Genomic DNA, 140,930 nt, shown 5'->3' on the forward strand with positions numbered 1-140,930 from the left:
ATTTCCTCGTCGCTGTTAGCTGCCTTTTTAATGAAACCCCCCATCATGTTTTGTTTGTCTTTCTTAATACCCAATTCAGACTGTCTCGGTCTCTCCCTGAATTGAACTCAAATTGAAATCGCAATAACACCTACAGAAAATTACACTGGGATGTTTCTGCAACAGGGAAGCGAGCTGAAGAATAAGGATCAGAGCGCCTAGAGAGAGGACCTCGCCAAGCAGGAGGGGGAGGGGAGACGGAGGAGGAGGAACACCCAATCGATGGATGGTGCAACCCGAAGCTCATTTTTTAAGTCCTGGAGGAAGTTATTTGTGCAGGAGCTGTGGCATTGGAAATGAGGGGAACAGTAGACACAAGCGCGCACATTTGCCTACACGGATGTGATGCCGTCAGCAGGAAACACGGCTCTCCTGGGACTGCAAAACGGCCCCCGCTAATATCCGTCCACCGCTGTGCCGTCGCACGTGACCCTTACAAATCACCGGCCTCACGCCCCGCATCCGACTTGGCACGCTGCCGTCGAGCGTGTACACAGAGGCGGCTAATCTTAACCGTCCATTATACAGGGACAGGCTTGTTTCAGGCCACCGGGCATATGCACTGATGGATGTGAGTGAAGGCCGAGGGAGGGGGCTGAGAGAGAGGGGGGACCTTTAAAGGGTGAGAACAGATTAAGTAAGGCGTCTACGGTATTACAGTATTACATGAAAATGCACTGATGCATGGTTTCGTACCGATGTGTAATGTATATTTTGTACATGTTAGTTTGTCACCTAACCACAATCCTGGACTAATTTGACTACTTAATTCCGGACATGCCCTCATATTTTTTGCAATAGGATCCTTTGCTACAGGTATGATTCTATATTCTAAATCTTTACAACAGACGTGCAACGATTGAGCGTCTCTTTGACGGAACCTCATTATCTTCTTTAAATCTTTCACACTGATCCGAAACTCTTACATTTATGCAGCAGCAACCTCCACTCTAGTGTCTCGGCACACGCGTCAGCTGATAAGTGATGGAACGTGTGTGTGTGTGAAAGCCGGAATGACAAATCCATGCTGTATGATATTGCAGCGCCGCCACATCGACTGGAGACACACGGGGGAGCCTATGCAGCTCCATAGTCGAGTGCGAGCCAGTAAAACAATGACAAGCCCTATCTATCCACCCCAGGGTGGCTCCTCCGAAGTCTGGCGTATTAAACTGAGCCCTGAGATAAAGCAGGCTTCTTGCACAGTTCAGCCGCGGGGGGAAAATGCGTCCGCTCTCCTTCTGTATTCCCGGCGTGCTGCATATTGCTTGATATGATCAGCAAGGACCAAGGGGTACGGCGCAGCACTCAAACACAGAGCCCCCCCAAGGGTAATATGAGTCCGAGTAACACGGACACGATTCAGGTCTTAACGCATATATGCTACATGCAATATCGCAATGTGAGGTGTGCGCAATGCTGGTGATGCGAGAGAGTATAGTATGCGTATTCTGTGTGTGTATGTTCGTATTTGTGCACGTATAAAGCGTGTGTATGGTCACAATCCAGAAGAGATTATTGCCTCGGGGTACACGGTGGTGAGTTTTGCAGAGGCAAACCGTGTCCGATGCCGACCCCGTGGCTATGCTTCACCCCAGATGTATTACTGTACACACAAGTTGCCTCATATCCCAGTGCGGGCTGGGAGTGCATGGAGAGCACAACGGATGTTGCAATGCACTCGTACACTCTATACATTTCCACATTTTGACTGCAACTCCAGAAGCCTTGGAAAAAGAAAAGAAAAAGAAGGGGAAAAAAGTTCCACATGTCTGAACCAAGAAATACCAGTGGGATTGCCAGAGTGTTGAAGGTTTCCAAAACACTGGACTTCTTATTTTTCAGAAATAAGTCCATCAGAAAACCCTGTAGACACCCCCCCACCACCCACCCCCAACCCCTCCCTCAGTTTGGCACACATGCATTTTGAGGATGAGGTAGAGCTTACGCTATTCCAGCAGGCTGGAAGGCTGCGTTGAGTATTTGACAGCGAGGGACTGGGAGATTTGATAGGTAATGTAAATTATGGAATATGCCTCAGTGGAAAGCAGGGAGGGGGGATGCGAGGGGCAGGAGCCAAATCCTGCAAATGCAGCTTTGAATAAGAATGAAACAGATAAAGATTGGAAGATTGCAGGAGCTACTGGAACTGTGATATTAGACAAACAGGAGATTTTCTGAAATATCTCGGGGCATTATCAGTGCCTACCGGCTAATCTTGTGCTTTTGCCGGAATTTAGAAGACGGCGCGCTCGCTTCTTCCTTCCGCCTGGGCTAACAAGGCGTCTGCAGTGCGTGGGTGGAGTGGCAGGGCGGCGCAGGTGACTCCGGGTCTTATCGGTGCCGGGTTAGAGAGGGAATGTGAAGTTTAAGGAGGCTGTTCAACCGCTCAACTTTCTGCAACTGTCAGAAGGTTAATTCCATGAAGAAAATCTGTGGAGAGCGAGAGAGAGCTGCCCACTCGCCAAAACCGTGTGTCACTCTCCGTCAACCGGCTTGTCTTCTGTTTTTACAGCCAACACAGATTTATGTGAGAGGATGTGCTCTTGTATCAAGGCTGTTGGAAGCGGAGCTGACTTTAATTAACCAATCCAACAACAGCTGACGTAAAATTTGTTTTCTTCCCAAACACAATAAAAATTCTTCTAATTTAATGCAAGACGATACTTGTGTTTGCCAACTTTTTGGATGTTAAATCCTACAATAAATACCAATAACAAAAAAAAGTGCAACATTGTGAGGGAGCCTGAGTATTCAGCTGCTCTCCTCCACAGGGGATGAGTGGGTGGGAGGGGGAGACAACCTCCTATCACTCCCCTCCGCTAATTCAAACTAACGACTCCGGGTGCTGTGCAGCGCCGGGCAGAGGAGCGGCCGGGGCGGCTTGTTTGTGTTGGTGGTTCACCTTCATTACCACCTCCATCCATTCTTCTTAGGATCCCCACAGCAGTATCGACTCGGACGCCGGAGCACAATGTGCAATGCAAAGAAAAAGAAGGGGGGGTGATCTAAATGCAAATGGTATTGTGCGATGCATTATACGGCGGGCCATGAGGAGAAGCGATACGGGCAGCAGGGAGAAGGGGCCTTTCTTTTGGTGAAGGTGGTGGAATCTCAGCGATGGCCACTGGTCAATAGCGGTGTCGGGCTTCTAAATGTTCTCCAAAGGCCTGCGAATGGGGGGAGGTTGTTTCTCAGCAAGCCAAGGAGCCGATTAACATGTTCTCTCCGAGGCCTCTGAGCGAGCCCGTGATCAATAGGAGACGGGAGGAGAGTGAGAGAACAACCATGTCTCTTCCCGGCCCTGTCTTTTTAAATCACACCTGGGCTCAAGAGCCCTTAGGTCATCGCGGCATTCCTCCAACAAGCACGCACGCACGCACGCTCGCTCTACCCAAAGGCTGCACAGCGCCGATCCATAATTATGACAAATAGTTACCTTCTTGTGACTGCTGGCAATATCACAAGTGTAAAAATATGGCTGGATTTAAAACTGGAAAATGGATTTCAGTAAAAGGCAGTCTGATGATGGCCTTGTCAGTTCAAGCCGGATTCCCACTAGCAGCAGGTTGGAAATAAATAAAATAAATAAATACGAGCTTTAAAATATCATATTTGTGCACGCTGGCTGTACCGTGATCTTACTGTCTTTGTAGCGCTTTGGCTGACGTGGGAAGAGAGATAAAATGTGTATATTCTGTCATCGAAGTTTGAAAGTATGAAGCAAAGTATGAACACGTTGCCCTGTATCAAGTGATCAGCGTAAAGAAAACCCTTTTATATAGAAATGTATCTTCTTCAAAATCATAATTAAAAACATTTATTTTTCATATGTGGTCTGCTTTCATTGTTTGCAGTTTGCAGTACGAGCTGTGTGCACGCCATTCGAAAGTCACAGTTAATTTTTTTGTTTTTTTGCATTATTCCTCCTGTGCTACCGCCTCCTGTGACACATGGGACGCTGTGGGAAAACACCCCCACCAGGACCTCCCCTTATTGTACGGCAGCCGTCATTAATGTCATTAAATATACCTGCGCTTTTTTCCTATATGACAAAATGTCAAAAATGCAAATATACGGCCTGTTGTCAGACTTTGTCAAGTACACAACCCAGAGCGGGAACTAACTGCACACTACACACCAACACAGTGATTAATTAAAATGAACCCGCTCCCGTAAGCAAACCAATCAGAGCTGAACAACACACTCCGATAAACTCCCCAGGGGGCGAAACGCAAATAATAACGTTCCAAAAAAATGTTTTGATCCGTTTTCGGCTTTGGTAGATGGTGGGCCCTTAAATTATGACCCGGGCATATCTTTGTTACCAGGAGCGGACTTGATACCGTTGTGCTTCACATGAGAGATTCACCTGTTGTCATGGAGAAGGCGGAATGGAAGACGGTGATTTCGCACAGCTTGTCACCGCCAGTGCCGTGGTCGTACCCGTGGTGTGTGTTGGTGAATGTCCCTATCGTGCGGCAGACAGGTAGACGCCCGACTGTCTTTGAGATTGACCACCTGCCTGCACCGCTTGCTCCCATTTGCTCATTAACTCTCTGGCATGAAAGGGACGGAGGGTTGTCCCGCCTGCTTCTGCGGTTTCCTCTGTGGCTGAGCCGACATGTTTGTTTACCTCAAGTCTGTCCCCCAGCTTGTTGCTGCGTGTGAAGCCAGAGCCGCGGGAAGAAGTTTTGAGTCAGGGGTGCTGTGATAAGAGGTACATTTTTGACATCGGGCACGTGCACGCACACAAATCCTAATCGGCATATTAATTTAAGCCAGGAAAAAAAAATGCACACAACAGACAACATAGTAAAACAGTATCACTTTGCACACGGCGGACAAGAATGTGTCCAAATGCGCACAGTATTTTAACCGGTCCGAAAGCCCAACTTGCACAGCACACGACAACATGGCCGAGTGCACTTTTGCAGCACAATTATAAGTGTGAAATTACTGTCAAATAATAATTTCAAACTGCTCGGACAGCAGCTCATCGTACACTTTAGTGGGTGCGTGCTCCAAATGTGGCTTGGCGCTCAGGGTTTGACGAGACAAAGTCACTCGCTGGTGCATTAATGTGCAAATTGTTCAAAGCGTCTCTGTTGGGGACAGTGGCGCAGCGCGAGTCTCTCCTGCGTCATGGCGGACCGCCGCAACCATGTTTTTAATCGCGCGCAAGTCAGAGAGGGGTCGCTCAGGTGAGGCCGCCGATATCGGCAGGAACAGACGTTTTTCTGCCTCCGTAAACAGAACTAATTTTCTGTGCCACTGTGTTGGCTAAACTACCTTGAATGGCACAAGTAGCTGACGTACAATACGTAACGTCCGTGGACCATGATGCTTAGCATTATCTTTAATAAATAGTTTTTTAATTCAGTATTAGGCATACTAATTATTTTTCGCGTTGAGCCTTCATTTCTAGGTATATTGTAACAAAATTATTTTTAAAATGTCATACGTTGTTGTAATGTTGGCCTTCCAACAGGGGGCGCACCCCTACTTACCAGGTCCACGTGTGTAAAGCTGGTGGTTGAATTGTCAAATTGGCTTTGGAAGTTTCCTAAATCTTGACTTGACCCTGAAACATTTCTTCGGCAGCCATGAGAAGAGCTGTTCGGATTCTCTACATGTTTAGGAAAGGTGCTCCAATGTTTCCTTTCCTATCTCCTTTAGCAGGTAGGGTACACTGGACCTTCCCATACGAAAAGAAAGGAGAAATAGACGCCGATATTTAGCGTGACGCGCACGAACGTAAACGATTCAATCCGAAGTAGAAGTAGAAGAAGTAGAAGAGTATGAATATGACCCAGAAGGGACGCACGTCATCACGTAAGTTACATATGAAGCATCTGATGTCACACGGTGGTAAAACACACTGAAACATGCTGGATGGAGCTGCTGCGTTTTTTGTCACGTCAATGACATTCTCCGGCGAATGATGACGATCCTACAAATTTCGAACATTCAAGGTCTTCCAAGTCATACGTGTGTATATGCACGCACGTATGCTCGGAGACAGATAGGAAGACAAATAGTCAGGCCGGGATTTATTGAAAAAATATTTCCATGTTTCCACATGGATCCATCACGTGAAGTGAGTGACAGACAATTACAAACGGCCGCCGTTGAATTACAATAAATATTGAGGGATGTCAGCTGCAGTATTGCTCTTTGAGTGAGCGTGGTGTTTGTGATGACATCACAATACATGAAATGATCACCCATCGCGAGGACTTGATTATTGTGAAAATGATCAATTTTCAAAACAAATATGATTTCAGTGACAAACACACACAGAGTCTGCTATGGGGAAAACATTAAACTGTACACACTAAGAAGTGATGTGTTAAAAATGACAACATGTGTTGAATTTCAACACATCTACTGAGTGTGCTCAGGGACAACAAATGTTGTGTTAAAGTCAACACAGCAAATGTGTAAACCATTTTACACAACAACTGTTACGCAGCTTAACACATAATTGTGTAAGTTTTACACATTATGTGTAAAACATGTGTAAACCAGATAAACACTTAAAAGTGTTAATTGTGTGTAAATGAATTTGTAATGTTTTCTTTAATTTAAAAATAATGAAAACCAAGAATACATTCATTAGTCATTTATTTAAGATTTCATATTAAACCCTTTTAAAAAAAAAAAAAAGCCCTTTTTTCAAAACTTCACATGCAATAAATTCATTTGTAATACAATATATATAACACAAGTACAAAAATTCATGTTATTGAATTCTGAACATGACATCAATTAACCATCGACGGAAGCACACCTACAAAAACCTTCAAGTACTCTAATAAGAAAGAGGAATGCCTCACCTTGGGGTATAACATGAATGATCTCTCCAAAATAAAGTGCTCCCCTTGATGCTGTGTCTTGAGTGGCAGCACAGATCCAGTCCTGTATGTCTGGCCATTTACAGTCAGCGAATGTGTAACATAAATGATGCTACTCATTGTGAAATCTGTGTGTAGGGCTGACTTTAGTCCCTCAAGTATAACGACAGCTTTCTTTAAAGCACCAATGTTCACAGGAAAGGCATTGTCGACATTGTATTTTTTACAAAACGGGTCACCAAGCTCCAAATTGTACATTTGTTGAACCTGATGTTTATAAGCAAGAGTTTTGGCAATATTTTTGAAATTGCATACCACATGTGCTTGCCTTTTCATTGGATTATGCTTTGCCTCAAATCTCATACACCACAACTGAGAAAGAGGTCCAAACAAACAAAGCATTCTTGGATAATGTACCATAAAATGGTGCTTCGGAATAAGATTTCGGTAAAACAACCTCTTGTAAAGCATATGGTGATCTATGATAAGCTGCTTAAGAAACACAACAAGCCCAACACTGACAACAGGTGCAAAAATGATGCTGCAGACTTCCCTCAACAAAATGAACAGATTCCAAAACTGGTCTTCCCTATTAATGAAATCTCGCACTAAAAAGGGTAAAACTTGCAAGAGACACCACATTTGGGAGGCAATTTGCCTCACAGCATTTTCAGAAGATCTCAAATTGATAATGGCACTTTTTGTCATTCATGTAACCATAGTCAAAACCAGCAATTCTGTCATTTAGTTGCTCTAACGTGAAAAGCTTCTCTTCATAAATGAAGTGGCGCAACAGCAGCTTCACTTCCAAAGGAGCCACGCCTTCCAGTACATCGTGCATTATGTCCACACATGTATTTTCTGTTACATGGAAATATTGCAGACTGTTCAAACAAGAGTTTCCTTCAACACCAGTTGAGCTTGGATTGCAAAACCTAACATGTTGCTCATAGTTCTCCCTGCTGCGTTTTACAACATTGTCTTCATCAAACACCGACTGAATTTCTTGCTTATCGATCAAACAAAACTGGCAAAATTTGTTTGCAGAAAAGCTTTCAACATAGCCGCACAGTTGATGTATTGCCAAATTATCTGCTGTCAAAATTGAAAGAGTTCCACGCAGCTTTTGAGTTTGTCCATTAACTTCAACTTCTATACCGCAGTTTTCAAGGACTCTGATGTCCTCAAGAAGTGGCTCTAGTATCTTACCAAGCCCATATGTCTCCCTGTCGAATGAATTAAATAACACACATAGGTGAATGTGAGCTAGGGATGAATTGCATTCTGGGGGTAAATTCCGTAGAGTGAAGTAAACAGCACCCATTTTATGGATTTTTGTTTTGGAGCCCAAAGGATTTGTTGTCTCAACATCATCATAATACAACTGAATTTGCAGGGATTCTGGATACAGTTGGAATCCTTGATGACTTGAGAATTGACACCCATCACTATAGTCACGCATCATGTTGTCATTCCTTTTCTTGGTTTTTAAGTAGACACCTTGCATTTGGTCATTACTAAATAGAAATTTGATTGTTTCAAGTATTGGTATATACTGACAAGTGTCTGGTGCCAAAACATGCTTCACTTGTCCTTGTTTCCGCACAGTATCTGCCCTGTGACCAAGAAAAATTTCCTTTGGCTTGATGAGGTGAAATTTTTCGGAAAAGTGTGTATTCATTTTAAAAGGAGTGTCTATGTCATCAAACATTTGTTTGGCACTTTCAAACTGTCCCATTAGTGGTAGCACAAGTTCATGTTCATGTGGTACACCCATATTGTTGAACACGGATGACACTGAATTTTGTAATGTAGCTATGGTTGTTTCCACAAGTTCTTTAACACAAGTTACAGTTCTTGTTACATCCATTAGTGTTACATTTGACCCAGCATACATTTTTGCCACAAATGAGGCTGCACTGTCACTTGAAGAAAGAGGTTTAAAACCCTCAGAAGGCTCAGCTATGTTTTCCTCTAGAGTTGTGTCGATGGCCCCTGTGGACTCTGTAAATGTTGGGATGGTCTGAAGAGAAGGCTCAACAACAGTGGTACCTGTTATTTGGTGCTCTCTAGAAAGGTGTTTCGCAAATTAATTAATGCTGTGGTATGTCCTTGGACAACCATCTTAGCCGCAAGTAAGTGTGAACTTCAATCCCTCTGACAATACATGTATTTCACGAAGATGCCACGTCAGTTTCTTTATCTGTGTGAATCTTGACTGACATCTTGGACAAATGTACATTTTGGTGGGATCTAATTAATAGACCTGACTTTTGAAATGAGTTCCATTACCTTTGCTCTCCTGTTTGTTGACATGGGTAAGTCGTAAATGTACTCGAAGTACGAGAACACAGAGCTGAGCGGGGCTGGGTAGGCCAAGTTGCATACCCAGTAGCGCTTGAAGAGCTTGTCCACAGCACATGCCAGGCTTTCATCCAAGGGGATAGCAATCTTGTCTGACTTGCCCAGAATGACGCACTGCTGTGAGCCTTCCCTTAGATGACCAATGCAAACTAGTTGTGGCTGTGTGCTCTGTGCTGGATCCTGGGATGCATTGTAGAGGGAGGCAATGGTGCTTCCTGCCTAAAATCAGAATATAAAAATAAGTCAAGTTAAGTTCAGCAGCAACATGTTGCGAACTAGCTCCTTATAATTATTTTTGTACATGTAATGTTTTATTAGTTTGAATGCTGACACAGCAATGTCTCTTTCTGCTTTTGTCCTCTTTCTTGGCAACGATATTAATGCAAATCATTTCTTCTTTATAAGGACTAATGTGTAGGATAGAGGATCTATTGTCAGAATGGAATATAATATTCCGAACTGTTTTAATTAAATTAAATGCTTTTAAGACATCAAGATATTAGATTACCAAATTTAAATAAATCCACTTTTTCTTATTTAAGCATTGCAGTTAAGTATACAGGTAAGTATGTGGTCCCATACAGAAGTAGATTTTATGTAGGAATATGGTTATTAGAGTGAGTTAGGCTTATCTACATTTTGCCAACAGGTAAGTGCAAGTATAAAGTAAAAAGGTACATATTTGACATTAAAGATGGAAAAGGTTACGCCTGCACACATACTCCAAGCAACATGTTTTAAACGTGTGTGGCTTGGAGTATGTGTGCAGGCCTAAGCTTTTTTCTTTGTTGACACTGCTTTCTGATAGCCTTGCATCAACGTAATGTGTATATTACTCTCCTTAAATAAGTTTAACGATTTGTCACATCAGAAATGTGGACTATTCAATGACTTTTAAGGCCTAATATTCATAAAATTTAATTCAAGACATTTTAAGGACCTGCAGACACCCTGTCGAGGATTATCAACATTAACTCAAGATTCCGAACAAACATACCGGTACAAAATCAACAAGTCGCTTAATCGCAGACTTGACGCTACAGCGGCTTGCTTCAATTGGTGGAAGGAGATGAGTAAGGACGACCAACATCATGTAGCAATTCTCATCTGCAAACAAGAAACAGGGGTTGGGTAAGAAGAGAGGTAAACAAGCATATTAAACTATTTTGTGGCAAAATTGAAGAAATTAAATGTAACATTTAGTACATACCATCACTCTGGTCTTCCATCCCTTCAACAAGAGATGCAACATCACCCTTCTCGCTTGCAGCAACAGCTTTCAGCTTTGGCATGATGCTGGCCTCCCACCGCCTTAGGAACAGGTACCCCTTTCCTTCATGCAATTTACCAAACTCTGTATCAAGCTGGGTGGTTGCAGTGGACAGAGACACATAATATAAATAAACCTCATCAATTAATTTGTCAATAATGGCACAAAAAGAATGGCTTGTTTTTAATTGCTTGAATCTACATAGCAAGGGGTACAAAAAGACACCCACCAGTTGGTATATCGAAGAAGCGTGGATACTCTTGCAAGATTTCCTCCATAGTGGGTGAATGTTTCGATATCCACGATCTGCGCCAGGTGAAGGTTTTCTGCATCGCTGATTTGGTTGAGGAAATGTTTTCTGCAGAAGGCCTCAGCCTTTTCATCAGGTTGATGAACTCTCTGACGTCACTGCTGTCCCCTTCATCCTGCACAGAACTTGACATCTCATTAACATCTCGGCCCCTCTTGTGTCTACTGTAACGGCACTGACCTTCCTCTAACTTCCGGCGGATATTGCGAAGTCTCATCTCCAAAAACCCAGAGCGTGATGCTGGATCAAAGAAATGCTCCTGAGAAGAATGAAAAAAGAACATCAAATAGTGCCGGACCGGAATGGAAAATTCAAAAGAGAAAATACTGGCTTTAGCATTGTTGTCAGAAAAGAAAGTATTTCAACTTAGCATGCTTAATATCTGATGACATATTATTGTCATTTTATGATTTAATACAGTAAACATATTAAATATTGCTCCTTTAAATAATTATTACAGTTACAGAAGATTGTTGACTGGAAGTAGACCTGGTGAGAGGAGCAAGCGATCCAATATGTTTTAATGATTTGTTTTTAACTAAGAAACTTTATACTCACAGAGCCTTCTCCTCTGCCATCAATTTGGACTTTTAGGGACGGGAAGATGGTAATGATGTTCTTTGCAAGAACCACCTTTTCAGTAGTGGAGGGATAACTATTGAAACAAACAAACAACAACTAATGACCCTTTTTTCTCTTCTTTTAAAAATGACACGAGAAGCACTTACAGTCAAATGTGTGATTAAAAAGCAACTGTTAACAAACAAATGAGAACGTCTACTTTATCCCCCCATTGCAATTCATACTCTTACAACATTCACAATTACATTCAAGGCACCTATGCTTTACATTCTTAAAAAAGTCCAATCATGACAAGTGGGCTTATTTGTATAACCACTCTTAAAAGATACAAAAATAATACATAAACATTTTACGTTCATATACTGTAGTTACAATCCATGCTTTTCCACCAAGTCAGAGATGCAAACTTTAACAAGTTTCAGCCTGGTCTTCTCTGTAACGGTGCCCTTAGTTTGGAGTTCATCAAATATTTCTGGAACTTTCATTTCAAGCAGAGGCCTCAGACCAGCCTGTAGATCAGGCACCTGTGTAGGCTGAACAGATAATTAAGAGCAGGGCAGAAAGTTAGACCCTCTGACTTCTCTTAAACACAATTAGACAATCTGAACACATGACCCCCAAAAAATCATGGTAAAAATGTACCTGAGTTTGACAAACTTCTCTTGGGACAGTTTGAAGATGAGGTGCTTCTGAAAAGTGCACTTGTAATCTGTCAAGGTTACTAATCTGCACACTACTTTCAACATCAGTAAACTCTTGGAAATCAGTGTTAAATTTTAAAATCCGGTCAAGGACCAATCCCAATTCACTTGTTTTTTCCAAAAGCTCTGTTGTGCTTTGGACACTGTAAATTTTTCTTTTCAATTCATTTCCATTCTTGAAAATAGTTGCAACGACTTTCACAGATTCCTCCTGCCCATGTCTCCCTTCCTGTAAACATGAAACAAAAAAGTTAAGTAAACATCAAATTCAATTATTTGTGATAATGATAATTGAATTAATTTCAAAGTCAAATGTGATTAAATATCCCCATAACACAAAAATTATATTTATTCAAGTAATTAGTGATATATCAGTACAGTGGTTCCTCTATATGATTTTTTCAGTAGTGAGGGCAGGCCAACCAACCAACTATCAGTAAAATTCTATCATCTACAATAACAATTCAAGGGAAATAAGTTCATCAAAGCAGCAACGACCAGCTGCTCTTCGCGACCAACGACCAGCTGCTCTTCGCGTCTCGGATGAACAGGGCCGTGGTGGTGTTCCTGAAGGACGAGCCACATGTCCATCAGCTGGTCGAGAGCGGAGTGTTCATCCGGGACAGCTTCGTGCAGGTGTCCCCGCTGTCAGCTCCCTCCACGCGGATCACCGTGTCCGGGGTTCCCCCGTTCATCCCCAACGAGCTGCTGGAGAACAAGCTGCGGAGGTTCGGCAAGTTGGCCAGCGGCTTCAGGACGCTGAGCCTGGGATGTAAGGATCCCAAACTGAGGCACGTCCAGTCCCTGAGGCGACAGGCCTTCATGTTCCTGGACTCGCCCACGCAAACTCTGGAGGTGTCGTTTAGAGTCAAGCACGGTGATGGGCACTACGTGGTGTATGCAAGCTCGGGAAGTGTGAAATGCTTCGAGTGTGGAGACGTGGGACACAAACGCTATGCGTGCCCTCACAGACAGGCGGCGTCCGGCTCCGCGTCTGGTTCCGCCGATGCGGCGCGTGGCGCCGCTCACGCCGGGGCAGCTGCGGGTGATGCGGCGCCGGCGGCCGGTGACGCGGCCGGTTCCGAGTCTGCGTCTGGTTCCGCGTCCGCGTCTGGTGCGCGCCGCTCACGCCGGGGCAGCGGCGGGTGATGCGGCGCCAGCGGCCGGTGACGCGGCCGGTCCCGAGTCCGCCTCGCCCAGTGGGCCTGGTGGGCTCGAGGTGGTGGAGGTGGAACAGACTCTGGCCGAGAGGCAGCAGGCGTCGGTGGCTGCAGGAAACCTGAGCATCTCTCAGTGTGCAGGACCATCACAAGCACAGGCAGCAGTCAGGACTGAAGCAGACAGAGAGCACCCCCAGTGAAGAACAGGGGGGACCCACTAGCCAGGCACCAGCTCAGGGAGATGACATGGAGTATGACTCGGGGTCAGACACAACATCAGTTGGTGAAACTCCTGTCAAGAGCACTGATCTCTACTCACTAGAGGAAATTAACAACTTTCTAGATGAGACTTTCAAGAAATCAGTGAAAGTGAGCGATCACTTCAGTGACATTGATAAATTCATCAGATCTGTTAGTATACTAAAAAGGGTGGTCGGGTTTGATCTGTTGGATGAAAAGAAACGCTTCCGACTTAAAAAGCACATCACAGCTTTGAGGAAGGTGTCGATAGTTCGACCTGTAAGAAAGACCAGGAAATAGAACGATCATGCATCACATGGTGTTTTCTTCTATTTACGTTTCTCTCCTTGTTTCAACTTGTTTCCTTTTTTCTGAACTCTTTATGCGGAGCCTTAAGATAGGATCTTTAAACATCAATGGAGGGAGAGACAGACAGAAAAGGGCTCTAATTTCTGAACTCTCGACACTAAAACATACAGATGTGTTGTTCCTACAGGAAACACATACTACTCCAGCAGACGAGACAGACTGGGGTCTTTGGTGGGAAGGTCCCAGGGTCCTTAGCCATGGCACCAACTTCAGTGCAGGAGTAGCTGTGCTGTTCAAAGCATCTGCAGGGCTAACCCTCCTATCTTTTACTGAAGTGGTGAAGGGCCGTCTGCTTATTGTTAGAGCAGAAGTAGAAGGCTCAGTTTTTTGTTTCGTTAATATTTACGCTCCAAATCAGGGAACAATCCTAAGAAATGAGCTGAGGAATTACCAGCAGGATCAGCTCATCATCGGTGGAGATTTTAACTGCACCACGGATTTCACCATTGACAGGACAAGTGAGGAACCCCACCCACAGTCAGCTCAGAGCCTCAACAGCCTCATCACAGATATAGATCTCTTAGATGCATGGAGAGTGAAGCATCCACAATCTAGGCAGTACACATGGGTGAGGGTCAGCAATAACAGGGTGAGTGCAGCAAGACTTGAGAGGATTTACATCTCTCAAAGCCTCAGCTCAAGACTAGCACACAGTAATATCAGTCCAGTAGGGTTCACTGACCACCACTTCATTAGTGTAGAGTTGGTCATCTCACCAGGCAACAGGGTCAAATCACACTGGTTTTTCAACAACAAGCTCCTGCAGGACAGTCATTTCTGTCAGAGCTTTGAATGCTTTTGGCAGAAGTGGAGGGCTGAGAAAACAAACTTTAGTTCTCTGAAGATGTGGTGGGAGGTGGGTAAAGCACAGATTCGTGGTTTTTGCCAGCAGTACACCTCCCATTCGACTGCTAGAATCAAGGTAGTTGTCCAGGAGCTGGAAACCACCATTAAAAACATTGAAGAGGGGTTACACAATAACCCAGACCCCTCAACAGGTCAACTGTTGAAGGAGAAGAGGTTGGCGTTGAGCTCCTTTCTGCAGGAGAGAGTGAAGGGAGCTCTAGTTAGGTCTCGCTTCCTTCAGCTCAAGGACATGGACGCCCCCACCTCCTTCTTTTTTAATCTAGAAAGGTCAGCGGCTCAGAGGAAGCAGATGACCTGCCTTCAACTTCCAGGAGGCAGAGTGACCACCAGTCCAGGAGAGATGAGGAACCATGCGGTGGGTTTCTATGCCAATCTCTTTGGGGCGGAGGAGTGCAGCAAGGAGTGCCGTGAGGAGCTCCTGGACGGGCTTCCACAGCTCAACCAGGGAGAGAAAGCTGCTCTCGACGCTGACCTGACGATGGAGGAATTAACAACCGCTGTCCATCAGATGTCTTCGGGAAAGGCACCTGGAATTGATGGTCTCTCCTCTGACTTCTTCAAACAATTTTGGAACTTTCTGGGAGCTGATTTTCACAGTGTTTTATCGGAATGCTTCAGGACAGGATCACTTCCTGTCTCCTGTCAGCGAGCAGTGCTGTCTCTGCTGCCAAAGAAGGGAGACCTGGCCTTACTAAAGAACTGGAGGCCAGTTTCTCTCCTCTGCACAAACTCCTCTCAAGGGCTTTATCAAATAGACTCAAAAACATTCTGGAAATAGTTGTACACTCGGACCAAACCTATTGCATTCCTGACAGAACAATTATGGACAATATTTTTCTTATGCGTGATGTAATTGATTTATGTAAATATCATAATTTAAGTGTTGGCATTTTTTCTTTAGATCAAGAGAAAGCTTTTGATAGGGTTGATCACTCATATTTGTTTTCTGCACTGAAGGCGTTTGGTGTTGGTGATGGGTTTCTGGCTTGGGTTGGTGTATTGTACCGTGATGCACAATGTTTGGTGAAGATGGGGGCAGGGCTGAGTTGGCCAATCCCAGTAAAACGAGGTATCAGGCAGGGCTGTCCTCTCTCAGGTCAGCTGTACAGTCTCGTTATTGAGCCATTACTGTGTATGTTGAGGAAGCGACTCAGTGGTCTCACAGTGCCTGGGTCACTCGGACTCGACCAGGATTTTCCGGCTCTTTCGGTCTACGCAGACGATGTGAACATCCTGGTTTCCAACCAGCAGGATGTTCAGAATGTGCAGGACACCCTGTCGTTGTATGAACGAGCGTCGTCTGCACGGGTCAACTGGGCCAAAAGTGAAGCCTTGTGGGTAGGACAGGGGAGGGATCAGGTGATGCCTAGTCTGCCTGGGGGGCTTGAGTGGGGGCAGGAGGGGTTGAAAGTTTTAGGAGTGTTTTTGGGCTCAGAGGGTTTTCAAAAGAAGAATTGGGCGGGAGTGAAGGAGAAAGTGTGTGCTCGGTTGTCTAAATGGAAATGGTTGCTACCCCAGCTGTCCTATAGGGGAAGAGCTCTGGTGGTCAATAACTTGGTTGCCTCGACCCTTTGGCACAAACTTATTGCCCTGACGCCACCGAGAGGCCTGATAGAGGAAGTTCAGAGATCCATCGTGGACTTTTTCTGGTCAGGTAAACACTGGATCCGAGCAGCTGCCCTCTACCTGCCTGTGGCTGAAGGAGGACAGGGACTAATAAACATCCAGGCAAGGATCGCATCATTTAGATTACAGTCAGCACAAAAACTACTTTTCAACTGTGTCCCGAGGTGGTGCGACACAGCCCGACTGCTGCTGAGGAGAGCTGGACGTTTGGGCTATGACAAGCACCTCTTCCTCCTACAACTTGGGGACGTGGACCTGACTGGGCTGACGCCGTTCTACTCGTCTGTGCTGGAGGCATGGCAGATTTTCCAGGTTACACGCAACGTCAACGAGACTCCAGGCCTGTGGGTGTTTGAAGAACCGTTGTTCTTCAGCAACTTCCTCAGGACCCGGACGCTGCAGTCTGCCAGCCTCCGAGCCAACCTCAGAGAAGCTGGATGTACCAAACTAGGCCATCTGATGAGGATGACGGCGGCGTCAGTCAACAGACTGAGGGAGACCAGCAACATCACCTCTGCCAGGCTGGTCCACAGAGTGGTGGAGGAAGTCTGTGCTGCTCTGCCACCAACCTTGAGAGCACTGGCTGAAGACCGCACCCTGTGTGACCAGTGGAGTGAGGGGTGTGAGTACAGGTTCCCTTCCCTGTCCATCACCCCGGCTGTGGGGGCGTGGCAGGAGGGAGGAAACCAGCTGCTGTCCTTCACAACCCCTCACCTGGTCACATTTCAGGAGGCAGGGAAGAAGAACCTCTATCAGGCCTGTGTAAAGACCTTGACTCTGAACTCTCTGGCAGGGATAGAAGAGTCGAGGTGGACTGAGTTTTTCGGCCCAGACATTTCCCCGAAAGGCAGCTGGCGGTCCCTGTACAAGCTGCCCGTTGAGAAGCGGACAGCAGACCTCCAGTGGAGGATTGTGCATGGGGCGATAGCTACGAACAGATACAGAGCACACCTTGATCCGGAGCTAGGGGAGGGCTGTATCTTCTGTTCACACTCTGAGACATTGGTTCACCTGTTTGTTCAGTGTCCTCGCCTGTTGCCAATGTTTGATTTGTTGAAGGTGTGGTTCCAAGGGCTTGGGGAGGTTTTTTCCTTTTCGTTATTTATTTTTGGCCCAAAATACTGTGCCAAGAAAAAGACTGTGCACACTCTTTTAAACTTTTTATCTGGTTCTGCAAAATTGGCCATATGGCTGACACGAAGGAACCGGGCCCAGAACGTGGGCAGTGTGGAACCCATGCCGGTTCTGAAAGGGTTACTGAAAGCCAGACTGCGGGTGGAACACACCTACTTTGTGATGATGGGTGATGTGCTGGCCTTCAGCCGGATGTGGGCTGTTGGGGGAGCTTTGTGCTCTGTGGGGGAGGGAGGGGAGTTATTTGTTAATTTTTGAAATTTTTCCTTTTTTACTGTCTTACCCTCAAAATGTTGAGGTCACAATCATTTAATTTGTTTGTTTAATGTCTTAATAAAGGGCCTTTGAAAACCAAACCTCTCCTCCTCTCCCTCCCCCTCTCCCCCTCTCCTCCTCTCTCTCGCCCTCTCCTCCTCTCTCTCCCCCTCTCCCCCTCTCTTCCTCTCTCTCCCCCTCTCCTCCTCTCCTCCTCTCTCTCCCCCTCTCCTCCTCTCCTCCTCTCTCTCGCCCTCTCCTCCGCTCTCTCGCCCTCTCCTCCTCTCTCTCCCCCTCTCCTCCTCTCTCTCCCCCTCTCCTCCTCTCCTCCTCTCTCTCGCCCTCTCCTCCTCTCTCTCCTCCTCTCCTCCTCTCTCTCGCCCTCTCCTCCTCTCTCTCCCCCCTCTCCTCCTCTCTCTCCCCCTCTCCTCCTCTCCTCCTCTCTCTCGCCCTCTCCTCCTCTCTCTCCCCCTCTCCCCCTCTCCTCCTCTCCTCCTCTCTCTCGCCCTCTCCTCCTCTCCTCCTCTCTCTCCCCCTCTCCCCCTCTCCCCCTCTCCTCCTCTCTTTCCCCATCTCCTCCTCTCCTCCTCTCTCTCCCCCTCTCCTCCTCCCTCCCCCTCTCCCCCCCTCCTCCTCCTCCCCTCCTCTCCTCCTCTCTCTCCCTCTCCTCCTCTCTCTCCCCCTCTCCCCCTCTCCTCCTCTCTCTCCCCCTCTCCTCCTCTCCTCCTCTCTCTCCCCCTCTCCTCCTCTCTCTCCTCTCTCTCCCCCTCTCCTCCTCTCTCTCGCCCTCTCCTCCTCTCTCTCCCTCTCCTCCTCTCTCTCGCCCTCTCCTCCTCTCTCTCCTCCTCTCCTCCTCTCTCTCGCCCTCTCCTCCTACCCCCCTCTCCCCTGGGCCGCGCTGGCCACAGCACGCCGTCGCTGTCTCATCGTTTCAAAAATAAAAGCCCTTGCAGTCTTGAAAATGTGACTTCATGACATTTCATACATTTTTGAAGGAGTGGAGGCAATCAATTTGCTGCGGCGACTTAACAGAAACGAACCACTGTCTTACTAAAATGTCCCAAAATTAATTTTACATGGTGTCATTGTTGGAAATGAGAGCCAAGTATGACCGCGTAGCGGCTCTCAGGTGACGTTCAGGGACACCGGGTACATAAAATGGTAATTTTATGGAACAACAGCCAGTCAGTTAACTTCCAGCAACTGACCGAACATTGACGTTATATTCTCTGGGTACAGATTATTACAGTTACAGCAGGGATATTTTGATTTTAAATGAATGTCGAATAGTGGCGGCTAGCTAGTGTGACGTTAGCTAACGAGAGCGCTAACGGCTCGAACATTACTCTAAACGCTGACATGGCCTAACTTGAACACCAACTTCCACATGATTCGAAACGTCGACATATTTTTATTACCTTAAGATAAAATCGTGCTTACCATGGAGTTTGACAGCAGCAACGAAGCAGTCTCCATCCTTCTCCTTTGTCGACTGTGGCGACTTTTTCCATACTGGGGCGCGAATATGGAGGACCGAGAAAAAAGGATGACGCTGTTGCTGGGCGGAATTCAGATTCACTGTCCAACACATCCACTGTGTTAAGCTTTTTACACATTCTTTACGCATTTTTTACACTGTTAGGTAGAAATCCACACACAGTGTGTTAAATGTGTAACAACACATTTTTGTGTGTCATTTTTTAACACATCTCTTCTAAGAGTGCATGCTTTGTGGCTTGAAATGAATAGGAGTTTCATTCCTGTGTTGGCAGGCTGGTCACAGCTTATCGCAAATTATGTGCCTGTTTATTCTTGCAAGGTCTTTGATGCTGCTGCTGCTGTCAGCTCATTGCTGCGGTGTTGCGCTTGCACTTCCCAAACAGCACGGCTTTGAAACTTGCTCATTCTTTTCTGGGGTCCGGGCAAAGTAACGATAGTAACACTAGAGGAGTTTATTTGTCTATGGTTTATTTCTCTTATGTTTAGTTTTATTTAAAAAAAGAGGCAAGGGGAGAGCTGCGTGATGGATGGACATTCCTGAGGGAAGGGGGGGGGGGGGTTCCAGGACGCTGGTTCTACTGTCGAGCCCCCCTGAGGTGTCGTGGGGCAATCAGCGAAACACTGGTGGGGGGGGGGACTTTGGGTGTCCACTTGAAAACCCCTATGAAGTCACAAAAAGTCTGAGCCACAAGCCTCTGCCCTCAGTTGATGGAAAGGTGTTTGAAGGGGAGCGATTTAAGTCGACCGCCTCGCATTATGCAACTTCGTATGAAGACGTCTGTCCAGTTTGGGATCAGCAGAAATGATTTGTGAACACAAACATTGACATTCAGTCGCCATGGTGGCCAAACCCTTTTGTATGTAATCGTAGATGAAAGACATGATGGAATATGTTCTAGAGAACATTTATATCTATTAATTATGAGCTTTTATTAAATGGTTTTATGATATGGGCAGTGTTAAAGGCTATTTGGAGCACCGCAGTGGGGTGTGTGTGTGTGTGTGTGTGTGTGAATCTAAAAGAAGCAAAAGGAAGAGAGTTGCAGTTTTGAAAGTGCTCTTCCCTCTTCTGTGCAGCTGCGGTGGCTGCCACTGCTGTTTAGTGTACTAACACACACACATTTTGGGTTTACTCTTGAAATACACAAATTCACTTCTTTGCCCTGGCTTTAAATGTGTTTTTGCCAGAGCTTAATAGTAGATATCGCGCGTGGAATGTTGAAGGGGCTAAGGGGCGACTTTTTTTCTGACCAATCATTGCTGAAATAACAGGCTGAGAAAGCAGGATCTGGTCTGAAAACCTCAGTACTTCAATGTTTTGTCCTCTGAATGTTTCACGTAGATACCGGAGTGGCATCGCTGCGCTACAGGCTCACACACACCAAATACACAAATCACCGAACAAGTCTTCAAATTGAGCTCGTCCCCAATATCTGTTTCATCTCGCTATGATAAGTCATCGTGAGGGTCTTCGTGTTTTTTTTCTGCAGCCTGAAAGCTGCCACCTGCCACCACCTGCCGCCTGCCACCACCTGCAGTGGTTTTGAGGAGTGTTGGTTAAACTTCCTTTTATCACTTAATATGTTGTGATTAATGTCACAAATGCTGCGCAAAGGGTACACCATTTAGCAAATTCCCTTTTTCACAACAAAGACATTTGTTCATATGCATGAGAAGCTCATTATTTACTAGAGATTGAATAAAGATAAAGAACCAGTCACATCTGGACTGACATGTCATTCATTTAACAAAAAGGAGTTTCGGAGTGAAATGATCACAGACATACAAACAAAATACACAGAGCAGCTCTGCGTTTATTTCAAGTGCTCTTCCATGAATCGTACCTCTTTTAAAAACGATACAAAATTAGAAAAAGAGGCCAAGAAATGACCCCCCAAAAAAACGCACAATAAATTAATATTTCGAGGCTCCTGCGGGTTATCCTCAGAACTTGCAGCAGAAGCCACAGCCCTTGTTGGCCTTGCAGCAGTTGCAGCACCAGCGGCAAAGGGAGATGTGGCTCTGTCGCTTCTGCCTGATGTGACTCGGCACCTGTGTGGGAGACAAGAGACGTGAACGAGGCGTTTTTCTCTCCCCAGCATTCCATCACCCCCCACCCCCTGCGTGGAGACAGCGCCAGGCTGCTCTGTGGGGAAAACGCCGCCACTTGAATTTGAACCTGCTCACAGTAATTGGCCTAATTCATCCAGTCAATTGAACATACCGTCCACGGTTCCATTGACGTCTCTTGATGTGCCGCGGCTGGAGTGTCATTGCTCCCTGCCTCTTCCAGCTCTTGCACCTGTGAACGGATCGTGCATGTTTTAGCGAGCCGCCATCTTGGCACCCCGACAAAAAAACCAAAACATTTTATAGCTCATGGGCAAATGAAGTGAGTTAAAAGTTCACGCCTTACCCCAGGGAACGGGACGGCAGAGCTCTCCAGAATGCAAACAAAGGCGAGCACGAGTGTCACTGCAACTGCAATGCTGAATGCCTTCATTATGTGGGAGGTTCAAACGGTTCCGATGTGAAATCCTGTGAAGAGTTTACAGGTCTTCCTTCTCATGGGTGTCAGGCCACCGACGAGCACCGCGGTGTCTTTCGAATCTTCTGCTCCAGTGGTGGACGGGGGATGATTTTTCTGGGCAAGTGGTTTCTCCAGATCTTCCCGTGACCCTTGTCAGCTCTCTCTCTCTCGTTCTCTCTCTCTCTCTCTCTCTCTCTCTCTCCACTGGCTGATGGTTGAGCATGCAGAGTGCCGGTGTTTATATACACTTTGGCTCAGTGTTGCCTCATCACGCCCGCAGGCCCGGCCCCATTCCGGGCAGCAGTTACCTAACTCTCCCGGGGGGAAGTTGTGACCTCCTCATTTCTTCTTCGGCACAGTTCTGCAAACTGTTCTCCCCCGAAATTCCCTGATCTATTTTGGATTGCACAGCGACGTCAAACCAACCCCGAACTTTAATATTAAATCACTTTCCACAGACCGAAACACACAGTTCCACTCATGAGCAACCTGCTGCTGCAGACCATCGTTATTTACAGTACGATTCTGTATTGTTGTGCTTATTAATATCCTCAGATGTGACTTTGTCTCTGAGCAAATTGAGGAACGAGCACTGGGAATTCCCACTGCAAAAGGCCAAGGCCGCGTGGGTCAACGTGTGGCATGGCTGACTGGGCTGCAACAGGAAATCCTTCACCGTGGCGAAGGAGACACTCTGGAATATCCACCACCCGGGCTAAAGGATGTAATTACAACCTCTCAAATGGAACAATTAGCCGCTCATTTTCAACACATTACGCTTTTGCATAACCCGCAGAGCCACCAAATTGAATCCCCTTGAGAGCGGCCGGGATTAAAAAAAACTCTTTTTGAGAGTCAAGGTGTTTCAATATCTATTAGATAAAGAGGAATTTAATGTAATCTGATGAGGTTTATTTCCTCTGAGCAGCGGGGGGGGGGGGGAGGGGGGGGGGGGATACGGCATTGCTTCACATGTTTTATACAGCAGCGTTCACAATGACTTTATGAATCTAAATACACAAGCTATTGTTTTCTGTTACTTCACTACATAATGAATAACCTAACACGCAAAAAGACAAAAAGCAGCTGCCTTTGTTTCACCGAAAAACATAATCTCTAATTTCCTAGCACTGTTAGCAATTTGTGGATACTGTAGATTCATGAATATTTGAAAAATGGAGAAAAAAAAAACGGTGCACATTTAATGACAAACAGCACAATGATAAAAACACGCCTTGTAAATAATTGCTCTGAAAAAACCCACAACACACAACTCTAAATCTGAGAGAATAATTTCCCCGCACTCTTATCGCTGTTGCGACGATAAACACCTCAAGATTAATTAACCTGTCGCTGCAAGAAAACCGTTTCCACAACAACATCAGACTGTGAGTAAATTCCGAAATCAATAGCGGCGGAGATGAAATAAGAAAAAAGGCAAAATAGAGGTGCGAACTGATGAAGGGCGGGCTGTGCCCATTGATAACATCAGGGGCCATTTGAATTCTCATTACACCTTCAAAGTCCTTACGGATCGCCTCGCCAGTGTGGACTCAATTAGTGAAACAACATGTCCCGCGTCAGTCTGTCTCCTTCACTGATAACCCCGCTGGCCCGTGTGCTTGCTTTGGGTGACCACAACATCAGTGTCACAAAAAAAAAAAATACAACTTTTTGCAATCTACCTGCACTTTGTTAAAAATCAAAAAGGGGGAGCGTCACATGAGTTTTAGTTTTTTCTGTGAGGGACGGAGAGGAAAGCTGTGGGCCCCACATGCGAGAGGAGCACAAGGTCATTGTCGGCGTGACTCAGCTCGTGACGAACACCGTGAGTGTGACTGTGCTAAGACACAAAATGAATGAAAAAAAATCTAAAGAGAGAGAGAGAGAGAGTTTATAGATCTGTTTTTTCCTGGACATGTATGTTCGGTAATCAGTAATCTTCTGGCCAAACAAAGGCAGGCACCAGCCCGGCGGACAGACTCACCTCAGCAGGCGCCACTCTCCCTTTTTTTTCTTCCCGGTCGAGGGCATTGCCCCCGTCTGTCCCTGTTTCATCATCGCCGTCTGTTCCTGTCCTTGTCCAATTCTCAACCCCCTTTTCCCCTCCTCCTCCTCCTCATCCTCCTCCTTTCCGTCCTCAGCTGCTTTATATGGGGCAGCAAGACATCCGACATACCAAAACTCATTTTCTGGGTGTTTTGCCTGCTGCCGAAACGAACACACTCCCCAAGGCATCGGCCCTCAATGCAGTGTTTACATGTTCCCTCAAAAAAATGGTGCCACATACGTAAATCCGTACTCAAACACGAGCATGTATTAATATCATGTACTGCTCTTCACTGGCAAAGGGCTGAACGAGTGCAATGCAACTGCTGGTAAAGCTGGGTGGGTTACACTGCTGACTTTGGTACAGAAGGTCGGGCGGTTCGAACCCCTGTTCATGGCACGGCTAAAGAAAACCACTGTGGGCCCTTAATGCTAACTGTCTACCTCTGATGCCTAACCAATAATTATATACTTTTTTTTTATAGTCGACATTGCTTGCAGAAACTATCACTCCTCGCCATTTCTTCTTCTTCTTCTTCGTGGACACAATCCAAACTGTGCGCACCAGAGCTTGACGGCCGAGTCAAAACAAAATTCTTGGTGTTTGAACAGGGCCCAGGACCTCTGATGCGTAACCAATTATTATTATTATTTTCATTATAATTATTATAGTTATTATAACTATTATTTTTAATTTTTTTATTTTATGTGATGTAGTGTAACCGTCGGATCGAGGGGGGGCAGTGTGGAGCTCACGTTAATGGGTTTCTTCACTTCTTGGTGAATGGTGACCATAGGGAATTTCCCAGCGTGTGTGGAATGACGGGCATGTTACAATATGCAACTGGAACTTCCCACTCAGGGTTAGGGTTAGGGTTGGACAGGGTCTATCCTGTACCATACCTCCGAGCAAGGATGAGCCATAATTCCCATAACTTCCAACGGATTACAGCGGAGTCCCGTCTGTCTTGGACTCTTGGAACTTTTAAAATTTAAACTGCATGTTTTTTTTCTTCGTTAGTTTAAATCATGGTGATATTATGTCACCTTGGTGACCTTTGTTTATGCTGAACTATGTATCAACCACTGTATATTGTGAGCAATGAGCTGAATAAATCCAGAATCCAAATTTGAACTGTGAAATGCCACATATCATATCTGACTGTATTAGTCCCTATTATATTAAACCTTTTTTTAGACTCTACCATCTGTTTCTTCTTACCTGAGGGTGCGATTGATAATGTAGAATCTGAGACCATTAAACTTTTAGCCAGGAGTAAGATGTTTATACGATTTACACATTTTTACAGATTTTCTCATGTTAATATTTATGTCACAACCTTTTTATTTTGTGTTAATCTGGTTTAGTGAATCAACTATTTCATATACAGACATTACTGAGATTACTGAAAATAATGTTAATTTCAGCAAAAACCCACAGCCGACATTGCTTGCAGAAACTATCACTCCTCGCCATTTTTTTCTTCTTCTTCTTTGTGGACACAATCCAAACTGTGAGCACCAGAGCTCAACGCCGGAGTCAAACAGCTCTTTCAATTCATGCGAGAGAACATGTAAAAATTTTCCTGGTGTTTGATCAGGGCCCAGGATGCTGTTGAATCTGACTTCTAAAAAGATTCTGAGCTCATTTCTTCATCCCTCCCCATCGCCCCATCTCCCGCCAGCAGCAGAATACATCCCTTTGTGCTGGTACCGTTATTATGAGCAAGACAGGTGCTGTGTCGTTCTTAATGCAGGCCCAAGAAAGATGGGGGTCAGTGTGGTACACAAGGTATGAGGCGCATAGTGTGTCAGATGGAACAAAAGTCTCTCTGTCTGCCATTTTTTGCGACAAATAACAACCTCCAAAAGAGAGGGTATATGAAACGGGCCGAGAGGTGGTGGACACAGCATGCTGCCGACAGCATGTTCCTGCAGCTCGGAGAGCACAAAGGTAAAAGACACCTACAGGACATATGAAACGATTGGCTAGAAGCTTGTTGGCCAGCGTGACTTCAATCAACCTTTTGCTTTGCTGGACGTGCCTAAAGACCCAAATATAAAAAATGACAAAGCAAATCTTTTTTTTTTAAATGTCCCACCTTCAGGGTGAACATGAGGAACAGACATTTGCTTCAGTACTGAACGGACGTAAAACCAGCGTTTCAAATCAATTCAATATGATGATTGGCAATAACAATTCAAAGCGCAGACGCAGTCCTCCTCCAATTAATACTTCAATTAATTGTGAGTGAATTATCTGCAGTGCGAGGGCGAAAGTGACATTCCCCTGCTGGTACACGAGTCACATCACTTTCATTAGGAAAGAGAAAACACGTGTCTCCTCGCATGTGGACCCGTGTTTATCCTAATCAGCAATACTAAGATTACTGTTTCTGTTTAAATAAATACTATTAGTCGTGCAGTGTGTAGTAAGTGGAGTTATTTGAATCTAAGACACATATGTGGGACGTTATTAAATGTGTGAGATGGCATGATAAGGAACGTGTGGGAATCTTCTGGAGATGAGAAAAGAAAGAACTTCATTTCATCTCGCTTCCCTACAGAGAGCTTTTACTTGTTTGGAGTAAGAGAGGCGGACAGACAGACAGACAGACGGAGAGTATGTATGTATTGCCCAATCAGAGGGAGAACGTGGGATCAGAGATCAGCCACTTCAAACAGAGGCAGAGACACACAGACGCCAGCCCACCTGCTCGCCTGGCGAGCTCTGTGTCTCTTGAGCGCTGGCTGACGAGCACGGAGACGCCGAAGTGGGGGGAGGTAAGACACGCGGTGTCGGCCCTAATAAATGCTGAAAAATAATTAGTCATTCGGCAAATTTGCTAGGCGTGCCGTTTGGTCAAAGTACGGCATCAGCCTGAGGTGAAACAGATTAATCGAAAATCACGTCTGCCTCTTCTCTTAGAGCAGCGGGGTGGTGCTTGAATACGCCTCAGACGTGTGTCGTGTCAAACTCGGGCTCATCGAGGGCTTACAGGGGGATGCGCTTTCTTATCCGCCCATTGATCTCCCTCACCCCACATGCCATCCTAGTGTTTCAGATACTCTACCGGTCTTCACTTTCACCACTGTGTTGGTCGCTCGGTTTCAAGGAAACTGGAAGGCCGCACAGAGGTCACACATTTCCGCCTTCCATCTCAACTTGGTGGAAATGACACAATGTTTTCACAGTGCAGTGGCGTTGTAGTTTATTATAGAGTTTTGGATTTGAGGTTTGGAGAGTTGGATTTTGTCTTATTTAAGTCTGCTTTTTGTTACCTTAGTTATAAACTCCTTTTTCCTTCTTACCTTCATCTGGGTCCTGCTCCTTCAAACCTGTGACACTTAAACCTAACTATACTATTTCACTATTATAAACAAATACTTTATTTAAATGGATAGTACCTAATGTAAAATATATTCAACCCAATGTAAAATAACAGATGAAAGCAGAATTTAGTATAATTCTGCTGCTCTTCTATACATCAAATACAAGCTGCTGGGCTGGCTGCATTTGTTTTTATTTATCATTGTACTTAGACCTAACTATACTGTTTGACTATGATACAAATATACTTAATTGATTTAAATGAATAGTACCAAATGTAAAATATCAGAAGCATTTTACCACCATGTAGCATATTATGCATATGCTACATGCAACTCTCCAGCGGAGGCCAGTGATTTCATGGGCCCCCCTGGCCCCCCCTTGACAGCGCCACTGGCTGGCCCACTAAAATGTTTATAATGTATGTTTTTTTGTTTTTTTTACTCATCTACATCTGCTCGCTGTCTATCTGAGACATTCTGATTGACAAGACTTTACAGAACGAAGGAGAACAGGAAGGGGACGGGGTTAAGAATTGTGTGATTGAAGAGAAAGAAAGAAAAAAAAGTGACGTTGCACTGACTTGTTGTATGTCATCGATCTGCTGCAGTAAAATACTTTGATTTAAAAAAAAAAAGTGGAGGAGTTTACATCAACACAACATTCTCTGCCTGAATTACAGCAGTTGAGGTTATTTCACACGAGATGTTTTTTCTGTGCATGTTTTTCCTGGTGCTCTCTTCACTGACACGAAATGGAGGAGGCACCGATGCAGAGGTGGTGTTATGTAACATCTGAGCACCAATAAGGATTCAGCGTTACTCCTACAGCAACTGCTGGATTGTTTGTTGTCAGTTTTTATGTGTGAATCTTTTCATTAATGAGAAATAATATTAATGATGATGCAAATAGTCAAAGGTATACAGAAATGTCTAGGATTACAATATTTTACTACCAAATTTTGTGAAGATTGGCTGAAATCTGAGTGTTGAAGTATGTATCATATGTTTAGCTTGTGGCATGTTGGAAACAAAAATCCGTTGAACCAAGAGATCCAGCAAAAAATATGAATGTTGCTCAGGAGTTGTGGGACAGGATGTGAAGTGAAGCCTGAGTTTGTGCGACATCCTGCTAACAGATGGACAAACGTGAGCGACTGGAAAGCAACTTGATAGAATAAGTATTGATTTTTCCACTATGTTTTTCTCCCCCCCAGAGAGTCGGAGAAAGGACAATGAAGCCACGACCAAAGATCCATCAAGGTTATTAGCTAGCGAAAGTATTTATTTTCCATCTGACTGTAAAAGATGACGTACTTTTTTTCTAACCTGAGAAGAGTGAGGCTGCTACAGACAGAGGAGTTGTTTATTCCTGTTCTTTTGCCATTTCAAAAGAGGAAAGGAGGACAGAGAGAGAGAAAAAAATTCAGCCACGAATGACCTTTCATTTGTGAACATTTCTTCCAAAGCATTACAGATGTCTTCACATTCTCCAATTCTCTCTCTCTGAGATGTAAAAAAAAAAAAAGAAAAAAAGAAAAAAAATACTGCAAAATATCCATCATTCAACTCTGGCGAGGAGCCACGTTTGACAGATCAGACACTAGCCGTATCGGGTTTGAATCTAGCGGTAGTAGCAGAACAGCTATTTCCAAAGCACAAGCTGTAAAATTGACAGAAGTAAGAGATATTAAAAATGTGACGTGTGTGCCCGTTTTTTGTTTTTTTTGCCAGCAGTCTCGAGTGTTGCTTTTGTTTTGCTGCATCCTAAGTGGTTGGTACAGGGAGAAGCGATTGTGCTCTGCTAAGTGGCTCCGAAAAAGCTCGACATCTCCCCTCCGCGTCGCCCACAGCGGAGCGACAGCACGTCATGTATATTGGTTCACAAAATCATCAACAATGTTAATATTGGCTCTTGCTGCTCGTACAGCCAATTACAGTCTTACATACTGTTCGCCTGAGTGGGTGGAGAAAAGGATGTGAAATCAAACTCCCCGAGTTTCCCCACTTTCCAGCTATTCCGTATTTTTTTCGAGCTGTGCGACACAGAATTTCTGCGTGCTCTGTTTCAGCGGTGAGCAGAGAGTCTTCTGAGTGCTGCTCTCCAGGGTGCCGCTCTCTCCCCTTGTGCATTGAGCATTTTAAGCGCCGCGATACCAAAATAGAGCAAACGGCTTGAAAATGAAACGTGGGGGTTATTTTTTACAGGTACTGAGACACCAGTAAAATCACATGGAACAATAGATGAAAAAGAAAACCGCAGTACCTACATTTGTTTGTGTATATAGGTTAGCAAAAGTTGAACTCTGCACTGCACTCGTCGATCGTCTGCATGCTCTGTTTGTAATTAATAATGCGGTTTTTTTTTAAAAATCGGTTGGATCCTCACGAGCGATTTTTGATGAACTGTTTCGTGTTCTGTTATTTTCCTGGTCAAGCAAATGCCCAACAATTCAATTAAACCACAAACACTTTCTTTTCTCAAATCAAGCCTTGAGATTGCACACACACAGATTATTATGACAAAGGGCCAGCGTGAAGTTAATGAGTTATTGATTGTTTACTCCCCGAGATTATCTGCTCTGACATTCTGTAACATCTGTATTAAAACATGATAAAGTCATATTTACATGAATTAGCCCGAAAGCAAAGGCCAGCATACTTGAGCTCCTCGTTTGTCTTTGGGTCTAGGTGAGTTATGTGTCACATAATTTCCATCTGCAGAATCATAACATGTGGGGTTCTTTTTTCACAAAAAAAAAAATCCAATCTGCTTCTCTGGGGGTGCACGAGCTTCAGTGTAACTGAAGGCTTCTGTCAGCATGCGGACTAATAAATTAAAGCAGCTAAAAACAACATATTAATACACAACTGAAAAACAAACGGAATAAAAGCATAAACTAATTCAAAAAGTAATAACTTGGGGGAGGGGGAATACACTGACAAAATTAAATGGCAAACATCATAGTCCGTGAGTGAGGCTACATAAATACAAAACAAGGGAGAGGAGTTCAGCAGAGGTTCTCACTCTGATGGTGGCGAGCGAGCGTCTTCTCTCGGAGCACATTTACTACTGAGTCGTTGCGGGTCGACATCTCAACATGATCAGAACAGTCAAGTACGGCCACGATTGGCCGATGAAGGGTTTGCAACCCCGGGGGTTGGGGGTTGGGGGAAGGACGCTTTCACTGAAAAGAAGGTGATTCTTCACAAGTCCTTGTTTTTTTTCCTCATCGCCTCGTCCGCCGCCCCGACAGCAGCGCGTCCGTGTGGCGGCAGTTCTCGTCCCCGGCTCTTTGCGTCGCTCTTTCCTTCACTGCGGCGACGTCTCTCCGACCATTTCGATGCCGTGCTGCTGGAGCTGTGCTCGGAGCAGAGCATTCTCGTTCTTCAGCTCTTCAATCTTAAAAACAAAGAACAAAAAGGAGAAAAAATCAACATCTCCATCTTTGTGAAAGCTAAATATAGGCTCCAAGTTAAAAGACCAAACTTCTGTCTCAGGTGCGCGAGTTACACCGAGAAGCACACACACACAAGGCGTGTGCAATTCCTGGGACTAAAGACTATATGCAGCCCCCTTTTCAAAGACACCTGTCCACAATCACCTGGATTATCACATATCGATGAGGTATGTCATCTCCACTTCATTGCCCCCCCCCCCCCCCCCCCCCCCCCAAAGGATCTTGAGCTTTGAGCGTCAGAATATGAATATATTGCAGAGACGTACAATCTCACCGTACTTTTGAGCGCATTAGCATGCCGTTAGTTCTCACAGAGCCCACCGTGTGTATGGGGGGGGGAATGCATATGGGGGCAAGGTGGATTTCATGCCGCTGAGATTTGAGTGAAAAGACGTTGTCGTGCACTCCAGAGGAAGAGTAATCGATTGGCGCCGTCACAATCTTCACAGCCACGTCTGAGGCCCACTGTGGCGGCCTCATTATGTGCAAATTTATTTATCTTCTCCTCCCGACCACCTCAAAGGGAGAGTTTTGACATTACCATTCTTGGAGCTTTTATCAACCGCTATTGAAATCACGGAAATAAAAAAACAATAACTACCACTCGCCATGTTTGCGATGGCTTGACGTTCATACCTGCTGCCTGCACAGCTCGTTGTCCACTTGTATCCTCTCCACTTCCTTCAGACTCTCCTGCAGTCGCTGGTTGCTCTGCCTCAGGTCACGGATGTAGTCACACGCTTTGGACAGGATGCCCCCTTTGCTCTAGGAGAGCACAGATGTTGTCACACACACACACACATACGTATATTTTAAAAACGGTAACATCATCATAAAAGGTCAGCGGCAGCGAGGAGTCAGGCGAAAGGCTGCTTACTGCTCCAGTCTTGGTGCTGTCAATGTTACAGTCTGGGATGATCTTGGAAAGGGTGACTATCCAGTTGTTGATCTTGTCTCTCCGCCGCCTCTCGACTGGTGGAAATCAAAAAGGAACAGATAACAAAAGGTTTGAAAAATATATATAAATGCAAGGAACGTCAGATTAAGAGATCAGGAAGTAATTTCAATTTGGAAAAAATTTAATTTCATCCCAAGCATCTTGTCATTTTCACTGACTGCTGGCACTGATCCGACATTGACAGCTGAACAGTGACCTCTGGTGGCCAGTCCTAAAACACATGTTCTTATCTATTCTGAATGGAATATTTTTGACAGGGCTTGTTGATTTTTTTTCTTTCTGCAATAAAAATAGAATAAAAATAAATGCTCAATTGAGACGCCACTCCGCGTTGTGTCTGCACTGTCTGATGGAATCAAAAGCCACAATCATAGCCAATTACCCACCTTCATTATGTTGCGCTCTCCTCCTTTCATCTCTCGGTGTTCGTGGCCCGTCCATTTTCCTGCAGACGGACAGACAAATAAAAAAATACACTTTTCATACGCTACAATATTTCCCATCTCTGCAAACTCAAAGACACAAATACAATCCAGATCAGAAAATTCACCCTAATCTCATGCCAATCAAAACCTGCGCTTCAGTGTTACCTCTCATATTCAAGCCTTTTTTGTAAATCACATTTCTCGTCACTTTTTAAAAAGGAGGCCTGTGAATACAGTTGAGATGCACTGCCACATGAGGCAGTCCTGAAGCTGGGCTACTCTCCAACTTTCTCGTTCTTGTTGGCTGTCCTCCACCCAGGTGTGGCCCCGGAGGGGAGGACATTGGTTTATTATGCAGTAAAAATTATGACACTGTAGGAAACCAGATGTCGTCTATTGGAGTCCGGGCACAGAGCTAATGACACGACTTCTCTCTCGTCTCTGTGTCGTCCCTTAGGTATTCTGTTAATTAAGTTCCCGAGAAGTGACGGGAGAGAGATGTATCAAACCACCCACCTCTGCATGAGCGCTCATATATATATTCATATAGGTCTATCTGTATGTAACTTTATATCCCCACCACGCTTCTTCTGGTTCTCTAATGAGACGGGCGACACTTAACTCAATGTTGTTCTGAGACAAGAAATGCAAAAGGAAATGAATCAAACTTTTGTTTGCAGGATAAATCTCTGCTTCCTTGCTGTACGAAGTTAATAAACGTCCTGTAAGTAAATTCTGACCCGTCAACACAACTCGCCTGCTTGAAGGTCTTAGGTCGAGATAGTTGAGCCAAGGCAAACTGCAGTCTCTCTTGTATCTCAGGACATCTTAATGGGATTTAAGCTGTAGAATGGATTCAGTCCAACAGTATTCTTCAGCACAGCATTAAAAAAACAAGCCGATGACTGTTTGAATAACTAAATGTACTGGCCTAGAGTAGGGGTATCCATTTTCCCCCCTTCTTTCACAACTTATAGACAGACTTCAAATAAGTGCGCCAGAGAGCTACTGACAAAAGAAATCGGGGGGAAAATTAGCGGAGCACAATCTCACTGCCGGAGCAATTTATCCGTATATTTTGAAGCACGGATGTATTAGAGTTTGTACAGTCTCATATTGATCTTTGAGGACAAAGAGAAAATTTCCTCTGCCCCCCGTTATTATACTACAGTATTACACCAAGCTGTGGCCTGGACAATGAACCAGTAAAGTGTATGTTGAGATACAAGGGACTGCGGCCTGGGCTTGTGATAATCTCTCAATCGAGGATTTGAACACTTGTATTGACGAGATATGTTGACATAGACTACACGCGGTATATTAAACTAAATACACAAGTCTTTCAAACATTGAATACTGTCGGAATGGCTTATCACCTAACTCATTCCAAACTAGGCTAAATGAGAACAAAAAACTTAAAACGAGTACAACAGAGGACACTAGGAAAATGATACTAAATAAAAAGTGTGTGGAGAGCCATTTGTTTCCAGATGGAGAACAATGACCTAATTTCTGGGTCCTAATGGAAAAGGTGTTTGCCACAAGCAACGACTAACAGCAGTGTTTTTGGGGTCAACACCGAAGAAACGATACATCTGTGTTTCACACATCAAGAGCATGGGGGGAATCACCGGGGGACCCGAGGGGAGGGATGGGGTGGAGAGTGTAGGTGGGCAGAGGTTTGTGTATGTGTGTGTGCGCGCGCGCGTTCTGTCTTCTTGTGATCTAATTTGATTAGTTCATTCACTGTAAAACAGGAGTGTGGGAGAAATGTGGAAACGTCCTCACCAGTTTAAACCTTCGTGTTGCAGCAGCTCGTTTTCACCTCTGGGAACGGCAGATGGGGGGGGGGGGGGGTTTCATTCATTTCACTCACATGTCAACGATAATGTCACTGTTCATTAGTTTACACTTAAATGCAACTCAGGAGGCCTTTTGCTACTAAATCATAAATTACTCATGGAAGGGGGAAACAAATGGAAATGGAACATATTGCAGATAGGCAGACTGTGAGAGATGAAAGAAAAAAACAACAACAATTCAATTCACATTTCAACACACAGCAACGCAGACATACACTGCAACGGAGCTCGTTCTTTACTCTCGACCGGAAGGCAGTTTGTTGTGCGCTCTGAACATCCAGCAACATTTTTTTTTTAAAACGGCAGAGTTGCTGCGTTATGAGGCAAGAAACTTCCCGTAACGCTGCCCCCCCGACAAAGGAGCTTCAAGTCTTTGAGAAATCCTAAGTTTGTAAAAAAAAAAAAAATCACAGAAGCACAGAGGCAGTGAATATCTTTGCTGTCAAACCAAATACTGTACAATCCTGAACTGACAACATCAAATAAATATAAGGCAGAGAATGTTAATTGTGTGGTGTGATTTTCGCTTGTTGTCTTTAATTAATAACCACGATGAGGAGGTAAATGGGAGGTTATACACTTGCGGCAGCGAAGTTGAAGTTTAAGTTCAGGCCCGGTAGCGAATGGAGGAAAATTCACTTAGGTCAGTGCTAACTCGATTTGATAATAGGCCATGTGTTCCTTTTGAGTGACCCAGCGAGTACACGGCTATGCCTTGTCTTTGACGATTGAGAAAAAACAACACACACCTTTTTTCTGACATTTAAGAATCTTGCATTTCTTAGCAATATGACCCATGTGCCTGTGTGCACCCTGAAAATAAAACCAAGCCCCGCTGGAATTCATTATCGAAACAAGTATCCGCAATAAGCCAGCGCCAGGCTGGTGTCGCGGCAATTAAAAAGACAACTCGCTTTGTCTTTGCCTAGGTGAGCCTGCTGATTATCTTAATAACAGCAATCACCAGCATGTGGCCGCCGGTCGGAGAGAGAGCGAGAGAGAGAGCCCGAGATGGATTCCTTTTTGATGCGCGATTATAATGATGCATGTTGTGAGTTTTAAGAGATAAACAACAGCAGACCATTTTGGAAGGAGAGGGAGAAAACGGGCCGACCGGGGTGTGCTGAAATGAAGACCCTTGCTATGGAATGGTATTAAAAAGGATAATAATAAACTCAGGGGAGATGAGGAAGACTCCCTAGGGAGAAACAGTCTGGAGTAAACAAATAACAACTACTGTAGCACTCACTAGGATAGGCATGGAAATGATGTCCATAAAATACCAATCGAACGACTGGATGCTCCATGTAAACGTTGCTATTTCTCTCTGCATCCACCACCGCTGAAAATTACATGCCTCCCCATATCCCGGCAATTAAACTCCCTCCGCTTCCCCAGTCTCCTCCTGCATTAGCATTTAGATTTTCTTGAAAAATGACAGTTTGCGTTCTTTTTGTGTCCGTGCTCATTCGAACGTCGTCTCCCTGGGGCTCCGATGGACGGTGTTTCTTGGACTGAATATAAGCCACTTCGCTACCAAAAACTCAAATGTGCGTTATTGTTGCAATTAGCGGCGAGAGCCGTGGAGAGCTGATACTTACGCAGGGAAGGACTGCGTGCGTGGGGCGATGGTTCGCTGCGCTCCTGTCTGAATGACATCGGGTGGGGTCATCATCACGTAAAACTGACCTGTGGCTGTGGAATGCACCGGAGTCATTAGTTAGCAATGAGGGGAAAAGAAAGGACTGAAAGGCAACGAGGCAGGAGAGACTGGCAAGAGTTGGTTTACTGTAAAGAGAAGGAAGAGGAACCCAAATCCACATGGGCACACACACACAATGCTGGAAACCCTCTCCTGTACAATGAACATGTAGACAGAATAAGAGTCAAGTCAAGACTCCAAAACCAAACCTGACAATCCACAAACTCCGCACTCAGAAGTGGAGATGTCGTCCGTTTTCAGCACTGCTATGACACCTGTAGGACACTAACACCAGATGGCCGAACTGACTGGGCTGGATGGGGGAAAAAAACTTAAAGGCAACACAACTAACTGACATTTTAAAGACAGAGTAAATCAGCCAAAAAACAAGAAATGTACAGTAAACTGGACATTTTTTGTCCCCAGATAGTTTTCTTCAACAAACAATAAAGCGGTTGAATCTGTGTTCAACATGAATACTGAAAATCTGACAAAAAAATACTTCAAAATCTGAAATGTACTTATAGAAATGAATGAATTTAAATTTCACAACAGCCTGTAGTTTATCTCCCCCCCCCCCGCTCCCATCTCTCCCTATCGTTGTTCTTGACTATTTGTCTAAAAGCACCTTTTCTTTGGTCAAAATACTACAAAATAATATATAAAGGTCAAGCACTTCCCACTCCAGGGTCCGGTCTTGCAAGAATGTGGTTCACTGCTCCACACTCCCTAACCTCATAGGAAAGGGCAGTTTGTAACGCGCTGTCCACCTCCGCCCTACAGCGCACTCCTCGACCAGTACTGTTTGTCATGTCTGCATAAACTGCCCGAGGCTCGGAGAAGAGAAAGAGAAGGAGACAACGGCCCACTTCCCCCTCAAGGCCCTGGCGTTTAACCGTTTCCCACAGCAAAGACACTTCAACCTCCGTGCCCCCTCTGTGGCATCACCAGGCAGCCGCTCACAACAACTACCAAAAGGAATAAGAAAAAAACCCACAGGTAAAAACAAAAGGGTGTGCATTCCACTAATGAAACTTGCCAGGCCAGTCCACAGTGTGTTGGCCGAGCATTCTAGTTTTCCCACTCTCCTCTTACTGCAGAAAACGTTCCCACTGAGCGAAGCCACATCTTAATGTTTTAAGAGGCGTGACACACGTCAGGCTCTTTACCTCCTGCTACATCAAACTTGCCATAGCAGACCAAAGCACACTGTTCATAGTGGTTTTCTGTCGCTGCACCTAGAGCGGGCCGTACTAGTTATAATAGAGGTGAGTCAATTGATGCAGCCTGGAGGGTTTCAGACTACTGTGGGTGTGTCATGTGATTTAAGAAGACATCACAGTGCTTGGCCAAAGGCGGTGGTGGTGTGTGTGTGTGTGTGTGTGTGTGTGTGTGTGTGTGTGTGGATGTGCTGCATTAGCCTGATAAGCTAAGTCAGTAATCTGTTATGGATGGAATACATAAAAAATATAACTTGCTAAAGGGAAACTACACAAACGAACAAATAAATAAATGATTGTGCCTGTATTTCTGTCTTTTCTGGAATATGACAAAACTGTTATGTTTCGCTGGGAAATGTGTTGGTTTACAAGCCAGGTGAGCTAAATACTAGGCAGGGAATATGGCGTATTATTATGAAATGCTATTGTGCAAATAGGTGATATTTGTGCAATATAAAAATAAGTTATATACATATAATAAGCTTCAATTGTTTTGTGAGCAGCTCCAATTTAGTCTGTGAATATCATGTACACAAAGGCACAGCAGAGACAATTGGTGAAGAAACACAAGTTACTTTCCATAACCTCTGTAGCCTGGGAACCAGGTAAATTGTGGGAGCTCATTTCATTTGGTCGGCCAGTATACGGTTCTGGATCCCCTCCTATGGGAAGTGATTTCCCTCCGGCAGAAAGCTTGCCGGTCCAGTCACAACCGATTATCTGATCATGGGCAGGGTTTATACTGTGACGCGGAGAGAATCGACTTTTGTAAACAACGAAGGCTGCTGCTGATGAACGAGCATTCGACTTAAAGTACCAGATATTTTCACATGTCTCCCACAAAAACGACAACACTGGTTCACAGACATTGTGGAATCATCATCACAGACATTTCCTCTCTGCTCTGGTCTGTTGACATTTTCGTGTCGCTAAACAGACGTCACATGATTTTTTGTTCTCATTGGTTGCAGGTCTTTCAATCCAATTGTGGTCCGTTGGTAACGCCTTTTGGCAATCGAAAATGAACTAAGAGGTCCTAGACTAATAAACATTTGTGTATTCCAGGCACTACATTCTCGACCTATAAAATCTGGAGAGGTCTGCAGTGTTCACCTCCTCTAAAACCATGAGAAAATACTACCAATCCACCATTCAACAGCCAGCCATCTGCAACAGTGTTTCCACTCGATCTAGATCTGGCTGAATTACACAGAACAAGCAGATACTGGATTGCGTGTAACAGAGCATCAAGGCTACATTCTCCAGGTCAACAAAGCCCTGACCACCCTCGTGGAGAGCAGAGGACAGCAACCTCCAGCCAGTGGTATTCTGACCGACCACTGCTGGATCACCGGCATATTAAAATTGCAAAGACGGTTAGTATAGCCAGGCGACAACTTTGGCAGTGATGGGGAAGAGAGGGAGTGTGGGTGGACATGTGACATGAAGCAAACAGTAAATATTATTAGTGGAACTAACTTGATTTCAGTTAATATTTGACTTGTGCTGTATACAAACGGTTGCAGGAAGCATATTTTGAACATGGCAAAGATGTTTCTGACACATTACTGAGCAATGAATCTGTTAATGAACTGAATATGCTGCCGGGTTTATATGACAGAAAATCTTTTCTTATTAAAAACGTTCATTAGAAGCATCTAAATAAACTGTTTGTGAACATCGTATCACATTTCAATCACAGTATTCAGCAAAAAGAGCAACTTAAGTCATAACCTACGACACTTTGTGTGGTGCTATTTTCTTTTACATCAGCCCAAACTGTTGATGCTCATGGTTCATTTACAACAACTGGAAAAAAAGGGCTGATGTTCACTTTGTCGGTTAAAATAATGGCTAAATTAGCCCTGCGGCGCTATTGTGAGCTTCAGCCCAAATTAAGTGTGAGTAGTGACTCACCCCCTGCCTGTGTGAGTGTGGGGTCCGCGGCAGCCTGCACAGACACAGTCCCATCGCTCACCGCGGCCGCCGGGAAGTAAGCGAAGCGCGTCTCCCCACCCACCGCCTCTCCTGCTGGGCTTCCTCCATTACTGAAAGGGTTTTGGATCACAGCCTGCAACAGATAAGAGCGAGACAGAAGAGAACTTGAACAAGTAGCAATGGAGCAGTCACAGCAGGTAAACGCACACCTCAGTCTCTGTCAGACTCAATTCCAGTATCCCCTCTAGACCCCCAAGCAAGACACGGTGCAGTTTGACAGCAGGGATAAAGGGAAGGGGAAAACAAGTTGCTGTGATCTTGTTAGCAGAGGTAACAACAAAGTTGATAAAGACATCAGTATACTACAAATGAAGACATTTGTTCTGCTCATAAAAAAGGAAAAAAATGCATGTTTACGACTAAAAACATGTTCTAAATCTGGCTGTAACCGCTTTGCAGTAACTACTGCAGTTCATTTAAAAATAACTCTGCAACGACATCTTTAGTCTCTGTTAGTCGCAGAGACAGGGCAAATGCAGGCACATGCATCACCGTTAACGCCGCACTGCCTGTTTTACGAGCACGGAAGAATTAACTACACTTAAATTGAAATACGGAAACTGAATTTCTCTTTCACATATTTTTTTTGAAGTGTCTGGAAAACATTGGAGCTGTACGGAATGACTGACCTCAGACGGTGCCTGCAGAGACCAAACTCGTAGGTAGGGTTTAACTATCAATGGTTTTAGTCTTTTCGGGGAGATTCTCGGATCATAATCACATTTGATAGCAAAAGCCTTAAAGATGTGGATAAAGACTACAGTCTTTGAAAACAGTCTATAATACAAGTGGGATCCCTTTCATTAATGGAAAGAAGATTGAGGTACCTGAGCAACAGCCTGAGGAGCGCCAGCAAAGGCAGAAGTTGAAACAACGCTCACTGCTCCGCCCCCATCGTCTCTTCCGTCGAGGTGCTGGTCAGTCACCTGAACAACTCGATACGTCACCTGTAGTGTGGGACAAGACACAAGTGAAAGAGGCGCTCAGCGGAAAAAATATCTGAAGCAACCAGCTGTACTTTAGTGTGGTTTCCTACAGTCTTCATGGCAGAAGTGCTGTGCCCAAATCAAAACAACCTTACCTGACTTGTGGATTTGTTTATCATATCTTCAGCTTCAGTTCAGCCGAGCCCTGAGTATCTGACACTCAAATCCAAACCTCACCGGCGCATTGCTCTCACCATCCCAGACACATTTATGCTTACGCATCAGAATGCGCCTGATTCAATTTTGAAAACGAGTCGCAGAAATTGGCTTGTTTGTTCCAAGAATCAGTATTTGTGTCCCTCCATCATGTGACCCTCCTCCTGACTGACATGTGACAGTGGCCTCGTGTCAATCCGAGACAAGACTGTAATCACATGATCGCTCAGGCTAGCACGCCAAATGAGCTACATGGATCATTGCCTTAATACCCCTCTAGTGTAAATCAGCCATATAAGGATAAAACTTGAACGGCGCACTGCTTTTTCCGAGCTGTTTTTTTATTTGCATCACTGTCCTGTTGCCTGTCACCGTCCACCCACTGCTCTTGTGATTACTAGACTGGTGGACAGCGAGGAGACAGTATTGACAAAGAGCAACCAATCAATCATGAGACAAGGAAAAAAGCAAACACTCATACCTTCAGGCGATCTAAAGCTTTCTGTCCTCCTGACTCCTGAACGCCCGACACCGTAACAGAGTCAACTTTACACTGACAAGACTGTTCGTAAGGGGAAGTCAGGGTTTTTTCTCACTGCGAGGCGAGAGTACTTACACGCAGACACTCAGTGTGACCAAGCCTTAACCACAATGAGTACTCTAAATTATGAACACATACACGCGGCGCAATATGTTGTTTACTGACAAATCATACCGTCTCCCCACCGTCACATTGCACTATGCATGCGACCAAATCCTTCCAAACACGTTTTTAATTTCAATTTTTAATGCCACTCTGTCCGCTGCTCATTATGTCTCTGCACAAACACATTTAGTCGGCCAGACATCTGAAGTAATTCTGCCCTGTGCCGTTTTGCGTTGCGAGTGCTGAGCTGATGCAAACTGGCCCATATGACTTAAAGGCATTTTATGGGGGGGTTTTTTTGGGGGGGGGGGTTCTGAATAGAATAGAATAGAATAGACAAATATAGGGAAATTGCATTGTCACAGGAGCAGAGTATCACACAGGGTAGCAAAAATACAATTAAAAATACAGGAACACACTGTTTACAAAAAGCAATCTACATATATACAGAGTGAAAATATAAAAACTGAAGTGGCCTGTGAGGCAACAACAATCACATGCAGCGTCACAACGCCGATTCTTTATTTACTCACCTGCCCACCCTCGGTGCGGAACTGATATTGTATATTATGGTCACCAAATGCTGCGGCCTGTTGAACGCTGGCTATTGTCACGGTTGTCTGCTCTTCCCCTGTTCCGTCTCATCGGGGAGGAAAGTGGACAAAAGAAAAAAGTCAGTTGTGAGAACTAATAACGAGAGACAGGCACCGAACCCCAGGGGTTCTGCATTCAGCTGCAGAAAACAATTTCACGACTGCATGTTAACCAAGCAAAGAAAACATGAAACTACATTATGTTTACACCAAATGAGGCAGACCTTATTTGTGTCAACTGTTGTATGGTTTTTGCCTATAAAAACTAAATATGCACATTACTGCTGTGCAGGTGCCAGAATGTTGTCAATGACAACTTTATTACATGATCTCTCACCTTCAGATGTCTGGATCACTTCTTCCTCTGGCTTTTCTTGGCTGCAAACAGAATGCACATGTAAGTAGTAGTTGTTGTTGTTGTTGTTGTTGTTGTTTTTTAATGACAACGCAAACTTTGTGTGTAAAATTAGAAACCCTAAAATGTTGCCTTTTGCTGATGGCAAACCTGAACAAGTGGCCATGTAACCCCACAGAACACTCGCACAGACAAACACACCATTGCCACTGTCCTCAGCTCACCTACAGCGGCTGACAACTAAGTTGTTTTTGTTTAAAATGGCTAACCGGAGCTAACGTAGCTATATGTTATTAGCTAATTATGATCATGTTTTTACTTCCTTCCTGTGTTTCTATCATACAACTCCTCGGCCGACTCGACAACAACCCTTCCACTTCTCGTGCTCACTCGCGTACAGTCTTTATGTTTGACAGCAGCTCTTTCAGGTCCGGGCCTTAGTTAGCGTCGTAAACTAGCTATCACAAATAGCATCTGGGAGCTAGCTGCCTCTCAGTTAGCCATTTTGGCCGGGGCGTCGGTTACCTTGCGGTGTCCAGACTCTGTTCGAGCATATCCATCAGGGTTACGATCAAATGTGATATTCGGTGTCACGGGCGGAGATGGAAGCGCTGATCACGGGAACAAACACTCGGGTCATGTGAGAGAGACGGCCCAGGACACGTGAGGCAGCGCTCGGCGTCGGAGTCAAAATGGAGGCCGCTGCTGCAGCTGCCCGATCCGAGGTGCTCCGCTCTCGGGATCAGCTGTCGAGCTCCAAAGGATTTGAGGCTCGCACGGCGACCATCACGCTCGAGGCAGCCGTTTCCCTCCCACACACACAGACACACACACACACACACACACACATAAACACCGATCGCGGAGGAGCGCAGAAATATTATATAAGTCATGTGTGCGATGTTGGATCAGAGACATGGGGAGGACAAAAAATAATTCAACTTATTTTTTATTTTTTTTGCTCCAGGAGAAATACAAAATTATCTTTGACGGGTAATTTTAGGTGCACAAGGACCAAGGTATAAGCTGGCGTAATAAGTCTATTTCAAGAATATAACAAGCACTATTATTTTAACTTGACACTATTTACAGTATTCTTTTTTTTGGGGGGGGGGGGGGGGGGGGGGTTTGATCTCATTTTGGATACATGATTAAGATTTTTTATTGATTTTGTAGCATTTACTCCTTGTTTTTTATCGTCAAACACTTGTTAATGAGTGCTCTATGAGCAAATAATAACAACAAAAAATACTACTACTACTACGGCTACTTCTAGGCTAATAATAAAATAATAATAATGAGGATCATGATGATAATCATATTATTAATCGTAATAATAGTTATCATTATAGATTGTAAATCCATTTTTGTTATTATTCTAATTTGCGAAGTTAATTATTCCAACTTCTCCAGCGCACAGCAGTATATACTGCCACATTCAGAGGGCCTCGGGTTTGCTGAGTGAATGTGGACTTACTCTGCCATGGTTAATGATGTGCTTATAACTTGCCAGGTGATTTAAAGTACATCATCCAAACAAATGCAGTCTAATACAACAGCCACTATAAAATGTCCCGTTTTTCTTTGAACTGAAGAGAATTGGTGTAACCTGGCAGAAGTTAATTTATGGTCATATTGGATGCTGTGATTTGTGGTGTCCCTGCATTGTACAATGTTAAATGGACTGTATTTATATAGCGCTTTTCTAGTCATATAGACCACTCAAAGCGCTTTACAGGAAAGTCACATTCTCCCATCTACACACATTCATACAGCGCTGCTATTTACCACGCATTTTTCTGTCACATTCATACTCATTCATGCACTGTCGGTAGGGGCGACAGTGGCAAGTTAGGGTTAAGTGTCTTGCCCAAGGACACAACGACATGTGTACTGGCGAGAGGTGGGATCGAACCGCCAAACGGCTCTACGTCCTGAGCCACAGCTGCCCCAATGTTCGTTTTTCATGTTTTTTTGCTTCCTCTAACCCAGTGAGTGCAGTTCAACAGCACCACAAACTACATCCTCCAGTTGAATCGATGCCTCTTTGAAACAGTTTTAATAAAAAAAAAGGAATGACCATTATAATCTTCATCTGGACAGGATGTAGTGAAGGACCGCTTTCTTACATTACATTGTTTTTAAATATGTATATTTAATAAACTGCCTACGTCACCCTTGTGCTTGCCGTGAACTTTACCCCACATAAAGCGGAACGCTTCTTCGTCGGGTTTTGTTAACGACACAGTTGTGAGAGGGACCACATTATTTGCGGGTAATTTTTTCCTATTTCACACATTTAAGAAGAAAAAATAAGGCATTCCACAAGGTGCATTAAGCGATAATTAAATAACTGTTAAACCTGCTTTAAATAAACAAGTTTTCATCAATAATCCTTTCTGACATTACAGCGTCTGGCTTCATGTTGAATTTAACAACACATGCGACCGCGTCTCAACCAATTAGAGGGGAGAGCGTTGGATTTTCTCAGCGCCTCATTGGCTGAAATGGTAGGCGGTCCCCTCCACTGGAATCACCCTAAAATAATTCCGACCTCTCTCTTCCACGGGTGAAGCTTCGTTTAGGTGACTTGTGTCGCGTTATCTCTCTCTACACCAGCCTAGTCGAACGTGTCCTCCACAATGTCTGGCCGTGTTCTCGTTGGAGTTAAGCGCGTCATTGACTACGCAGTTAAGGTAACACGCTGCTTACACTCTCGACTGTCGTATTCACGTTTTAAAATATTGTTTTCCTGTGCTCACTCACTTGACTTTCCCTGTGCCGCTAGCTAACTTTAGCATGCTAATGCCAACCGGCTGTGAGACAAGAGCTAAGCCTCACACACACACCGTTGACTCTTCACATTTTGAGGTAACCTGTCTGTCTCTAGGTAAAGTCATTTACAGCACGATGGATGATTGAGGTCGTAGTTAGCAAACGCTGCTGTGTTTGACCTTCTGCTGCTGGTGTTGTCAAGTTGTGTAACCTAATGTCAGGCTCAACCGTTGGTATGTCCTCCTTAGATTCAGCTTAGTTTTTTCCCCCTTTCAAAGAAGTCTGTAAATCGATGGTGTGCGGTGCACTGATTCAGTTTACTGTAATCTCGAGGCGCGTGTTTGATCTGAATCATAGATATGAAGCACAACACCCTAATCAAAAGCTCTGATCAGCTGTTTCGTATTCCTGCTTCAGCTGCCCTCAGCAGGATCTGTGCAGTGTCACCGATACTCAGACAGATGAACAACTTGTAAATGTAATCTAGGAAAACTACCTTTTCTTATTTTTTAAAATCCATTTATTTTCTAATTGTTCATTTTTGATTCTTAGGTATGCTTCTATGTCATAAGCATGTGTCAGATTAAGTCATTTTATGAAATGATCATTTATTCAGATGCCGGTGTGGATCGATTATTGCAGAGTATTTTGTATATAAAAAGCTATAGGATAGATGAGTACCACTTGTATATTCGTAAAAGTGTATGGACACCCGTCTACATACTGTATGTATGTTTAGTCTGCAGCCATTTTTCATAGTTTTGGTCCCGATCCCTTAGTTAAGTTTCAGGGAAAATTTATAAGCTATAGCTTACTAGTGCAAGTTGACAGATAATCTATGGTATGCTATCAGCGTTGTGGTAACCTAATGCCCGCCGTTGTTTCAGCCGGACAGTGCCACCCCAAACAAAGCCAGGTCAAGTTGATACATGAGCTGTGAGCCAAGCACTATCACTTAACGGCAGCGCCGGAATTTACAAGGGCCCTTGTGACTGAGTGGGGTGAAATCTCTGCGGCTATGTTCCAAAATCTCATGAAATAAAAAGTGAAAGCAGCAAAAAAAGTCAAGATACAAATCGAGACTGTCTGGATAGTTTGTCATCTGGCACCAGTGTAGTACCAATGACTCTGTCCTGCTGTAATTTGCTCCTCCTCAGATTCGCGTGAAGCCGGACAAGAGTGGCGTGGTGACGGATGGCGTGAAGCACTCCATGAACCCCTTCTGTGAGATTGCTGTGGAGGAGGCCGTCAAAATGAAGGAGAAGAAGCTTATCAAGGAGGTCGTGGCCGTCAGCTGCGGGCCACAGCAGGCACAGGTGGGTGCAATGGGGCCGGTGTCCCGGAGAAATGCAGTGCGGTGTCCCTGGTTGCATAATTTTGAAAGGGTTGTTTCAAGTGAATTTAATCTTGTCTAGCATTATTTGTAATAATTTTGATACAATATCGATGTAATGTTGCAAATACTTATTGAAAAGGTAAATTATTTATGGAGAAACAAATAATTACATGTTTTACACGTTTGCCTGTGTTGCAGAATAGAATTATGTACTATTATTATCATTGTGTACTGTATTAATTACAGTATATGTTTCAGTTAAATTAATTATTGTTGGAATCCCATGTATATCGACTGAGATTAGTTACAACTGCCAGTTTCATATAAACAAGATTTCATGTGCAGTGTTAAATTAGTCATCATGTAATTTATCAGCTAGGGCACATTACAGAAATAAGTAAACATTAGAAAGCAAATTGTTCCAGTAACTGATACTGAAAGAAATGTGATGTACATTTTAAGGCCATATCACAATGTGTTTTAAACCTTTCAGGTTTGGAGCAGAACCATGTAATTAACAAACACCACCCCAACAAAAAACTTTTTTTAAAATAATTTATTTTACCCACATTTCTCCTGACTCAGGAGACCATCCGTACGGCCCTTGCCATGGGGGCAGACCGAGGCATTCACGTGGAAGTGACTGGCAAAGACTATGAAAGCTTGGGACCCCTGCAGGTCTCCAAGATCATGGCTGCCTTGGCCAAGAAGGAGGATGCACAACTTGTCATCCTTGGCAAACAGGTAAAGAAAATCTGATACATTTTTTCTCTTGCTTTCTCTTTGCTCTCATACTCTAATGAAAACTCAGGTCTTGCGCCGCTGTTACCTTCACTTAATGAATTGTGTTGCTTTTATAGGCCATCGATGACGACTGCAATCAGACTGGCCAAATGACGGCAGCCTTGCTGGACTGGCCTCAGGTGACTGGCAGTCTATTGAAATAGTCGTTCTTAGCCGGAATTAGATCATTTGTCCCAAAAATAAGGATGGCCCATTTTGGGCTAAAATGATCTGACTCTGGACCAAGTGAATACTGCAAGTCAGTTTCTATTTTAAGTGTTTTAGTTGTAGCTGCTATCAGGCTATGCTCCTGTCCCAACTGCCTTATCAAAGTTAATGGAGACTCGTTTGAGTCAGTAAAAGCTGCAATGAACCTGCACAGATCAGCAAAGCAGGTTAAAGGATACTTGGACAGCTGCAGTGACGTTCCCGTGTCTGACCAATAGATGGAGCACTTTGACATGTTATCTCACAGGGCGAGCAGCCTGATGCTCAGATTATAGTGTAAATCCAGACATTTCTCTAACTTAATTTCCATATAACTACCAGTGTTACCTTTCATTTTCAGCAGTTTCTTTTTTTAGACATATTTACCTTCAATTATTTCACAATTTAAATTATAGTTGTAGTTACACAGGCCAGCCAGCAGATGGGACACAATGACAGTCTCATGACTTCAAGTAAACTCACCAGTGATGTTTACTCTCTTTACAGTGCAAGGTTAGACATGATGCAAGAAAATGTCACTTTTATGAATCCATGATGCATATTTATATTTCAGGGCACTTTTGCATCAGAGGTTTCATTTGAAGGAAACATGCTTAAAGTGGTGAGAGAAATTGATGGTGGCCTGGAGACGATTAAAATCAACACACCGGCAGTGGTGACAGCAGACCTTCGACTCAACACCCCCAGATATGCAACTCTGCCTAACATCATGGTAGGTTCAAGGAATTGTGGTTAGTAACACACGAGTGGAGAAAAATGCATTAAAATCATAGTTTCGTCGTCAGGAATATAATTGGATTTGTGTGGAGAAAAAATAAATGTTACAGTTGAGACACGAGTATGATTCTTTACAGCATTCACTGCATTCATAACTTCTAGAAGCACTGTTATGGAATATGTACACTTCCCTTCTCTCGTGTTTCCTTCCTCTCAGAAAGCCAAGAAGAAGAAAATAGCTAACATGAAACCTGCAGACTTAGGAGTGGACCTCACATCGCGGTTGGAGGTGTTGAGAGTGGACGAGCCCCCTCAGAGGCAGTCTGGGATGAAGGTGGAGACGGTGGACGACCTGGTGGCCAAACTGAAGGAGGCAGGGACAATATAGAGGCAGAGGAAGGGCAAGGAGAGGAGGGCAGAACTAAGCAGAAGGGTGAGTAAATCTATAAATGTGATTTCCATCACCAACTGACAGTACATTTTTTAGTAAGGTAAACAGATTGAAATAATTGATATGGATATGCTCTATCATGTCAGCAACAGATTTTTTTTTCATTGATTGTTTAGTCTGTAAATTGCCCCATTAGTTTATAATGACTTAAAACAGAAAAGAGCAAATCCTGAAAACAAAGAAGCTGGAAAAGAGTTTCTTGTATTCTTGCTTTGACTGACATTGTTAACAGATTATCTAAAACAAAATAATTTCTATTTGGCCTTTATTGGATATTGCCAGCAGATAAATAACAATATGGGAGGTGACAGAAATTAGACCAGAGGGGCACTCGGAGAGAGCGCATCCCTCTTCCAAGGCGAATGCCCTTATCTCACCATGTTTAAGAAAATGAAAACAAATTCCCCGGATCCACTCCGAGGAATCCTGCAATGAACACATAACCGCCTTGGTGGAGGTAACAGTGGTTTCCAGTCTGACTCAGCAGCGGAGCAGTCTGTTGTCATGGTTGGCGTCCTAACCTCTAAGACACTGAGGTGCAGATCATCAAAATGATTGTAGATCAAAAAAATGATGTAAAATGATATGCTGGCTCTTTATCAGTATTACAGTTTATTCTGTACAATCTTTACTAACAACCCGTAAATTCCGTTACTTGGAAACGTTTTACAACATAACATTAAGTCTTCGGGAAATAGGCCAACTTTTGTAGGAAAGGGCCTTCTGAATTTTTTCAATCATTTAATCATGACTACGATACCTCTTGTGATAAATGAATTGTTTGCTTAAAATATCAATATCCTTTTTCTATCACTTTGTCTTTATTGCACAAATAAATGTATTGCTCTTGTCCAATTGCTGTTTGTTACTTTATGTGTTCATTTGATTGAAAAGTGCATTTGAGACCATGTCTAATGGTGATTTTTACACTTCAAATACATTTATTGATTGAAAGAGTATTGTTTGTTTTGCGGCAAGAAAAGCAACACTTATTAAATTTTGATCTATTTTACTTGCAGCTCACGTCTTGAATTACTTGTCTACCTTCTCTGCTCTCCTTGTAGGACTGTTTAATGAATAACTGGACTGGAATACCTAAGCGCACCCAGAGGACCGGCTTATGTATCAGCCTAATCCCTCTGTTTGAGACTGTACCTCCTGAGGATATGCAGGAGGGAGAGGAGGAATACTGAGAAATACTGTCCTGCAGCAGACCCAGACAACTCCAAAGGGATCATCTTGTCCCTGATGTGCATCTCAACTTACATGGATCTTAAGCTACTTATATAACTTAAGATGAGCAGTTTTTATGCAATAATTCCACTCACCACTGCTGTTTTGTATGACACTGTACACTAACACCACCAGTATGATGCATTTCACCAACCAAACACTTAACTCTGCTGCTTCATCTTGTAAATCTGTTGCCTTGCACTGAGGTGCAGTTTTTGTAAATGATATATGTAAATATGAACCCAAACCTATTCAGATGATTATTTCTTTCAAAACTAGCATCATAACTGTTGGTAATCTGTGTATGTTTGTCTGTGAATTCTAATTGGGTTTTTGTCCTCTGCCCAGACGGTGTCTCTCAGTATTAGCAAGGGAAATGTATTCACAAATCTGACTTTTACCATAAGCGCCTCAGTTCTCTGTTAATTGTACAGACCATCACCGTGACAATAAAGTACCCAATCTTTTTCGTATCTTAATATGTTTTTCTAGTATTTATTTTTTTGGAATAAAAACCAAAGGTATATCAAGTCTGCCAGAAAGAATAAATTGCAGAACACATTTCAAACTCCCTGGATAGGTGTCCCTGCTGACTGCTTTGCTAAGGGTACCAGCAAAATAGAGCGTATAGCAGTGCTTCATTTTTTTTTTTGTAAAACTCCATTTTTTTTTGGCAATCCAACTCCGTCTGTTCTTGAGTAAAAACTCTAGTGATTAGTGGTTAATGACAATAAGTTTGCACAACATTGGGATGTTTATCTGGAGGAACATGCAACAACAAAGGTGATCAATGTCTGGCAGACATTGATCTGCCAGACATAATTCAGAATGAATAAATAAATATTACAATAACACAGTTCAAATATAGAAACAAGAAAAAATAATATTTGACCAACACAGCAAGGAGGAAACCTAAAATAATATTTTGCAATTTAATTTGTGTATTGTTGTACAGTATGCTATTGTATGCCCTGCAGATATACATGCAGCATATATATATATAATATTGTTTTGTTTTTTTGCAATAATATATTGTAAAGTTGGGGCAGGACTATGTAAGCTCTATGTGTCCCCCCGCACCTCAAACGCTATCTGTTTGTGTTTTGTCTCTGTAGATGAATAAAAATTCAAATGAAAACCACAAGAATAAATTTTTGAGTCAATGACAAAGTCAACGCTTAACTAATGTAAGTTGCATAAAACAGTCTCAGCACTTAGTTATTTTCTGATTTAGAACCAAACCGCTTGGTTTCTTTCGAGGAAACTTGACAGAAATGATCAGGAAAACAACGGAGCTGTGAAATGTGAACATCTATTCAACCCAGATGTACGTCGTCCATTGGAACAACGTCGACTTCCTTGAAGAGCGGACAGAGACACAGACAGTACTGTTGTGTGTAAATACGTTGGGGGCGTGGTCTCACGTTCACAATCAAGGCTTCGATTCCGCACAGGTGAGCGATGTTGGCGTGCCCTGCTGCTGACAGCTCCTGCCTCGAGAGCGCGCGCGCGCAGACACACACACAGGTGGTTCAATCAGCGCGGCCCGCGACGCCAAGGACATTTTTCTTCCACAGCGGTTCGTTGTTGTGCTTGAAAAATAAATGACAAAATCAGCTGACTTTACTCGGTTACATGGGTCTACTGTAGAGGGTTTCTGAATTTTGTGAGCTACTCGACGGGAAATGATGCTGCCGGATGAATCTGCGAGGTTGGGCGCAGTTTTCCTCGTCGTTTCACTGAGCTTTTCTTTTCAAGGTAAAATTCAAATCTAAATATCCCGGTTTCAGTTTTCAGTTGTTGTTTTTTTGAACCACAGTCATTATATATTTTTTTAAATATATATATATATATTCTTGTTAGTAATTTGTGTTTTGTAAGTAATTAGTGTCATAACATGAATTAAAAAGTGGCTGAATACATTGGCTGACACTTGACAGACTGAACTATGAATTTCAAAAAAATACTCCGAGGGCACAGAGGCTGCAGGGGCCCAGAATTTGGTGCTACACCCCTGCCTGTGGCTCTCAGGCCATCCATGAGCAAGTGCTTGCTCATTGTGGGATTTGTTGGGTTTTCCATGTTATATTGTTATATTGACCTTACTATGTAAAGTGCCTTCAGACAATGTATGTTGTGATTCTGCGCTATACGAATAAAATTGAATTGAATCGCACTCAAAGAAAGAAAGAATGAATGATTGAATATTTCCTCTCCAAACTTGTGACTTTGTCTCCGTGCTGACAGGTGCATACAGCGAACTGCTGGTTTTCCCTTCTGGTCCCACCGTGGTGAATGCGAGAGCTGGCAGCAACGTGACTCTGGCTGTGTCCTTCAGTGGGGCCCCTGATCCGGTGGTCACCTGGTTCAAGGGAGGTTTACCTGTCCTCACGTGGGCCGTCGGCTCCAGTGCCGCCCCGGACGTGGCCGAGGACAACAGGGAGGTGCTGAGCGTCGAGGCGGACGGATCCCTCACCTTTGTCAGCGTGCCGTTGGGCTACACCAGTAACTACACCGTTAAAATGACAAAGTCTGGCCTGGGCGAAGCCCAGACAGCTTTCACCCTGAAAGTATTTGGTGAGTACATGATTGGTTTATATTTTGGGTATCAAGGTTTAGACCCCATGTGCTCAACCAACACTCCTTCTCTCTGTTGCTGCTAATAGGCAGCTTTGGTAATGACAAGTAAAAATATACTGTGGACATTTTTCAGGCACAAAGCTCTTAGATCAAAGAGTTGCCATCTTGATAAGATATTGTGGCGGTGCATTTGAAAGGAAAATACGTGTAATAATCATTGTGACCTAAGAGCTTCATCCTACCGTTTCCACCATCACTTCACCTCTTCTCTCACAGACATCTTCCAGGACGTGGAGCTGAGCATGCTGCCGCCTTTCGCCAAAGAGGGAAGCGACCGGTTCACCCTGCGATATGCCATGTCGCAAGGGGTGGTTGAGCAACAGACGTGGCTCTTCAATGAAGGCGAGATAAAAACCAGCTCGCACTACTCGGTGGAGCAGAGTAGCCTGGTGATCCTCAACCCGAAGCGAGGTGACACAGGATGGTACACGGTGATACTGACAAACCCCTTCAGCCGCGCGTCGACTCGCATCAATGTCACTGTGCTGTGTAAGACTAATGACTTTGATTGATGTTATTATTTACTTATTCTTTATCCTTGTCTTTCTGAATTTCTGTCTGTGTTGAATCCTGTTTTTTATTGTCTTATACATCTCCTCTCTATTCTTTGTGGTCTTCTTCAGATGGACCAGAGGAGCCCATAGTAGAGGCCCGTCCTCCTCTGCCTTTCTATGTATCGGGGGACTCCCTGAGCCTCTTCTGCCGGGCGGAGGGAATCCCACAGCCGACTGCTGAGTGGATCTTTGGTGGTCAGACCCTTTCAGATTCCCGCGAAGGAGTCCTGAATCGAACAAATGTACACGTCAGTCAAGGAGGTGTTTATACGTGCAAGTTAATCAATGAGCTGACAAAAGAGCAGCTCCAACGGAGCATGACTTTAAGTGTTTATGGTATGTGAAAAGCACAAATTTTATCTCTTCAGTGTACGTATGTGATGAGATTCAGCATTCTGCACCTCTCCGTATTGCAGGAATTTTTCCTAAATGATTCTTTCTTGGGAGAAAAACATGATTTGTTTACACAAGGAAGTTTTAAGATTCAATATCTCAACTTTTTCATAAAATCTTTAAGATTACAAAATCTATCTTTACACTTATACAGACCTTTATTGTCAACATTTTCATGTTTGTCTGAATAATATATGTAAATATGGACCTAAACTTGAATAACTTCTCTCTTGGAACAGAGAGGCCGTCAGGAAACCCGACATGCTCAGTGCAGTCGGTGAATGTGAACGCCGACCTGCAGTATCACTGTCAGTGGCTGGGGGGAACCCCACTGGCCCAGCTGTCTTTCCCGGCACTGAGCAGCACCAGCAGCGGAGCAGGGAACTTCAGTATGACTGTCCCCGCCTCAGATACCTTCAACGGGAAAACTGTCAAATGCATGGCCGTCCACCCAGTTGAACAGAATCAGTGCAATATTACTGCAAGTAAGTTTCAGATGTTTTATCGGGTTATCAGACGAGGATTTGCAAGTGATTTAAAAGAAACAAACTGAAACTTATGCAAAGCCTCATCTCCCCCAGGTAGTCCAGCGGAGTTCCTCCCAGCTGTGAGAACCACAGTTAACTCCGAGGGCAAAATAGTGGTCGCCATCCACTGTGTCAGCGAGGCCGCGCCTCAGGCTGTGGTGTCATGGTCCAAAGGCAGCGAGGCCGTCACCAACGGGACAACTTACCAGATCAGCAATGACACCACACACCTCAAGATCCACGGTTACAACGTCAGCAACTTTCTCCAGCAAAAATACACCTGCACCTGCCGCAACCCACTGGGCAGCCAGAGACTGGAAATACAGTTACGAGGTATAGAATTCCTGCTATTATTTTGGATATATACCAGATACTGCTGTTAATACCATTGTGTTTATATATATATACTAGACATTTTCACTAGACATTTTGTAGACCAAACTTTGAATTTATTTAGAAATGTAGTAAATAATACATAATGAAATCCTCTTTAATTGTTTTTAGTTGCAGACCTTTTTCCAGATGAGTTATTTTTATATAAATGTTCTTATCTAATATGAAATATTGAAAGGTATTTATTGTGACAGCATAATTTTATGTTGTTGTGTTGATGCTCATGTGGTTAGATCTTCCACCACTGCCGTACAGTAGAGTGGTTGTTTGTGTCGTCTCCAATTCTTTGTTCCCCCGGCTTCTTATTTGCAGTACCACTACTACTGCTAGCATTACCAGAGTCAAAAGACACAATGGACTCTTAGACCGGGAGCCAAGTAATGCCTGGGATTGCTCTTTCCCTTTAAACAAAGCTCTCCAGTCTTGTCCACCCTCACCCCCCTCTCCTGTCCTCCTCCTGATCTCCCCCCTTGTTCACAATCCCTCTTTCTCCAGGACCGTCGGTGTCACGTTCCAGTTTGTTCCCTAATCAAGATGGAACCATCATCACGTTGACCTGGGAGGTCCCGTCTACCTCTATCGTTACAGGTAAAGCAGTAACTGACTTAGAAAAGCAGATCTGCAAAGACAAAGGGGGATTTCTCTTCACAGGGACAAAACACGCCCTTCTCATTTAGAATTTGAACACGTCAGCGAATCTGCTTCCAACAGGGTGTTGAAAACAGAAACCTTACCTCGAACATAGGGGTGTCAATATTGTGTTGTGACACCACCAGCTGAGCTGCGCTTTGCTTCCAAGAACTAAAGTACTGTGAAAAGCAAATGTCAGTTTATGTTGTGTCCCCTTCTCTGTCAGTTAGTATGTACATGAGATGACAGCAACATGTCCTACTGTATCTGATTTGGTGGCAGCTCAATTTTGATGCTAGCATCCTGATAAACAGAATTGCTTTTGCTTTTTGGAAAGGGTTTGACGTCCAAATGAAAGGACCAGACCTCGTACCAGAAATTCGTAATAGCACCCAAACCAGAGCCACGTCGAACGAATATCGCACCGTCCAGCAGAAACCTGGCTCTGCTCGGAGTGCAGACGTCTTTCTCCTCGATCCCGACTTGACGTACCGCTTCCGAGTCGTCCCCAAAGCTCGTCTGACTGACGGAGAGCCGTCTGAGGTCCATAGAATTGGCCCGGGTATGGCAAATCTTCAGACCGACTCCATTTTTTTACCACAGCGTGAGGGACGATACAACGCTTGTGAAATCATTGGTTACCGTCTGTGTCGTTGATGCTGTAGGTGAAGGTCTGAGTGGTCCTGCCATAACTGGCATTGCAGCTGGAATCCCCTGCAGCCTCCTCTTCCTGCTCCTGCTGGGTGGCCTCATCTACCTGTGCATCTACTGCAACAAGAACAAAAGTAGGCGACTCACGCTTAGAACCAAATGTGAAGTCTTTACGCACGGTGGCGTATTCTCTTTACTTTCTGCGATGAATAATTTTGACTCCACTTCGGTGTTTTGCAGGTCGACAGGCAAGATATCCAGTGTCCCGAGCTGTTGAGAAGGTTGGAAACTCTCACGTATTATTTCACATAATTAATCTTAAGGAGTTTACCTGAGTAGCTTCAATATCAATAGATGATGGGGGGTGTTATATAGGATTGTCAGGTACTGTATGTTGTCATTCATTAGCACGTTCTACAGTGAATTATCCTCTTGACAGGCAATAACAACCCAATCAGAAACGACGCCTCATAACCTGCTGACAGGAGGGCTGAAGTCTCCTCCCGATTACAACCGGTTACAGCTGGTACTTTCTTCTTTTCTACTAAATCATAAGTGGAATATCAGTTCTCTTTTTTTTGGATGTACTCTAAATGATTTGGCCTTTGTCTGTTTTCTTTCAGAATCCCTCTGAAAGATCCGTGGCTCTCCCCACATTCGTCCCTCCACCGCCTGTCAGAGTCGCCACAACTGTCTGAACAAACAGGATTTGTGTATATTGATTTTGTACGGCATTTTACTTTTAATTTTAAATCTATGATATTTTTTATATTTGTGTCGTTATTTTAACTAAAACATGGAATAATGTCAAACTGTTTTAAATTTCCGGTTTTGTAGCCATATTTATTGATAATAAAGTTTTCAAGTTATCTCTGTAAATCTATTTAGTCCACCACAGTCACCCTCCTTTTAATTTTATTATTTTTTATTTTTTAAATTATGAATTTTTAATTTAAAACACAAATTTAACATTAACATTGTCATTTTAATTTCTGATTAGATTAACAATTGATTTATAATGCAATTATAATATTTACTTAAATTGTCTGTTTTATATTTTAATAAATCAGTTACATATTCTGAAAATCTGTCAACACTAGTGAATTATGGAATGGGGAACAAAAACAGGGAATGTTTTGTACCAAATATCTGTATTTTTTATTTCTTAAGGTTTAAAACAGAAAATCTAATTTGTTTTGGCCATTTGTCCGTTTTATCAGCTAGTGTCCACATTTGTGATATTTTAAATGTTTTATGAAATTGCATTTGTGTGTGTGTGTGTATATATGTATACACACACAGTTTAAAAAAAGTTATAGTGGATGACTTTGAGAAGGTCCTGTTTTTTTCTGTTATATATGCGGGATTCAATGTATTATAGTCTTACATCATTTTCATGCTGTGATAATTCTTAACTGGCTCCAGGACTATATAAAACTGTTTTTTTGGGGCATGTGTCAAATGAAGTGAGGGTCCTGGTTTGACCACACGTGGAAAAAACAATATTGACCAAAATTCCTTAGTAATCTTATGTTTATATAGTATAGGTACACAAGTACAATTTTAATCATTGGGGTATTAATAAGTTGTGCTGCTATCATTGCTAATGCTATCATTAATAACATCTTTAAATCTAGAAGTCTCACAGGTTTCTTCCTTTTAAAACTGTTGTTTTTCTGTGATGCTTAAAAGTCTGATGTTCAGCTGATGTTTCATATCTTTGCAGCAGATGGTGCTGTTGACTGTGGTCTGCACTGACTCCGTTCGGTTCTACCTTAGTTGAGCAGCTGCGGCTTTTACCATTTTTTAAAAATTATTCTAACACATAACTAATTGAAAAGTAGCCTCCAGGTTAAATCTGATTCATAGAATATAAATCAGGATTAATAGCCATGTCCTGGATTGAAGCCTGCTGTCACTCAAAAGACTAAATATTTTACAACCAGGGTTATACAGATATAGACAACAAGAATTTAAAGTAATGTTTGCTGCTGCTGCCGCCGCCACCAAAAAATAGGGTTATTGTGGGCTAATAATGTCAACAGTTAGACTTATCGTAGTCCTGAAATTCCATCATCGGTTTCTCAGTTTCTTTGTAAATCGTACTGACATTTACCAAAATGTCTCCCGTCGTGTGTCACATCCCTGAGGAAACGGGCTGAATGTGTAAACAATGCATTTATATGGTCCCAAGTCACAACAAGCTTAATGATTTAACATGAGTGATCTTTTCCAACTTCACGAGATTCATCCTTCCAGCCCATGTAACCAACAGCACATCAATTATCAGCTCTCATCATGGAAAGAGCCCCATCTTCGGTCCTTTCTGGTTGTTGCACGTCCTACATGGTCGTAGGTCAGTAAAGGTCATAAAGTACCTACAGCTTGATTTAAAAAAACATTTATTTTTAACTTAGACACTATTGTAACCATCTCTCTCTCTCTCTCTCTTTCTGTCTGCAATAAGATTCTCACCCTGATGCCAACATCTGGACAGCACTGAAAATACTTAGTGTAACTTTTGAAAACCACTCTTCAGAATCACTTATAACCATTATTAATAATAGCCTTTTATCTGTTGGCTTTTTATGTAAGCTTTATGTCTTTTTATACCGATGTTTACCTTGTAGCACTTGGAGATTAGTTTTTTAATGTAAAGTGCTTAACACAATGTGTTATAATTTTTTTTTTATTAACCATGGAAATGCCTTTTTCAAACTTTAATTTCGAGGCCAGCGATGCGTTTAAACACCTCACCATTATCACACCATTGAGGTCAACATATTGTGTAGTCTAATATTTTAGTCTGTGCATTTTTTAGTTTGTGCCAGGTGAATTGTCTGTACTCCATGAAAGAAATTGATCTAATTTGGTGCTAGTACTTTGTTTTATCTCGTTTGTATTCGGATTTTAGATGTCAGAAAAAAAATACAAAAAACTACCTTTGAGCTCAGCTGTAGTAAATGTGGTTTTACCTCTTAAGAGCGCTGTTGTAAAGGGCAATGTTGATCACAATGATGAAGTAATGACACTGAAAAGCTAACTAATAACAATAATAACAGTTTAGTGTTAAAACAAACTAAACACATCAGTAGCTGTGTACAGTATTGATTTTGTCCACGACAAAATATTGAAAGAATATTAATTCCCTGCATCCACAATGGAAATAATCATTTTAGCTTTTTTCTGTGTTTATGTTCAGTGATCGTTATATTTAAGACAGTTTGTTAATTGGAATATGAAATAAATCTCATAACTTAAGTAAGGTTAATTACATAAGATGGAATTGCTGCTGCAGAGTTCCCTGAATATGAACACAGAGAACCTAAGATGTAATCACCTGTGCAGATATTACTTCCCTCTTTTTTCTTGAATAAGCCATCCAATGTGGCGGCTGTAACTATTTTGACATGGTGCAAACCCAAATAGATTCATTGCCTTGCCACTTTATTAGGTCCACTTGTTCAGATTGGTGCAATTCAGTTAAAAACTACTGCACTACCCCAATAAAAGACAGTGTCAATCAAAACTAAATATTATGGCTGAGCCGTTTTATATTCTTTTAGATTCAACAGGTACCAATATTATATATTACAAAATATTTTAAATACTTTAGGTGTCAAATTTCAATATGCAGGATTGGTGCAATGTTTTCCACAATATCATTACATATTGATGCTGTAATCTATAACACTCTTTGAACACAGCGTTTCATTTGAATAAGCGGCTCTTTGGTCATGTGTCTGTTGCAAGCGTGTGTGTGTGTGTGTGTTTGTGTGTGCGTGCGTGCGTGTGTGTGTGTGTGTGTTTGTGTGTGCGTGCGTGCGTGCGTGTCCCTGTGACCACACCCCAGCCACCCTGAATGAAAGTGTGCACTTCGGCATTTTCCATTGACCCGAGCAGTACTGCAAGCCTTTGCACATCCTAAGTTCCAGAACGCCCAACAGAACAACAGACGAGGGCCGCGCCGCCACAGCCTCGTATCCCAGAACCTCGCCCATCCCCCAGCACCGGCATCACCCCTCCCCTTACCCCTGACCCCCCGAAATACTCCCATGTCGTCCAGTGTGAAAGAGTCACGTGGCCTCTGGCCCACCAGCTCAAGTGCATTTGTTCTGTGCCGATTGTTTTAAAGGATTTTGCCTCCATCAACAGAAAAGTGGAGAGGATAACTTTTTGGAATTCAGCCTTGGGCTTCCTCTTTGAAATTTCGCTCACTCCTGGCTAGCACTCTCTCTCTCTCACTCTTTCCCTGAGGAAAGGCTGACACTTAAGGGGATTGACATATCCTGAGGAATTCAGGTAAGGTGATGTCATGGGTCTGTTTGTTAATGGCTGATGCCACATAGATGATAAGAACAGGGAATGAAAATAACAAAGAACAGTGCGCATCAGAGCGTGCCAACCAGTGGGTGTATGCGTCACGGAGGCCATGAGGGTCTTCAGGATGTGATAATCACAGCTTTTCAGGATTTTTAGCTCAAATCATGTACATTAAATGTGAACATGTTTTTTTTCTAACTGTGTTGTTGTTGTTGTTTTCAAATTCTTTATTTTCAGTATTGACCACAAATTGGTTTGACTGAATCACACATTTCTCAAGATTTCACTGCAAACTTGAGGATTCAAGATTTAGCTGCTTCCTGATTTCTTTTGCTGTTGTTTACATCACTTTGCTGTTGTTGTTGTTGTTGTTGTTGTCATACTCAGAAGCTACACAGGGGAACATGATTTTGCTTATTTTTAAGGAGTTGGACTAAACTTCCCAAGAAATTCCCTTCTTTGTTTCATTTAAGCTGATGTCCGTCCTTCTCATTTTAAAACTGTTGAATACTAAGCACAAAGATTCATGTGCATCAGCTGTAAGCGTCTCTCACTGCACAGTTAGTTGTGTTTGAGTTTATGATACTTTCTAATTTGGCCCAGGAAATTTGCAGTAGTGAGTATGAAAACAAGACTGACACGTCAAAGTGTCTTCTGTGAAACAAGCCTAAAGATAAAACCAGCTTCAGACAGAATGAGGAAGTGCAAATGTTTCTCTGAGTCCAATGGTGCAGGCCCAGTATTCTTATGACATCTAGCTGATGTTATTCTTTGCACACTCACAAATGGTCTACAGGAAGAAAGCGACTTCAGTCTTTGAGGAAATTTAGGTGTAAAAATGTAAAGATTCAACACTGTTTCCAATTGGTCAAATAGTAAAGATGGTATGTGTGTCATAAAAGAATGCTGGTTTACAACCCGGCCCTGTTGATGAAATTTAAACAGGTAGTAAGAATGAATGAGATATAGATACTTATTGACCTAACTCTAGCTTTAAGATACGCCCTAATGTGACAGCAGACTGAACCTGGCAGCTTCTTGATATTTCAGGCCTTTCCTGTCTTTGCAACAAACCATTCTGTGATCATTTTCCTACAGAATAAACATTGAACCCAAGGCCACAAAACGCATTCTTAGAAAGGTTGTCCCCCCCCCCCCACGCAACTTCATCAAGTTCCCAACTTATTTCCTTTTCGCACAGTGCACCAAGCCGTTGCCGCAGTCATAGTGTCACTCATGATGTACAGCTTCATGGGAGGGGGCCTGTTTTGTGCCATCGTGGGGAACATCTTGTTGGTGGTCTCCACGGCCACGGACTACTGGATGCAGTACCGTCTGTCTGGCAGCTTTGCCCATCAGGGCCTGTGGAGGTACTGCATGTCTGGCAAGTGCTACATGCAGACGGACAGCATTGGTAAGTGGTCAAACACCTTTCTCGTACCACCACGACTTCACGTTTTAGGCGTAACAATAGTTTTCCAGGTGACTCTCGCAGGATCAGGAGGAGATACAGTCACACCAATATCATATTTCAGCACTTTGAGATTGCTTTTGGTGATGAAAAGTGCTCTATTAATGCAATTTATTACTATTGTTATAATTATTATTATTATGCTTTATGCCATATGCTAACATCTACACGCTGACATGATCTAAATATAATGTGGGGGATGGCGAAGTAAATGTTTACCATGTTCATCAACCTAGTTTACTCATTAGCACAAACGGGATGTAGGGATGGAGATGTTTTTAGATTTGCAGGTATTCGTTCCAAAAAAACTAAGAAATTGACAGATCTGATCCGATTATGGTCCCAGATGAAAAGTCAGAAGATCCTGTACAATTCTTGAATGTCTGAACCAAATTTCATGGCACTTCATCCGAGTGTTGTTGAGACATTTCACCCAAAAGCAAAAATTTGTCAGCCTCCTGAATGGAATAACCAAAGTCATCAGGAATCATCATTTGGTAAACCACGAATTTCTGCGGAAGATTTATCAATCGATTTTATAGTTCCAGAGATTTTTGTGTCTGGACCAAAGTGTGGACTGTACTCCAATAAGTAAATAAATAACAGTATAGAATTTCCACCTGAATCAAAGAATACTATGCATTTTCCTTTCAACCATCTTGTCTCTGAACATCTGTGTTTCTTATGGTAGCACTGCGTGGACCAATTGACCAAGTAGCTTATTATTTTACTTTTTTTTATTATTATTTTTATTATTTAAATTCCTCCTTAACTATTTCAGCATGTACAATACTGTCATATAGGCTCTATGGGATGGGAACATGCCTACTGACTGAGTGCAGATGTGGGTCATTGTGGCACTGCATTATACTGTACATGTTGAATCTGATTGGAAGCTCTTCTGAAATATGAAAATGTAGCCCATCATGTTCAAGGGGTCGGCAGAAATATCAGGAGATAGATTCACTCCCAGGAAACATTTGTGTGAGTGGGTGCACTTGGGAGAAAATGTTCATATCACATGGAAGGTTTATCATTTCCACTTTGTCTTCCTGTGCGTATCTTTATTGTATTTTTTTTCTTCTTTCTCACTCCTCCTCAGCCTACTGGAATGCCACTCGTGCGTTCATGATCCTCTCTGCCATGTCATGCTTTGCCGGCATCATTGCAGGAATCCTCTCCTTTGCCCACTTCTCCGCCTTTGAGAGGTTCAACCGCTCATTCGCCGCCGGGATAATGTTCTTTGTGTCAAGTGAGTCATTAACCAAATGCCATGCCATAAAATGTTGTTGTCGACATCACATTGGCCATGAAGGGTGTATTATGTGGGGAATTTGATTATCAAGTAACCGTGAGGCACAGTCCACTTGGCCTGCCATAGAAACTGTCCTTGCACAACGTGACCCTCAACTGAAAATGACTTCATATTACAAATACTAATTTTAATGCGTCACTCTCTGCCACAATGCCAGCTCTCTTCGTTCTGCTTGCAATGGCCATTTACACTGGGGTGACGGTGAACTTCCTGGGCAAGCGTTTCGGTGACTGGCGCTTCTCTTGGTCCTACATACTGGGTTGGGTGGCTCTGCTCATGACCTTCTTTGCAGGTTTGTTGATATAAAGGAGTGCCGTTAAGCCATATTACGGGATATTATTGTAAAACTGAGGAACATCTCAGGCAAATGATAAAATCACAAATAAACTGCTCTTACACAATCGTTTAATTTTCCTCAAACTTTATTCACAATAATTGTTGAACTTGCTGTTAGGAGTTAGTGCAGTCTCACCAGATTTGCACACATTAAAAAAAAGCCCTCTATATATTTTCAATATGTATATTTTTCAAACTCACACATCCTTAAGCTTTAGATTTACCAGGTTACTAAAAAAAAAACATAGCACCAAATTTTCTGTCCATTACTTTGTTGTTGTTCCACTATCTTCTACTGCTCATTTCAGCTGTGCATCAGAAATAAATAGCCTTAGTGGTAATTAATGCTCTATCACTTTATGACTTTTGTTTTGTCTTGCAGGTATATTCTACATGTGTGCCTACAGAATGCATGAGTGCAGAAGAGTGGCCGGCCCACGTTAGAGTAACCAGGAAATGCTGTGTCCGTGGACGCGAAGGATGTCAATTTCAATTCAAAAATTCAGAACTTTCTCGAAAATATAAAATAAAATTCGGCATTTTGCATATGCATAAAACATGTCTTCGGGTTTTGTATTTAGATGGTATACATTGTTTTGGGTAGGAAGCAACACAGTCATATCACACATCGCTCTATAATGTTAACAAATGTTAAATATGGCCACAGGTCAGCTGTTGACGCTATCTGTACAGTACTGCATATTCAAATATGATTTTCATAATAAACAGTACAATAATAAAATTGACGCTGGATATGTACATATTAAAAGTGTGTTTTAATCTTGGCCAGTGCTTGTGCCCGGCCTTTGTGATCCTGCTACCTTGGGTCTAAACTTCCTGAAAATTGACTTTTCACTCCCGCAGCGGAAGGCAGAGGAGGAAAAGTAGAAGATGATCGGATCAATACAGGTGTTGAAGGTGCTAAACAGCAAGGTGTAGTACCGCCATTTTGGGCTGGCACCCTGAAAGTAACCCACTAGATGAGAGAGATTGTACGGCACCACACAAATGAAGAACACAGCTAGGGTCCCCAGCGCCATCCCGATGGCCTTCTGCTTCTGCATCTGGGATATCCTGGGGCGGCTGTACAGGATCAAGATGCAGCGCAAGTAGCAGTAAATAGAGATTAGAAGAGGTACCAAGCAGAGCATGAAGAAAATCTCAAAGCGCACTGGGAGGAGGATCTCCAGCTGCCTCTCCGTGAAGTTCTCGTAGCAAACGTTGGCGTCCGGGTTTTTGCTGGCTAGCGACGGGTGGTGCTGGGTGATGAAAGTGATACTGCAGTGTCCTGCGGAGATCAGCCAAACAACAGCACTGACCACCACCGCGTACACAGGCTTGTGCAGCTTATGATAGGTGATGGGGAAAGCGACGCTGATGTAGCGAACCACACTGACCGCCATCAGCAACAGGGAGCTGGTGTAGATCGTGGAGAAGAAGGTGAAGGAGGTGATGGAGCACAGAAAGTCGGGCAGGTTCCATGCCATGCCTGACGCCGCCTCATGCATCTTGAGAGGGAGGATCATCAGGAAGAGCAGGTCAGAGATGGTCAGGTTGAGGAGCAGGATGTCCATCGGGTGGGGCTTGGACCGGATCTTGACACTGAAGGCATAGAGAGCCAGGAGGTTGGCTGGCAGGCCAATCAGGAAGGAAATGATGTAAACCGAGAGAAGGATGTCACTCTTCACCGTTGCGTCCACCATGGCCCTAAACCAAAAGAAGAAGGGCCAGTTGGCAACCAACTGTTGAAATGTACAGATTGTTTGTGTACCTGTGACAAACTGTGGTGTCTGACCTGATAAATTAATGTCTGTAAATGCATGATGAATGTATGCAGGAAGTGAGAAAATATCTTTGGAAAAACCTAAATGTAGCTCTGCTACCAAAATGCATATAGTGGTTTTCTAGTCATATAGACCACTCAAAGCACTTTACAGGAAAGTCACATTCACCCATTCACACACATTCATACAGCGCTGCTATTTACCACGCATTTTTCTGTCACATTCATACTCATTCATGCACTGTCGGAAGAGCCGTCAGAGGCAAGTTAGGGTTAAGTGTCTTTCCCAAGGACACAACGGCATGTGTACTGGCGGGAGGTGGGATCGAACCGCCAACCTTCGGGTAGGTGGCTGAAAGACTCTACTTCCTGAGCCACAGCCGCCCTAATTGGTCTGTCCATCAATCCCACATTAACTGAAAGGTGTTAAAGGGCTATTTGTAAAGGGACTTTTTGATGGCAGATATAACTGTCCAGCGACAAAACAGGCAGACTGACCCAGGGCCAGCATGCAAACCAGAAAAAAGCAAAACAAGCCTTTTGGTGCAAATAAATGTATTTTTACAACAGAGTCATGGTTTTTCACAAACACAAGTATGTGGTTGCTGTATGTCAATATACAACTAATCTTTTCAGATTTTAAAGAAGTACATTTTTTATTTCCCTCTTCTTTGTATGAGAATGAGTTAACTTTTTTTCGTGTCTCTAATTACAGAGCAATTCAAACCCAAATGAGCCATAGTCAGCTCTCATTCCCAGATTCCAGACAGCATGTGGAATTTCAAGAGAACAATCTTTTAATAACGTATCTACTTACCTAGCAGTAGAAGTTTTCAAAAACTGCAACGAAACCTCTGTGATGTTTGCCGTGCTGCGCCTTCCGTCAAAGACGACCAATTTACAACTCGTGATTTCAAAGATGAGCCGATGTAAATCAGGAAACAGAGAATCATACAGAGAATCATCAAGCCCAGAGTGAAACTCTTCTCTACCTGTTTCATACTGAGCAACAAGGAACAACACCAGTTGGTTAATAATAACTAAAATGCAAAACAGCATTTCAACATGTATGTGCTAATAAAGGACCTCCTTCCACTATATAAACATAATCATTAGGGTTTGGATTTCGTCCTGTCATACTTCTGCACTTATTCAAAGTTATGCCCACACCATCATTTATGATAAGCAAACAATTTTTCCACATCAACAATTATTTAGGACTTCTCTGAGTTCAGGTCCACCATGGCATCTTACCAAAAAGTAAATAAAGGATACGGACACAACATATACTCTGATGGACTTTATCCCACTGTACATTTGTTCTTCTCCTTTATGACAGCTTGAATTTTGGTGTCCTTACTATCAGCACTGTTTACACAGTTATCACTGCAACAGGAAAACACATGCCCCCCTCAAGCTAATAATTATCTATCTAAGTAAATATGTAAAAAAAGAAAGAAAATGCACTCAATGTGGAGAGACTAAACAATCCATGGCACCAGTTCCAGAGAGGCCACCTCAGCAGTAAATGTGGAGTACATGTCTAAAACACAGTGGCAAGGTTAACATGCATGAAAGTGATATTTAATACCAAATTGGAGATGGATGGAAATGTACAGACACAATTTCCTGCAATGCCATACGAAAATATCTCCTGTGAAATAGGTCTTAAAAAGTATACAAAAAACCACACAACCTAAGATGTTACATTTTTTAATACAAACTTTATATCTATAGATCTGTCAGTATCTCTCTCTCTCTCTCTCTCTCTCTCTCTCTCTCTCTCTATATATATATATATATATATATATATATATATATATATATATAGCCAGTTCAATTTAAATGTAACGGTATATAAAAGCTGTTTTGCATTATAGAGACAGTGTCATGATTCTGGCCCCAGGAACTTTAGTTCTAGTGGACTTTCATTTGTTTTTCCATTTCTTGTGCCGTTGTAGTGCTTAGTGTTAAGTTATCTTTGTTATCCCGTGTTTGTGTTTTCTTGAGTTTGCTGTTTTATTTTGAAGTCCCTTTCCTTGTGTTGCTTCACTTCCTTTCCCCAGTCTTGTTTCTGGTGTCTTTGCTTTTCCTGTCTCCTGCCCCTGTGATTGTCTGCACCTGTTCCTAATGTGTCTCACCTCTGTTCAATTTGCCCCGCCCACCTTGTGTCTATTGGCTGTGTCCGAAATCACCCACTCATTCACTACCCCCTACTCACTATAAAGGGAATTCGTTGTTGTGGGCTATATAGTGCACTCACCAGCTACAATTTCGGAGATTGAATGGTATAATATACACATGGTATATATTGCTCGGTTATTGACCGTCGGATGTCCACTATTTTTCACGATGCATTCTGGGATACAATCAGTGCACTATATAGGGTATATGAAAATTCACTTAGAATTCGGACACCACTACAAAATGGCTAAGTCACTATATAGTGCACTTTATAGTAGTTAGGGGGTGATTTCAGACACAGCCATATGTGCTTCCCTTTCTCTGTGTTGGTTGGTCTGTGATTTCCCCCGGTTTGTACCTGTGATGTTGTTCCTGTTGTCCCCCCCCCCCCCCCACAATCTGTGTTTTTGGCTCTTGTGTTTTGCTACCTGAGATTGTTTCTGTTCTTGCACCTGTGGACACCTTTAGTTGCATTTTGTTTTTGTTTAGTCTGTTTTCTTTTATTATTAAATATTCAATATGTACCTCTGCATTTTGGGTCCTGCTTAAACCCCGACCGTAACAGACAGCTTTTCACCCCAGTTATATGAATGAAGGGATGCTAAATGAACCCCTCCCTGTACATTGCATTACAATTCAACAGCACAATGAACTATATCCTCCACAGCGAACATGCAGTTGCATCAACAACTCTCTAAAACTGTTTCAATAACAACGGAACATTATTTAGGTGGGATTAATTGCAGGGCTGTTCTATTAGATTGTGTTCGTTTTAGCTCGGTGTACCTAATAAACTGCCAGCAGAGTGTATAATTAGGAGAACTGTCAAACATTATAAAAAATTACGAGTGAGTGTCCAGACAACGTTTGCAAATTTCTGACAATCGATCTAGGCCCAGTGAATGAAACCGTAACTCTGGTTAAAAATGTTGTTTTATTCATCTTTAATATCGTCTGTCTGTCTTTTCTTTTTTTTTTTTTTACATGATTCCCATTGAAATTACAATGACTTACATTCTTATTAGATATCTGGAAGTAAAAATGTGTATCAAATTATAGTGTTCATCAACGGTTGGGTAAATTTGTGATTTACCATCAAATAATCAAATATTTTCATTGAGACAGCGGAAAATTCATACAAAAAATATGATCGAATGTGGGTTTTTTTTGAGAGTCATTATCAACAGCCTGGGGTGCCACGAAAAGAACATAAAGTTTAATACAAATCACATTTTTCTGACAAAGTCAGAATGTTAGTTGAAACTTCAGCAGGCCTCACACAAAAATATATGCAATATCTTGTGGTCATTTTCATCTCGTAGAAGACTTGAGCAGCTTCACGATCTTTCTCTGGAGCACCTTGGTTCTATCTGTGTTCACTCCCTCCTCTGCCTGCTCTCCTGCCACCTGAAGACCCCTCAACACCGACTGGAGGGCATCTGCGTTCTTCACCAAGTCCATCTGGTCTCTGTCGGCCAGTCCAGGTAGGCCTGAAGTAATCCAGGGTCATCCACATAGTTTGCAATAATCCCTGTCGACTTTGGCCCAGCTCCCTCAGCCTCCCCTCCCCACCTCTCCGATGTCATTCCCAACAATGCTGATCAAGGAGAAGAAAAAAAGTCAGTCATTATTTTTCATCCTGTTAAGCATAAATCACACTAGATGGCAGTGTTTTCACACACATTAAACACATGGAGAACGCAGAGCTGTGTTTTAAATCTTACATCAGTTTCTTCAGAGAGGTGTTTTTGCCGAGGCAGTTGACAATGCTTTCTGTTCCTCTCTCTGTGATGCCAGTGATGTCAAGATAGAGTTCCTCCACGGTGGTGTTGTGCTCCAGATCGTTCCACAGCTCCAAAACCCCCTCTGGACCCAGGTCATTGCCACACATGCTGCACACACCAGGAGAGGAATATTAGCGTTGGACTAATATACATACATTTCTGTGTTTACTGCCACTTATCTGGATCCAGATTATGTTAAAAAAAGTTTTTCTTTTCCATTATTATTCCACTGGTGGGACTGTAAAAACATTTTTTTTTAAATTGCCTTCTATGAAGTACATCTTAAATATTCAACATGCTGTAAGTGCGGAAGAGTTTGACAATGGAACAAAGACTAAGAACCTAACTTTGATCAAATGTTGGTGATGTTTTTAATAATGACACCATAATAATTCCATCATGAATTATTCAGGCTAATAGCGTTTTGACAGTTACACCCTCATATCTCTGAGCCCTTAATGTATATTCTTCAAAGTGGTTTTATGACAGTTGTAATGACTTACAAGAGCTTCCTCACTTGGCACTCCTTCGATCTCAGGATCTCAGATTCTTAAATTGCTGCTTGCCTGTCAAGGCAGTTGTATCTCAAACTGTAGGAGAATAGAAAAAAAACATTGGGGTTGTTGTAGATTGTGGCTGCAGGCTCACAAGGTCACCAATGGAACTTGACATGCACAGGCCAAACTTTAGGCAGCAGTAAACACTGTTTTCAATGTTTCCAATGTCCAATTTTGAAAATTGTAATTTTGAACTATTTTAAAATTTAATATGACCTAATCTACTCACTAGAAAGATTCACAGCGATGTAGGATTGGCCGCAGTCTGTTAAGTCCTCTGTTTCCGATGTTGGAGTAGCCCATGTTGAGCTCCTGCTGCTTGTGTTGCGAGAACTGTAGCACATAGTGCATCGCTGCACAGTCGACAACGCTCAGCTTCATTTTAAACAGGTGCAGCTTTTTGATCTCCTTTGCTGCAATGCTGGCAGCTTCCTTCATGTGAAACTCCATCAAGCAGTGCAGAAGATTCAGGGTTGTCTGGTTTTCCAGCTTCCTGTCCTTAAACTGATCTTGGAACCACACACCTAGTCCGGCGGGGAGGTCATCCACTTGCTCAATGTGGGAAACAACAAGGCCATCCAACTGACCGACCAGTCGTGCTTGCAGCATTCTCATGAAGAAGCGTATGAACATCTGGAGGCCCTCCAGCTTGTCCATGTTGAGGTCTGTGTTTGTTAGCCGCGCAGCGGTGGAGGATGGTGGACGTGTCCCGAAGCACTAGAAGTCCAGATAATAATGTCCTCCTGGACATTGGATTGCGCAGTAGAGGGCCGCCAGATGTTCTTGAACAGTCAAGTGGAAGAAAGAGAACATATCCACTGTCTCCTCCTTGAGAGGCTGGAGGGTGTGACAGAGAAAGGTACTCTGAACATCACTAGGTATCACACCAGAGTTCTCGAGATCCGCGCTATCGAACATTATCTTCCTCTGAAGAAGGCCTTCATAAGCCAGTTTACCAAGGTTCGTCAGTTGTTGCTTGGCCAGTGAGAGGACCTCAGACCTTGGCGTGCTTCTCTCTGCACTCCCCCACAGTGCATGGTGCTTGACTGCTGTAAACAGGTAGCAAAAGTAAACCTTGCTGACTGTTCGGGGCGGGTTCAGCTCCAGAGATCTTGAGTCTACAACATCTTGAGTCGCTGAGGAGAAAAACTCGGCCATGGCGGTACAGATGATGTAGCAATACAGGGAGATGAATGACAGCATGAAAAGGCTGTCATTGTTCAGGATGTAATCGTAGACTTTCTCAGCAACTTGTATGTCTATGTAGAACTTGCTTGTATATTCCTTCACCTGGTCCTCCTCAAAGCCCAGCACCACACAGCATCTCTGGAAGAAATGCTTTGGAGCTTCAGTAGATGGTCTTCCCTTGATCAGAGCCACCATCATCTCTGACATTGGCACCTTCGAATCCACTCCGATGTTTTTACCAGGACTGTTCCAGTCCAAGGGGAATTTGAACCCATCTAATCCATCCAAGATGAAGAGCAAAGAGCCTGGTGAGGTGAAAAGGTCAGGTAAAACTCCCTTGAGGTACTGGAACCGTTCCCCAAGGAGCTCCAATAAGCTCAGTGGTGCCTCGATCAGATTGAGCTCTCTGAAGCGCAGGTCAAAAACACAGGTGAATTCACACATGCTCTTCCCAATCGCCCACTCATAGACTAGCCTCTGTACGGCTATGCTCTTTCCGATACCAGCAATTCCCTTCACTTTAACCCTTTTCGGGGACCTTCCTGATGTTCCCTCGGGGCTCAGCAGATGGCAAATTTGGATGTGCCGGAAGGCCTGATGGACATAGATGCGAGCTCATCGGCTCAGTGTAGTTGATCTCAATGTGAGAAGCCGAGTTTGATGCCAAGCTCTCACCCTCTGAATAACTCTTTAACCGCGCTGTGCGTTTCAGTAGAGTTGTTTTATGGGCAGAAATGGAAACTACGTTCGTAGAGAAAGAGATGAAAATATGTTGTCAAAGAATTTGAAATGAAATTCAGTTCATCATTTGGCTTATCTGCCACCTACAACGACATACCTTTGATGTTGGCCGACTGTTCACTCCTGCCAGCTCCTTCTTTGTTGGCTGCACAATGAAGAGATTGTGCGATTGTTCCATCAAAGCAATCAAAAAAAAAACATGAATGAGAAAATGATATGGTATGTATACAGTATTCTAAAATCTATTTTTTATTAAAATAATAAATCCATAACCTTAACATCAGGAGTCTGGGTGACTCGCTTGCTCTTCCCTTGGCTTTATATCTGTGGATACCACATAAGAACACATTTGATGTATATGGTACTACATGGTTATTTAATGTTTAATTTTTAGGTACTCTACATTTGATTTTAAATCAAATGAGTATTTTTCACACCAGCAGCTCAATGAGGCTGTATATCACTGTATTAGAGGCTGTTTTAGACAAAACATTTTTAACACTGTGACCTGATGATGTCACTAAATTAAAATTCATCACAGTTATTCTGAAGGGCTTATGAATCTCTTCACCAATTTATCCAGCAGTTGACAAGACACTTTATCTATTGCTCAATATGGATATATTGAACTATAGTGAACCCTGTTAATAATCTTCTCACACCTCTGATACTCAGCCAGGAAAGTTGAACACCTTTTGTCTTTCACTTTGCACTGTAAAGTTTAATATATATACACTATATATATATATGTGTGTGTATATATATATATATATATATATATATATATATATATATATATATATATATATATATATTATTCACATCTTTAAATGTACCTGTTTAGACACTTATGAATAGTAATCCACCATTTAGATTAAAGCAACCTCACCTTCTACTTTTGCCCCTGGCTTGCTGTCGTCCTCATCCCTGAAGTGTCTCTCTACCCAGACCTGCAGATCTGTGCAGTAATAATCCTTCAACTTCCTCAGCACCAGGAGGAACTTTTGGCTGTTCTCCTCAGAGGCACATACTATGTCTAGAGTCTCAACCACGGCGTTGGAAGGGGACCTCTCCAGCAAGAGACTGGTGTTGTTCAGAGGAAAGCACCTCAGCGTGACGCAGCCAATGCAGCAAGGGTGCCGGGTCGTCAGACGTCCATGTCAGCAGCAAGTTTCTCTGAGACCGAAGCAGCTGCTGAGCTGAATTCATGACTTCAGAAAACGGTGCTAGACTATCAGGAAGAATGAAATAGATCTGATCGCACAATTCGACAGTATTCACACTCAAGCTCTGTAAAGTACAACATAGAAAAAGTAGGAATTTGAATTAAAATTCTCACATTAAATAAACATTACATTGTTATTTCCTATTTCTTTCCCTCTTGTCCAGCTCTGCCATTGAAGTCGTGGGTGTTGGTGGGACAACTGTTTTTCTGTTTTAAGGTGCAAGGGGTTGGTCACATGACAATTCAAACAAGTTTTAATGAGTCCATAGTTCATAAAGGTTCACAAAGGTCTTTGATAACACAAGTGATCATACAGACAGATACCAATCCCTTTTAGGTGGCAAGTAAAAGTGTGAAGGGAAAAAAAAGGACTTTAAAAAACTTTCGAACTTTTAAACATGTTCATATTCAACAATCCAATTTTTTTCAAACATTTCTTTATTCTGTATTTCTAAACAAAAACACATCACATTTTCTCAGACAATATTTAAACAGATTATTGGACCAGTAGTCCACTGTGCTGCAAACCTTTCTGAACAATCTGATGTTGGAATACAAAGATTTTGGCATGTCACTTGTTTTATTCAACTTTCTGTGCGGAGCTTTTTGTCACTTTTTTCCACACTCTCAGAGCTTTGGCTGGGGCTGTCTTTGCGGACACATTTAGTTGCTGTCGTCTTTGAGGAAATGGCAAACGGCGTGAGAGTGACTCACCCACTGTCATGTGTTGTCTCGCAGATACTTGCTGAAGTCTCTCTTTCCCTCGCGAACAATTCCTCGATCCACCTCTTTCGAGACGTTCAAATCAATGGTAGATATATAACCAATTGCTTATGAATACTAAGCCATTAGATCTCGAATCAAAAGAGTAAATGAATTGATATATAAACACAACATTGGATGTATAACAGGGGGTATCAAAGTGAGGTCATCGGAGCACAATGAAATAATCACACTTCCCCCTCTTTGCCCAGTTGCCCCTACATTCATCCTTCCCCGTGTCTGTGCTGGCAGAGCACAGCTGCAGTCATGCATGTGGACACTGTCTTTCTTGTGTGTCCCATGATTTTTGGTGAGTAACTGAATCCATTATATCTTTATTTTTTACATTATTCATATATATATATATATATATATATATATATATATATATATATATATATATATATATATATATATATATATATCAATATATTAAAATACTTTTTTACTTTGAATTAAGCATGGATTTTAGAGACATTTATCAGTCTCTCAGGGATGTAACCCTCCGTGAAGTCACATTATGCCCGATAACATTTCCTAATTATCACTGCGATCACTGTGTGAAGATGTGTAGAAATTGTAATCTTTTTTCCGCGGAATGTACTGCAATGGACAATTGCACCATATTCACAGATAGGAATACTTTCTGTTGTTTTAAAGATGACATGCTCTGGCATTATCTCCATTTAGATAATGACAGTATGCAAACAAATAATAAAGACAATTCTAATTTTATTATGTGACTGTATAGTATATAAAAAAAAATAGGAGAAAAAAAAAAAAAGCCAAGAGTGCAGTTGCGCTCTTCCCTTTTTTCTAAATATACAACTGTTGCGAAATGTTTGTGTATTTGCAGACTTTAGTGAAATGCAACGATTGCAACCTCGTGCTAAATGAAGTGTGTGTGTGCTTTGCTTTCCCATAGATCCCAAAGGATTCATTCAGTGACAGTGTTTTGATTGAAAGTGGAGATTTGGAACATTTTAATTGGACTTGCTCTTGGGAAACGTGTCTTTTGCTTCGCAGAGTTCAAATTAAAGCGTACATCACAATAAGGAGATTGCTCTTAAGCCCATTGTCTCCCTTTCATCAAAAACCTAAACTTAGCATAAGACATATTTACAACTGATAACTGATTGTCTACTCTCTGTCACAACAGCAGCCTTATGGAGGGGGGTCCAGGCCGTCTCCCCTGTACCCTCAGTCCCTGACCGTGTCCAGGCTCTGGCGGGCTCCTGCGTGGTGATTCCCTGCTCCTTCACATCTCTCGCTCCTCACCCTCTCAAAGGGAGGAGGGACAGGGTGGACGTCCGGCTCAGGTTCAGAGGTGGTGGCCATTTATTTCCTCTCCGGAGCACTGCTTTCAACAGCGAGGACAGGGATCAGGTGAGCAGGGATTTCCAAGGCCGCGCATCCCTCTTTGGGCGACTCACAGATGGTGACTGCTCGGTGAAGATGGAGCGGATCAGCCTGGATGACTCGCGCATGTTTGAGATTGCTCTGAAAATGGGGGATGACTTACTCTGGGGGAAATCAAGGAGCTTCAATTTGGATGTTGTTGGTGAGTAGGGGATACGTTTTACTGCTCTCTGATGCGTGTGGCTCATGAGAGCCAAAACATCAAACAGATGAGAAGAAATCAGGAATATTTGTTTCATATTGAAACAAATTTCTGAATGCAGTGCAGACGTATATTCCCCTCAGATCAACACTTTATGTGTGAACAACGTGAGTCAACAAGTACCTTGTACATATTCTCCAAAAAAGAACAAAAGTTAAATAATTAAATTTTTAAAAAATAAACGTTTTCTTGAAATTGAGGACAAGTCGGCACTTTAATCTTTAGTGGTATATTCCCTGCAATGAATTAGAATATATAATTATTATTTGTCAACAATTAAACAGCACTGGTTAAAAAAAAACCCACAATCGTGATGGAGCGTTTCCTCACTGACAGACACTCCCGAGGCACCCGTCATCAGCGGGACGTTGGCAGCCACAGAAGGACAGCTGGTCACCTTGAACTGCTCCGTCGGCTATCACTGCCCCTCCAGACCCCCTGCCCTGCGGTGGAGCTGGGAGAGGGGAGCGCAGACGAACAGCAGTGGACCTGGGGAGGTGCTGACGCTCTACCCACAGCCCCACGGGCTGATGTTACTGGCCCCGCTGTCATTTACTGTGTCACACCAGGTGAAACCCAGGCTCAGATGTGAGGTCACCTACCCAGGAGCCAAATCGCTGGCCACTACAAGGGATCTCCATGTGACATGTAAGCAAGGTTTTGGTACATTTTGGTACGTTTCTTTGCTTACATTACACTAAAACCCCTTTTTTGTCCGTGGTCTTTTTTATGCCCTATAGTTCCACCAAAAGAGGTGAAGGTCCAGGTCGAGACCTTGACAGTGCAGGAGGGGGGCAATGCCTTGCTGGTTTGCACATGTAAAGCTGACCCTCCAGTGACGGAGTATCGCTGGTCCTACACTCAACGCGGCCGCACGGTGCATCTCCACCAGCGCACGCACACTGTTCGGGTGTACAACGTGACTCGGGACATGAGGGTTCGCTGCTTGGCACAGAACCTGATTGGTCGGGGAGAGTCCCGGCCCACGCCACTGAACATACAATGTAACCCTCTTTCTTGTAAACCTACCTCCAATGGCTACGTATATATTTTTTTAAACTTTCTTTTTTTGACAAAATCTCCCTGCATATGTTTCGTTTCACTCCACTTTCTCGAAGAACCTTTCTAGTTCTCCATACCTAAAATGGAGTACTTTGGATACCCTTTTTCGTTTGATGCTATATGCTACTGCGTTTTAGTCTGGATGGTGGAGATGGAGACGTTTGAAACGATTGTACAGATCCCACATTCGCTTGCTGATTGGTTCTTATCAGTCTCGACTCACCAACCAGTGGTGAATTGCAAAACTCACTTACTTTCGGTGAAAGTTCCACCTCTATGTCGGTCTGAGAAAAGAAATCCCTCCTCTTGCTGTTTCTCATTTCTAGTAATTTCAGCAACTATAAGCAACCAACTTTATATCAGACAATCTGCTTCCTGTTTACGCCGTTATGCACATACCTTGTGTACGTGAATGGTCGGGTGTGCTACTATGTACTGAGATTTTTTTGTGTGATACAGAGTTAAAAAGCTAATCTGGACAGAGATCATTTCAGATTATAAAATGCCATTGAAAACTAAAATGTATTTGTATTGATGTTAACTGTGACTGCTTGGCTGTAGTCAGATTTGTTCTCCATAACCCCTATAAATACACCCAACGGTGATGTCACAGTGTACTTACCTCACCCTGGAGTTCATTTTGACATTGCTGCATCAAGGTGAGGAGTTAAATCCCCAGTGGTCAGCCAAAATAAATGTGTTGATTTGTCCTATAAGGTGATGCAAGGTTTCCTCTTTAGTTTGACATAACCAAAATGTAATTGGAGAAAGGGCCTTGAGCAGATAGCTCAACAGTTTGGGAGATGGGAGGATCAATACCACTCCCTTATCTGAGCAGCCGGTTTGCTTAACTTTCTAGGCTGCAGGAAGATAATGATCCTGAATAGTAGCTCATCATTAACTGTACAGTTGTAAAAATATTCTCATCTAACCCTCCATAAGGAAGTGAATGAATATATATTTTCCTTTTCAAGTTTCAGTCACATTGACCATATTAATCTCCATGTCTTCTTTTCACAATGCACATTTTCCTCGTCAAATTGAATCATAGGCCTCGTGTCAAATCTGTACAATGTTTTACACTAAGTTCTTAGAGTCCTAATTTGTATAGTTGAGTTGAGTTTAACACAAAGTTTACTCAAAAATCTTTTTACATTGAAATGGTTCCAAATGCAATATGGTGAAACATGGTGCAGTATTACACAAAAAAAACAGTGAATTATAATTTAAAGAACAAAAAGAATAATAAGTAAAGGGTAAACAAAAAAATCCATCTTTTCTCTCCTCCAGATAAACCGGTCATCGGCCGAGTCTCCTCCACCTGCGTAGAAGAGGAGTTGGAGGTGACGTGTCGCTGTTCAGTTGACTCCAACCCCCGACCTGCGGTCACCTGGAGCGTTAACGGGACCGTCCCACCTCGTGGCTACAACCTCACTGTGACGTCGGAGCCTCACATGCTCACGGCAACTCTGAGGGGCCACATGGACAAACCCCTGACGGTGGCCTGCTTTGCTTTCAACGCTCTGGGAAATGACTCCCTGGTTTTGCTGCAGGGAGGAGAAGGTGCGTTCAAAGCAGCAGGTTTTTTTTTTCTCCACACGAACAAAAGACAACAGCTCTGCCTCTTGTTTATGGGCTCTGATGCATGAGGCAGGGTGCTGGAACATCTGTGCAACATGCCTGCAGCTTACAAACACAATTCAAGGGGCTTAGCTGAAGAATGAATCGGGTGCCGCTGGAGAGGAGCCTCTCTTGATTTCTGAGTGCAGCTTCATCTTTTTGAATATTGCATTGCTTCATTAGGGTACAACATGCTGTTACAGATCTAAGTGAAGACATTACATCGTGCATATGTGACAATATGTCTGAAAGGTCTGAAACCATAATCCATATTGTTCTTCTTATAATGGTGTGGAGAAATTGTTATTTAAGTTTTAGTTTTTACATCATATTTCTGATCCATTGCTGCTCTTTTTGTCCATTTGCAGTGACGGCACACTTGTGGTGGTTGCTGCTACCTGCTGTGGCCATCTGCCTGCTCATATTCCTTCTGTCTGTAATTTTCTACTGCTGCTGAAAAAGAGCTGGAGAGTACGTGAGGCAAAGCAACCCTGTGGATGTTCACATGCATTTGTGTCAAATGTTTGCCGTGAGGATTCACGCGCAGCTCTTATTCCGCTCCTCTCAGAAATATCCTGAGTAGACGTCCAGCTGTTTACCCCGAAGGACTGGGAATTTATCAGGACAGGAGGCCTCTCTACCTTAACTGCACAGAGGTGACCCACATCTACACCAACGGCAGCTACCAACTTGTATACCAGAACTGCACGCCTCTTTTTGTCCATACCAACCAGGTATTGGGTTAACTTGATCTCTGAGTGAAGGTTATGTTAAAAAAAACAAAAAACTAACAACCTCTAATTCTCTCGCTCTTGAATTTCAGGACTATTAACATCCCTCCCTTTTTCAGATTCGCCCAATAGGCAGAAGAGGTGGGGAGAGAAGAAGAGGAGGCGAGGGAGAAGGTATGGACGGACGAGCCGCTGTGGGAGTCCAAGGCACGAGAGAGGTGCAGAGTCCTGCTGTGGCTGACGCGGAGACGGCCATCTACCTGGAGATCCTCTGAGTCACCTTATTCACCATGTTGCATTAAACTTCCACTAGACTTCAGATTCGTTCTCTCATTAATGGTGATCCATATGTTTATGTAGCTCTCAGATCGTTGCATATAGTCTACGTGTCATCAGCATTTCACAATCATGCACTGTGATCTCGTGATCTCTTTCGTAAATGAAAAAAAATAGAAGATGAAAAGATATAATAAAAGATTATGAGTAAGCTTCGTTTGTGACAATGCTCATTCGAGAATATGTCTTGTCATAGCAGACATGTCACCGCAGTGAGAACTCGGGGATAATTAATAAGATTTACGATGGTTTTGCATTGTTGAGCATCTCAGGTTTTTACAGTTCCGGGAACCTGCTGTTTCTTGAAGCTGTTTTCTTTCACTTCATTTTTTCCCCCCACACCATTCACGCAGACTATTATCTATGCATAGATTATTGAAGTCCAAGATTCAGATCCAAATTTACATATAATATTTAATTGAATCAACATTATGTCTAAAAAATGTTTTTGTTAAGAAGGTATTTATATAGTGCATATTTGACTTTGAGGAAACTGGACAAATCAGTTTTTTGCACTACATCAATTCACACAAAGCACATGTATGTACTCTGGTCATAGGGTATTGCATTTTATATAGTATTATGACTTTGGATAATTGTTTAGTTTGTCAATCTACTTACTGCAGGACTGATTATGCATCATAAAACTTATTTTTTTGGTATTCAGTTATTTTTAATTAATTGTGTGCCTCCCCCTAATATTTTCACATTTGCTCTCTCTTGTATCTGCCTTTACTTGTCTTGTCATATTATTTCCTTAAATAGGGATCAATCCACTCTGATTCCTTCGACCAGGAATGCTGGGAATCAGGGACAGCCAAATCAGGAATGCAAGAAAATTAGCTGGACCTGTTTCCGAAGATTTGGACTAAGAGTTTGTCTAAATATAGTACAGCAGTCCTGCAATAAACCTTTCCACCAAAGAGGTCATTATACTCAGTTTATGTTGGAAGAAGAATAACAACATCTAATTCATAATTATATTTTCAAAAAAAGCTACTTTTCCTTATTTTATGTAATAGTATGTGGGTGGGGGTTGTCAGTGTCCATACAACACATATATAGCTTGTAAGGATATTAATGGTGGTGATCATCATTCGCACTCATACATTCATACCTATGTGTTTATGATTAAATTCTTTACTAGAGCACACAATTGTTTACCAGTACAGTATAAAGTTCTTAAATATCTAGCCTCTTAAATTTATCAAAACTACACCAGATTGATGGATTTAACTTTTCAGACAAATGTGTGACAAAGGTCCAGTCGTTTTTAGAAAATTTACTGGACAGGTTATACATTTAAATAAATGTAAGTTGCGGACATCACTAATATGTTCTGGTATATTTTATTGTCTGTAATTCATAAGGTACTACTTTACAATTTGCAAATACCAGCTGATATACACGACACACGTGAATAAGGGGAGTCCCAGCCTTTTTATTTTTTTCCATTTCGAGCACTGGGGGTTTTTTTTGTAACCACCAACACAGTGTGTGGCGGTAATACGCCTTAACGCCAGTTGCCTTGCGCACTAAAATGGAGAGAAGAAGAAGAAGGAGACGAACGCTCATTGGATGGAAACGGCCCTGTGTCACAACACGACACACGTTAGGCTTTTGGTGGGAATATGACTTCGCCTTCGTGCACAATTATCTTGGAATGCAAAGTATTAACGTCTATTTTCTGATGTTTATCGTGACGCCAAAGTGAGCGGATATGTGTCAGGCTCACAACAAGTGGACAGATTAATTTATAAGAGCACTCTGGGTCCGTTAAATCCACCAGGCTAATCGGGAAAAGTTCACTCTGCCTATTGTTTGCTAGCGTGCTAACACGTTAGCCGACGGGCTGTAGCCGAATACAAGCAAACTGTTTTTCTTCTTCTTCTTCTTCGGGGCTAAAGCTGCTCTGCGCTGAGGCGACGCTGTGTGTGTGTTTTTGTGTTTTGTCAACCGGGGCCACGGTAGGAGCGAGGCAATTGTTGGTTTATTTGTCCTTGTTGAACCTGTGAAGAGTCCACGACACCATGCCAGAAATCCAGCTCAAGCACGTCGTGTCCTGCAGCACCGAGGACACTGTGAGTTGTTCCCCTGTCGCTTGTAACGTGTAGAGAGTTCTGTTCCACTGCAAGTGTCTTGCAATGTGTCATTTAACCAAATTCGGGCATCTCCTTCTCTCTGACTCGTTGTCATCAATGCGAAAAACACAGACTCACAAGGCGGACAACCTGCTGAGTTCTGACACCTACCGGAAGTGGAAAGCAGCCAGAGCCGGGGAGAAGCAGACGTCGGTCATTCTGCAGGTGCGTTGGTCCAGAAAATAAAAACAGGTGTTGTTGGAGAAAGTCTTTACAATCGTTTGCCTCACTGAAAAGTCTCAAGATTTGTTTACAGACGCCTCTCTCTCTTTTTTTAAATCTCGTGTGCTGTAGGCAAATTATGCTATTCCTATAATGTTAGCTCTGACATACATTTGCTGATGATTCCGTTTCCTGTGTTTGACCACAGGATATCTCGAAAGCAGGTGTTATACGATATTGCTCTTCACCTGGTTAGAGAGACGGGAGCGTATTATTCCAGTCTCTTCACAAGCAGCTTGAGGCTTCAAACTGTTGCAGGATCTTAACAGAAGATGTTAACGTCACATTTTCCTAGTTGTTTCAAAACAGTAATAAACTTTGCAATTTTGCTTTTGACAGTGCTTATCGAAAACAAATATTATAACAGCAGTAATTGTAACTTCATAACGTTATATAGTGTTGTAACTTAACGTCTCTCTACCCACACGACGTCTAAACGTTCACCTTTCTTTTACGTAAGGATATTTAAAAGTATTTTTGGTTGGCTTTCATGTAGGGCAGCTTTCTTGACCTTTTTATTTGATTTTTTTAAATTGTCGCTGCCTTTCTTCCCTCAGTTGGAGAAGGAGGAGCAGGTGCACAGCATCGATATAGGAAATGAAGGCTCAGCTTTCGTCGAGGTGTTAGTTGGCAATTCCTCCGCTGTCAGAGACCAGGACTATGAGGTATATGCTCACAAACCAAACATATTAAATGATTACACCTCTTCCCTATTCATTGCTCAATACTATCTCCTTTCCTTCTTTAAATTTTGAATGTCCGCATTAGGTGCTTCTGGTCACGTCTTCCTTCATGTCCCCAACGGAGAGTCGCAACGGCACCAACATGAACCGGGTGCGTTTCTTTGGGCCCAACCAGCTGCAGAAGAGCACATCACAGGAGAAGTGGGACAGGGTGAAAATTGTGTGTAGCCAGCCATACAGCAAGGTAAGAGGCACATCTGTCCTTTTAGGTTTTATAGAGTGTAAACCAATATATTGGTCAAGCTCTCAGTGCAACAGGCTATATAGAGCAAATTATCGCCTAACATATGGACCCGTAAAGGTGTACATCTGTGCACTTGGCACCTGCAGTGTGTTTAGTAGTTGGGTTAAGGAAGCTACAGTACGGAAGGTTATTTCTATAAAACGATGTACATTAATGGCACATATCCATTGTTGCAAGTGAAATGAAATGTAAGAGGAATTTGTCTTTGCACTTTATAGAACATAGCATACGGACTGGCCTTTGTTAAGTTCCATTCACCGCCGGACAAAAATGATCCTCCTCCCACAACCTCCCCAGTAAGTAACGCATTGTCTTTTGTCTTTCTCTGTTTTCTTTTAAATGGACTACTTGCACAACCATGTCCTGGTTCCACTTAGTACTGCTCAACTGTTTACGGTCCGGTTCAACAACAGCGCCGTGTGTGGGTGGGGTGTGTGTGTGTGTGTGTGCGCGCGCGCGCATGCATGTGTGTGTGTGTGTGTGTGTGTGTGTGCGCGTGTGCGTGTGTGTGTTTTAATGTAGGATTAAACTGCAGTGTTATTAGTACCATTCACTTTGACAAGAACATATATAGTATTTATGGGTTTTTTTCAACATTAATTCATCCTCTGGTTGGACTCCTGCTCTGAAACATGGCACAACCTCTCACTGCAGAATAGTGTTGGACATTTTCATTATCCTCTGAACTGAGCACTTCATTCAGTCTGTCCATCTCCTCTTGTGGCCCTGAACGTTCTTTTGTTCTCTCCCCTGTCAGAAACTGACAAAGCTTGGACAGTTCAGGGTGAAGGATGAGTCTCCATCGTCCGGGTCCAACCTTCAGCCTGGCAGTCTCTTCTTCAGTCGGGATAGTGCGACAAAACCCAGCACTTCCCTCAAAGGTAAATCCATTTGTTAAAATTTACCAGCTGCTGAAGTCCAATTGAATTCTTTCAGGTTTCTTCGATGATAAAGTTGAACAATAAAAAAAGCCAACAGAGCACTAATTAGTTTTTATATAAAGCTTCTTAATTGTACCGGGAGACAAGAACAAAGAGGTGAATTCAAAGACTTTCTTTACTGTCATGCCATTTTGTGAGGAACTGTTCCCCCTTGTTCCCTTACCAGTCCTCTTCTCCTCTCTAGTGTCCCCTCAGAGTGAGAAGTTGAGTTACGCTGCTGCCGCCCTGCAGTCTGGTGGCCCCTCCCACTCATCAGGCCCGGCTTCCTCGTCCAACTCGGCCTCACCACAGGTACTAAACATCCCCATCATATTCTCCACTGAAGGAAAAAAAAATCCATATATATATATATGTATACATATGTATGTGTGAAACTGCATAAATACTTTTTTAATGTAATATCATTACCACACTTATGTGACGGGTTCTTACATTTTTCGGCAGAGATCTCACTTTATGAATATTATTTACGTCACGGTGCCAAGACCAGAGCAATCAGCCTTCCCCACAGTTTGATAGTTTCCTGACATTGAAAATTCTTATTGGCCATATGCATGGTGTTCCGGTGCCACGTGCAGAGTGCACGGTGCGCCGGTGGGAGGTTCACTAAAAATTAAGCAGTGCCAAGTGAGTTGTTGAGCTTTTTGGTAGAAAATGTGTGCTAGACCAGTGAGTCCAAACCTTTACATTAAATGATCTGCACCACTGATAAGATATGCTGTAGAATGGATGTTATGGAATTGTTTGTGAGAGTCAACGTCTGTGTGCACATGAGTTAGTGCCTAATGGCCTTTTATAAGACTTTAAGTTTGTGAAATTGGCGTCACACACCACAGAGAAACTTGCCATGTGGTTCTGGGGAACATGACAGAAATCACAGAGCGCATCAACTCCCTTACAAATAATTTGCTCTCAAAGTCAGAAAACACTTATAAAACAGTCAAAGTTGAGCACAATTTAATCACAAGGCTAAGCGTTACGGCTTGGCAGACGACGGTGCAGAGAAACATCTGACACTTTCGCTTCCCCATTTGATCAGACGGGACCTGCATTACACACTTGCTGTGTGGTGCCACACGACAATGAGTGAGGGGGCCAAAAAACCCACTATTAGATTTATTACTATTATCACTAGAAAGCAGGGAAAGGTGTGTAAGAACAGCTGTTGACGATTGCAGCTCTCACTCTCAGCTCTCACTCTGCACACACCAGCCCGATTATTTCGGTGTTAGACTCCGCACTCAAAATAGATGTCTCTGAGCCGCATGTGCGGCAGGAACAGTGGTAAATCAGTCTGCAGTGAGTATAAGAGTGTCCACAGCTGCTTTTATGCCTTATGATCAGAATTTCTCCAGCAGGACATGAGTGTGGATAAATCTGAAGCCCCCGATTTCTGAAATGCTGCACCAGAGAGCAGTGCCATCACACATGACTGTATTAACCTAAGCAATTGAATCATACTTAAAATAAACATCCTACATTATTACACACATCAGACTGCTGCTCTTCATGTTCCAGACAACCGGATTAAATTGCCAGGCCTCTTTCAGTTTGTTGTGATGTTGTCACATGTCACTGTGACATAGCTGTGTTGAAAGTGTGAATGTATTAATCGCCACAGCCTCTGATTTTTATGTTTCGCCTCAGCCAGCCCCTTTTTGCACTTTACGCTGCTGCATACATACATGAACCAAAATAGCTTGTGCACTCAGACTCACTTTGTTTTGCTTTGTGCTTGTCGTTGGCGCCTGTGCAGCTCATTGTGTCCCTTTTGTTTTCCAAAAACACAATCCATAGTTGGTCAAATTCAATTTATTTAATGGGACTTTTTAAATATGCCGCATAATTTTTGGGGTTTCATCAACAGCTTGAAACACAACACTTCCTGGCACAAATAAAAATGAATCACTCTGCGCCCACTCCGACGAAGAAAGCAGGAGGGGATGCTCACACAGGGACAGGACCATTAATATTAACTGTCTGCATTTCACTTTGACTTTTGAAGGGAAAGATCAATGCAAAAGCTCTATTTGGGTTAGCAACTATCCCAGTGATTGCAGTTCTGTTCCCAATTTTCTCCTGTAATTGTTTTGCAAGCTTTTTCTGAAAGCTGTAAAGGCTCTGCAATTGTCCTGACTTGTATTTTGCATACTGATTTTGTTTCTGATTTCTCAACCACAGAAATTGGGGGGAAATGTTTCCTATATTCTGGCTACACTTTGACTTTGACCAAGTTTTATTTTATAATAATTTTTTTGTCATTAATGACCTTTTGGCACTAAGCAAAGTGAAAGTTTGGGCAGCGCCTCCTTCAACGTATCCGTCATTAACATTTAGGAGCACATTATTTTTGTCATTCTAGTTGCTTAAGAATGAGAAGGTTCCAGTTTTTTACATTAATTAATTCCTCTTAGCCACCAGCAAAAAAAAAATTTGAGTTCAGCAAAGAGCGGCAGTCGGCCCTGGGCCCTCCTCCTTCGAAGAAACTCAGCCCAGCTGGCTCACCTGAGAGCAAAGCTGTGACCCCCAAAAACAAGCCAAGCCCAGCCAGCGTGTCCAACTCCAGTTCTGCGAGAGGTAACACTTACCTCAGTGTGTGAATATTAGCATATTGTTAGATTATTTCCTCACAGAACCCTTCTTGACTCTCTGAATTGCTTCTCCAGCTTCCCCGGCACAGAAACCTTCTGATAAAAAGAGGGAGAGTCAGTCCAAATCCGAAACGCCACCGAAAAAACAGAAAGCAAAATCCCAGGTTACCCAGCAGGTCCCGTTCAACCGTATCATGGAGGGGGTGGTGTTTGTCCTCAGCGGCTTCCAAAACCCATTCAGAGGGGAGCTGAGGGAAAAGGCTCTGGATATGGGAGGCAAGTACCGGCCGGACTGGACGCCCGACTCCACGCACCTTATGTAAGTAAGCTGGCACAAATGGATAGGGGGTCATTACGGTATTGACCCGTAATGACGTGAGCGGCATTGAACTTCTCATCTGTTTCAGGGGGAAGGCAAAAAATGGAGGGAAGGCAAAAAATTTCCAAAAATGTAAAACTTTAAACTTAATTCTGTTTTGATCCAATATTGTTCAAACTCATGCTGTGATGATGATGTTGTATTCATATTCATCTTGTTGCAAGGATTATAAAACAGTCAACATTATGTTAAATACCCGTAGTTGTATAGTAGTTTATGGCTTTGGTTTGGTGTTCACAGATGAAAAATGAATTGTAATGTTATTCAAGGTGTTGTTTTTGTCAGTGTCCTTGACTCCTCTTATTTTGGTTTGAGTTTTAAAAAATAGATTTTTATAATCCCACCACCGCTTTAGGGGACACCGCTAACCGTAGATTTCAATAAGCTGAAGGACAGCTCAGCGCTATGGCCCCACAGAGAGAATATGGACAGATAGAGAATACAAAAGAGCTGCATATCAATCAATACATGGGGAATGTGCAGAATTTTGGCGACTGATGAGATTAAAGAAAGACGAGCAGAAAGAAAAGTGGATAAAACAGATTTTGGATTTTTCGTCTCAGCATATCATGAATTGTTTTAATGGGAACATGTCTGAGGTTTAATGATTAAGTTGTGGGACATCTGTGATTAATATCATGAGAATCAGAGAACATAATTTTGATGAATGTCCATACCATCTGTCAACATTTAAAAATGAATGTGAGCAGCCTTATCGCTCACAGTCGCACTCAACACAGACGGAAGAAAGCCCGCTCTAAGTTTTGATCTCCAAAACCAAATGAAGGTCCCGGCATTAGTCAGATTTCCCAATTATGTTGATCATAGTTTTTTTCCCCTCCAACAGTGTTTTCATTTCCATTTGGCAAGATGGGTTTCATGTTTCATTAGATAAAACTTTTGTTTTTGTGCTTACGTGAGGTTTGTGTTGGAGTCTGTGTTGTGCAGTAGGGGAGCAGAAGAGTACTTCATATTAAAATCAGTCCACAGGCGAATCATAGGACACTGAGAAAGTCGGGGAAGGTCTCGTTTTTTTAAGTTGCGTTCACACACTGGCAATAAATAAGAATGTATACGTGTAAATTACGCCACACTTTTAAGATAACAAGTGCAAAAATGAAACAGACTACAGGATTGTTGCCACTCTCAATAATTTAGTCTGATTGCATCTTGATCTCTGCAGTCTGACTGTTGCCCTTGTCTGCCTCTCTTTGTGGTGTGTGTGTGTGTGTGTGTGTGTGTGTGTGTGTGTGTGTGTGTGTGTGTGTGTGTGTGTGTGTGTGTGTGTGTGTGTGTGTGTGTGTGTGTGTGTGTGTGTGTGTGTGTGTGTGTGTGTGTGTGTGTGTGTGTGTGTGTGTGTGTGTGTCGACCCATTCATTTCCAGCTGTGCCTTCGCCAACACCCCCAAGTACAGCCAGGTGAAATCCGCAGGGGGTATCATCGTACGGAAGGAATGGGTGATGGACTGTCACAAGAGGAAACAAAAGATCTCCTTTAAACGGTAAGAGAACGAAATACAAAAACAAAGAAGCAATTTAGCAATAGATATTAATGAATTAGTAATTACAGCAGAGCTGGAATTTCTGGTGCTCGAACCTGCTCTCGCTGATTAATACTTTCTCTTGAGCCTCATCTGTACCTCTGCATCGCACAGAGAAATCACACTGATTGAAGCGTCCAAAAATACAGCTCACAGCAGTGAGGCCCAAATGCTACATCATTGTAACCTTGAGCAGCTGATGCCCGCTGCGACCGTGACTTCTATCCAGGCCGCTCTAGCAGCAGTCTAATTACATGCCTCATTACAGGGGGAGCTTTTGCAACACGAAGGCCGTCTGCCACTGCTCCACACTGATCTGTGTCTATTGAATAATGTACAGCTGAATACTCCTGTTAGGCAAACGGAGATCCAAATGAATTAGTCTCTCTGTACATGTGTTAGAAATTCCTTCATATTTGTTTGCTTCCATAACGACCGTGTCTGGCTTGAGGAGGGAATGAATTTGTAACCCTGGCTCCCACACTGTTGAGATATCCAAGTTTGCTGAACTTGTTAGTCTCGGCAATCGGATGCATTCAGACAAATAGTCAAATATGCAAAATGAGTATTGTGGTAGATATGATATTAGTGGTCAAAGTGTTGACTCTAATAAATTAAGCCCCCACTTTCAGCCATGTTTTCTGGTCTTTAGCAACGTTGAAACGTTCTGTAGAAATGATCATTTCTACAGATGCCGCTCCAGACATTCTACTGGTGTGATCTCTGGAGAATGTCTGAGTGGGAACACAGCAGGAGAATGTCCGTAGGATTCACAGCAAGCGAGTGAGCGTGTTGATGGCTTTAAACACAAACGCTGCTTTCCGCACCTGACTTATCGGAGGGTCCTGCATGCTGTACCAAAAATGCTCCGGAGATTATCCTGCTGTTGCGAACGCGGCTGACTCGGACTATCTCCTGCTGCGTTCGTCACATGTGATGGCAAACTCTGGAGACACAATTATGTGGACATTGTCCAGAGCTCATGTCTGGAAAAAAACCTTTAGAATCTTTAACATTTGTGGTTTCGTGCCGACATAGCAAAGGTCAGGTGGGGTCAGGCTAATTAGGGTGGATTAATGTGACCGTTATTCATAGAGCACACAGAGGTCAGGTGTTATTTTGCTGAGGTCATACTGTGTCCCTGCTTCTGAGACCTGCATGCCTTTTGCACAGCCAAAGAGGAAACGACCAAGGTTTTACTGAGTTTCGCTGCCCTAGCCATTAGGTAAAAACCAAATCGATTATTTTTGATGACCATGACAGGTCAATTTGTTTGTGTGCGAGAGAGAAAGAGGGCAGCGGCGGGGGAAAGAGTGCTGCACATGGCTACAAAAACTAAGTTAGAGATCTTTTATGTTGTTATGAGGAGTGTATTAATATTCATGTCATAATGAAACTGTGGCGTGACTTTGGCAGGCTGTCACAGGCGAGTTAGCGGACGAGTCCCGGTGCGGTGGGAACTCCCGAGATGCTCCAGAGCGACATGAGCCCCGTCTCCCTCTACCCAGGGAGGCGAGCCACAGTCTTGGCCATAACCCCACTTTGACACAAACTCAGATCAGACGAGACAACCCGCTGAATTTAATTCTATTTAACTATTAAATTGAGGGAGCAAAAGTAGTATCGGCTCAAAGGAACGGCTCAAGAAAATCGGCAGTCCATATCGGTCATTGGCTAAGGCTGATGAAAAAAAATCGGTATCGGCATCGGCCCTAAAAAATCGGTATCGGTCGATCCCTAATTTGGACACATCCACTGCCAATTTTGTACGTAGCCCAAAAGTACAAGTGCACAGTTCAGATCATGGCTGTGCAATATGTACATAGTGTGAAAAATTTGAAAAAAAGGCTATCAGTTTCATATTGTTTCTCCATCGTTTATTTTGCAAGTCACAAATCACATATTACCACTGTATTTTTCTCACTTAGACTCAGTTCTTTGCATTCTTCCACTTGACACGGATCAAGGCAGGAAATTAGCAGAAAGGCGACACAAACAAACATGGAGGAGCGCGAACGTGGCACATAAAGTGGTCATTCTGAACAGCTGTAGGGCTCTGAGCAGACAAAAAAAGCAGTTTGTACCTTATAGAAGGGCTAGTACTGATGCATGGGCAAAACAGAAGGAAAGATATTGGATTTTAGTGTTCAAAACAAAACCCGGACTCAGACGTTGCAAAAGGCTTTTGCCTTCAACACACCAAATGGCAAAGAATCCCGAATAAGTAAGGTTACAAGTTACACCTGTATAGACATGGCCCCGATAGACGTAGTCAAGATAAGGTACGTGGTAGTTATGTCGCACAGCCCAAGTTCAGATATGCTTGTGGCTTGTGGCCTACTCTTTGATTCTTCCAAGCAGGTTTTCCCTCGTTGTGCCACTTTGTGCACTAGAACTGACTTAATTTTCTCTTAACAACCAGTTGTCTTGTTTAAAAGAGAAACGTGACCTTTATTCTGGCCTATTGCTGCGTAGGAAGTGTACCCGAATTATGACTGCTAAAGGTCCAATCCAATCAAATTTCCGGTGTGACCTTTACAAAACAAAGAAAAATCTGGTGTCAGTACATCTTTGATATGTTTTCTCACTTTGTTGCATGGCATATTTGAGTTTAGAGGGTGTTTACTATTTAGTCGATCAGATCATGCCAAATTTAATTTGCAACTATTTTGATAATGATTTGTTCTTTTCACTCATTTCCAAGCAAAAATGCAGAGCATTAAACCGTTCCAGACTCTCAAATGGGGGAATATGGTTGTTTTCGTTGTCTTTATAAGATGGGTAGAAACATATTTTTTAGTTTCAGACTGTTGGTCATGAACAAAATATATCAGGCGATTAACCAAGTGGTTGACAGATTAATCAATAATGGGAATAAGCACGAGATTGCAGTTCTATTTGAGTCATGAATGGACACCGGGAAGAGGCACAGACCTTCATTAGTGTGTATTTCTCTGGTTATGATTAGTTGTCTTGATGATGCTGTCATCCCAGTGAGATTATTGTCACAGAGGTCCACTTGGATATGTCTATCACAGAAATCAATTTTTGCTCCAGTTAAACCTCACCGCCAGAAATGAAAGCAATTAGCATGCATATGTTATGAGCTCTGCAAAGATACAAAGAGAGCAATGTGGACAGCTTTTAAAGAAAAAGAAATACAGCTAGAGGCCCGCGGCACGCGGATGCTGTTGTTTTAATGAAGTCTGCTCCCTAGGTCAAGAAGATTCTCAAAAAGTGCATTGAAATGAGAAGGTTCACCGCAGCCGTGGCGTCATTCCCCCTCACGGTCGCCACTACCGTCCTCCCCCCACGGCTCCCTCCTCTCTTGTTGTCATAGCTCTGTCCAGCTCTGCTATTGTGCCGCAGGTGGAGTGTGCAGCTTTGATGATGTGTCCTTTATTTAAAAGCTGCATCTGCTATGGGTAATTAAAGGGACCACTTACTTTGATGGTGACAAGTATCCAAACAAATGCGCACTCTCTAACTGTTGCCGCATCATGCACACAAACACTGTCACCGAGCATCTGAAGGCAAACGCACAGCTTTGTCGAGCTCCTGCCATGCATGTGTGTGTGTGTGTGTGTGTGTGTGTGTGTGTGTGTGTGTGTGTGTGTGTGTGTGTGTGTGTGTGTGTGTGTGTGTGTGTGTGTGTGTGTGTGTGTGTGTGTGTGTGTGTGTGTGTGTGTGTGTGTGTGTGTGTGTGTGTGTGTGTGTGTGTGTGTGTGTGTGTGTGTGTGTGTTAATGAGATTGTGACATCATCCAACCAGTGAGAATGCAGAGACAGACAGAAAGCGGGGTGAGCAGTAAACACTCAAGTGGCTCTACAACATCCCATCACAATAGAGATGAATACATAAACAAATTTGTCGTTAAAACCGAGGCCCTGATGGAAACGTCACAGAAGGACGTGGAAAATGGTCGCCATGTCGAAGCCAAAATGTCAGCACAAACACATCATGATGTATCTATGGCACGTGAGATGTGATCGTACACAACCACCCAACTCATAAAATGAAAATGGTCAATGGTTTTTTTTGTTGCCAATAGTTTAAAAGTGCAGACAGTTGGTCACCATCATTTCACAATGACAGGAAATCAGAAAATGTCACGTGTGATGGGTATTCAGGTATCTTTGGTGTTTTTGTAGAATAGAACAGACAATCAAAGAAGAATCAATAGATGCATCAATAATTAAAAATGATGATTAGTTTTGCATCTATTTTACAAAATAACATTTAAGCTGTGTAATTGTACACATTAGTCTACTTCAAGCTGCCTTCCCACACAACTTAACTGACTAAAGTAAAAATATGATGATACTAAATCTCAGTCACAACAGGTGTAATTATTCAAAAGAAAATAGAAACATTATTATGATTGAAACCCTAATCCTGACCTAAATCAACATAAAATGTTCAGTGGCAATTTTATGTTTTTGTAACATCATGTCAAAAGTCTTTTATATTTTAAGTCCTAAATGCGACAACTGTTGACTCCCGCGACTTAAAAACCTCATTCTGTGAACACATGGTGACATGAGGTCATTGATATGTGATGTCAGACGAAGCAAACTTTGAGGCAGCAAATGAACTAACATGTTAGTCATTAATCTCCTGATTATTTTGGCAGGTGATATATTAAGTGTCAGAATGTCACAAATGTTCCTTTGAAACAAGTCGGTTATTTTGACTTTAGCAGTGTGACAATTGTCATTTCAATCGTTTCAGCTTTACCTTAAAAAACAAAAACAAACATGTCTCTAGCTCATTTTAAGATGAGAAGATCAGACTTTTAGGTGATGCCACCACAAACTGTCATAAGCAACAGAAGCCGCATTGCTCCCCTTGTCCACCGTGTAGCTTTTCATTTTCCAATTTCCTGGGCACTGAGTTTTATGAAACAAGGAGGCATAGGTCAATAAAATGTCTCCTTATATTGTGAGCGGAAATGATAATACCTCAACACCGCTGATATTTCAACTCTCTCCACTTCACTCCTCTGTGCTGATAATGTTCAGGTGCCAGGTGGTTTTACAGTTGCTCGAGGGGCTGCGTGGAGAGGATGGGGGGGACAAATGTCGCGTCCTCAATTTATCATTGTGCGTTTAGTGTGTGAAGGCAGCAGAAATATTTTCATATCGGCCCTCTCCTCTTTGTCTCTCTCTCTCGCCCATTTCCTGTATCGCTATCAGCCCTGGTTTGTGTTTCGCTATTGAATTTATTAGATTTTTTTATTTTTTTATTTCCCCCCCACACTCTCGTAACCTTTGCAGAGAACATAAGAGATGGAGTCACGATCATTCTTCTGACAGTGCACTTCCTACATCTTTTATGGATATGGGTGGCTGTGCCTCTGGAGGTTGAACAGGGTCAATCGCTAATCGGAGAGGTCAGTGATTCAGCTCCTCCAGTTCGCATGTCAAGTGTCCTATAGCAAGACACTGAACCCCAAATTGTAAATGGATGATCGATAGAGGCCATATACACTGAACAAAATTATAAACGCAACACTTTTGTTTTTGCCCCCATTTTTCATGAGCTGAACTCAAAGATCTAAGACTTTTTCTATGTACACAAAAGGTTCAAGGTTGTTTACAAATCTGCCTAAATCTGTGTTAGTGAGCACTTCTCCTTTGCCGAGATAATCCATCCACCTCATAGGTGTGACATATCAAGATGCTGATTAGACAGCATGATTATGCCACAATAAAAGGCCACTCTAAATGGATGGATTATCTCGGCAAAGGAGAAGTGCTCACTAACACAGATTTAGACAGATTTATGAACAATATTTGAGTTCAGCTCATGAAAAATGGGGGCAAAAACAAAAGTGTTGAGTTTATAATTTTGTTCAGTGTGTATATGTGTGTGTGTATATATATATATATATGTATATATATATATATATACACACACACACACAAAGAATTGTGACCTGTCGTGTAAAGCCTTTAGCTACCATTAAGACTAGATAAGCTATGCAGTCCTCTTATCATTTCTCTCCAGGTATTGTTTGATTGTTTAATAATCCGTCAATGCGGCTTTGTTTGCAGTCTTTTTTTGATTTGTTGTATTTTTCACATAAATTTGAATAGATTTAATCAAATTCATGGCATCTTCAGCTATGGGCCAAAAAAACAAGGGATTATTTTTTGATCTGGATTCAGTAATTGTTGTTGTGAGGGGAAAAAGGCCCATAACTAACTCTAATGAGACAAAGATCTACTGGCACATAATTCCATGATTATTTGTCACTTTTTTTTGTATGCTGATGCAAGAATTTCTAAAGTTTTTGTTATTCAAATGGAAACTTTTGAAGTATTGTGCAGTCAGAGGTATTTTATGAGTGTTGGATTGATTCAGACACATTAACACAGCTGCAAAAAGGAGCTGTTCCAGAACTAAAGTACAATTCTTTTTTTTTTTTCTTCCACAGCTTTTTTCTGCAGCTTGGATCTGCATAAAAACTTTAGGTTAAATGTTTAGAAGATTAACAACCCCATCAGAAAATGCCAGGTTTAAGCTACAAGCCTGTGTACGTTAAACTGAAGAGGTCAAAGTTAAATACGACTCCCAAGTTAGATTTTAATAAGAAATACCCAAGCACTGTACAGTGTCATGTCAAAATGATGGACCAAAAGAACGTGAAAGGTTTAGTGCTCAATCCATGGAGAAATGTGCACAGCGCATATTCACAAACTACGCCTTAGACAAGACCTCAGGACACTTTTTGTGTATTAGTGGGCTGTCTGACAGACCACATGTAAATTAAGTCACTTACATTTCGGTATTCAACTGGTTTGATCTTTACACCAGATCAGAGTTTTGTTGTCATTTTTTCTTTCTCCACTGGTAACCTATTAATATTCTTTGTCACGTTTTTCTTTTTAACCTAATGGTTTCACCGTCTTATTATGTTTCTTTCCTTTTGAGCTTTGCCAATTGGATAGATGGATACAATTAAGTTAGAGCCACGTTTAGGGAGTGAACGAGGAGCGATTTCTAATCAGCCAGTAGTATTGAGTATTCCTAAAGAAGCTCGTATATATGAAGTGTTGTCAGAGCAGGGGTGGATTCGGATTGTCGGTCCTAACGTCTTTTCCTATCTACTATTCTTTGACCTCATGGCGTTTTCCATTGAGGTCAAAGGTGTAAAGGCGGATCTCCAGAGCATGCAAAAATCGTAGTATTTAATATACAGGCGGTGGTAATGTTTTAAAGATCAGGACATTCTGGTGAGAAAGGGGCACCTTCACTCTGAGCATTGCTTTCGTTCCTCTATCGCATGCCCAATAGCCCACTGCAGTTTGAGACGTTGTATAAGTAAGGCTGGTTGGGAGCAAGATATATTGTACAGGCGGCATTTCTCCCTTGTCCTTAATCATCCTGACACATTTTGTTCATCCCTTATCTTTTTTTTTTTGGTCTTCCTCCAGGTATTTGATGGATGGAGCAGAGTCGAGCTCCGAGAGCGAAATGGAAGTGGACGACCAGAGTGAAGAGGAAATGAGCACAAAGGTACATTTGTTTTTTTTGTGTCAGCATACAAAAACTAATCAAATGACGAATCCTTTTCTCAGTTTGTAACTGTCAGTTTTAACGTTCCGCCCATGCTGTTATTCGCAGACTCCACAGAAGCAAGAGAGACAAGTCACCCCCAACAAAACACCAGAAAGGAGGAAGAAAGATGACGACGAATACGCCGGCTCCACTGACGTGGATGAACCAGGTTTGCATCAAACTACTTTAAAAGAAGCCCATTGTGGGGGGAAAAAAATACCTGAACTTGACCTGACATTTGATTTAATATTCAGTCAACAGCAGCGTCGCCACTTCAGTGACTCCACACTTCTCTTACTTTCTGTGACTACTAGAGAAACTGTAAAAGAGAGGGGGCACATCATTATTTTTACAAAGTTTTAGAATGTATTTTTTGGTTTCTTGGAAGAAATGGACTGTCGGCACGTTGAAAACGAAAAATAAAGGAAATGGAAGGTCAAAGAAGCACTTAGTTCCCATCCAACCCGAGTGGAAAGAGAGAAAAATATGTTGTACAAAAACTTATTTCTCCCAAGTGTTGAAGGCCAAATCAAAACTCTTCTAAGTTTTGTAGGACTGCATTTTTTAATACAGCGCATTTTCTAAATTGCTTTAAAGGGACATTCAGTGTAATTGTAGTACCTTCGGTTGTGTACTGTAAATTCCTACATACAAATTATAGCCAAAGGCAGAATAAATACGTACTAAAACGTAGTAAATACTTAAATAATGTCCAGTTCCTAAAGCACTGTATGGAAACGGGAGGAAACTAAAGTGTCTAAGTTATTGTGGATCATGGAAAATTTGTGCAAAAAATTTCCATATTTACCTATAATTTTGTACAAGAAGATAGTCTCACCGTTCTCACCATTCCATTGTTAGTTTTTATTATTATTGTTGAACAGAAATGCTCTTTTCCTTCCCTAATGAATTTAGATCAATGAAATCCTCCAATAAAATGTCCCAATGTTGTTTAAGAAACTTCCTGTGTGTTTCACAGTAAAAGCCCTCTAGAGAAGAAATAGGAATAAGACCTCTGAGCTGCTAAAAGGCTTTTAATGTGAAAGAAGTAATGTATTTGCGTTTGTTCAATCGGAAACTACATAAATCAATCCACTTCTTTTTTTTTTTCGACCAAAAATATCTCAATCACTGGTTGATTTCCTATAAAATTTTGCGCAGAAATTCTCTCCTCTATCTCTCCAGGCAATCAATCCTACCTTTTGTTTGATGGGTGACACGCTTCAGGTGGATTGCCATGAAATTAGTTACAGGCATTTATGTTCCCACAAAATGAAAATTTCTATGATTCCCTCACTTGCTCCACCAATGTTAACCACGCTAAATTAAGGTGGTGCACCTGTAGCAGATCAGAAACTTAGAACTTTAAACTACAATTTGTTTAAATTGTTTGTCTGTTAGGGTTTTTATGTTTTTGGGCGTTTTTCCTTCATTTGACATGCGACAATCTAGGGAATCGAAACATAATCACCAGATGCCCCTAAGATTTGACTAATTCTATTTATTGGTTGTATTAATCCACATTTTTTGGTTTGTCTGTGGGAACCAGAGAGTCGAGCATTGTTTTTTCTTTCCTGTCCATTTACTCAATTTACAAATTAAAATAGAAACGTCGGTGCTTCACTGCTGCAGGGTCCGCCACCACACATTAATTACAATGAGAGTAAATTATGGGAGACGGGAAAACAACCGGCCATAAGGTTTGCAGCCATGTAAACGGAAGTCAAATGTAACTCCACAATTACAAAAGAGAAGAGAATAATTAAAATATACTACTACTTATAAAGAGGTAAACATGAGATGGACACGCACGATCTTTACAAGTTCGATACTTGATATATCCATCTGACTTGTAAAGTCACCCGGTCCTCCTTGGTCCTCCTCAGTCCTCTGCAGCACTGGAGCTGCAGAGGACTGAGTGAATTGAGAAAGAGTAAGAGGGTGAGGTGAGAGCTCAGGAACGAGACAAAGGGCATCACCTCCACGAAGCACATGGAAATCGAGCGGTTGATAATTCAACCGTGTAAAGAACGGGGAACAACATGCACACCGTAGACAGAGTTTGACAGAGAAACAGGAAAGGAGGGACAATGTAATCACCGTGAGGAGACTTGTGCATGATTCTCATTTCTATGTAAATTTTCAGGCCATAAGCAAAGTGCTGAGGTGCATCAGTGAGGACCCATGCAACAAACAATGACCCACCCAAACCGAACAGGGAGGCCACTTTTTAATTATAGCTTCTTCTCGTTCCCCTCGCAACAACGCGCGATTGTGTGGCGACGGAGAGAGTTACCAACAAGGTTTCATCCTCTGAACCGCTGATGAATACAAATGTAGTGTCACCGGAATTTTCTATGCACGCTAGGCATAATAAAACTAATAGTATCGTATCAAAAACAAGACGGAGAGATTAAACTTGTTTCATCGTATGACCAGAAATTTACAGCAGCACTGTTTGACATTTGATTATCGACATTAATTAGTTTTGAGATTCAGAAAAGAGTGCGATGATGATAACTGAAGGAACTAGGAAACAACCTTGTTTTCACTGAATTGATATTTTCCTCAGTAAACAACCTAATTATGACCCTGTCCGTCTGCGTTTGTCTGAATTGCTGCACACTACAGTTTCTGGAGTAAATCATGGACGCATAAATCTTTTCACCCTTTTTATTTTTTTTTTAAGTTTTATTTAATTTTCAGCTTGGCCTTTCCTGTTACTGTAATAAATGACCTGTCAGTTTTCTAGGTAAATTGTCCTGTTAACACTTCGTTTCACAGGAGATGATGATGATGACGAATCTGCCGTGGACACGGAAGACGAGCTGCAGAGGTAAATACAACGAATAATGTCAATAATGCTCTTTGTGATATTGACGTGGACAAGTTTGTTTCTTCCGTGTCCTTTGTGTTCGTTGACTCCGTCTCTTCTCTCGTGTTACGACAGTAATACATTGAACCATTGATTCCCTTTTGAAATCTGTGATTCCCCTTCAACCGCAGTCGACTTTTGATGAACCACCACACAGTAATGGAGAAGTAACTGGAGTTGACTTTGGAAATTTTTAATGCAAAACAGTGACTTTGGTTACTTAAAGGGAAGCATTGCTTCTGAAATACGGAATGTGGGAACGGTTGTCTTTAAAAGAGCTACTTTTGTACTTTAACTTAAAGCTACACTTATATATTTTTTTCATTTTATTTAAACCATTTCAAATGGTAACGTGTAAAGTAAAATGCGTCATTTATTCTGATGAAACAAGTGTCTTTTAGCTTATTGTTTTTAGTTTTACAACCTTTTTACAGTTCATTTGCAATCTTTCACATGCAGCTGTTTTCAGCACACACCAAGTGGCAGTTTATGTTACACACACAGTTACAAACCCTCAAAAAATCCTTGCACACTGCGCACTGCCAAACTCCACAGCAAACAGAGAAAACATAGTGGAACATTTAGCCGCTAAAGAGTCAAATACTTCCCTCAGGATTTGGTAGGGACCAAAACCAGAGCTAAAAGAAAGTATTGTCCACCAAATTAATGGCGGCTGGACGTATAAATTAGCAAAGTGTTTGTTAACACATTTGTTATTAAAAACTTGATATAAAAATGATACTGAGAAGTTGTTGTGCTTACACATTGTCACTTCCCTCAAGTGGCCAAAAAATCTATTAAAGTGGCAGTGAGCTATTTTAATCCAATACACTTATTGTTAAAAATTGGCGAATATTTCATCACCGTCCGTAATAGGTCAGTTCTGTGTGCGCTGGAAAAAAATCTCTCTTTTCAGCGCAGCTGTAAATTGGGGGGGGGGATGGTGCGGACCACACCACACAACACATTGTGTGCAGTTTGTCAACATCACTCGCCGACATGTTAAGAAACTTGCGAGCAACAGACAGACTCTACGACTCCGGTGTTTTGGCTATTGGCAAGAATGCAGATCGGCATGACCCGCGACTTTCAGCAACGCAATAATATATTTAGGTTCAGTTCTTTCAATGGATTCGTTAAGTCCATAAAAGAGTAGACATGTGGTCCTCTGCCTATGTAACCGTGAGCACCATTAGAAGGAGTGTTCAGATGAGACAAACGAGGATGTGTCGTATTTTTAGAGGCAGGTATCATGTAGCATAAAAGATATAAGATAAAGTTTGATTAAGTTTGTGTGTTTTTGTCCCTGTGAAAGAGTGGAGAAGGAGAACAGGCAGAAAAAAGCAGCAGCAGCAGATGTGAAGATGGTGAAAGAGGAGGATCCGTATGGGGGCTCGACAGATGAAAACACAGATGCTGAGGCTGAAGAGGATCATCCCATCCCCGAGCTACCAGGTCCGTCTCTGTTGGTCTGCTCTACTCTCTTCCTCGTGGAACTTAAACACCACTTTCTGCATACAATTTTCTATTTCCGTTTTAGTTTTGTTCCTTTCTCCCCCTTTTGCCAAAGAGAACCTATAAATAATTACCTCATATATTGTTTAGTAATCATAATTGAACTTGTCTGCTCCTTTCTCTCACCGTGTCATCGTTTTATCCAGAGTTCCTGAGCGGAAAGCACTTTTTCCTCTACGGCAAATTCCCCAACAACGAGAGACGCCTGGTGTTGCGATACATCGTCGCCTTTAACGGGTGAGAAAGACTTCTAACTTTCGACAAAGTTGAATTGGTTGCAGGAAGTCGACGTGAACATAAATTATGCAAACTACAAATTGTCACATAAAATTTAGTTTGCATGGTCTTTTTGCCTGGTTTGAATAATTCTGTTTTGTTAAATTTAACTTGGTTGTAATTTCCCCCTTTTTGCATGCAAGTTTAAAATTGTGTGGTGATTGTGCGCATCAGAGTTAAATTGTGCATTCATTAAGCGCTTTAGAGGACAAAATATCGTTATATATATCGTGTATCGCGATATAACAAAAAATATATTGCAATATTATTTATAGGCCATATCACTCAGCCCTATGATGTATCATGACACGTTGTCCATCTGTGCTCCAGAGTTATCGAGGACTACATGACGGAGAAGGTGCAGTTCGTGGTGACCAGTGAGGGCTGGCACGACTCTTTTGAAGACGTGAGTTCAGTCGTCTCTCTTCTCTCTCCTTTTGGCGTTGCATCAGTATTTCATCATCGTCGTTGGCCACAGACGAGTGAGGTCGTCCAACTCGGGACTACAGAGTGTTGAGCGTTTGTGTAAATGTGGGTTTGAACATGTATGCAGTGATGCTTTTATCATTCACTCCCACAAACAGGACAGTTTTGTCAAATGAATCGCTACACGGGAACTGTGCTCTCTCAAGTGCATGAATGAAAATCTTTTTAACAAGCCACAGAGGAAGGAAGAAAAATAAAATCACCCTTTGAACATATTGCTGAGCACTGCTGGCAGAAAGGGCATCTTAGTTATTTTAAGCGGTAAGCGCTTGATTTTTCAAGGGATGAGCAAATGCAGGCAATAGAGCAAATTGGTAGCCTGTGTTTTACCCTCCCCAGTACAAATGCAACAGTGTCGGGAGAAAGTGGCTTTCTATTTGTATTTGGGGATTTATTTATTTTTAGCCAATTGACATCAGTGTTAGCATCTGAATCAGCAGCGTGGCTTTGCCTCCTTCCTGCAAGTCCAACGACAAGAACACGCCATGACCTCACTCTCTTTCTCTTCCCTCCCGCCACAGGCCCTGATGGAGAACGGCAATCTGAACTTTGTCAAACCCGCTTGGATTTACGCCATCAATGAACGACAGAAGATCCTGCCCTATCAGCCCTACACTGTCGTCCCCTGAACGACTCGCCGTGTGCACAACCAAGCGCTCGCACACACTCTGACTCCATGTACCGGCGAAGACGCAGTGGGGAAATCATAGACTTTTTTTCTTCTTTTTTTTTCACTTGACTTAGAAAAAGCAACTGAACCAATTCTGGTTCATTAATGACATTTTTTTTTTTTACCATGAAATGTTTCACCTTTTGGCCAAGCTAGGGAAAAAAGAAAATGTCTATTTAAATGGCGTCTGTTGAATGTTAGGATAAGTTTAGATTTATTATTAGCCGTTTATTTGAAGCTTGTTAAACTTAGCTTGGCCACGAAGCAACTTCATCATCATCATTATCAGTGCGCTTCTCAGTCGCTTTGTCTTTTAGTACGAAGCACACGCACCCTCCGCTGCCGCTTGCCTCCGCTTGCTGCCGCCGCTCACCTCAGCTTCCTCAGGCTCCGTCTGGAAACGAGTTATCACCCCGTCCTGACTGCCGGCGGCACCGATAAGACTCTGACTTGTGTAAGCGGGCTGACTATTACGAGCCTGGAGTCAGGCACAAGGTGCCAGTTATTTAAGGTTGCAGCAAAAAAACGAAGACTCTCTGAGGACTGCGCTAGTAAATTGATGGGTTTCTGTGTGTTGTTAAAAGTTTTAAACCGTTTGATTTGTGTTTTGGTTTCATGTGTGTGTTAAATATAACGAGAGGCGGACCGGCTCAATGGACGCGAGGACGTAATAATGAGCGTCTGTTTTTTTTGCGTTACTCAAAATTTCCGTTTTGGTTAATTCACTGAAGCAGCTTGTGTACATCTCTAACCCTAACCCCCCCCTCTTTACAATACTTTATTATTTTGTCTAAATAAAAAAAAAGATCTTCAATTAACCGTGTCGCTCACTGTTTTTCCTTTTTTTTGGGCTTTGCACTTAGCTGCTCTCGATTCCTTACATTGTGTTTGCAGCTTGAGAGGCACTCTCTTCCTTCTCATTCCTTCTCTCGTCTGTAGCCCTCTCTCTCCTCTCCCTCTTCTCTCTGCTCTCTCTGTAATTTACTTCTCTTCTTCTGCCCCCGGAGCCACTCGATCCTCTGCTCTTCAGTCAAGGGGATTAGAAAGCTGGAATGTGGATGAGGGACAGGGAGAGTTGGTTGAATGGAAGACAGAGAGGGGCTTCACGAAAGAGGAAAAAGGCATGGATATTTAAGCCATGATTCTCTTTATTTTATTTTTTTCTACTTGTGATGTAAGATAAATCCTCACCCTCACGTCGTCCCATCTGACAGGTCAGATTTGTTCGAACAGCTGCGTTTCCTCCATGTTCTCGTCACCTTGATCTGTTCCAGTCAGATTAGTTTTTTTGCCCTTTTGCATTTTTATGACTCTCTTGAATCTCGACAATGACCTTGACTGACGATGACCTTCTTGGCAAGATGCTCACAGTAGCTGACGCGTAGTGTTGAGTGTTTTTCTCTAATTATTGGAAGATTGAAACTCTTCATTCCATCTGATAGTTTTTTTTCCTTCTCATTTCTTGCTTTGTTTTGTTTGTGGAGGGGTCAATTAATGTGCAGAATTTTTTTTTATAGTAATTAATTTAAAGCCCTTCAGTAGAGGTCTGTTTTTCTAGTGTTCAAAAATAATCCACATTAAATTGTAAAGATGATAAAACATGAAAGGTTCGCAAACCGACCACCACCAGAACCGACCTCAGCTGTCACTGAGCTCTTCAAGATGTCGAGATCAAATTAACTACTGTGCTGGAACTATAATACTTGATTTACAGTACATTGCATTCATTTAGCAGACGCTTTTGTCCAAGAGGGACGTACAACAAGTGCATTCAACTGGGAAGATATCACCCAAAAAGTGTATAAAGTGTATAAATTCTCCTGTTCGACAAAACGAATCAAGCCTATATGCTAAAGCAGCATTTCACATATATATATATATATATATATATATAAAAATATATATATATATAAAAATATAGGAAACACCGTAGTTCATGCACTCTCCTTCCAGTCGGAAGGTTATTTAGGGACAACAGAATCTTTTGACAATATCAAACTGAACTTTACGTCTGTTGAAAATGTATAGCCAAATAATAGTTTTTATAGTTTTTTTTAATAGTTTTATTTCACCGTAGCACCCAGTCATCTGCTTGTCTCTGTATGGCCATGGTGCACATTTTGAACACAGAACCGACGGCTAGCGGCCCATGAGGAAACATACAACAAAAGTGTATTGGATTAAAATCGCTTACTGCCCCTTTAAAGATGAAAAAAAAAAAAAAAAGAAAAATCGATAGCATGTGTTTACCTTATAGCATGGATAGGCTATATATTATAATAGTATTGTACCTGAAGATCCTGCATGGTATAATATTTTTTGGCCCCACCCCAATATCCATCTCATCCAATAGCATTGCAGTATTTTGCAGCTGCTGCAGCTCCCTCCTTGCCGACTTTTTTTTTCCACAACTGTGTTTGTGTGTGAAATCTCCTGCTCTTCTTCTCCTCCTCTTCTCTCCTCTCCTCCTCCTCCTCTCCTCTTCTCTCCTCTTCCTCCTCTTCCTCCTCTCCTCTTCTCTCCTCCCCCTCCTCGTCCTTCTCCCCCAGTCTATTTCCACTCTCCTCCTCCTCTTCTCTCTCCCCTTCCCCATCCCAGTCTATTTCCACCCTCCTCATCCTCCTCCTCTTCTCTCCTCCTCTCCTCCCCCGGTCTATTTCCACTCTCCTCCTCCTCTTCTCTCTCCCCCTCCCCATCCCAGTCTATTTCCACTCTCCTCCTCCTCCTCCTCTTCTCTCCTCCTCTCCTCCCCCGGTCTATTTCCACTCTCCTCCTCCTCTTCTCTCTCCCCTTCCCCATCCCAGTCTATTTCCACCCTCCTCATCCTCCTCCTCTTCTCTCCTCCTCTCCTCCCCCGGTCTATTTCCACTCTCCTCCTCCTCTTCTCTCTCCCCCTCCCCATCCCAGTCTATTTCCACTCTCCTCCTCCTCCTCCTCTTCTCTCCTCCTCTTCTCTCCTCCTCTCCTCCCCCGGTCTATTTCCACTCTCCTCCTCCTCTTCTCCCCCCCCCCACGCCCCAGTCTATTTCCACTCTCCTCCTCCTCTTCTCTCTCCCCCTCCCCATCCCAGTCTATTTCCACCCTCCTCATCCTCCTCCTCCTCTCTCCTCCTCCCTCCTCCTCCTCCCCAGTCTGGTTCCACCCGCCTCCTCCGCGGGGTGTCAGTCCCACTCCCGCCGTGCTGACCCGGGCTCCACCGGAGAGGAGCGGACAACTGATGTGGGACTCTGTGCGTTCCGACCGTGCGCCGCTGCCCCGCGCCGGCCTGTGACTCGCTGAGGTCAAGGTGGGACAGCGTGGCTGGAAGATCGGCCGATGGGATGCTCAGTGCGAGGAGAGAGAGGACCTGGATGTGAGCAGCTCCACTGGGAGGGAAAGGGTGAGGGATTCAAACGCTTATTTATTTATTTATTGTAAATCGCCTTTTATTTCCTTATAACCAACTCTGCCAATTAGAGATAAGACTGATAAGCATGCCTACTCTGGGAACTTCCAACGCATGGTTAAGGGGTTTATTCTACTTTTCCTTGGTGGTATTTTCCATATATACATTGTCAACTTTCAGTTCTAAAATAATAAAAATAAAAATGGAGCAATATTGTGAATATGATCCTGAAGTACAAGCTTTAAAATGAATCTAGGTAATATAACTGTCATTGTGTGGATAGGTTACATTACATTAAGGGTGAATCAAAGATGTTCAGGTGTTGTTGTCATGTCCAAACCCAAAATTGATATAACATTTTCATTTGAATGTCACTGACTGATATGTATTACTCTCATTTTTCAAAGATCTTCCCCCCTTAAGTCCTTTGAAAGTTTGAATTGCGTTACTCGCCCTCATATTCCTGCCGAGACGCTCACTACACAACACACCCACATTACTCTCTGAAGAATTGTCTATGTTGCATTTTTTTTTTTACGTGTTTTGTAACCCATCAAATCATCTTTCCTCCGTTCGGATTGCAGAGGCACACAAATGTCACGGCGTGAAGTTGATTCTCCGGTGGCTAAAGGCTTCACAGTGCATGTTTCTTTTTCTTTTTTTGGGAGTCATTTTCTCTGGAATCCCCCCCCCCCCCCCAATCTACTGACATGTGAGATTTAGAAAGGTCCGATAAACGCATTTGGCAGCGAGAGGTGGTCAACCGAGTAAACATTGGCCACTTTGCACCATCTTCGTTCTGTGACAGTTGACAAATTGAACTTGTGTGAGATTCTCTAACAGCAGATGATGTGACCTGTCATCTTTCTGTTGTCTTGTATCGCGTGTGTTTTGATGTTGTTGTTGTTGTTGTCGTCGTCGTTGTTGTCGTTGCCCGATCCACTTTCACATCAAGTCTGGTCTGAGCACGAACCAACATCCGAAAGCTGCACACTCCTCTCCCTAAATAAAAGATGGGAACGATGTCAAATTGCTTCTCGGATAAAATATTCTGGTGGCTGATTTGGAGCCTCGCCTCCGGGGCTGAGGTGTCCTCGTGCGACTCGACGTTGAGGTCATTTCTTAATCATAATTTCCTCCATTTAGAAAAAAATAAAATTAATAAAAACACATTTGTGCAAAGTCGTTATGAGCAAATGACAAGAGGAAGCGTCGTAGCGTTCCTCCGGCTCCTTGCACCTCTTTGATCATTTCTCCGGCAGGTCACTTTTCGCTGGAGCGGTTTAGATGGAGCCAAGGTTTTATTGATTATTGTCCTCCTCCAAATCTTATCCGAGACGGATGGAAAGTCTTAACTCCCCTCACCCGCATTTAGATTATCTGAAACAGCCTGTCTCTAGGGATTCTGAGGCACGACTAGAGCCGCAACAGTTAATCGCTAAATCGATTAATAATCGATGACTTAATTAATCGCCAACTATTTTGATCATCGATTGATCGCTTCAAGTAGTTTTTATGAAAAAAAAGTACAAAAATCCTCTTTTTCCGTTTCTTAAATGTGATTTTTTTTTCTGGTTTCTTTGCTCCTCTATGAATCTACGATTAATCGAGAATAATAATCGACATATTAATCGATTTAAAAAAAAATAATCGTTAGTAGACCTTTCTCTCATTTGATCATAACTGGTGCCATAGCTCTGTGTGGATAGCTGGTTGACGGCATATTACCTTATGAGGAATATGCAGTTGTAGAGCAGCACAGGGGGTAATAAACACATTATTAAGCAGCTCTACTTCTTAATAGATGCTTTTGATCCAAAGCAAGAGGTGGGGAAAAACCACCGGATTGTCACCTTTTGGAAAAATAAACAAAAGATTGCTGGATGTTAGTTGAATAAAGGGACGAGAGGAGTTGAGAAGTCTGAGGAAACTGTGAATATGTTTTGTCCCGATGTTGATCCGCTGCAGCCGAACACCCGCATCATTCCAGCCTCTCGGTGAAACTGAAGAAAAAAAAGATTTTATTGCAGATTATCTCGTAGCCATAGCAACGTTTGAGGGAGTCTTCTGGTCTGTTTTGGTTTGTATCTGTAACGTTGCACTCTTTATTTATTTTGTCCAGGAGCGCACAGTATGAATATGGGGGGGGAAAAAATGGTTTTCCAGCAAGGGCAAGATCCTTGTTTCATTATGCATTTGACCCCATGCATTTAAAAAAAAAAAAAAAAAAGAATGTGGGTCAGAGGTCCAGCCTGAGGCGGTTGTTGGGGCAGATTAGGTAAAGATGGTAAATTTACCATTTTATCAGGCCTGTGTTTGAGGGCAAAGGTCATCAATGTAAGGAACACTGGACCAGCTGTTGACTCATGTTCCCCCCCAACATGAAATCAAGAGTAGAAACCAATGCAGTCACTGCATGTTGATCTGAACACCTCCCTTTTAGAGATTTGTTCTGATTAAAGTTGAGTAGAAGGATATTTGTATCAATAAGTAGTGGTCTGGTTTACATCCTCCCATCATTTAATTTCCTAGAAATAAAAAATAAAAAACCAGAGCTCGACCGATTAATCTATTTGCCAATAAATATCGGGCGGCGAGAGCCTTTCCCAGACAATGTAGAAAAGATTAGCATTCATCTTCATTTTTTTCACGTCTCAAAAGTGTATTTTCTTAATTCAAGTATTTTTGTTTTCTTTTTATAATTATTTAGAACAAAGTTTATAGTTACATCCTAATATTAGCATCGGCTCCCGAACATCCGTACAGGGCCATACTCCAATCATTTCTGCTGGATTCTATCTACCTCCATGAATCCCTCTGTGATGTTATGGCTCAGACTTAAATCTGACCCTGCTCATAGCGAATGTGACTGTACATAGTTATAACGAGCAGAGTTGCTGCTCTAAACACACACATGCAACATTTTGTGGCTTGGAAAACATCTGGGCCACGTTCCACTTGTTGCGCCTGTTGCTTGGACACCACATTTCCCCTAAAAAACCTCAACAGATGAACTCGAACCCTGAAATGCAGATTAAATATTTTTTGGAAAAGCTCCTGCACCATGAATTGGATATCGCCTTTGGGTCGGGGGAAAACTTCTACGCTGATTAAGGTTATTCGAGCAAATCAATCTCCCATTAGCGTAACGCATCATGGTTCATATAACACTAATTGAACACGTTTCCAATCTGGCTGAGGTCGTCCACTAACCCGGAAGGTCGCCGGTCCGATCCCCGCTTCCCCTAGGTCCACATGCCGACGCGTCCTTGGGCAAGATAGCTGAGATAGCCTCTGAGGGCTCTGCCGGCAGTCTATGAACAGAAAAGGTGTCTATGTGACAGAAAAGGTGCAGTAAATTGCAGCGCTGTGTGAATGTGTGGGCGCGGTCGAATTGTCATTCCTATCTAGTATTCCTTTACCTCAGTGGAAAACGTCATGAGGTCAAGGAAAGGTGTAAAGGGGGACTGATGGGACTTAGGAAAAGCCGACAGCGCTGCTCAGAGAATCCGACTCGACTTTCATTAAACTAGGTCATCACGCGACTGCGGATGTTATTGACGTGCGTCTGTCGTGGTGAAACTATAATTTCCGAAGATGAACTATGACAAACGAAGTGGCTCCATCCATCATGTTTCAGTGTGTTTCACCACCGTGTGACATCAGATGTAAATGCTTCATATGTAACAATAACTTACATGATGACTCTGGGTCTCTTATGGATCATATTCACACTCTCCTACTTCTTCTTCTACTTCTACTTCCGATTGAATCGTTTACGTTCGTGCATGGTGCGTCACGTTAAATTTTGGGGGGGGGGCGTCTATTCCCGGTCCAGTGTACCCTATGCTATAGGCGATAGGAAAGAAAGCATTAAAGGGCCCATATTATGCCCCCTTTTACACAAGTTACATTGGTTTTCAGGTGTGTGCACTACATGTCTTTGCCATTCCATGTCAAAACACCTCAAGGATCAAGCCACACAGCACCTCCTCTTTCTGTATAAACAGCCCTGTGAGACTATGGTCGATTCCAACGCTTTCCTGCTCACTCCTCGCCCTCCTCCCTTCGTGTTCCGCAAAGCACCTCCTCGCACAGCGAACACGTTCTCCATAATTACACACAGAGCACAAGGGGCTGGGCGATAGAACGTTAACGACATCCCGGCCGCGAGTCTAGCTACGCCGGCAGCCGCGAGCTCCGCCGGTAGCCGCGAGCTCCGCCGGTAGCCGGGAGCTCCGCCGGTAGCCGGGAGCTCCGCCGGTAGCCGGTAGCCGGTAGCCGCGAGCTGGGAGAAAATTATGGCGTAGACGCGATCTGTTTTTCCACACTTCAAGGGGGGAGGTGCTGCTCAGGTTGGGGGCGTGGTCGCCCCAGTAGTGGGAGTCAACTTACGTCACTTGACGCCCGGGCTGTGAAAGGCTCGTTTACAGACCGTCTGCACGATCAACCCAAACCACGAATCAATTCAATTCAATTCAATTCAATTTTATTTGTATAGCGCCATATCACAACATACATTGTCTCAAGGCACTTTACATAGTGAGGTCAATATTACAATATTACAGGGAAAACCCAACAAATCCCACAATGAGCAAAGCACTAGGCGACGGCGGAGAGAAAAAACTCCCTTTTAACAGGAAGAAATCTCTGACAGAACCAGACTCAGTTGTGGGCGGTCATCTGTCTCGACCGGTTGGGGTGAGGAGAGAGAGGAGGAAGAGAGGAGAGGTGGGCAGAAAGAGGGTGGGAGGTGAGACAGTAGGAGAGAAGAGAGAGAGAGGACAGTTGTACAACCGCCGCTGTAATCTCTACCAGACTGATACTTATAATTAAAAAATACAATTATGTTGTTGTTATTATTAGTGATGATATTAATATTAATATTAATAATAGCAATAATAATGACGGGTTTGGGTCCTGCAGCTCTGGGGTCAGAGATACACTAGGAGAGATAGAAAACACAAACAGGGTTAGTGACATGTACTGTAAACATATCGGGGGATGGGGGGGTAGAATCAACGACTCATTGTTTTCTTTTCATTTTCCGTGGGCTGGCAGACACCCCAGATAACAAAATATACGTGGAGGCAGGCTGAAAAGGTGCCTGGAGCATAATATGGGCCCTTTAAAGCTCCTCTCCTATGCATTAAGAGAATCCAAACAGCTCTTCTCATCGATGCTGATCAAATACTTCCGGGTCACTTCAAAGACAAAAAAACACATAAAAAGCACATGGAGAAATGAAATTACGTACATTTAAGATCCTGAATTAAAGGGTTGTCATGCCAGCACTGAGTCAGAACAATAAAAGTAAATAAAACTCCTTGAGCACAAATTACAAGTAGCATTTGCGGCCCTGACCCAGGAAACCACCCGGAGCACTTGTGTTCACTGTGTAAGACGTGCGCTGCTTCACTCTGCTGGTGGCCATGGGTGAAATGAAATTGACTTCCCGGAGCAGGGATCATTGCACCTGGTTTCAAAAGGAAACCAATAAATTGCCGTTAATGTTGCATTCGCCTCGGAGCCAATAGAAACTGGCACGAAGGCTAGTCGTAATTACCATTCGGCTCACATATTGCTTTCTGTTCTAGTTGTTTCTTTGGGCGGTATTCATGACAGAGAAATCCAGTCAGTAGAAAATGTTTTAAGCGTCTCTTATAACGTTCCACGCTGCAGCTGCTGTTGAAAAGTGTCTTGTCGCTTTTGGAAGTTGAATTCTCAGCAGCGCTCACGGCCGATAGCATCATGTGTTCTGATCGATCCGTCCCATTACCTACAGCTCTCATCCCCTCCACATTTCCACCTGGCACAGAGAGAGAGAGAGAGAGGCTTATTACTCCCTGGATAGATCGCCAGCTTATCGCGGGGCTGACGTACGGACACAAACATCACCCTCATATTCACACCTACAGACCTTTTAGAGTCTCTAATGAACCTAAACAGCCCAAACTTTTAACCTGAATCACACAATCCTAATTAACCTGAACGTCTTTGGACTGTGGGAAACACCAAATGAAGGGCCCTGACCGGCTGTCGGCTCAGAACCCAGAACCTTTCTGCTGCCGGGCGACAGTGCTCAAAGCACCATTTTTTTGCTCAGATGAAGCTTTAAAGGGATAGTTCAGTGATTTTTAAGAGGGGTTGTATGAGTTACTTATGCAAAGTTAATATGTTACCTTTTGGAGATGGTGATCAGCGATGTCATTTTATGGAGTTGGGAAGAGAAGTGGAAGTAGCGAAAGTCGGAGTCCGGCTGTTGCACAGGGGACCACCGCAAAACGTCATTTTCGCCACATTTTTTAAACGTTGTAAGCTAAAGGATGTATTTTTTTCACTGCTTTAGCTTGCCGCCAGAAAGCCGTTTAAGTTTGCACTTTTTTCAACGTACTCAAGCCATGTATTATTACGCCAACTCCAACAGCTGATTTGCGGAGTGATACGCTGATTCTCTGCACCGGCGCAAGTTGGCCGGAAGTGAAAAAAAAGTGCAAACTCTGGCAGCAAACTGAAGCAGTGAAAAAAGTATATCCTTCAGCGAACAATTGAACAGATCTTTTTTTTAGGTAACGTTTCAACAATGTGGCGAAAAATACTTTTTTCAGTGGTCCCCTCTGCAACAGTGGGACTCAGACTTTCGCTACGTCCACTTCTCCTCCAAACTCCGTAAAAATGGCATCGCTGATCGCCATCTCCATGAGGTAACATATTGACTATGCATAAGTAACTCATACAACCCCACTTCAAAATCACAGAACTATCCCTTTAAGTGCCTCAGTCGTAATACTTAAAACAGGTAGTTTGCAGACCAAAATGCCTCCGGGCACAATTGGACAGACCTACAACCAGTGAGAGCAACGAATCATTTGACGTCTTTGGAGCGACAGTTTTAAAATAACAGAAGTAGTTTCTCTCTGCGTCGCTGTATAAACCCCACCCATAATCAGATAATCGGTTGTTATTGGACCGGCAAGTTTTCTGCAAGAGGGGAAATCACTTCCCAATGGAGGGGATCCAGACCGAGTCTGGCCGAGCAAATGAAATGAGCTCCCAGAATTCATCTGGGTCCCAGGCTACAATCACGCTGTATCCACGCCCCAAAGCATACTGTGCTTTATCGGCTATTTGAATCTAAGTGGGAACATAGTTTACAAAATTACCACCATGCTGTATCGAAGAAGACTTGAAACTACAGATTGAGACAATAAACTGCTCAGGAAAATGCTCACCATCGTTATGAATCAATTGAGAAGTACGACTCATTTTCTCATAGACTTCTCTAGAAATTTCTTTTTGCGACCAGAGGAGTCGCCCTCTGCTGGTCATTTAAAAATAACACCGCTTTTAGGCACTTCCGCATTGGCTTCACTTTCCGGACCCGGAGTCTGCATCCAAATTTCATTATATTACTATGTTTAATGCAAGTAATGTTATTTTGCTTTAATGATAAACAGCAGGTCATTTCCAGACAAGTCCGGATGAACAATATTGCAGAGGAAGAGGGCATGAGACGATGAAGGGGATTATGGGGAATTTAATTAGTGGAAGATTACAGATGATCTTCAACGATCCACTACTGAGTTAGTCCATTTAAACTGACAGCGCTACTGATTTTGTGTCTTGGCAGTTCCTGCTGTTATTTTTCCCCCAGCCTGTGTCTTCTTGAATTTCACCATTTTCGCACCATTGGACCTTCAGAACGAGAGGGCAGCGGTGCGTCTTACCAAGGTCGAAACTTTGCTTCCCTGTTTGTGATCTCAGGCTCACGAATCAGATCTGGTATCAACACACATCCTGAGAGAGCCGATCACAGGTGGACGGTTCCAAGATGGCACCTGGAATTAAGAGAGCGTCTCCACATCCGTCTCCTGTGACCACTTGTGATCCGCTCTAACTCCCCCACTGGATAACGCAAATACACATTTACATTTTTTTTTGCTGTTTGCGAACATCGAATTATGTTCCTGTTTTTTGCCAGGAGGGAGCAGAATGAATTAATGTGCAGTTGCACGTGACTGTACAGTGAAATAAGATTTGACCAATTTAAAGAAGGAAAAAAATGTGGATATGTGGCTGTCAGTGTTAGTATTGTGGCCATAGCTACACATAAATAGGCACATGGGGAAACTAGTGTAAAAATGACCTTCAGTTTATTATAAAACCGTAGCGGGAGAGAGGACGTCAGCTGAGTATTTGGCCCAGGATTGAGAGACCACCTCCGGATGTGGTGTGTGATCGGATCTCGCGTGCGTCCTGGGTGCGTTCACACCTGCACTCACAGCCGTCCACTTACCGGATTACTCAGGACGGATATCAGTACCGGGTCTGAATGGGCTCAGTTTTGAAAATGTCAAAATATCCACTCAGACCTGTTTCTGAATAAATTCTAAATGCTTCTTCATTCGCACACAAGCACTCACCCCCTGCGGGCTTCACCTGTCGCTTTGAAAAGTTTGTAGTTTGCTCCCTCATACCGAACGGAGGCCCGTGGTCAGCTTGGAGTTGACGGGTGCAGTGGAATCCGATATTTGAAAAGTTGTCATGGTGAAAAAATAAAAATGAAATAAAAAAATCTCACTCAACTCCTTCTCCACGGTCCAGCACTCAAACTGTCAGTGTTTCCCCAGAATGCGGAGAAATTCAGTCTCACTTCCTGTCAAGTCTGAGCACAGCGCATACGTGCAGCTGTGTGAGTGACACATAATGACCCTCTCAGAGTAAGAGCTCTGTCCTCCGCTCACTCTTTGAATTCAATTAAAGCAAATTTCCCAGCAGCAGGGGCTACATACGAGCTGCAGGTTTACATAGAGTTCAGCTGTGATGTCCCGGAGGAACATACAGACGGCAAGTCGATGAATGATAGACCAGAATGACAGTCTGTACGGCGCAAACCCACCGCCCAGGGAACAGGGCTCAAATTCAATCAAGCCTCATGGCTACGCCGACAAAAAAATGCAGGTCGCCCAACATGAAGCCACGTTTGAATCTGGTAGACCCGTGTTGTTGTTTGCATCCGCACTGAATTGGACACACTCACAGATCATCAGGCCCCTTAACGTGCCCTGGGAAAGTCAGATCAAGACTGATGCATCATTGCCTGTGTTTCCGCCACTGTCTGTCAGTAGGGTCACTGAAAAACTGAACGGATTTCCACAAAACTTGGTGGAAGGATGCGACAGGGGCCGAGAAAAAACCCCATTAACCGTCGGCGTGGCTCGGGACAAAGGGGCATCCTTGAGATCGATGCGTAGATCTTGACGGGGGGGAAAATAATCTGGCATATTTAGGGGACTATGAGTGTGTTCAATTAGTTGCCGCTTGATGGAGTTAGAGGTAACTTTTGGCCGTTGGCGAAGGTGTGCGCTCTACTGAGAGCCACTGTAGTTCCCTGGGAAATCGATGAAAAGGTCCAAAAAAGAACCCCCTATCTCACAATGTTAAAGAAGGGCGATAAAAACATTTCCTTGCTCTGCCCCTTTGCCCGGATCCATGCAAAAATTTTATAGATTCTTTCTTGGCCCCTTCTCCATCCTTCCACTAAGTTTCGTGGAAATCTGTTCCGTAGTTTTTTGCATATTCCTGCTGAAATACGAACCAACCAACAAACAAATAGACAATCAAACGGACAGGAGTGAAAACCTAACCTTCTTGGTGGAGGTAAAAAAAAAGTTTAAAAATGCACAGCAATGGTTAGAATAGTAATAAATACAAAGGGGAATATAATGACACAGGTTAAAGGAATCCTTCATATCCTGGATTATTTAATCAATAGTGTCTTTATAGTGTCATCAGGCTCATCCAGACATATGAGACATATAAGAATATCCTGCTGGGAATAATAATCCGTATCAGTTTTTTGTTTTGTTTTTCCACAAAAAGGTTCAGTCAACCCCGATAAAAATGCTGGACACAACGTGTCACTCCAAAGTACGTTGTCAGTGCATGTGCAGTGGATGGTTCCACATCACACTCACTGATTTATATTCAAACTAGTTTCAATGTAACACAATAATGTACGCCTGCGATTTTACAGTGAGCACAGATTAGAACAGTCATCGTTTTTGACAAGAAAACTACGAATGTCTGTTTGTAGCTCTTCAGTGTGCAGCTGTAAAAAAAGAACAGCATGATTAGCAGCATAACATAAAAGATGTTAAAAAAAATCATACCATATGTAAGCAGTATATACAAATATGCATGTGAGGAAAGTGACGGACGCTGATCTGCTTAGACAAAGAAACAATGAGCAAAAAACACCTTTGTGTGTGCGCGGAGGGACTTTGGGTTTTGCAAATCTTTCACGAGGAAGGGCTTTTGTTAGGAGTACAACGCAAGTAAAACCTAATGCCAATGTCATCGTCTTTTGGCGCCGAAAACAATCAGGAGAGAGCAGCAGCGAGTCAGATAACAAGTGAAAACACACTAGAAATCTCAAAAGAAGAACTCTGTTAATGAAACCAGGCTGTTCGAGTGTTCACTGTTTAAAGAGCTTTAAGAGCCCTCTCCAGTAACGTTTTAAAGCATATTAAAATAATCTGCTATGCGAAATATTTTTGTTTAATATTGTTTACCGAAAAAATTTCAATTTCAAATTGAAGAGAAAGCGCACAGAAATCTACTTCAGTCAGTGAGAGTGACCTGTGCGGACGTGGGTCTGTCGGCAAGGTGCTGGGTTGTTTTGTATTTCTGCCTCTTGTTTTGTGTGCTGCGAAAATTGTCCCGCTGACGTGCTACAATAACCTTATGTTGGTCTTTATTTATTTTTTCCTCTCCTCTGTTTTTGGACTCAGAGGCCAGACTTTGTTGGTGAGACACTGAATTAAGTGCACCGTGGGCAGCGAAGGGTCCCAGAGTCACCATTATCTCTTCCTCTCTAGGTGTCATCAATCTTCAGCCTGACCTTGTCGACCGGAGCGAGACCATGACTTTACACAACGAGTCGGACGAGACCTCCCCTCCCTCCTTCCCCCACTCCTCCTCGGAATACAATTTCTCTGTCTTTGTCACCCACGACCCCTCATACTCCCCCATGTCCTTCCCCACCTACTCCTCCTCCTCGCTGACCTCCTCCAACTGCACCATCTTGCCGCCGGCCTCCTCGCCCCCGTACAACTTCTACGCGGTGCTGCTGGTGCTCCTGATCTTCTGCGTGGTGTTCGGCAACGTGCTGGTGTGCATGGCGGTTTCTCGGGAGCGCGCTCTGCAGACCACCACCAACTACCTCATCGTCTCGCTCGCCGTGTCTGACCTGCTGCTGGCCACGCTGGTCATGCCGTGGGGCGTCTACCTGGAGGTGTGTGTGTGCGCTTTGCATTTTTGCATTTATTTATCTCATTTATTGTGGGGTCAGTGCTCTGTCTTTATTTCTGTTGTGTAAAGAAGAAAAAAGTGGAAAACGCATCCTGACTTTGATTCAGTGGGAACTACAAGAAGTGATTTTTCACTGAAATTTAATAGAACATCAAATTAAATTTAATAACTAGCCTTGAAAACTAGTGGGTGTTTCCATTATCACTTACTCCGATTATTCTCCTGATTTACAATTTTGGAGCTGTCATTTTTAAGGGGAAAAAATGGCACATTTTCTCTGCTTCCAGTTTCTCAAATGCATCAGAGGACTGGATTCCTTCGTCACGTGTGGAAGTAATGTTGTTGGATACTAAAAAATGTTGGTCAACTAAAGCTTGAAAACGTCTTGGTGGGAAATTATAAAAACAGGCATTTGCCGACATATTTTGCACAAAATCATTTATCAGTTAATCAAAAAAGAAGAAGAAAACAACATCTAATATGTCACACAATAGTGGAAATGACTTCTCCAAAAGGTCAAGTCATCAAACTGCTGTTGTGTCTGAAACCCGAAGATGTTCAGTTCCCCACCACAAAAGACAAAGATGACCAAGACAAATGAACCTTGAAATTGTTAGTTAACTTATCTTTGAGTTTTGTCCAAGAAAATGTCCAAAACCCAAAGATTATTATGTCTCCTAAGACAATGGAAAGCAGCTAAATCATCACGTAAGGAAGATAGGATCAGCAGATGTTTGCCATTTTTGCACAAGAAATCATTCAATGGATTTAAAGTTGTCAAAAATCTTGATTAACTTATTGATTAATTCATACTAATAAGCTGTAATTATTGCTCTGTGGTGTCTTAGCCCCAGGGTCATATATTAATGCCAATAAATCACAGAAGCCTTTCAGCGCAGATGCAGGAGATTGGATGTACCCAATGGATTAAATGAACTTGAGTAATCAATTCAGTGTAAAGATGAGTGAGAATAACAAGTCATGTCTCTCAGACTAATGTTTGAGGGTAGACAGCTAATTACGGTATTAATTACTTCAGTGTAACAACAAATCCAGTTTTTCATTTTGCAATTTGGGATAAAATATATTTTTTTTAATTCTTTGTGGCTAAATTGAGTCAGAACATGATGGTTTACACAGAGAGACATGATGGAATATTAAACATGCTCCATTAAGTGCATTAGGTTTGTACCAAAGAGTGAGTTCGGCCTGGTTAATATTACAACATATTCACGCTGGCCCAAATGTCAGAATAAGTGAAGCCATTAAAGTCAACGAAAAGTGGAAGGGAAGAAAAAGCATGTTGACCTTTGAAATGGAGTGGATGCTGATTCAGGAAGAGGGAAACCGTGGATGTCTTAAGCAGTGAGATAACCTGAGAGCCAAGAGTTTCTCAGGAAAGATGGACAAAATGCCACGACAACCTTGATGTCTCTTTGTTTTCATCACAGGTGGTGGGAGAATGGCGCTTCAGTCTCATCCACTGTGACATCCTGCTCACCCTAGACGTCATGATGTGCACGGCCAGTATCCTCAACCTCTGTGCCATCAGCATCGACAGGTGGATCCCTCCTCCTTCGACTTTGCTCTTTGCTCTGACCGTAGTGCTTCCTGTCTTCTCGTATTTTATGGGGCTTTTTAAACAAGAAAACTCTCAAAACCCTTTTCAAAGTTTTCTCCTTCCGCCACAATTCCCTTTCGGTGTGAGAAGTTAATTGATGTTAAATAATTGAAAGGAGATTTTATTAAAAAGAAGAAAAATAACATGATGACACTTTTACTCACCTCTATCCTTTATTGATGCAGGCTGAGCTAAACAAAGAGAAGAAAACTCTATGCTTGCACACACACACACACACACACACACACACACACACACACACACACACACACACACACACGCACACCAAAAACTTCTAAGATGCATCAATCATCGAGCTGCCACAGTGATGACAGGTTCCCACTGCGTCTTTAACAATGTCCCCTGCAGTCATTAGTGCTCATTTTGTTCTCCGTAGATGAAGAAGAATGTGTTCGATGATTTGGTGTATCCCCATCTGACGCCCTTGTCACTGGGGCCAAGGGGATGTCACCAGACGCCCAGTGGGGCCGCGTCCTAATTCCTCTGACAACGTGACACATTGAGGCTGCGCCAGTTATAACTTTTTAGAGAAGAGTCAAAGCTGTGACTGCTAGGTCACAACTTTCATGTGAGGGTGGCATAGCCCTCGTTATGCAGACTCTTCGAATTATGGGCAAAATTCATTGTAAAAATTAGCACCCGAACAGAATCATCATATTCATTGGAATGACTGTATAATTACTACTGTGATGATCTCCCGACTTTTCATCAGCACCATCATCAGATCAAGATCTCTGTTCGTCCAATGCTTTGGTTTTTGACTGATCATTTTTGACCTGTGAAAGTAATGACATCCCTTCAGCCTCGTCTGAACTTAAAGCTACAGTGTGTAATATTTAGAAGAACGTATTCACAGAAATTGAATATATTGTCCATAACTGTGTGTTCATATTTGTATAATCACCTGCAATGAAGAACCAATGTTTTTTTCTTCAACTTTGAGTGAGTTTAATATAGTTACATGAGGTGGACCCTACCTCCGTGTAAGTCTCAATGTTTGTGTTCCGGTTCCACAACAACTCGGGAGGTTGGAAAAAAAATTCCTTCCCCCGAGTTCCGAAGTATAATGGAATGCAGCATTAAATACAGTTGCAGAAAATGTTGCATTCGCGTTGAATTTCCAGCGCTGCGGGAAACCCGAAATGGAATTTGCAGTGCGCCACCACAAAGTGTCCCCTGTCGGGTGCTCAGTTGATTGGCTTTGCGACTTTACCACCAGATGCCTACAGAAAAGTCCAAAAATTACACACTGCGGCTTTAATATTAGCGTACTAATCCAAAATGTGTGACAGACCTCTTCATAATCAGTGTTGGGTCTAAATTCAAGTCAAATGCATTATTGTCCTTTTGTCCTCTAGTAGAGACTGTATTATATACAGCTTCCTTACAGAATAGAGATTCAAACCTTCCCTTTTGAACAAAAAAGTTTTGACAGGAAATTCATTGCCGTGCACACCACCTTGACCTGAGGGTTTATCTGTGAGGAAACACTGGAAACGCTAAATTATTGCAACTGCAATCTCTGGACTGTATGTTGCAGATTCTGACAACAGAAAGGACAAATATTTGCTGGAAATTGCATCTGTTGAAAACCAAATTTGATCTGTATGTCAGTGACCCCCCTGTCCGCAGTCTGTCTGTTTCAAGGTAAGCTGGGGTAAATTTGTTTGTCTTGGCGGTGGATCGAGCGGTGGAGAGGTCACTTTTAAAATATGCCCCAGCATGACGGTGAGATGCCGAAGTCTGAGGATGCATTAGTGTGCATTTTTAGAGGCATGTTCAAATTCAGGTGCCGTCAGTGCGTGAGGTGCATGCTGATGCGTTATCCGTGGGTGTTTTTATGATGCCGTCTCACTGTGCAATATCCTTGCTGCAGATACACAGCGGTGGCCATGCCGATGCTCTACAACACCAGATACAGCTCCAGGAGGAGGGTGACGGTGATGATTGCCGTGGTGTGGTTCCTCTCCTTTGCCATCTCCTGCCCCTTACTGTTTGGACTCAACAACACTGGTACAGTAACTGCTACATCTGATCTGTGCTCTCGAGTTACGTTGTCCAGGTGTTGTCCGCTCTATCCGGGGCTGTTCAGTCCACAAAGTGTTACAGTGAAGAACGCTGTGTTGCACTGATCCAGAGACTCTGATCTAAAGACGTTTTCACCCTAGATGTTTTATTACATGACTACAGATCCTTTACTAGTAAAATAACACCCAGCCCATACACAGTCACATCTATAATAAAAGCCTTTAATGATGAAAAGAGTGGTTCCCGCTGTTATTATTGTTAGATCACTGTCGTAAAGACGCTGCAGTAGCAGGACGCCACTTTTCATCAGAGCTTCCGAGGAAGTTGTCAAACCACTTTGGAGACAATGAAGGAGAAGAAAGAAGTATGTACACCGAAGCTTTTATCTGGTTTCCCGGCATTAACTAGCGGATAACTCGGTCACCTGGCTACTGTCAAGAGAAGGAAACAGACGTAAACAAATTCAACAAATAACCTTGTGTGAAATGTCCTGTTGATTGATAAAAAGGAGACAGACCGCATGTCGTTTTAATAAGCCACTCAAGTCCCGGGGCTCTACACGGAGTGAATGCCCGTCGTTTTTCTTTATTTTTTCTACCACTCTCCTTCTTTGCCTACATTTGTTCCTTCACCATGTGAAGTTGTTTTTATTTGTCAATTCGTCTGTTCCACCGTCTGCCGATTTCCATCCCTGCGGTTCGATACCAGTGGAGCGCTTTTCTCTTCCTTGTTTGTGGTTACACAATGGGCAATGCAGGTTCTTTGTGCCATGCATCAAGTCGTCATCGGCGAGAAAAAACGCGTCCTGCTGGCCAAGAGAATAACATGGTGAAAGCAAGGCCAATATGAGACCAATATAAGCTTGGATGCTGTATTTTTTCTATCGACATTACACTGTGCAATCAGTTTTTGTAACAAAACGTAAAGTTTAAGCCACAAAATTGTCCAATTCAGCCCTGAAGAAACGAAGGGACCTTTATTTCACTTTCATTGGCGAGGTTCCACGAGCCACTGGGGGGGAAGAAAAAACAACATCTTTCGTTGATGTAAAGCTTCTGCAGCTTGGTCATCAGTGAAACCCATAACCTGTTTTACAACAATTCAGACAGGGCCCCCCCACAAAAAATGACATCAGAATTACATCCTTAACTTAACCTTAGCGGCAATGTCTTTTCGTTCTGATGATGTGTCACTGAGAAAAGGAAAGATGCCGAGCAATATCCTGCTCCATCTGTCCCTGATTTTTAGACCGTATTCAAATACCATATGTCTCCTCGAAACAACAGAGCGTGCAGTAAATCAACGCACTTTACGCTTAAATATCCATTAGCACAGGCACACAGGGTACATTCAGGTACATTTCCATATGTTGTTCTCATCCAGGGAGGGACAAGTGACGTCTGCCCTTCAAAAACAAGTGGGCACACATAATCTCCGATTCGTTTGTCGCCTCACAGAGGGAGCAGGAGATGAGATGCTCGGCAGCTCACCTCTGCCTTAATGAATGCGTCTGCGAGGAGGGACTTAAGCTTTGAATGTGGTCGCACCGAACGCCCGGGAAACCACTTGAGAGTGAGTGGAAGACGAAAAGTAGAGTGAGAATCCGGCACCGTCAGTTGTGGGCCTGCACACAGCAAGATACCGAACAGCGTAAGATCAGACTGTGGGCAAATATTTCACTCTTCTCAGTAACGGGATGTTCGTATATTACAACACACTGTTTGAAAGGTATAGCTGACTTTTGGAACGAACCAGTCCCTCCAACAAGGCAGTTTTTGAGGCCAATATGGATGAGATGTCCCTGAAGGGACAGCTTGCAGACCGTGAGGAAATATTCACAGATTTTTACAAAAAATGAGTTGGAATAAAAATTGCTTACTGCCCCTTTAAGGTGGACATGCATCTTCTTTAATTCAATTAGAACGGGGCAAACTCTCTCACATGAGGTTTCTGTTATGTTATATTTGGAAATAGTTGGACGTTTTTGGAAAAAAAATCCCATTCGCTTTTGTGCTGAACGTTAGATTATAGGAATTAGCTATTGGCTGTAGATGGTTATCTTAGTTTATTAGTGTAAAAACTATAACAGGGGTAACAACTAGCCTGGCTGTCCAGAATTAAAAAAAATACATGTATGTTATCCTTTATGTTTATTTCATGCAAACCCGAAGTATAGAAATGACAAATTTTGGTGTTATGGGGAATTATGTGCTGGAATGTTTTTTGGCTGGATGTATTTTTCATGTTTTAACTATTAGATAGGCCCCCAGTTAACCTTTTCTTACCTCTCTTGGTTGTTGACTAATAAATTTAACAGACATACTTTATAAGAGTTACTTGTAACTCTTAGAAAGAAAGCCAATAAGCCTATTTCCTAAACTTTTCCTTGAACATATTTCTAATTTGAGGAAGATCTTGGGCCACAGAGAAAGCTTGATTCCGCAGGGTTAAAACCAAACTGAAATATTGTTGAATATTCTTTTCCATCTCTCCATTAGCCAGCCGGGAAGGCACCACGTGCAGCTTTGCCGACCCAGCCTTCGTGGTGTACTCCTCTGTGGCCTCCTTCTACGTTCCCTTCATTGTAACGCTGCTGGTGTATGCGCAGATCTGCGTGGTTCTGCGCAAGCGGGGAAGACGCACGGCCCCGTTGCACAGACATGGTCTGCACACACAAGGCGGGTCTGACGCAGGAGGGGGTCATCGCCACAGGAAGGTAGAGTCTGTAACGGGACGTCGACCGAGGACAACTTCTTCGGTGATATCTAAGCCTTGCACGTAACACAACATTGTGTGTTCTCCCATTTCTCTTGCAACAGACATTCTGACATTGATTGATGTTGACCCACCGGTCTGCACCACCATAGATTGTTACACCAAAAAAGATTAAATAAAGTTCAGTTTTTAGAGAATGTCTGTTCTGTCATCATATCAAGTCTTTAGTTACACTCGGCGACATCTGACACACTGTCAACATCAAATAATCTGTTTCAAATTGTTCCAGCTATTTCATTGAAGCCACGCGCTGCAGTTAAAGCTATTGCTTTATTTCACAGTGGCATCATTCTATCACAAAGAAATGGTCCAGATGTCGTACATATCATTTTACACATTTATCTCAAAAACGCATTTCTGATGAAAATAAGATGAGTCCTGAATTTGGGATCTCCTCTAGAATTTATAATTAAGTTCTGTAAGTTTAAACAATGTCCAGGCTGCACATAATGAGTTTAGCCCTGACTGACCCACCAACAGTTTTTTTATTTTCCCGCGAAAAGTCACCATCTCAAGATTTAAAGTAGATTAAAAAATAAACAGAACAAAAGCAAATTAGAAATTATGGTGGAATTGTATTGAATATAGTGGCTGGTTTTGTTTTACCATAGATCAATCAGAACCGTGTACATTTTGGCTGATATGTAACATGTGATGTGACTGACTTTAAAGCGTCGTTATCAAAAGTCTTTTTCTTTAAATATTGATATTGGCATCAACCTCAAACATCCAGCATTTTTTCCCTTTCAGAATAAGTGCACCCAGCCAGAAGATGTAAAGTTATGCACCCTGATTCTGAGGCCTGCCACTGCCCCACAGCGCAAGAAAGTGGTGAGAGTTTTGACCAAGTGATTTTCTGCTTGCTCCCTTTTCCCCTTCGTCTCCCTCCCAATTTCATTTTTTTTTTAATCCCACCCTTGCTTCATCTTTACAACCAAGCAGCTTCACCGTTGTCCATCCCTCAATGCCCACCTCCCTCTCTGTTTGTCAGACCCTGGTGAAGGAGGCGGTGGTTCACCCCCCCGAAGGGGAGCCGAGTCACTTTCTGCCGCGGACCGAGCAGAGTCTGGCTCTGCCCCCTGCTCCCCAGACCTCCTCCCGGCCGGGACGGGCGAGGATCTCACTGTCCATCTCAGTCGGACCGGCCCCGGTTCTCCCTTCAGCCGTGGCGCGATCGGCCCTGACGCCTCGCCCCCCCACTCTCGAGGCCGGCATGAGGGGACGTGAGGGATGGAGGGAGCGCAGCGGGGCCAGGGAGAAGTGGGGCATCACAAAGGAGAGGGTGAGAGGGAGGCTGTCCCAGCAGAAGGAGCGGAAGGCGACGCAGATGCTCGCGATCGTGCTCGGTGAGCGGAGGGAAGTGTGGACTAGCCGATGAGGTGTTCACACGTTCTGCCTGCACTCGTAGTCTCACTGTGTGGGTGGGTGTGTTTGTGTACACTCTGTAGACAAACATGAATATTTAGGCGAACTAAAGAGATAAGAGATGGAGACGTTTTCAGGACCACTCTTAGGGAAGCCAGGCTAAAAGTTCTGGTAACACAAAGCCTTCTTGTTATGTTTTCACATTACTAGAGAGATGAGACTGATATCAGTCCTCTCATCTAAACTCCAGAAACAGTGAATAGACGCGTGTCTGAAAATGTTGAACTCTTCCTTAGAATCCACTCAAATCCAGTTAGTTCACACAATTTTCTTTTATATTTTGGTAATTTTATTGGGGGGTTGTGGCTTATATGCAAATTAAATGTGTTAATATTATGAATTCTGCCTCACATTACCTTCCAAAGTTCCTTCTTTTTTATATTATAAAAATATAACAGTAAAATAACTCCATGCGAATTTACTTAAAAACAGACAAAGCGCCAGATGGAAGGTTTTAAAACATTTAATGAGGTATTTCTTGCCAACCTCATCTGTTTCTTGTCATTTATGTGAATTGACAGCTATTGCTGTAATTCAGACTCATGATGTAATTTCACTTTAACTTGGCAGGGGATTTTGTTAATTGAATCCTTGTGTAACTTGTGCCACATACATGTGCCCTCTAATGCGCTCCCTGTCCTGTCTCCCCGAGGTGTCTTCATCATCTGCTGGCTGCCTTTCTTCCTCACCCACGTGCTGAAGGCCCACTGCAGGAGCTGCTGCATCTCGCCCTCGCTCTACAGCGCCGTCACCTGGCTGGGATACCTCAACAGTGCCGTCAACCCCATCATCTACACCACTTTCAACATCGAGTTTCGCAAAGCCTTCATCAAGATCCTGCACTGCTGAGAGCCGCGGCGATGAAGAGTGTCAGCTGTCAAGACTGATCTGACATGAGAGTAGGCCGATGTGAAAGCAGGGATCAAGAACGAGATGACGTTTTTCGAATGTAAGGAGAGCGGGATGAAGCAAACTGATGAGTTAAGGTGATATAAGCTATAAGGAAAATAAAGAGAAAAGAAAAATACCCGGGAGATCAGGGAAACAAACTATCTGACCATCACACAAAAAAAAAGTCTGTGACAAGTAAAAGGCAGGAAACACAAACAAGCTGGAGATATTTATGGAGGAGAACACTCGCGCTGTGTTGTGTACATGTACTCTGTACAGGGAACATGTGAGGACCGAGGATCTTGCCGCAGCATCCCGACTGCAAGACTCCACATATGTGTTTTCCCAATTCACTGGAACACTTGAGTAGTGACAGACCGTCGCTGTTGTAATTTTCTTGTAATCTTGACGAAACAGCTGCTTGTTATTTGGTTTTGTTTGCTCTCAAAGGACTGGAACAAGTCGAGGCAGAGTGGGGGAAAAAATCTTTGACATATGGCTCCAGCATAAAAACTGAAGTGACATCAAATTTCATAAATCAGCAGAAGTGAATTTCGAGGTGTACTTTATTGTTTGCCTACGTGTAAATGTGTTGTAAATAATAATTTTACTGCTTTAGAACAGGGATCCCAACAATTGATTATAATTAAACATTTTCTTTCGGCGCTTACTTTGTAGTACCATGAAATAAATACAATACAATTAAATTAACATATCTTCAAAGCATGATCTGTTAACAAATTCGGCATCTATAGACTTTTTAAAGTGAATTTTACACACCTCCTCGCAGTGGGAGAGAGGAAGGTATTACACACATTTAACAGTTGGTATTCAGACAGGACTCCACGAGAGGATTTCAGATGAGACTGAAAAGAAGAAAAAGAAGAAGAAAAAAAAAACATCCTTCCTGGCAATATGGTACAAGGTATTGCCATGGGCTTTTTCCTGTCTTTTTTTTATACTGAGATTGGAAGATGTGTGGTGTGTACGTATGTGTGAGTGTTTTTAAGATTCAGGCAAGTTGTGTTTAGTATTTATAAGATTCCTGGGCATCTGAGGCCCTGGATGATCTATCGTGATGAATACCTGACAACTAATTCTTAAAAAATACACCCTGCCACAGAACATTTGAAGAGAAATCATTAAATTGGAAAAAAAAAATCTAATGAAAGTCAATTTACACATCATTATCATTCTATTCAGTTATCTCTTTTATTTTGCCAATATACATCATGTGGTTAATGACTAATGCTGACGCAAAGGTCACCCTCCAGCACCTCCAAAGTTCAATAATGAATATCTCACCTGGTTATTCCAAACAAAAACGTGACGGTAAAAATGACAGTGTTTTTACAAAGGCCTATAACTGGCTTGGAGCTGCGATCCAGTGGAGTCGCCACATGTTGCCTGGCCTGATTAGAATGTAAATATTGAATTTTTATTAGATGTGACTGCCAGTGATGGAGCCTATTCAGCAATTATGTCGCAGGTTTGTTGACACTTTAATCCCCCACATTTTCGAAGGCCGGCGTGTAGGTTTTTCAGAATAAATTGCTTATTATGGTTTAAACAATGAGACACGAATGTGGCTGTAAACCTAAAACTGCAACATGTTGTTCCTACATTTACGTTTTTGTCCCATTTACCAACAGAGATATAATGTACTAAGTATTAAACACTTTTTTTTTAACCCTTTGGACAGGGATAGGCTAGCTCTCGGTGGGAATGTGAACAGTGATAATAATTTCCTAAATTGTCAAACATTTAATGCTATTAATAGCTTCAACAAGCCAAAAGCAGTTTATGGCAAAACTGCCGAACGGCAGGACTCTGAGTTTAGAGATATTTTCGGTACCTGATGTAAGAAGTTGAGAGGAAAACCTGCAACCTGCATTTACCTCCAGGGTTATGCTTTACTTTTCAACCACAACTGACAGTAATGAAAGATTTCAAGCACCCAAGTGCCTGAAAAGTTTTACCATAACAGGGAAGGATGTAAAGATTTGGTCTACCGTGTGTGGATGGCAGCTTCCTGGCAGGAACTCTCAGGAATCCCCACCGATGTGCCTCTGCACAGATTTAAAACAAATGCTATAAAGTTGAACATGCCACTGCCCTCCGACGACGGCTGCCGTGGAGAAGCCTGAACTCGAGTTCCTCCTTTCCCCCCATGCCCAGTCTCATACAGGTCAGAGGGGAAGCTGGCAGGGCTGTGTGTTTCTGTTTGTCAGACTAATGGGATTAAAAGAAGGATTCTGAAATCAATGCTGGCACGAATGGAGCCTGCTTGCTTTTTTTTATTCATTCGTGTAGTCAGTCTCACAAGCATGTGGGGAGGATCCAGCTCGATCAAGATATAATCAGCAAGCAAGCAATGCTCAGACATTTCTTTCGCATCCGCACAGAAAAAGGCTGTAGCCGAATCATAGATCATTTATTCGAGGTGGTCCTGAAGCACCAAAAGACAAGAAAATATATTTTAAAATAATCAAAACATCAGCAGCAGCTCAGGAAATGTTTTTGCAATTGTGAAAAACAGCGACATTTTACACAAATAAATGACAATACTACTAACAATGAGTTTTATTTGTTTGGCACTTCTCTTGCCAAAGTTGCAAAGTGCTTCATAAAAGGATGAAAACAAAGATATATTTGAATGAATTCACACAGAGGACAAAGGCTTTTTTGACATCAAAGTTTTGAAAAGGGGTTTTAAAGCAGTAACGGATAAAGCGAGTCTATAATAAAAAAAGACATTTCACAAAACGAATATACAAAAAGTCAATAACAAAATATTTCCATGCTCGCGACATCACTGTGTGTGTCGATCTGGTAGCCTATCCACGGCTTCTGGATTAGTGATTGAGGTACTGGCACAAAATTTTGCATTCATGCTCCCCAGATAGTAAATCCTGCTGATATAGGTGATGTCCTGACTTTAACACCACAAGGAGTTTGAGCTAAATGTCTCAGCAACTATCAAATGGATTATCCTGACATTTTGGTTCAAACGGGGGAGAGGAGAGTTCCTTTTAGCGTCATTTTGAGGTCAAAATGCCAAAACCGTTGATATTACGGTCACCTTCAGCTGTGCTCGTCTGCCATACTTTGTTTGTTTTTTCCCAATTCATGGGCCGCGTCCTTCGGAGGGTCAGGACTCGGTCTATACGCATGTCTTCGGGTCAACTGCAAAGGCCAAACCGAAACAAGACGGTGGGGTCTGCTGAGGATTTCCTGCATTGTTAGCTACTTTGAGCAGGTGCACTGCGACATGGACATGGCACAGAGCTAGCTCGCATTGTCACTGTCGCCAAATGAATCCTGGGATAGGTTGGCCCCGGGAAGGTTCCAGCCGTTGGATCCTTCGTCTCTCAGAAATGGAAGGGCGCATTTTCGGCCACGTTCACTGGAGCCGTCCAAACAGAAGGCCACAGCCTTGTCGCACGGCTGTGACACAATTGGTCTTCAGAATGCGGCCTACGAAGGATGCGCCTCGTGGATTGGGAAACAGCTTTAGTGTTGTTGAGCAGGTTTTTCTGCATTTGCTTTGTGAAATAACTTTATTTTCCTTTTTTTGTCTTGCATTTTTTATTATGTTTTGGCCTCTTGTCTTTTTTCATTTGTTTTGTGACATTTCCCCAACCAGTTTTGTTGTTTTTTGAGAAAATGTCGAGCTTGTGTCTTGCCTTATATCAAATATATTTATCATGTTTATGATGTCTATGAAACTCTCAGTTGTTTTGTGTTCATATCTTGTTTACTTTGCACTCACAGCCCTCAGGTGGATCATGTAGACAGACCCACCTGTCTGCAGGTGATGTAGTTGTGTCTCCTGATCAGTGCAGTAAATTCAGCAATGTCACCTAGAAGATGTTGAGTAACACCCCGACTAGGGTTGTGACTGCCAGCACCATGCACCGCGCGGTAACATGATAGGACACACAAGATACCATTGAGAGGCTTGGACACACTCACAGTGACTCATACATACCACCAGGCCTCTTCAGGTTCATAATAGGAGTATAATTGTTGGATACATATATTTCAGGTATGGGAAATTAACTCAGTGACCCTCTGCACTGTGTGTCGGTCCATGCTGCCATTGTGTCCCTCAGTACTTTGTGAGTGGAAACGAGTCAGTGGTGTGGTGTACATTACCCTTTGTTGTTAAACTCTGACCCGCGCTCACAATTATCCCCATGCATATTTCATAGACGCCTGAAGACACGAGAGCACGTATTCGTTACTGACCTGACCGCTGCAGCCTCGACTGTCCTGATCAGAAGAGAACGATTCAGCCGGAGAGGGGAATAAGAAGTGGACTGGAAGGGGAAAGAGAAGGGCGAGGAAGGATGTGACACAAAGAAAGGATTAAGTGGAAACTGAGGCAATAGGGAGGAGAACGAGAGGAGAGAAGAGGTGACAAAACTGCTGAAAACCTGCGCGAGCCGGTTGGATGATGGATTCACATTAACGCGTCAGATCTATCAGGGTTACAGATGCACAAGAGTGAGCGGACGTTTTCAGAATCTTGTCGCTGACGATGTGGCAGCTGTGCTACAAGCCAGGTTTAATAAGTGAAGGAGACGGGCTCGGATGAATAAACCCAAACATACAAATGATGCAAACCTGTACATTCAGGTGAGGGCTCGTGGAAAGATGTTCAGAGTCGGGAAGAGCACACTGATGTGACGAGATGTGAAGATGTGTGTTCAATCCCAGATGCTTGATTACTAGTTCACAACAGAGGTTAAAACTAATTTAGTCATATAAATTTGTTCTCTGTCTCATCCCTTTGTTGCCTTGTTTTTGCATTTGCTGATGAATTATATAAATAGTTTAGTTACATTAGTATTCTCTGCAGATTGGGCTTGTATTTGGATGTTATTCAACTCATCCTTTTGATTTCTTTAGGGAAAATGGGTTTAATTCCATCTCATAATTTGACCAGCCTTATTTACCAAGCTCAGACGTGTTTAAAAACTCTATTTTGAGTAATGTGAGATAATGAAATATAATTTTGAAGGTCATATTTGGCAGCATATCAAAGTCACTCACTGATGCATTATTCCAAGCGCTTATGTGTGGTTGTTGCCTTTGTTTCTTTCGCAGGATTCAGCAGAGGTGTCGTGGTTTCCTTCCATTTCTGTGTCTCTCCTCTCAGCTCAGCAATGTCTGAAATCCAAGTGATTTCACCCTGATGTGTACACAGTTGGTCACAAGCTGCACAATATCAAACCGTGGAACATCAACCCCGTCGGCAAACACACTCTACATTTCATGAATTCTACCAACGACTTTACAAGTATGGATTCCCAGGTCCACGCCGGCAGCACTTCTAATGCACAGCAGCCAGTTGCTCCATCAATCTTTCCCTCCCCCGAGCACTGGTCATCAACATCTTTTCAAAGTCCAACCAGCCATGAAGTATTGAGCATATCATCCCTGGTCCCCTCCACAGTCCTCACACTGATGCCCCACTCTAAGCCCACCACTGAGGATAACGTATTCACAGAGTTTCCATCCTTTTCTGAAGCAATACCAGAGCCTCAACTTCCAGAATCTTCATCATCTTCCTCCGGTTCCTCAGAGACCCAAGATCAAAAAACCCAGACTTCACCGATTCCTTGTTGTGACAGTCCCCCGGAAGTTCAGCAGAGGAAACCATCAGATGGGGGACCACTAGAGGAGGGGTCAGTTGGTCTCATGTTACCCAAGGATCTCCCCGAGGAAGAGCAAGGTATGGTAATATTCAAAGGCATTGGTTCAAAGAGGACTTTGATATTTTGATATTAGTCAGGCCCAACATGGATTCTGTTTTGAACCAACAAAGTCCAAAGCCCAAAGCATGATTGGAATGGAGGTCAGGTCAGTGTGCCAATCAGTCAAATGCGTCCACAGCAAACTCAAAAATCTTTTTCTTTATGGCATTGGAATAGCCATGTTAAAAAGTGCTTTTCTACCAAGCACACTTTCCTCTAAAATATAATTTAATGCTAAGGGATATGCTGGAAAAAAGGACCTCTACAGCTTACTATTTTATGTATATATATATATACTGTATATAATTTGTTTGTTTCATCTGAAAAAAGAAGCCATGGGGTTATGTGAATAGAGCCTGAGCCCCAGCCAGATCGATATCAAGGGAAAGCTGATAAACTTCTGCGTCACCGGCAGGCCTGGGGTGACAGACGTGCCCATTTTAAACACATTGCAATCGCACTTTTCCACTGGATTTTTTCTTTTATCGCACATTTCCCCCGAAGGTAACGGTGTAAAGGATAGGGTTCCCTGAATCTAAAGGATGGGTAAACAATAAGCTCAGACTGTTGCATCGGGGTTTAAGCAGGACCCCAAAATGCAGGTATGAGGCAAAAAAGTATTTAATAAAACGTAACAAAAAAACTGACCTCCAGTCCAAAACCAAGACTTTAACAAAGGAACGTGGACAACAAGCACTGATGAGAAATATGGCACAGCTACACAGAGATACATGGGAATAAGCGAACTATACGAAAATGAACAGATGATCCAACAAGAACAAAGGGAGGCACAAAGACTATATACACACAAGAGGGCACAGGTAAAGATACACAGGTGAGACACACAGGGGAACGGGTGAAGACGATCACAGGGACTCACAAGAAATGTAAAGTTACAGAAAACCAGACGCAGGAGCACAGGAAATTATATACAAAATAAAACAGGGAATACAAAACTCAAATTGAACAAAACACAAGGCATCACAAGAGAGTATCTTTGCATAAACCGGGACACACAGGGAAGGGCAATCACAGAAATCATTTTGCAAAGTCCACAACGGAACAAAGGTCTGTAAAGAGTTCTGAAAGTTCCAAAAGAGCGCCAACAAGGTCCACAAGAAACACAAGTCTTGGTCCGAGTGGACCATGACAATGCTAAAAACTTTGTCGAGGTTAATCGAGGGATAGTCTGAGAAACAAGGCGGTGATTCAGTTTATTCAATGATGGAAAGGCACAAATGGAATATCCGTTTGCATATTTAATAAAAAGGTCATGTTAATGTGAAGGTGGCAGCACAGACAAGTGAAAGCGATACATTGCCCCGCCAGCCTATGTGTAAAAAGTTAAAATCCTAAAGGTGACCATTTTGTTGATGCACACCCAAGTTCTTCTGCTGCACAGAAAGGGCCGGTGCACCCTGATCCCCTGGCTGCTCTTGTCTCTCCTGCTAATATTGTGATTTTCTGCCTCAGCAGTTCTGCAAAGGCGTTGAAAGACACCCCTGCACCCTCTCCTTTCGAGAAACTATTGATACAGTGCCCCATGGTCCAGCTTCATTTCGCACACAGGCACTTTCTCTGAGAGATAAATCATTGGCATGTCCTCCCCGTTCCATCGCTACTGGACGTATGTGTGATTTTCTTCACGCTTGGTATTTTTTCAAGCCGCTCCTCGGCGTTCATCTATCACCTCTACAGAACAACAGAGCCATCCATACTGTAAAGCTCCAAACTCTGACTCCTTCTTCCGTCCGATGTCCCCGATAACGTGGTTTCTTATTGGCTCTCAGAAGACATAGATACAATAACAGTTCTCAAAGTTTCTTCAAAAACACAGAAAAGCAGTAACTCCATAATGTACAATAGTGCTGGTGTGCAATCCGTTTTATTGCTATTCGACCTCCAAGTGGCCTCTCATGCCATTGTTCATGATATCTTGTTAAAAAGCTAAGGCTATGGCGACTCGGATTTCTCGCACCGCCCTACAGTAGATTGGATTCTCTCAGAATTAACTAATAGGGGGGGAGGAAATCGATTATCTTCCCGTGAAACGGTTTGATCATTCCCCAGGGGTCTGTCTTCAGCCCCAGGCATGTCATTTGTCATTTTAACTACGGCTTTTTGCCAATACAACGTGAGCCGTTTGGAGAGCGATCTACCTAATGAACACTAGGCAGGTTGGTTTTTAGCATGGCTGTGTGGACATTTTCCTGCCATTTTCCCTTTCATAATGGAAATTGGCAAATACCAATGGTCCCTCAGGGAACTGAAGTACTGTGCAGCATGTTAATCAGTTCTTATCCTCTTTTGTTCTTCCCCAGTCGGATCTTTCGTCTCGCTGTGATTTGGAAAGACTGATAAAGACTTAAATGCTCCGGTTCCACAATCTCTTGTTTGTTTCAGTCGGTCAACGTTGTCTCAGCTTCAAGCAGATAGCGGACACTGGACACTCTATTTTCATTTAAGGAACAAGCTTTGTCGTGGTCCATTTATAGTATATACTGATAAAGGTTTTACAGGGACAATTTATTTTAAGAAGCATTAATCACCTCGCACGGGTCACAATTCACTCACCTTAACATTTACCAAAAATATCAGTATCAGTCCTCCCGCCGCCCTACCGCCCCTGAGGCTTCTCACCAAACTGTTGAGAGGTGAAGAGTTGCCAGGTCTGCACATTTGTAATTGGACTGTGAAGTGTTGACGTGGGGTTGAATTTGTCTGCTGGCTGCGTCGACAGCGTGCAAAGCACATGAATAATATCTATAAATAAGAATCCACGTTTGAACTGATACGATGTGTTCATGCTCAAATCCGACCGACTCCAGATTAGCACGTGCACACGTGCAACCACGCCACCGGCGTGCAGCTCTAAACCTCCTTGGATCCGTGAACATCTTGCCTCTAAGCATGACGAGCTCAATGCGCTTTTTTAAGAAATTACATTTTCTGTCAGGCGTTCTCTCTCTTTGTGTTGTACATTCCGAATACATTTTGTGCTGCGTGTTTAAAATATTTCATAGTGTTTCATAAGCCATTTCCCTTTTTCTCTCTTTAAACAGGAACTACTCAAAATGATCAATTATCAGGCTATAACAATGCGTCAAATGATAATGTGAGAGATTTTATTTCATATATGACTCTGTTTTACGGGGACATCACATTTACACAGCATCTGAAAGTACAAGCATGCCAATTTTATATTATTTCAGACAGAGACAAAGACATCCGAATGAACAAAAGAAGACAGAAAAAAAAGAAAAAGAATAAAAGAAAGGAAACAAAAACCACCTGCTGGTCCACTTTAACAGAATGGATTTGTGTCTCACGGCATAGTATATAGCTAGTATACATAGTCCAACGTGTTCAGTATATTCAACAACCGAAATACATGACGACACTACAGAAGAACAGTTGGACACAAAGTGAAAGGGGAGGACATTTCTAAGCGATGGAAACTGTAGATATTTTATCTAAATATGAGAGGAAAGGTTGCCAAGTAGTGTAAAATGTATTAGTCAACCCTCTGAAAGAGAACTATATTTTTTTCCTCCAGATTTCTACCTGAATCTGCATCTCCCTTACTTTCCGCAGGTTTCAGTTCATTGTCATTGCTCTCACCAGTGTGGCTGAGGCGGCAGAGTGCAGATGTTTTCAGCAGCCTACTGCATAAAAACCTGCTCGGCATCAAACTGCAGACGAAGTTAGAGACTGTAGCTGATGATCACAGTGGAGCATTTAGCAGAGGACCCAGATAATTATTTAGTAGATCAGAAACACAGCTAAGAGGGAATGAATATCGGGTATATATGTATAAATGTGCAACTGTTCTCTAACAAGTTCACCACATCAACTTACTATAAAAGGTGACGCATGTTGATGCTGTAAAATCTGGAGCTGTTTGCTCCGGCCATTTTGTTAAAACTTATTGTAACGTTGTGTTGACTTCACTGTGTGGACATTTACACATCAGAAATATGCTGACAGAAACCAGTTAGTTACCTACAGAGAGATTAGTTGTCATTACATATTTACAGCAGTGCAAATGTATGAACCAAATGAATTTGTGTGAGCTGTGGCTATAAAAAATATGGTTGACACAACGGACCCAACACTTGATAAATGCAGTATTATTATCATTGTTATTATTATTATTCAGGGAAAATGGAATATTGCAAAAACATTTTGTTGGCAACATTTGACTAATTGACATCAGTTTGGTTACCACACTTTCCCGCTCCCTCTCCACCGAAGGTTAGTTCTGAAATATACATATACACTCACCGGCCACTTTAAAAGGGTACACCTGTTCAATTCCTTGTTAACACAAATAGCTAATCAGCCAATCACACGGCTGCAATTCAATGCATTTAGGCATGTAGAGGTGGTCAAGACAACTTGCTGAAGTTCAAACCGAGCATCAGAATGGGGAAGAAAGGGGATTTAAGTGACTTTGAACGTGGTATGGTTGTTGGTGCCAGACGGGCTGGTCTGAGTATTTCAGAAACTGTTGATCTACTGGGATTTTCACGCACAACCATCTCTAGGGTTTACAGAGAATGGTCAGAAAAAGAGAAAATATCCAGTGAGCGGCAGTTGTGTGGACAAAAAGGCCTTGTTGATGTGAAAGGTCAGAGGAGAATGGGCAGACTGGTTCGAGATGGTAGAAAGGCAATAGTAACTCAAATAAGCACTCGTTACAACCAAGGAATGAAGAATACCATCTCTGAACGCAGGATCTTAAAACCAGATGATTAACAGATGCTTAAGTTTTAACAGTGCAACCTAATTTTAGTTGTAAGTAATCTTTAAGCAGCTACTAGTTACCAAGAATTATGAAGGACTTTATGCACAAACTGGATACATGAATAGCAGTTGCAGCCAGATCTTTTACCTAAAAATTAAGAAAGATGATGAGTTGTCATGCAGGTCAAGGTCCCTCTCTGTATTTGAAGGATTTATTTATTTGATTTTTCTTTTTTTTTTAGAGGCAGAGTCTCAAGTCTGTTCGCCTCGTGACTTGTTATTGATTGTGAGCTTCCCTCTCATCATCATCCCCATCATCAGCTCTGCTTTATTAGGTACGTTCACACCATTAGTCTATTGAATTCAGCAGGTAGAAACAGTAATCGTCGTCTCACCTCATCAAATCTTGTCACATCACATGGTCACCATTGTAACCAGTCTTATTACTAAAGAACAGTCGGACTGTAGAATGTCAAAGAAATTTTACAAAGGTCAAAAGTGTGATTTCTAATGTCATACCTAGAAAACACACAACCTGCTCATATTGAGTTGCTTTGGTGCTGACTGACTTTATAAAAACCTCAGTGAGCATTCATATGAGGAGTACAACATTTATACGACATAAGAATAATGTCTAACTCAGATCCGCACATCCAATATGCAAGTTACTCTCATACCTATGAAGTGTTCTCCTGAATTTGAATATGATTTAAATCTTGCAAGTTGTTGTGGAGTCAAGATCATTTGCCGAGGTCCGCATTTAGGACGGTTAAGGGTTGGTATGCATAGAACCAATGTTATTTAAAGAATGAGGACAGAAAATGTATGTGCAGGGAGTTTCTATCTTTGACAGTTTCACTCCTCTGATGTTCGATGATCCACTATCCAGCTGTTACCTGACTCTGTCTTCTCTCTCAGTCAAGTTCCTGGTGTTCCCTGCCGAAGCAGGTGAAACTCCTCCCCCCTGTGGTGCGAAAGGGAACTGCAGTGTCCCAACTCCGTTGTCTTTTCTGTCTAAGAATCCAGTGAACCAGACAGGGAACATCACTGCAGGTAAAAAAAATAAATAAATAAAGGAACAATGTAGTAAAGGACTAATGAGCGATTATGCGCCGGGCTGCCGGGATTGCAATATTAATAAGTCATTCCAATTCACTACTCATCTGTCTCAGACAGAAGATGATAATTGCAGATCCATCAAGTGTTTGGCATCTACTGCCATTTAGTTTTATAGCCTTGCCGTGGAAAGGGAATGTTATCCCAGTAATTCACGTATCGTTTGAAGTCTGTCCTTTTCTCATTTGTCCCTTTCACACGCAGACTGCACAGTTCTGGTGAGCGATGGCCGACGTATCGTCGGGGGGGCGATGGCGGCCAACGGCAAGTGGGGCTGGCAAGTCAGCCTGCACTGGAGAGGGAGACATGTGTGTGGAGGTGCCATCATCTCTCCGTGCTGGGTCATCACTGCAGCTCACTGCTTTGTTGAGTAAGAGGTGGACATGGGGGATGAAAGTAAGGACTTAGGGTAGAAAAGAAACTGTAGTAAACTCAGGAGCTCAGAGTTACTGTAGATGCGTCCAGTTAATACCACATCATAGATCTCGGCAAGGAATCAAGACCAAACTAGTCCAAGTTGATTCCATGTTCCAAGTTTTGAAAAAAGGCTGGTTTGCCACCGACATCAGGGCATTTTTTATTTAGAAGATTTCTTGAATATCACACGTGTAAATATTTCTGACATTGAACATGTAACTAATGATTTGGGGAAATCAGTCCAAAGACAATGTAAACCCCACTTCAAACTTGAAGCAGCTCATTAGATTAGTGTGTGGTTCTGATGCTAAAACGAATCAATTTTGATTAGAATAAGTTATGGTGAACTTTCAGCATTGAATAACATTTAAGGGGGGGGGGGGGCTTACAACAGGCAGATATTACCACTGCAGTTTATATGGTCACATCATGTATGTAGTACTTTATGCCAATAAAACATACAGTGTGCAAGGCGTTCAGCAGGACACGTGCGAGGTCGTCAGTGTGAAAACACCACGAGAATGTTGTCGGTGTCCACATGAACTCAACCCCAGACCACTATCGGCTTTTCTGACGCTACCGTTTCCGTATAGGAACAACATGCTGGAAGTGGCCGACTGGCTGGTGGTGGTGGGCACGGTCAGCATCGCAGAGGGCTCTCCGGGGAAACGCTACAGAGCGCTGCAGGTCCTCTACCACCCGCGCTTCAACACGTACAACAATGACTATGACGTGGGCCTGCTGCGCACCATCACTGACATGGACATGAAAGGTCAGCTCAGAGCTCAGGAAGAACACTGACTCTTCAACTGAATTACATTTTTGGTTTACGTTTTCAACATACAAAGACTCTGTGACAGTTCTTCCTAAAAAGCAGATGAACTCTGCTGAAGTGAGCATCAACTTTAACTGAACTAATTCATAACAATTTATGCTATTACCAGTATGCCGTCACTCAAGTATTGTCAAATATTGTAAAGTACGAATTAGATTTTACAGAAACTTCCAACATCATTGATTATGTTTGGAATACAAATTATTCAAATAGTGGCAAAGTTAAATACAAATTATTCAAATAGTGACAAAGTTAAACACAAATTTAAGCTCAACTGAGCTACGTGTATACAGATCACTGAGTATGAACTGAATAAATAAATATGTATTTCAAAGACTCTAGTTTAAATAAAGCAGATCTTTGTGGATTATTCATTCCACTGTAACGTTTTGCAACCTACAGTTTATATACACAAAACTCAGATATAACAATGTCAATGTAAGTAAAGCAAGATATTTAAGTATGTATTTGAAGGAAGCTGAAATAACTTTTATGACTTTCTCTCTTTGTTGGATCATGTGTCTGTGTGATTACTGTGTGCTGTTTGTAGATGGGGTGCAGCCCGTCTGTTTACCCCGCCCGAGTGAGTCCTTCCCTCCCGGAGCGGCCTGTTGGATCACAGGCTGGGGATACATTAACGAAAGAGGTGTGTTACACCGACACAAACCAAATCTAGTCGTGCTCCTTGTCCCTGACAGCACCCACTATGGTCCCAGTTCCTTCATCTTCTTAGTCCGGTAAATGACTAACTATAAAAGTAAATTCTCATCTTTTTCTACATCAAGTTCTTGGAGGATATCAAACATAATTTGACGGTACTAGCTTTAGAAGTTAATGAATGGATTTTTCTAGACCTTTGAGTCATTGCTTATTTCTAAGAAACAACAATGCTTTTAGAGCATGCAAAGCTTATGAGCGACATTATTTATCTAATTTAAATCAGTGATGAGACCAAAAGTCACTTTATTTATTATTTATTTATCATTTTATTATTTATTTATCATCCCGTTTCTTCAACATGCTCTCTGTCTCGAAACCGAGAAAAAATAAGGCGAGCACTCGCATCATCGCAGCGTCAATAGCACAGGATGTCACTTGCAATAATGCCCTCAGGACACGGGTACACATCCATAAGGTGCAACGGGGGCCAGCTTCAGCAAAAGCCTAGTACCTACAGCCACAGCAGCGAACTTAATCAGACATCCTGCTAATCCAGCAAGGCCCTTTTCACTTTTTCCGTCAATGTTTAATGTTCAGTATATGTCCTTGTCCTGAAATATGGATTTAGTCGTGGACTTCAACAGCCTACTACCACCTAAAGAATATATCAAGGATAAAAGGACTTATGTCTTGTCCATACATTCATCTTCATCACGCTCGACTACTGTAACAGTTTCCTTACAGGTCTTTCTAAAAAAGTCGATCAGACAGATGGAGTTAATTCAGAACGCTGCTGCTCAAGTCCTCCCCAAGACCAAAAAAATTAGAACATATTACTTCTGTACTCAGATCTTATCACTGGCTTCCTCTCTGTCAAAGAATTGATTTCAAAATACTTCTTCAGTTGGTTTACAAAGCACTGAATGGTTCAGGTGCCAAGATACATTTCTGATCTTCTGCTCTGCTGCGAACCATCCAGACTTCTGAGATCGTCTGGGACAGGTCTGCTCTCTATCCCCAGAGTCAGAACTAAACGTGGAGAGGCTGCGTTCAGTTTCTATGCTCCACATAACAAACTCCCAGAAAAACTACAGGTCTGCCGCAACATTCAGAATCGATACTATACTGCTGTCTTTCAGTAAACAAAACTGTTTATTCATTTCTCGAACTGCACTGTAACTTTCATCACCTGTCTTATTCTTCTTCGCATAACTGATTGTATTTAATTGTCTTTTTATTTGTGTTTCTTCCCAATGCTCTAAGTGTTGTATGTATAGCACTTTGAATTACCTTGTTGTTGATATGTGCCATACCAATGAACTTGCCCTTGCCTTATTGTTGCTGTCCAATGATGTGTTTGTGGAGATGAATGTGCACCGCTGTCTGCTGTGAAACGGAATTTCCTCTTCCCGGGACAGTAAACAAACTAATTAAACTAACTAACTCAATTTCATTTACTCATTTATTTCTCTCTTTTTTTATATCAGGCTTTGTATCAGATGACCTAAGGCAGGCGCAGGTCAAGGTAATAGCCCAATCCGCCTGCTCCCACCCAAGCGTCTATGGCCTGTACCTCACTCCTCGGATGATTTGTGCCGGCACGATGGACGGAGGGGTGGACTCCTGCCAGGTATTCATTGACTCTCAGTAACACAGGTTTATGAAAAACTATTTTGTTTTCTTTTTACTTTATGGTAGATCACCTAAAACATACATTTGAAAAGTGATGTATATGTCAACTGAATGATTTGTTGTGGTTTTAAGGGTGACAGTGGTGGACCCCTGGTCTGTAAGACGGACAGTGGGGACTGGAGGCTGGCAGGCGTGGTGAGCTGGGGAGAGGGCTGCGGACGGAAGAACAAACCGGGCGTCTACAGTCGAGTGACCCACCTGATCAGCTGGGTTGAAAGATATATAGAGGTAATGTGTAGGCTAATATTCCTGTCCATCCCTGTTTTGTCTTACTTTAAAGCTGCAACTAACATTTCTATTACATATCAATTATCCCACCAACTACTTTCTCAATTCCTCCGTTTAGTCTATAAAATGAGGCTCAAACATATTCCATGCATGATGATATAAAACTGAGAAAACACTCAAAATCCTCATGTTAGAGAGGCCTTTCCGATTTTGGATCGGTTCGTTTTTTGTAGAACAACTTACTGATTAATCGACTAATAATTTCAGCTCTACTCCGTTTAGTGATTTTATGTTTTGCTTATAAATCATTCAAATAAATTTGATTTCTTTACTTGGAAATGATGTCAGCTGATTGACAAGCTTTGTCAAAATGTGTAGTGCAATTTGCACTATAAAATTGAACTGTATTGAATTTAATGTTTTATCCTTGGGAAGCACTTTGTGACTGGTGTCTGTGAATGGTGCTATATAAATACAGATTACTTACTTACTTACTTACAGTCACTTTTGTTCTGAACTACTGTATAAACTCAGGATGGAGAACATCCTGTCATGTACTCATTAAAAGTAGCAAGTCAAATCCCTTAAAGAAATTGACGAAGACCTTTTTTTTATGTCTTCATCCTTTTGTTTAACACAGGTTTCACATACACAATGTTCTGCTTTTCAATAAACCAATATGCTGAAGGGAGTGTCAGCTGCTTTTAGGAACAAAAAATGGAAAATGCAGTTACAAGTAGAGAGAGTGAACACATTCATTCTCTTTGCATGGTGTGATGAGCAAGAACATAGACAGGAAAGTCTACAGTAACGTCAGTTATGTAAATACATTTCTGTCGTGGAATATATATATCAAACTATATTTCATGTTGATGCATGCATTTTCACTTTTCTATTTTTGGCTGCAGGACAATCCAGAGGAAGTGGAGGAGACCACCACAGTCATTATTGACACTTACAACTGAGACGAGTGACAATAAAGACGCAAATCATCTGTATATCTGCTTGTTTTTCTTGTCGGTTATAGAACAAACAAAAATCACTATGATATTATTGTAATGGTCGATAAAGTCCATATTAACTGATCATTAATATTGGTATCAGCCAAAGGAAATTGACAAGTAATTAGAAATTACAGCACATAATACATATGTACATAATAATGTAGAGACAGTGTCACAGTACAAAGGCTACAGTCATATTTGGCAGAAAATGTATTCGCTTACAATATCAGATTTTGAGGGCTTTTGATCAAAACTAAGCTGTGTTTGATTATAATTAGATCTTTCATCTTGAATTCTTGTTTTATCAAACTTTCCATTTTTTCTGTTTTGAGTATTTAACACAGAAAAAAAATTGGGGAAGGTAGTTTCATTCCATCGTAGTAGCACTGTAATCCGAAAATAATGATTATTTCCATCATAATCAATAACATCTAACAACCATTGTCATAACTGATTGATTATTCAGTCTATAAAATATCAGTTAACGATTTAAGATGCCCATCATTATTCTCGAAAGCACAGTTGGACATATTTTTATTGCCGCTGTCGTCTTAGCATTGAGTGTTGAGTTTACTATAATAGAAGGATGGGAAACCACTGACTTTTGAAAATAAATTTTGCATGTAATTATTAATCAACTTAATAGTTGCCAATTAATTGTCTGCCATTTGACTACTCCATTAATCAACTAAACATGGCATATTGTATGTAGAACTATATATATGTAAATTAGGGATACCACTTTTTCCTGTCCGATCCGAAACCGATCCTGCAACCTTGAGTATCTGCCGATATCGATCCGATACTAATCTGATACAATCTTTTCCCCACTTGTAAAATAAAATATTAATAATGCATTGTTCAGGATCCACTTTGCTTAACCCAGCCATCTACAACCTCATACTCAACTGTGAAACAAATAATCAACTC

The 140,930-nt window shown here is 42.7% G+C and overlaps 11 protein-coding genes and 1 long non-coding RNA gene across 20 annotated transcripts; 6 read left to right on the plus strand and 6 right to left on the minus strand.

Moving 5' to 3' along the window:
• Positions 1-6,518: 6,518 nt before the first annotated feature.
• LOC118311913 lies at positions 6,519-19,313 on the minus strand. 3 transcript variants are annotated; one of them, XM_035636079.2, is made up of 8 exons: positions 19,215-19,313; positions 12,065-12,352; positions 11,795-11,955; positions 11,399-11,495; positions 10,760-11,099; positions 10,471-10,624; positions 10,258-10,367; positions 6,519-9,479 (listed from the first exon to the last, which is right to left on the minus strand). In XM_035636079.2, the coding sequence occupies exon 8, from the start codon at positions 8,791-8,793 to the stop codon at positions 7,567-7,569; it is 1,227 nt and encodes a 408-aa protein (XP_035491972.2). In that variant the 5' UTR covers positions 8,794-9,479; positions 10,258-10,367; positions 10,471-10,624; positions 10,760-11,099; positions 11,399-11,495; positions 11,795-11,955; positions 12,065-12,352; positions 19,215-19,313; the 3' UTR covers positions 6,519-7,566. The 3 variants fall into 3 exon arrangements, with proteins under 3 accessions (XP_035491972.2, XP_047191603.1, XP_047191605.1); XM_047335647.1 differs by having other exon boundaries at positions 19,193-19,267; XM_047335649.1 differs by lacking the exons at positions 10,760-11,099; positions 11,399-11,495; positions 11,795-11,955; positions 12,065-12,352; positions 19,215-19,313 and having other exon boundaries at positions 8,549-9,479; positions 10,471-10,646.
• A 1,755-nt stretch (positions 19,314-21,068) lies between these two features.
• Positions 21,069-22,027, minus strand: LOC118314439 (hepcidin antimicrobial peptide). The gene is made up of 3 exons (XM_035640902.2): positions 21,691-22,027; positions 21,499-21,576; positions 21,069-21,326 (listed from the first exon to the last, which is right to left on the minus strand). The coding sequence occupies exons 1-3, from the start codon at positions 21,775-21,777 to the stop codon at positions 21,219-21,221; spliced, it is 273 nt and encodes a 90-aa protein (XP_035496795.1). The 5' UTR covers positions 21,778-22,027; the 3' UTR covers positions 21,069-21,218.
• A 6,414-nt stretch (positions 22,028-28,441) lies between these two features.
• Positions 28,442-42,404, minus strand: LOC118301403 (upstream stimulatory factor 2). Of its 4 annotated transcripts, none has more exons than XM_035626900.2 (11): positions 42,071-42,404; positions 41,528-41,568; positions 41,131-41,228; positions 39,637-39,756; positions 38,729-38,882; positions 35,491-35,584; positions 33,816-33,854; positions 31,989-32,047; positions 31,522-31,616; positions 31,281-31,409; positions 28,442-30,586 (listed from the first exon to the last, which is right to left on the minus strand). In XM_035626900.2, exons 1-11 carry the CDS (start codon positions 42,103-42,105, stop codon positions 30,497-30,499), a joined length of 954 nt encoding a protein of 317 aa, XP_035482793.1. In that variant the 5' UTR covers positions 42,106-42,404; the 3' UTR covers positions 28,442-30,496. The 4 variants fall into 4 exon arrangements, with proteins under 4 accessions (XP_035482793.1, XP_035482784.1, XP_035482802.1 ...); XM_035626891.2 differs by having other exon boundaries at positions 41,131-41,237; positions 42,071-42,400; XM_035626909.2 differs by lacking the exon at positions 33,816-33,854 and having other exon boundaries at positions 41,131-41,237; positions 42,071-42,399.
• Positions 42,405-44,082: 1,678 nt separating this feature from the next.
• Positions 44,083-49,547, plus strand: etfb (electron transfer flavoprotein subunit beta). Its single transcript, XM_035634984.2, has 7 exons — positions 44,083-44,241; positions 45,478-45,636; positions 46,242-46,400; positions 46,517-46,579; positions 47,221-47,379; positions 47,602-47,817; positions 48,900-49,547. The coding sequence occupies exons 1-6, from the start codon at positions 44,188-44,190 to the stop codon at positions 47,770-47,772; spliced, it is 765 nt and encodes a 254-aa protein (XP_035490877.1). The 5' UTR covers positions 44,083-44,187; the 3' UTR covers positions 47,773-47,817; positions 48,900-49,547.
• Positions 49,548-50,511: 964 nt separating this feature from the next.
• Positions 50,512-56,485, plus strand: vsig10l (V-set and immunoglobulin domain containing 10 like). The gene is made up of 12 exons (XM_035643195.2): positions 50,512-50,826; positions 51,316-51,645; positions 51,925-52,197; positions 52,332-52,598; positions 52,895-53,140; positions 53,237-53,515; positions 54,071-54,163; positions 54,543-54,767; positions 54,871-54,990; positions 55,097-55,137; positions 55,296-55,382; positions 55,480-56,485. The coding sequence occupies exons 1-12, from the start codon at positions 50,754-50,756 to the stop codon at positions 55,552-55,554; spliced, it is 2,109 nt and encodes a 702-aa protein (XP_035499088.2). The 5' UTR covers positions 50,512-50,753; the 3' UTR covers positions 55,555-56,485.
• A 2,460-nt stretch (positions 56,486-58,945) lies between these two features.
• On the plus strand, positions 58,946-62,817 carry lim2.5 (lens intrinsic membrane protein 2.5). The gene is made up of 5 exons (XM_035644426.2): positions 58,946-59,158; positions 60,381-60,593; positions 61,753-61,902; positions 62,123-62,257; positions 62,684-62,817. The coding sequence occupies exons 2-5, from the start codon at positions 60,416-60,418 to the stop codon at positions 62,743-62,745; spliced, it is 525 nt and encodes a 174-aa protein (XP_035500319.1). The 5' UTR covers positions 58,946-59,158; positions 60,381-60,415; the 3' UTR covers positions 62,746-62,817.
• A 191-nt stretch (positions 62,818-63,008) lies between these two features.
• On the minus strand, positions 63,009-65,092 carry si:ch211-231m23.4 (free fatty acid receptor 2). Its single transcript, XM_035644405.2, has 2 exons — positions 64,902-65,092; positions 63,009-64,008 (listed from the first exon to the last, which is right to left on the minus strand). Exon 2 carries the CDS (start codon positions 64,002-64,004, stop codon positions 63,078-63,080), a length of 927 nt encoding a protein of 308 aa, XP_035500298.1. The 5' UTR covers positions 64,005-64,008; positions 64,902-65,092; the 3' UTR covers positions 63,009-63,077.
• Positions 65,093-67,209: 2,117 nt separating this feature from the next.
• On the minus strand, positions 67,210-71,971 carry LOC118311909 (NACHT, LRR and PYD domains-containing protein 12-like). Of its 4 annotated transcripts, none has more exons than XM_047336396.1 (8): positions 71,894-71,971; positions 71,428-71,769; positions 70,812-70,862; positions 70,636-70,683; positions 68,839-70,538; positions 68,556-68,642; positions 67,993-68,160; positions 67,210-67,865 (listed from the first exon to the last, which is right to left on the minus strand). In XM_047336396.1, exon 5 carries the CDS (start codon positions 70,239-70,241, stop codon positions 69,327-69,329), a length of 915 nt encoding a protein of 304 aa, XP_047192352.1. In that variant the 5' UTR covers positions 70,242-70,538; positions 70,636-70,683; positions 70,812-70,862; positions 71,428-71,769; positions 71,894-71,971; the 3' UTR covers positions 67,210-67,865; positions 67,993-68,160; positions 68,556-68,642; positions 68,839-69,326. The 4 variants fall into 4 exon arrangements, 3 of the variants coding, with proteins under 3 accessions (XP_047192352.1, XP_047192353.1, XP_047192350.1); XM_047336397.1 differs by having other exon boundaries at positions 71,878-71,968; XR_007031924.1 differs by having other exon boundaries at positions 68,839-70,102; positions 71,428-71,965.
• A 537-nt stretch (positions 71,972-72,508) lies between these two features.
• LOC118312832 (B-cell receptor CD22) lies at positions 72,509-78,046 on the plus strand. Its single transcript, XM_047336302.1, has 9 exons — positions 72,509-72,574; positions 72,738-72,835; positions 73,685-74,086; positions 74,483-74,794; positions 74,887-75,150; positions 76,499-76,771; positions 77,197-77,299; positions 77,397-77,562; positions 77,679-78,046. Exons 2-7 carry the CDS (start codon positions 72,793-72,795, stop codon positions 77,283-77,285), a joined length of 1,383 nt encoding a protein of 460 aa, XP_047192258.1. The 5' UTR covers positions 72,509-72,574; positions 72,738-72,792; the 3' UTR covers positions 77,286-77,299; positions 77,397-77,562; positions 77,679-78,046.
• Positions 78,047-79,471: 1,425 nt separating this feature from the next.
• xrcc1 (X-ray repair complementing defective repair in Chinese hamster cells 1) lies at positions 79,472-100,895 on the plus strand. Its single transcript, XM_035629948.2, has 17 exons — positions 79,472-79,976; positions 80,109-80,201; positions 80,816-80,923; positions 81,027-81,185; positions 81,464-81,541; positions 82,003-82,126; positions 82,371-82,477; positions 84,601-84,763; positions 84,853-85,096; positions 86,541-86,657; positions 94,136-94,217; positions 94,326-94,428; positions 97,044-97,095; positions 98,450-98,589; positions 98,796-98,886; positions 99,256-99,331; positions 99,933-100,895. Exons 1-17 carry the CDS (start codon positions 79,926-79,928, stop codon positions 100,038-100,040), a joined length of 1,896 nt encoding a protein of 631 aa, XP_035485841.2. The 5' UTR covers positions 79,472-79,925; the 3' UTR covers positions 100,041-100,895.
• Positions 81,436-85,097, minus strand: LOC118308123. The gene is made up of 3 exons (XR_004793261.2): positions 84,775-85,097; positions 82,350-82,505; positions 81,436-82,185 (listed from the first exon to the last, which is right to left on the minus strand). It is a non-coding gene; the product is annotated as an uncharacterized LOC118308123 (long non-coding RNA).
• Positions 100,896-103,116: 2,221 nt separating the features above from the next.
• drd2l (dopamine receptor D2 like) lies at positions 103,117-124,251 on the plus strand. Its single transcript, XM_035644314.2, has 8 exons — positions 103,117-103,460; positions 114,347-114,762; positions 116,231-116,340; positions 118,298-118,434; positions 120,948-121,165; positions 121,975-122,055; positions 122,216-122,570; positions 123,302-124,251. The coding sequence occupies exons 1-8, from the start codon at positions 103,397-103,399 to the stop codon at positions 123,496-123,498; spliced, it is 1,578 nt and encodes a 525-aa protein (XP_035500207.2). The 5' UTR covers positions 103,117-103,396; the 3' UTR covers positions 123,499-124,251.
• The last annotated feature ends 16,679 nt before the right edge of the window (positions 124,252-140,930 follow it).

Source organism: Scophthalmus maximus, chromosome 1 (assembly GCF_022379125.1).
Source record: "Scophthalmus maximus strain ysfricsl-2021 chromosome 1, ASM2237912v1, whole genome shotgun sequence".
Classification (NCBI taxonomy): domain Eukaryota; kingdom Metazoa; phylum Chordata; class Actinopteri; order Pleuronectiformes; family Scophthalmidae; genus Scophthalmus; species Scophthalmus maximus.

Excerpts from the sequence above, each read along its gene's own strand:
- LOC118311909 (XM_047336396.1), bottom strand. The coding sequence starts at position 70,241 with ATGTGTGAATTCACCTGTGTTTTTGACCTGCGCTTCAGAGAGCTCAAT.
- LOC118311913 (XM_035636079.2), bottom strand. The coding sequence starts at position 8,793 with ATGTATGCTGGGTCAAATGTAACACTAATGGATGTAACAAGAACTGTA.
- LOC118314439 (XM_035640902.2), bottom strand. The coding sequence starts at position 21,777 with ATGAAGGCATTCAGCATTGCAGTTGCAGTGACACTCGTGCTCGCCTTT. Across the intron at positions 21,577-21,690 it reads CTGCCGTCCCGTTCCCTGGG|GTGCAAGAGCTGGAAGAGGC; the intron begins GTAAGGCGTGAA and ends ATCCGTTCACAG. Across the intron at positions 21,327-21,498 it reads CGTCAATGGAACCGTGGACG|GTGCCGAGTCACATCAGGCA; the intron begins GTATGTTCAATT and ends TCTCCCACACAG.
- lim2.5 (XM_035644426.2), top strand. The coding sequence starts at position 60,416 with ATGATGTACAGCTTCATGGGAGGGGGCCTGTTTTGTGCCATCGTGGGG. Across the intron at positions 60,594-61,752 it reads CATGCAGACGGACAGCATTG|CCTACTGGAATGCCACTCGT; the intron begins GTAAGTGGTCAA and ends ACTCCTCCTCAG. Across the intron at positions 61,903-62,122 it reads GATAATGTTCTTTGTGTCAA|CTCTCTTCGTTCTGCTTGCA; the intron begins GTGAGTCATTAA and ends CCACAATGCCAG.
- etfb (XM_035634984.2), top strand. The coding sequence starts at position 44,188 with ATGTCTGGCCGTGTTCTCGTTGGAGTTAAGCGCGTCATTGACTACGCA. Across the intron at positions 45,637-46,241 it reads GCGGGCCACAGCAGGCACAG|GAGACCATCCGTACGGCCCT; the intron begins GTGGGTGCAATG and ends CTCCTGACTCAG. Across the intron at positions 47,380-47,601 it reads CAACTCTGCCTAACATCATG|AAAGCCAAGAAGAAGAAAAT; the intron begins GTAGGTTCAAGG and ends CCTTCCTCTCAG.
- xrcc1 (XM_035629948.2), top strand. The coding sequence starts at position 79,926 with ATGCCAGAAATCCAGCTCAAGCACGTCGTGTCCTGCAGCACCGAGGAC. Across the intron at positions 80,924-81,026 it reads TCAGAGACCAGGACTATGAG|GTGCTTCTGGTCACGTCTTC; the intron begins GTATATGCTCAC and ends TGTCCGCATTAG. Across the intron at positions 81,186-81,463 it reads GTAGCCAGCCATACAGCAAG|AACATAGCATACGGACTGGC; the intron begins GTAAGAGGCACA and ends TGCACTTTATAG.
- si:ch211-231m23.4 (XM_035644405.2), bottom strand. The coding sequence starts at position 64,004 with ATGGTGGACGCAACGGTGAAGAGTGACATCCTTCTCTCGGTTTACATC.
- vsig10l (XM_035643195.2), top strand. The coding sequence starts at position 50,754 with ATGATGCTGCCGGATGAATCTGCGAGGTTGGGCGCAGTTTTCCTCGTC. Across the intron at positions 50,827-51,315 it reads ACTGAGCTTTTCTTTTCAAG|GTGCATACAGCGAACTGCTG; the intron begins GTAAAATTCAAA and ends CCGTGCTGACAG. Across the intron at positions 51,646-51,924 it reads TTTCACCCTGAAAGTATTTG|ACATCTTCCAGGACGTGGAG; the intron begins GTGAGTACATGA and ends CTTCTCTCACAG.
- drd2l (XM_035644314.2), top strand. The coding sequence starts at position 103,397 with ATGGGATGCTCAGTGCGAGGAGAGAGAGGACCTGGATGTGAGCAGCTC. Across the intron at positions 122,056-122,215 it reads CCCCACAGCGCAAGAAAGTG|ACCCTGGTGAAGGAGGCGGT; the intron begins GTGAGAGTTTTG and ends TCTGTTTGTCAG. Across the intron at positions 122,571-123,301 it reads GATGCTCGCGATCGTGCTCG|GTGTCTTCATCATCTGCTGG; the intron begins GTGAGCGGAGGG and ends TGTCTCCCCGAG.
- LOC118301403 (XM_035626891.2), bottom strand. The coding sequence starts at position 42,105 with ATGGATATGCTCGAACAGAGTCTGGACACCGCAAG. Across the intron at positions 32,048-33,815 it reads CAACACGAAGGTTTAAACTG|GAAAATGGACGGGCCACGAA; the intron begins GTGAGGACGTTT and ends GTCCGTCTGCAG. Across the intron at positions 31,617-31,988 it reads GAGAGCGCAACATAATGAAG|TCGAGAGGCGGCGGAGAGAC; the intron begins GTGGGTAATTGG and ends GATTTCCACCAG.
- LOC118312832 (XM_047336302.1), top strand. The coding sequence starts at position 72,793 with ATGCATGTGGACACTGTCTTTCTTGTGTGTCCCATGATTTTTG. Across the intron at positions 72,836-73,684 it reads TGTGTGTCCCATGATTTTTG|CAGCCTTATGGAGGGGGGTC; the intron begins GTGAGTAACTGA and ends CTGTCACAACAG. Across the intron at positions 76,772-77,196 it reads TTTGCTGCAGGGAGGAGAAG|TGACGGCACACTTGTGGTGG; the intron begins GTGCGTTCAAAG and ends GTCCATTTGCAG.